The following is a 123,406-nucleotide window of genomic DNA, read 5'->3' on the forward strand; positions in this document are numbered from 1 at the left end:
TATGTGTGCAGGCTACATTGTTGGAGTGCTTGTGCACATGTAGGTGAGTTGCATGCGTGTGGAGGCCAGAGTCTGCAAACAAGATGCCAGGCACTTGTGCCACTTTTTGCATGATGATTTAAGTGAGGGTCTGGGAAATTGTCCCTTACCTGGTGGCTCTGCAAACAAGTGCCTTTAACTGCTGTCTCCCCAGCTCCTCTCCACTTTAGTTTTATGAAACAAGGTCTTACTGATTCAGCTAGACATGCTAACCAGCACACCTCCGGGATTACTCCCTCCTACCTCTGCCTCTCCAGCATGTGGGATATAGGCATACACTACCACACTGGGCATTTTAAGCAGGTGCTGGGGATTTGAACTCAGGTCTTCATGCTTGTAGAGCAAGTGGTTTACCCACTAAGCCACCTTCCCAGCCTCTCTTAATTCTTTAAGGGAGATAAATCCTACACTGAATAAAACTTTTCATCTTGATTGTTTCTCAAGGGAGGGTCTCACTCTAGCACAGGCTGACCTGAAACTTACTCTGTAGTACCAGGTTTACCTCTGCCTCTGGAGTGCTGGGATTGAAAGTGAAAGTTTTCAATTATGACGGAAATTTTAAGTGAGGAAGTTTATTTGCAGTTAAGCAAAGCACCTGGTTATTCTTTGAAATAATACAAACAGAGCCAGGTAACCTTTAATCCTAGCACTGGGGAGGCAGAGGTAGGAGGATCTCCATGAGTTCAAGACCACCCTGAGACTACATAGTGAATTCTAGGTCATCTTGGGCTAGAGCGAAACCCTACCTCAAAAAAACAAGAAAGATAAATAAAGAAAAGAAAAGAAAAACAGGGATTCTTCTTCTTTGACAAATTATGTTTAATTGATAGCTGGTCATCAGAAATAAAAATAACTTCTAGAATGCAAGTATGGATATGCTTATTGTTTTCCAGAGCTTAGCTGCTCTCTTCATCTGTCATCAATAGTACTGACTTATTCTCTTGCTGAATGTTGTAAAAAGGTTAGAGTTACCCATGTCCACTCGACATAGCTTCCCAATTTCTCCTTATGGATGGAATATAGCACCTGTTCAAACTAAAATAGAGTCAAAAGCTCACCTACATAACACCCCAAAAGCCTCTGGCAGGAAACTCAAATAACTCAGGAATGTGCAAACTGTCAACTACTTAATGAAGAAAACTCAAGAAATGCAAGGTCAAAGGTTCTAAAAGGACCGGGAGTATCAGGGAAGCAGACAGTTGTGAACAGAAAGTATTGCATTTCCAGCTGTCCTGTAAAAAACTGTGGAAACAGACTGCAAGTAGTAGGTACATGTCTGCTTCTCTCTTCACACTGAAGTTGCAATTTGCAACTGATTTTGTTTATAACACACTTCCTGATCATTAAGGACCTACATATGGAGAATCCCTGTTAGCAAGGTGGAAACACAGGGCGGGAGGTATCCCTTACAGTGGCACCAGCAGAAAGGTGAAGGACACTAGACACATTCAACAGTATGTGGGGGTCACAGTGGCTGCCCTGTGTCCTTGAGGGGAGTGGCATGGGACAAAGACAGGGCCAGGCTTGACACCTGTGAGGAGATTCTGCCCATTCAGGTGAACCCCGAAGTATAGACAAAGCCGCTCACACTTCCTACTCCAGAGCAGGACGCCACCCAGAGACACGTGAGGGTCCCTTTCCTGCAACTTTTTCTGCTACATCTGGCTTTACCTTGGCAGGCCCTAGCTCTCAACCAAGAAGAGTCCTAACCTGGAACACTAGAAGATGGCCATTGTCTCTTGTTATCAACTACCAAAGGTGACTTGTTTTTGTTTTTGTTTTTTGACAAAAGATCTCACTCTAGCCCAGGCTGGCCTGAAACTCACTTTGCAGTCCAGGCTGGCCTCAAATTCATGGTACTTTTCCTAACCTCAGCATCCTGAGTGGTGGGATTAAAGGTGTGAGTCACTACATCAGGCTTTATCTGTTTAAAAACACAGCATTGGGGCTGGAGAGATGGCTCAGCAGCTAAGGCGTTTACCTATAAAGCCCATGGATCCAGGTTCAATTCCCCAGGACCCATGTAAGACAGATACATAGGTGGTGCATGCATCTGGTGTTCATTTACAGTGGCTGAAGTCCCTCTTTCTCTGTCTCTTTCTGTTTCAACTAAATTTAAGAAATTTTAAGGGCTGGAGAGATGGCTTAGCGGTTAAGCGCTTGCCTGTGAAGCCTAAGGACCCGGTTCAAGGCTCGGTTCCCCAGGTCCCACGTTAGCCAGATGCACAAGGGGCCGCATGTGTCTGTAGTTTGTTTGCAGAGGCTGGAAGCCCTGGCACGCCCATTCTCTCTCTCTCCCTCTATCTGTCTTTCTCTCTGTGTCTGTCGCTCTCAAATAAATAAATAAAAAATTTAAAAAAAAAAGAAATTTTAAAAACAGAGCACTGCACTAAGGAGCTAGCTCAGCAGATAAAGATACTGAGTTACAAAGACTGTAGGTCTGGGTTCCATTCCCCAGAACCCACAGAAAGCCAGATGCTCAAACTGGCACATATGCCTAGGGTTCATTTGTAGTGGCAAGAAACTCTGGCATGCCCATATTCTCTCTTCTTCCCTCCGTTTCCCACCCCTCTCTCCCTTTCCCTCAATGAATTTTTTAAAAGGGGGATGTGTGTGGAGATGACTCAGCAGTTAAAGGTGCTAGCTTGCAAAGGCTGATGGCCTGGGTTTGATTCTCCAGTACCCTCTTAAACCCAGACACACAAAAACAGAGCACTTATATGTGGCCATTTGAGAATAAACTCTGGGAAAAGCACAGGAATCTCAATAGATAAGTCTAAAAACCTAGTTTTAATTACTAACTTCCTCTCCATCTCTAGCAACTGAACTTCCCATTTTTCTCAAATTCCAAAGCAGGTATCAAAACCCATGATAGATTATCCAGTCTTACACACAGAAGAGCTGACTGAAAGCCCTACTTTAAAAAATTATAGTTAGCAAGGCGTGATGGTACATGCCTGTAATCCCAGCTCTTGGAAGGTAGAGGCAGGAGGGTGAGAACTTCAAAATCACCCTCCACTACATAGTACATCTGGGCTACATGAGACCCTGTCTCAACAAAATTTTTTTTTAAGTCACTAAAGGTAGAACACAGTAGCACACACCTGTAATTCCAGCACTCAGAAAAAAGCTGAAACATGAAGAATGCCAGTTCTACATGGGACCCTGTCTTAAAAAGATACTTAATTTTTTTCATGAGCTAGGGTTTCTCTATGAAGCCCAGGATGGCCTCATACTTGATATGTAGCAGAGGACAATGCTGAACTTCTGATCCTCCTGCCTCTACCGCCCGTGTGCTAGGATTACAGACACATACCAGCACTCCTCATTTCTGTGGTGCTTAGTGATGACCAGGGCTTCGTCCATACCAAGCACGCAGCCTACAAACTAACCCACTTTGTTCTTTCTCTCTGGTAAGCTCATCTCTTAACATTTAATTCAACAAGAGAGATGACAATATCATTCATATTTAGACTGAGCTAGTTTTTGGATAAGCAAGAAACATAAAACACTAGAATTCCCCGCACACTATCCTAGGCAAAGGACAAGAACATATTAGATATGAAGAATATTTTTTAAAAGCATCAGAATTTCACCAAACCTTCACCTCACCAATTTGGGATACCTCCATACACATGCACACAGACACACGCATGATGAATGTTAAATATTTGGGGTTTTCACATTTCTCACTTTTCTTCTGTCCCTACCCTAGATCATTCTATTTTCATAATATTCAAGCAGTTTGCTTTAAAGAAACAAGCCAACCTGATATTTCATTTCATTTGGCTGAAAGTTCAGAAATAACCTATTTGTGAAGGAAACTATGTCACATTCAATTGAAACTCCATTTCAGCCATGGTAAGCAATCAGCTGCAACATAGATCCTGTCTATCTCAACTTAATAAAGCGTGTCAAAGTTCCAGGAAATAAACTTTGACTTCCTCTTTTATTGCGTTCTGATCAAGGATTACAGACACGTCTGCATCAGAGGTCACTCTCCCCGTAGAGCGCAGAAGAGAAGGCAGTGTAGTCTAGGGCACCAGGCACACTGCCGGGCCCAGGGTAGGGAGGCATTCTCTTGATGCAGTACTGGGCCTGATCTGGGGGCAGCTCACGGCGCAGCTCCTCCGCCAAGATGTAGGGCTGGAAAGACAGACACAGGGTACAAAGTTAATTGCAGAAAATATGAATCATAAGCCATCTCAGGGTGGTTGCAGAGATGGCTTAGCACTCAAGGCATTTGCCTGCAAAGCCAAAGGATCCTGGTTCGATTCTCCAGGACCCACATAAATGATATGCACAAGGGGTGCATGTTTCTGGAGTTCATTTGCAATGTCTCCCTCTCCCTCTCTCTCTCTGCCTCTTTCTGTCTCTCAAATAAATAAATAAATAAAATATATATTTAAAAAAATCTCAGTATTTACACAGTTCTTGCATTTGCAAGGATTAAAGGCAAGAAGTCTACTAGACACAGTACCAGAAGAACAAGCTGGGACCTATAAAGTGGCTGGCTTTTTAGCCAGGAGGAAATTCGGTATGCTTAGTAAAGGCAAATGGAGAATTATCGAGAATTATCACCAGACTAGGAAATAGCTCAGCTGATAAAGTGCCTGCCCTGCCTAAAGACCCAGAACCTACATTACATTACACGCTGGGTGTGGAAACATGTGCTTCCGACTCCAGTACTGATGAGGCAATGATAGGCTCCCTGGAGCTCACTGGCCGGCCAGTGACTAGCAAGTGCCAGGCCAGTGACAGATCCTGTCTCAAAAAATGTAGATGGCATTTCCACAGAACACCACCAGTGGTTGTCCTCTGGCCTAAACACTCATGAGCTCATACTCACACATGAATATGCACACAGATATATAAATAAAAGGCGAGATCACCAGAATTTCTCAGAGAGACAATGTGGGTGATAAACATTATGACCTAAATATCTTTTTTTTTAATTTTTATTTTTTTTAAATTTTATTTATTTATTTGAGAGCGACAGACACAGAGAGAAAGACAGAGGGAGAGAGAGAGAATGGGCGCGCCAGGGCTTCCAGCCTCTGCAAACGAACTCCAGACGTGTGCGCCCCCTTGTGCATCTGGCTAACGTGGGACCTGGGGAACCGAGCCTCAAACTGGGGTCCTTAGGCTTCACAGGCAAGCGCTTAACCACTATGCCATCTCTCCAGCCCATGACCTAAATTTCATACCTGATAGGTAGATGCAGATAACTTACACCAAGCACTGAGGAAAACATGGGCCATTTGATTGCATGTAACTGGTATATTTACTTAAATACAAAAATGAATGTACCATATGTGCTTTTAGAAAATGTACACAGTTTACTTTGCTTATTAGAAAACTGAAAAAGTCATGGAAGAAAAAGATCTCTCAAAAGCAAATAAGACTGTCATTTAAGGACAGAGCTTTATAGAAAACGATGAACTGGAGAGATGGCTGGGTATGTAAAGTGTTGCCATGCGAGCATGAGGACGGCTGTGCATCCTCAGCAAGCATGGAAGATGCTATATGGAGCGTGCCTAGAATCCCAGAGCTAGGGAGACAGAGGCAGGCACATTCCCAGGGTGCTGGCTAGTGTCGAGCTGAATTGGTGATCTGGGATTAAATGAAAGAACGAAGAACGTGTCTCAAAAACTAAGGATGACACCTGATGTCAATTTCTGGCCTTCATATGTACACACTTGCACACACAGACATATTTACCCATACACATAAGAACATACATACACACATACATACACCACACATCACACATGTGCACATGCAAAAAAATTTTCAAATAAGGGATAGGACAATTCTTGTAAAACAGAATGGCTAATAACAGTCAATTAAGCAAACTACACCTATCATACTTTAATTTATATTGGAAATCCTATGGTGGGGTTAGATGAGTTGTGGTTTATTACCTGCAAAGTCACTTGCAATATCTCCCCTCAGTGTTGATTTGTTTTGGTTTTGCTGTTTTTTTTTTTTAATATTTATTTATTTATTTGAGATGGAGAAAGAGTCAGAGAATGAGAGAGAGAGAGAGAGAGAGAGAGAGAGAGAGAGAGGGAGAGAGAGGGAGAATGGGTGTACCAGGGCCTCCACCACTGCAAACGAACTTCAGATGCATGCGCTGCCTTGTATATCTGGAGATTTGAACTCGAATCATTTGGCTTTGAAGACAAACACCTTAACTGCTAAGCCATCTTTCCAGCCTGGTTTTGCTGTTTTGAGAGAAGGTCTCATATGTCACAGGGTGCCTCAAACTCACTATGTAGCTGAGACTAGTCGTAAACTATTAAATCTCCTGCCCACACCTCCCAAGTGCTGGGATTACAGGTAAGTGCCATGTGTCCAGCTCTCCCCACTCCCAATTTTGATGAATAATCATTTTAAAACAGACTTGCTATTATTTTTGAGACAGGTGACTTTTACATGTAAATATGTAATAAACATGGCTGCTTAAATGTCAGAATAAGGGGTAGAATAATCTTATCCCAGTTGAATTTAAACATACTGATTTTTCTTTGGGGGGGGATAAAACTTGAAAAATTCTTAACTTGCAGTTAAATTTTTATTAATTTTGAGGCTATAATGAAAGTTCTGCTATTTTTTTTTTTTTTTTTTTCCCTGAGGTAGGGTCTCACTCTGGCCCAGGCTGACCTGGAATTAACTTTGTAGTCTCAGGATGGCCTTGAACTCATAGCAATCCTCCTACCTCTGCCTCCCAAATGCTAGGATTAAAGAAATGCACCACCACACCCAGCTCTGTTTTTCTTTTGTTTTTGTTTTTTAATGAGCCATTTGGCTATGTATTGTTCTAATGGGTGGACACAAAGGCAGGGTGACTTATCCACAGGGTAAGGTTCCATGTTCTATAACAACTGAACTGTGTCATTCTTTCCTTTTTAAATCACACCTAACAACCCCTAATATAAAATGGTCAAATCAGTAACACACGCACACTTCTACAAAATTAACACAATTGGTCCATCTTATAAAACTCAGCATGTGGTTTGAACACAGATACTAGGAATAAAACACCTGCTTTCCAAATTTAGTGTTGATTTCATACACAATTTACTAGTATGAGAATGGTTTTTATTAGCAATCCACTGATTTCCTCCCCCTCTCCAAAAATGGTATAGCAGTGGATTGCTAGAATAGAAGAAAAGCCACAAGTACAGACCTTATCAGAAGCCAGGATTCGGAAGGAAGCGATGACCTGCTCGGCAGTGTCAGTGTCAGCCGTCTCTCTAGTCATGAAGTCAATGAAGGACTGGAAGGTGACTGTGCCTTGTCCATTGGGGTCAACCAGGGTCATAATGCGGGCAAATTCAGCTTCCCCCTAAGGCAGGGTGGCAAAAAGACATTAAGACTTCTAAAGTCTCGAAACTTAACTAATTCTGCAGATGGTTCCCTCCAGTTCTCTGGAAAGGCTCCCTTTGTGGAGGACTTGAGTTCATTATAATCAAACAACTTTAAAACAAGCCAGGAGCCCCTCCATGTCAGAATTCTATCCTCTCAGAGCCACGCTGTCTTCCTGGTCATATTCCATTACTAGGACGAGTAACTCAAAGCCACAGCTGGCCCTTTTCTTGGATTGCAAGTGAACAAAATGGCATTGCTAAATAGGAAGGCAGTTCTGAGATGTGTTCAGGACTTAATTTTAAATTCCTGGAGGAGGTATTGGGAAGTTAGCTCAGTGGGTAAACAGAAGGCCCTGGGTTTGGACCTCAGCACCAAGGGTGGAGGGTCCCCAAGGGACCTAAACTGCTGGAGAAATCACAACAGGCCATATTTACAATACTTATTAAAGGCTGGAGTGTGGCTCACTGGTAGGCACTTTACTAAAATGTTCAAGGCTCTGAGCTCCATGCCCAGCTGTGCAAGATAAACAAGTAAATGAATAAAAATAAACCAGTCGGGCAGGGTGGTGCACACCTGTATCCTAGCACTTGAGAGGCTGAGGTAGGGTGATCACTGTGAGTTCAAGGCCAGCCTGGGACTACAGAATGAGTGCTAGGCCAGCCTGGGCTAGAGTGAGACCTTACCTAGGAAAAGAAATAGTGGAGTGACATGGTGTATTCCTGTAATCCTAGCACTTCAGAGGCTGATGCAGGAGGGCAGAGTTGAGTTCAAGGCTCTCTTGGGCTACATACTAACACCCCGACTTAAATAATTCATCCAGGGTAACAGAGAAGAGTAGGTGTACTGAGGTATCACAGCCCATAAGAAGTGTCCTTTTGTTTTTGGTTTTTCGAAGTAGGGTCTCACTCTAGCCCAGGCTGACCTGAAACTCACTATGTAGTCTCAGGGTGGCCTCGAACTCATGGCAATCCACCTACCTCTGCCTCCCAAGTGCTGGATTTAAAGGCGTGCGCCACCATATCTGGCCTAGAAATGTTGCTTTCTATTAGTTGATTTATTACTAAAAACCTTTCTCTTTCTACAATATTAAAGGAAAACACACCTTAAAAGTCCAGGATATTAAATGCCATTGAAGTGTATACTTTAAGTTACCTGTGGTAGGTAAATTATATCAATAAAGTTTTTTTTTAATTTTTTTGTCTATTTATTTATTTATTTGAGAGCGACAGACACAGAGAGAAAGACAGATAGAGGGAGAGAGAGAGAATGGGCGCGCCAGGGCTTCCAGCCACTGCAAACGAATTCCAGAAGCATGCGCCCCCTTGTGCATCTGGCTAACGTGGGACCTGGGGAACTGAGCCTCGAACTGGGGTCCTTAGGCTTCACAGGCAAGCGCTTAACCACTAAGCCATCTCTCCAGCCCAATAAAGTTTTTTGTTGTTGTTGTTTTTCAGGGTAGGTTCTCACTCCAGCCCAGGATGACTTGGAATTCACTATTGTAGTCTCAGGGTGGCCTTGAACTCATGGCGATCTTTCTACCTCAGCCTCCTGAGTGCCGGGATTAAAGGCATGTGCCACCACACCTGGCTATCAATAAAGCTTTTTAAAGTCACCATGTCCTTGATTCTATCACTAGAAAAAAAAAATCTAACCAGTTAATGAATAAAATGTTTTGTGTCTATAAAATTGTTTTATATACTACTAGGCAGACCTTCAAAACTATCATCTGATGAAGTAGAAATAAAAAACAATCTCAAACGTACTACCTCACATTAAGCTTATTGTTTCCTATAAACCTTAGTACAATTTTAACTTGTGTCTTACCAAGTCATAACCCATGGAAATAAGGCAGGCTCTGAAATCCTCATGATCCATCAGGCCATTCTTCCTCTGTTGCAAATGAAAAGGCCAAAGAGTGATGTTAGGAACCAAGACAGCTATGCTTGACTAAGTGAGCAGTGAAGTGAGGAAAGGGCACCCTTGAGCCATCCCAAGATCACAGAGGTCACCTCTAACAGGAAAAACAGAGCCTCTGAAAAGAGGTAGATGGTCTGAACTCAGTGGGAAATACAGGATTACCTAGTATGTGTGAGGTTCTGGGTTTGATTATTCCCCCTGCCCCCCACACCACAAAAATAAAATGAAATAAGATAAAAGGAAAGGAAAAGAAAAAAAACAACAGGTGCTATAAAGACTTCTTAAAATGACAGGAGGAAACCACATTAAAGAAGGCAGCAACAGCCGGGCGTGGTGGCGCACGCCTTTAATCCCAGCACTCGGGAGGCAGAGGTAGGAGGATTGCAGTGAGTTCGAGGCCACCCTGAAATGACAGAGTTAATTCCAGGTCAGCCTGGACCAGAGTGAGACCCTACCTTAAAAAACAAAAAACAAAAAAACAAACAAACAAACACAAAGGCAGCAAAAGGAGCCTTTCAGGAGCTCACTACTGCCACCTCCTGATAATAGATCATCCTGCAAACATTCTGAAAAAAAGCTCTCAAAGGCCCTAGCTAGTGATCAGCTGTGAAATTCCTCTAAAATGAGAGCTTTCTAAAGCTGAAACAATTGGGCAGCCATTCCAGAACCATTCTTGTGATGTTGAACCCAAATGCAATGATATCATCTGGGTGGTGGGCTAACTTTCTCCTAAAAAGTCCAATAAGGGTCAACCAACAGCAGAGTACAAGACTATGCATACAGAACACAGCTTCCCCTACTGAGACACACCAGGTAAAGATGGAGCTCTGGGGGCTGAAGAAATGGCTTAGCGATTAAGGTTCTTGCCTTCAAAGCCAAAGGACCCAGGTTCGATTCTCCAGGATCCACATAAGCCAGATGCACAAGGGGGTGCACACATCTGGAGTTCATTTGCAGAGGCTGGAAGCCCTGGCATGCCCATTCTCTCTCTGTGCCTCTTTCCCTCTCTCAAATAAATAAAAAAAAATAAAATTTAAAAAAATTGGAGCTCTGAAAACCTGCCTGGGGGGGGGAGGTTTGAGGGGTATGATGGTTGATCTTACTAATTTGATGGGATTTAGAATCACCATGAAAACAAACCTCTGCACTTGCCTCGAGGAAGTTTCTAGATTAGATTAATTGAGGTAAGAGGAGATATCCTAACTGTGTCACATCACTTCAAGAAAAGGAGAAAGTGAATAGTAACTTCCCATCCCTGTGTGCTTCCTGACCGGGTGCAATGTGACCAGTTGCCCCAAGCTCCTGCCACCATTCTTTCCCCACTGTGATGGACCGTACCATGAAACTGTGAGTCAGAATAACCCTTCCTTTCCTAAGTTACTTCTGTCAGGTATTTTGTTACAGCAATAAGAAAAGTCACTAATCCAAGGAGGCCAGGTAATATTGAGCATCAATATAAATATATTAGCATGCCATTTATTTTTGTTCATCTAGGAAATGGACAGTGTGGAAAGTTAATGTTAGCAGCTGTTTCCTATGATCAGAAACAACATGTTTCAGCTCTCAGACCCACATGCCTAGCCCTTCCCACTGCCAGGTTTGCTCAGCCACACATTACAGTTATGCTCTCTGCCTTACTGATGCCAACTTCCCTTGCTTTGTCTCTTGCACCTCCTTTAAATAAAGTAATTAATTAGTCCATGGCCATCCTACTCTAGGCATGCCTGGACTATAAATACTATACTACCCTTCTCCCTTTCTCTCCAGATTGTCACTCACCAGAGGGAATCATTTTGTGGTAAACTCCTCTAGACTTCAGCCCTAAATCCCAGGACTAGACTCTCACTGCTGGGGAAAGTGGGGAGAGGGCTTTGCTGTGATGGCTCATGAGCACCTCATCTCCTGTGTCCTTACAGTTTGGAATTGCCAGGCCATTTATAACCTGTCCATCTCCCATAGCCTTTGAATCCTAGCATTAAGCTCACAAAGTTCTCTCACACCTATCCTTTTATTCATTCTCATCATTCTGGTCCCTGAGCCCAGAGGTTCCTGCCCCTCTTCCTTCATCTTTCACCCTTCTGATCCTCTGCTCAACTCCTCTCCCTTCCCCCCATCTTCACTCCCAGTTCACTTTTTTTTTTTTTTTTTTTTTCTCGAGGTAGGGTTTCACTCTAGTCCAAGCTGACCTGGAATCCACCATGTAGTCTCAGGCTGGCCTCAAACTCATGGCAATCCTTCTACCTCTGCCTCCCAAGTGCTGGGATTAAAGGTGTGCACCACCACGCCCAACTCCAGTTCACTTTTTAAAACATGTGACATGTTCATGTGATTTTCTGGAAGCACAGCCGTGCATGCTCTAAGATATTCAGTACCTGTGACGTCTACTGGAGGAATCTCTCCATCCATATCCCTCCATATATTCCCTACCTTACTATTTAATGACAGCATGAAGCAAGGTACAACTACACCCCTAACCCCTCTCCTCAATATACACCAAGAAAACCTTGTTTTCAGTGTTTAAAGAAGTGAACTTAAATTTGGCAAGGTCTACTCTGTCTTACTTTGGTACCCTGCTGCAAAAAGTACCACCTTGTATTCAAATCAAAGTGCTTTCCCTACATGATAGTCCCAGTGTGTGAGAGATACCTTCAACAAGTGAAGTGGACTTGTACAGGTACCAGAATCAATCCTTCTCCTCCGTGTAAGACTTCAATGGATGAATGTCATTGTTTAAAGTGTATTTTTGCATAGCAAAGTTGTGCTGACACCATGCAAAAGTTTCTACACTTTACTTACACCTCTTAGCTCCCAACCCAAAACCCATTTCTGAACTTCTTAGTAAACATAATTAACCTGAAGGCATGTTAAGGAGTATTTACTATTACTTGCAAATCATAAACTGGATCACGTGTAAAGTAATAGAATGTATTGGAATGTGACTGTGAAATTTACTTTTAGTCATGTGATTAGTAAAAGAAGATATATAGTAAATAATTTGTTTAACTTAAAATTATTTAAATTTAAATACCAGTTAACATTTTGTAAGTACAAATAGTACTTAACTCTTTATATGACTTCAATATAAAAATTACTACCATTTTTACTTAGCACATTTTCCTTAAAACATACCAGGAGTGATTTTTTTAATTAAAAGAGAAAGGTGAGTTTTAAATGTTGAAAGAGTAGATTTGCATTTCCATCAAGTGCTTTACCTAAACATTTGTTAAGAAAAAGTACATCAGAGTTTTATACTTAAGTCTTTAGAAAATGGCTGAATTACCATGTTTTCTTAAGAATATACGTTATATATTCATACACACACACACATATACAGATACATATACATATACAACACATACATATAGGGTTTTCAAGGTAGGGTTTTACTCTAGACTAGGCTGACCTGGAATTCACTATGTAGTCTCAGGATGGCCTCAAACTCATGGCAATCCTCCTACCTCTGCCTCTCAAGTGCTGGGATTAAAGGCATGCACCACCACACCTGGCAAGAATATATTTTCAAAACACAGAATAGGGCTGGAAAGATAGCTAAATAGTTAAAGGCACTTTCTTGTAAAGCCTAATGACCTGAGTCCAATTACCCAGTACCCATGTAAAGCCAGATACACAAAATGGCTTAGGTGTTTGGAGTTTCTCTACAATGGCAGGAGGGCCTGGCAGGCCCATTCTATGATCTCTCTCTCTACCCCTACCTCTTTCTCAAATAAGTAAAATATTTTTTAAAAATATACTTTCTTGGGCTAGAGAGATGGCTTAGCAGTTAAGGCACTTGCCTGTAAAGCCTAAGGACCCATGTTCAACTCTCCAGATCCCACGTAAACCAGATGCACAAAGGTGAGGCAAGCTCAAGGTTGCACATGCCCACTAGGTGGTGTAAGAGTCTGGAGTTCAATTGCAGTGGCTGAGGCCCTGGCATTCAAATTCTCTCCCTCTGTGTTTCTCTCTCTTGCTTTCTCTAAAAATAATAAAAAAATTCTTTCTCATGAAATACTCATGTTTTAATATTATCTGCAGTGCATTTGTTAAAGGGTCTGTATAAAACAGAACAAAAGCCCAGACTTAATTTCACCTAGTGTGTCTTGATTTAGTGGCTAGTTTCTTTTGATATTATTCAATCAGTTTTCCTATAAACTTTTGGGGGTATAAAAAATTAAAATAAGTTAAAGAATAAATAAATAAGACTCAAAGTGAGGCATACATGCAGATACACTGGTTAGTGTTTTCAGAAATGTTAGAGAGAGAGTGGTACCCTGTCGAAGTGGTTGAAGGAGGCTCTGAACTCATTCATTTGCTCCTGGGTGATACCCTTTGCATCTCGCGTCAAGATCTGGGTCTCCACTTCATTGATGGTTCTGGCGATTGTAGTCAGCAACAGCTCCCATCCAACACGAATGTGCTGCCAAGGAAAAGTGTGAATGATCAGCTCAAGGACTCTAACATGTCAACTTTGCCTCTTCATTTTCACAAAGAAGAGGCAGTCCAAATAAGCAGTGAGTAAGTAGGGCTTGCTGTAGATCTTCCTATACTTAAAACAAAAGCCTACATTTTCATTTTTTATAAGATTATGTAGTAGGATGTACTTCATAGAGTTCAAAAAGTGAAAATCTACAAAATGGACTTTGTATTTTAACACATACATACAATATATATCACAATCCAAGGGACTAAGTCTAGGGTCCCATCCATAGTACTAGACAAGTGCTCCGACACTGAACTATATCTCCAGCTAACATGCTAACATGTGTAGATCAAATATACAATATGTAGTCTATTTGCAAAAGATGCCTTCCTACTTCCTAAGTAGTAGGATGGGCTCTGGGTTACACCTGCCAGTTCCCAGGGAGATCAAACTGGTAGAAGTGGGGATGCTTTTACTTTGTATTCTAGTTTTTAAAACCTAATAAAAAATAAAACTGGGCACTTGGGAGATGGAGACAGGATGATCAGAAGGCTACTTAAGATCATCTTTGACTGCATAATGAGTTTGAGGTCACTTTGGGTACATGAGACCCTGTCTCAAAGTAAAAAAAAGTAGGGTGTGGGGAGATGGTTCAATGGGTAAAGGCACTTCCATGCAAAGCCTGCCAGCCCAGGATCAATTCCCCAGTACCCATATAAAGCCAGATGCACAAAGTGGTATATGTCTCTGGCTTTTGTTTGCAGTGGCAAGAGGCCCTGGTGTACCCTAATAAAAACATTTTTTAAAATATTTAAAATACCTTGGAATAACGTTAACCAAGAAAGTGAAAGAGCTATACAACAAAAACATAAAAACACTCAAAAAAGCAATTGAGGAGGACTTGAGAAAAATGGAAAGACCTCCCATGCTCCTGGATAGGCAGAATTAACAGTGTGAAAATGGCAATCCTACCAAAGGCAATATACAGATTTAATGCAATTCCAATTAAAATGCCAACATTGTTCTTCACAGATAGGAAAAAAAATGACCTCAAAATTCATACATAAAGGCATAAGGCCTCAGTTATCCAACATATACTCAGCAAAAGAAATACCTCTGGAGGCATCACCATACTTGATCTAAAGCTATATTACAAAGCCGTAGTAATAAAAACAGCATGGGGGCTGGAGAGATGGCTTAGTGGTTAAGTGCTTGCCTGTGAAGCCTAAGGACCTCGGTTCAAGGCTTGATTCTCCAGGACCCATGTTAGCCAGATGCACAAGGGGGTGCATGTGTCTGGAGTTCGTTTGCAGTGGCTGGAAGCCCTGATGCGCCCATTCTCTCTCTCTCTCTCTATCTGCCTCTTTCTCTCTCTGTCACTTTCCAATAAATAAATAAAAATGAACAAAAAATAATTTTAACAAAACAGCATGGTACTGGCATAAAAGCAGTAGTATAGACCAATGGAATAGAATTGAGGACCTATACTTTGGGTCAAGCAAGTACAGCTACTTGATATTTGACAAAGGCCCTAACAATACAGGCTAGAAAAAAGGCAGCGTATTCAACAAATGGTGCTGGACAAACTGGATAACTATATGCAGGAAATTGAAACTTGATCCTCCCATCTCACTATGCACAACACTCAAGTCAAAATGGATCAAAGACCTCAATATAAGATAGGAAACTTGGCTACCACTGGAAGAAAATATAGGAGGAACTTTCCATAATATAGGAATGGGAAAAGACTTCCTGAACAAAACCCCAGTAGCATAGGATCTTAAACAGTCACTCAACCAATGGGATCTTATGAAGCTGAAGAGTTTCTTCACAGACAAAGCCAATAGACTACCCACAGAATGGGAGAAAATATTTGCAGAATATCCAACTGACCGAGGCCTAATCTCTAGATCTACAAAGAACTCAAAAACCTAAACAATAAAAAGTCAAACAACCCACTCACAAAATGAGTCAAGGAACTGGACAGGCAGTTCACAGAGGAAGAAATACAAGTGGCAAACACACACTTAAGAAAATGTTCATCAATGGAATTTCAAATGGGAAAGTGTGGGGGTGGGGAGGGAGGGAATCACCATGGGATATATTTTATAATCATGGAAAATGTTAATAAAAATTAAAAAAAAAAGAAAATATTCATCATCCCTAATCATCAGGGAAATGCAAATTAAAACAACTATGAGATTCTACCTTACTCCAGTAAAGATAGCAAACATTAAAAAATCAAATGAAAATAAATGCTGGTGAGGATGTGGAGAAATAGGAACTCTCATCCACTGTTGGTGGGAATGTAAAATGGTACAACCACTTTGGAAAGCAATATGGAGACTACTAAAAAAAGATGACTATATAGAGTTACCAACAGTTATTCCCTTACTGGGCATCTACCCCAAAACCTCCAAGCCTTAGTCCAGAGAGATTTTCTCAACCATGTTTATAGCTGCTCAATTCATAATAGCTAAGAGCTGGGATCAACCCAGATGTCCATCATTAGACGAATGGATAACAAAGATGTGGTACATCAACACGATGGAATTCTACACAGCAGTAAGGAAAAATGACACAATGAAATCTGAAGAAAAATGGTTGAGCCTGAAACAGATCATTCTCAGTGAACTCACCCAATCACAGAAAGCTATTCACTGCATAGTCTCACTCATCTACAGCACCTACCCTGAATCTACCCAAGATGCTGACATACCCAGCAAGCATCTTGAGGACTAAACAATAGAGTGGGTAGGGAGAGAGGTGAAGGTAAGGGAGGGGCTGGGGAACACAAATATGGCCTCAAACAACAATGGTACCATAAAATTCTACATCCTAAAAGATAGACCAAATGGTTGAACCTTCAGGCCCTTAGAGGGAACACCTGAGTCACAGGCCCTGGAGATGGTATGATGAAGACTGACCTTAATCTTCTACTTTCTCTTTCTCTTCTCTCTAACTCTTTTGTTATTATTACTTTTATTTATTTATTTGAAAGTGACAGACAGAGAAAGAGGCAGATAGAAAGAGAGCAAATGGGTGCACCAGGGCCTCCAGCCACTGTAAATGAACTCCAGATGCATGCGTCCCCTTGTGCATCTGGCTAACGTGGATCCTGGGGAATTGAGCCTTGAACCAGGGTCCTTAGGCTTCACAGGCGAGTGCTAAGCCATCTCTCTAGCCCTCTCTAACTCTTTTATACTTATCTTTTTCTTCCTTCTCTTCATGGGCACTGACCTGTAACTCCTAGTACCAGCAAGTGGCTATCATCCACAATGAGCTTTTGATCAGCAAGACCTACAAGGTTTCCTAAAAGAATGACAGATTGCTGTCAGAGTACTTGATGACCCACCAAAGGTTAGTGGAAATGTCCTACTGCTGAAGATACCATATGTGGTTGACACGTGACATGGAGTGACATGGCTGGAAGCTGGAAGAGAATCAGTTCCCAGACAGTCAGCGAGTCTAGTGCCAGAAGGTTCTACATGGGCAACTAGGGGAAAATGACCAATATTTGTCCAAGCAACATATGGTCTAACATACTTAGCAGCAAATAACCTGTCGTGATGCTCACACAAGTGCAATAGTGGTGCACAGCCATGGTGGGAAACCAACTGCTCTTGAATTGGCTAACTGGCCCACTCAGTGGAATGGAACCCATAGCTGGAGCTGGGAAGCAAGTTGGAACCAGATCCAAAAATGAACCCACTCTCCATTGTTAAGCTACCATCAATCATTGGCTATAAGAGGGCCTACACCTATTAAATGCTCTCTGAAAAATAATGGTCATCCCATTTATCTGGTGCTAACTTTACTCTCTGTCAGAGAATCTGCTTCTATTTTTCAGATAGACACAGATCCTAAAAAGAGAACCACCCCATCATACCTCAAAAGGACCCCAGCTGAAACTAAGAATAATTGGCAAAACAAGCAAGGGTGCTATTTTTTTTTTTGGTGAACCTGGTACCAGCACAAGGGTGAAGGAGATCAACACAGGGAACAATCAACTCCTACTAATTAGATATCCAGAGACACAGAGGCTCCCAAGACCTCATCACTGAAGCAGATCTAAAATGAACCCAACATGGCTCAGGGAAACATGTGGAAGAGGGGGCAGAAAGAATGCCAGAGCCACATGTTGGGTCATGATACACAGAGACATTTCCTCCTACCCATAACTGAGGGCTAACCCCACAATGCATGAGCTATCTACCTCAACAAGGAGGGGCCAGGGGGAGGGCAGAGGACAGGGAGGAGGCCAACAATGGTACCAACTTGACTGTATTCACTGAGTACAAAACTAATTAAAAAACAAAAAAATAAATAAAAATTATTATTATTTTTGGTTTTCCGAGGTAGGGTCTCACTGTGGTCCAGGCTGACCTGGAATTAACTATGTAGTCTCAGGGTGGCCTTGAACTCATGGTGATCCTCCTACCTGTACTTCACTTCCTGAGTGCTGGGATTAAGGTGTGCACCACCACGCCCGGCTTAATATTTTTAAAAGTGAAGACAGTCTAATTTCTGACACTGTCTCCAAAGAAGTATAATGGATTCATCGTGGTGGTAATAATAACATCGCTAATACAATCAACAATTCATACATCATACAATTCACACTGCTTTTTCATATATACTAACTGGAAAGGCTTAAAAATCCCTAACATTCAAACTTGCGGAATTTAACAGGAACAAAGAGAGACACATGAATGCAGAAAACCCCCTGAGGTGGTGACAAAGTCACAGATAGCAGTAAGGAGCAGTTCACGAGGCTGCGGTACCTCCATGGTGTAGTTGGTATGCTTGTTGTCGAAGACCAGGGCCTCCTGGATGAGCTGGTGGTCTCCCTCCAGCTTGTCGATGTTATTCTTGTAGTTGATGATGTTGTGCTCATACTGCTTCAGCTGGTTCATCTGGTCCTCCAGGGCCCCAGTGATCTGGATGGAGCTGCGGGCAATCTCCTGGGGAGGCACGTGGGGGGAACACGGGGACAAACAGTGAGCAAGCTTCTCACTCTGTGTCACAGGACTCATATCAGGGATCAGCCCAAGGCACAAGATGTTCCCAGATAATGGGACTGGGATGAAACAAAGTCTGGGTCATGTCTGTCTTGAGAATGGAAGAAGCCAAGCAGGATTCAAAGTGGAAACCAACAGGGTCAAGGAAAGGGTCCCGAAGGGCAGAGGTCACCTTCATGACACAGCTGCCACCCTGTTCCTCTGCTGGGGGAGGCTGGGGCTTGGCTGTGTGAGTAGAGCTGCCAAACAGGAATTAGAACACTGGGGGAAGTTCTTAACGTATTTTTTAATCTTATTTTTTTATCCCAAAAGACACACACACACACACACACACACACACACACACACACACGGAGAGAGAGAGAGAGAGAGAGAGAGAGAGACAGACAGAGAGAGAGAGAGAGAGAGAGAGAAATATCTCCTGGATTTTCTGATAAAATCAAGTAGATTCTTAGAGTCATTCTGAGACCATTCTTCCTTGAATGTTCTAGAGAAACATAAAGTTTGCATGGATTTTCACTTGTCCTCTTAAGGAATGGATGGTTTCAAAACATAGCTCCTGCAGAGGCCAAAACAGGAGCAGCCTCATCACTTTCTTTAATGAGAAGAATGGAAGTAAGGGCATCCCCATGTCCCCTTAGCGCACTTCTCCGCTTACACCAAGCTGTGTCCAAGTGCAAGTCCGTGACAGCCTAGGGGCTAGCAAGACCAAGTCCAAAGTGACAATGGACTAAGTGAGGCAGACAGTGACCATGCAGGGAATGTGCTCAGTTCTGACTTCCAGGGACAAGCAAGACTCTAGGAAGAATGCCACCTACCTCCATCTTGTTCTGGATCCAGGGCCCAATGGCATTGGCCTGTGCGGCAAACTGGCGCCTCAGGCGCTCATTAGCATGCTGGCGAGCCAGCTCCTCCTGCAGAGACTGATCCCGGACAGGCACCAGCTGCTTCACCTGTTAGAGCCCAAGGACAACAGGGTGAGATGCCAGCTCAGGTTTCATAGGCATGACCCCAGGATGAGCTTTCAGGCCAACATAGGAGTTTGGAGTGGGAGGAATGGGGGCTTGGAGGGATGGGGAAAGAGGGCTAGAGGGCAGAAAGAGTTTCTTACTCTAGGATCTCAGCTCTGTCATCTAGTGCCACCAACTTTCTCCCAAAAGGAAAGCTGAGTCCAGGGCACTTAGTAGCCTGTATTAAAGACACTGTCACTCCTCTATCAAGAGTTCTCATCACTCTGTAGCACCAAGCAGGTCCACAGTAAAATCTGTGAACCTGGATGCCTAGAAGACTGACATAGGCTAACCTGGAACAAACTCTGTAGCCCAGGCTGGCCTCAAACTCATATTGATCCACCTACCTCAGACTCCTGAGTACTGAAATTAAAAGTGTAATTCAGGGTAGAGAGATGGCTTAGTGGTTAAGGTGCTTGTCTGCAAAGCCAAAAGACCCAGGTTCAATTCCCCAGAGCCCACATAAGCCAGATGCACAAGGTGGTACATGCATCTGGAGTTTGTTTGCAGTGGCTGGAGGTCCTGGTGTGCCCATTCTCTCTCTCTCTCTCTTTCTCAAATAAATAAAAATAAAATATATATTTTTTAAAAAGTAGAATCCAAACTTGGCATGGTAGTGCATGCCTTTAATCCCAGCACATGGGAGGCCGAGGTAGGAAGATTACTGAGAGTTCAAGGCCAGTCTGAGACTATATAGTGAATTCCAGGTCAGCCAGGGCTAGAGCAAAGCCCAATCTCAATCCCTGCCCCCCCAATGTAATCCACTATGCCCATTTTAGATATGCTTTGAAATGTGCTTACTGTAGCCTAACTTCATTTACTTGGTTCTGGGGACTGAACCTAAGACTTGACTCTGAACCTAGCCCTTCTTTCCTCCATCTTATATGTTGAGACTGGATTTCCATAAGTTGCTCAAGTTAGCCCTGATCTCACTCTGTAACCCAAAGTGACCTCAATTTTGGCCTTCTGCCTTGACCTCCCAAAGTAGGTGGGATTACAGGCCTGTATCACCAGAATGGAGCTAGCCCACCTTAAAAAGTACATTGATTATCAGAAGAGATCCACCAGGCAGCCGGGCTGGGCCCATCAGCTCTGAGCCTGCAGCAGTGGAGCACCGGGGCATGGCACCTGTTCTCCACACTTCCCATCCCAAAGGAGCGCTGGTGACACGGAGGAGTGCTGTGCTTCAGTTCTCTTTGAATGCATAGTAAAGAAAGAGTCTGCAGCATTAAAACTTCTGCTGAAGACAATATTGTTTGTTGTCTCTTTACAAGAAAACCCATGTGGCTAATTTACTTAATAACTAACTGAAGGGGAAAAAAAGTTCATTTTAGCTGGGCATGGTAGCTCACGCCTTTAATCCCAGCACTTGGGAGACAGAGGTAGGAGGATTGAGTGAGTTCAAGGCCAGCCTGAGACTACATAGTGAATTCCAGGTCAGCCTGGGCTAGAGTGAGACCATGGGATATGCCCATTTCAAGCTGATGCCACCAGAATTTGATTTTTGTTTTGTTTTACAGGTACTAGGGATTCAACCTAAGAGCCCTTTTGTGCTAGGCAAGTGCTCTACCACTGAGCTACACTGAGCTTTTTGTTTTTTGTTTTCAGAAAGAGTCTCACTATAAGGCCTAAACTGACTTGGAACTCATGGTCTTTCAGCCTCAGCCTCCCTAGTGCTGACATTATAGGCCTGGTTCACCATGCCCAGCTAATAGAAACTTTAAAAGGGATCTTCCTGATAGCATTATAATCTGTACTGATTTTTTTTTTTTTTGGCCAGAATTTATAGTATTTTCCTTCAGGAAAATAGTATTTATTTTCTTTCTCTACAAACCGCAGAGGCCACCAAGCAACACTGAAAGTTGAGCACATTTTTCCTGTAAAAATCTTGAAGTAGGAAAATCCTTATGGGGATGCTGGATTAGAGAGTCACCCTGAATCCACAAGGTGTTGTCTTCTCCCCTGAACCGTTTCAAGGAGGCCACTCTCATTCCTCAGCCAGCCTGCGGCCCCTCACCTTGTCCCACCTGTTGCGGAGCTCGTCCATGGTGACTGTGCTATATGGGTTGCTCGAGCTGACCCTGATGCTGTAGCTCTGGATCACCTTCTCCACCTCATTCTGGATGGCCAGGATGGACTGCCGCTCCCCATCAGCCTCGGGCAGCGTGGCCTTGAACTGCTCGTGCGCAGTGATCAGACTCTACACCAGAGAACAGGGGCAGAACCAACTCAACATTAGTGCCAACTATCTTCTTATCTATGTGTGTATGTATTTTTGGGGTGGTATGTTCATGTACGTGAGTGAAAGCACATATGGAGATCAGAGTACAACTTTGGTCTTTGTGTTCTGCCTTGCTTGAGGAAAGGTCTCTCACTGTCCACTGCTTTATTCACCAGGCTAACTGTTCTACAAGCTTCCAGGAAATTCTTCAGTCTCTGCCTCCCATAATACAAGCCTGCTTTCACATGGATTCTGGAAATCAAAACTCAAGTACTCACACAGGCATAACAAGCATTTATCCATGACACCATCTCCCTAGCCCTATTTTTGCTGTTTTTTTTTTTGTTGTTGTTGTTTGTTTGTTTTAAGCGAGGGTCTCATTCTACCCCAGGCTGGCCTTGAACTCATAGCAGTTCTCTTACCTCCACCTTCACCATGCTAAATTTAAAATGTATGTTACATTGCTTAGCTTATTTTTACTTTTTAAAAATAGGGTTTCATGTAGCCCAAGCTGGCTTTGAACTTGTGATCTTCCTGCCTCACATTCCAGATGCAAGGATCACAAGTGTGTGCCATTATGCCTAGCCTCTTAGGGTCTTTATAGACTTCAGTCCTCCTTTCTATACATGTATGAACGTCTGTATAACTGTAGGCATCCCTGGAGAAAAGCAAACATGGATATTTTGCCAAAGTGCTTTGGTACTTAGAAGTTAAGTACCTTGAAGACAGAAGAAGAATACTGCTTAACTTATGCCTAGTAATCTTAGAGTCTTAAAACATAAATTTTGGGCTGGAGAGATGGCTCAGTTAAAGGCACTTGCTTGCAAACCTTGGCAGCCTGGGTTTGATTTGCTAGTACCCACATAAAGCAGGATGCACAAAGTGGCATGCATATCTGGAGTTCATTTGCAGTGGCAAGAAGCCTTGGTGTGCCCATTCTCTCTTTCTCTCTCTCTCTCCTTGTCAACATTGCAAATAGAAAATATTTCTTAAAAATTAATTTTCTTTCTTTTTTGAGTCAGAGTTGTGTCATGTAGCTTAGCTATCCTCAAATTCGATATGTAACAGAGGGTAACCTTGAATTTCTGATCCTCTTGCCTCTCTCTCTCTCTCCTGAGTGTTGATTTTACAGGCATACACCACCTTGCCAGTACCATTATTTTTTCAGTCTTATGTTCTGCCAAGGAATAGGGCTTGGCTACCCTTCCTTATATCCAGGTTTTCCTTTGTAGTTCATCAAAAGCCCCTATCACCTGCTGCCTTATTTACAAGGGTGGGGGCAGGTGGGGGAACGGACATGTGGCTCAGTGGTAGAACACTGCCTAACCTAACATGACCAAGACCTTGAGTTCAATCCCCAGCATCAAACCATCACAGCAAAATAGACATAGATATACACATAGATAGATAGATATAGATATATCAATAGTAACAACAACTGGGAAGACCAACTCTACTCCTCAGAAAGAAAGGCCATGGAAACCAGTTGCTGTCCTGGAGGCTTTGAACCTGCATTGATAAGACCTCCTCCTTGAACCTCTGTCATCTCAGCTGCTGAGACTTCCTGGTCCATAGACCAGGCCTGAGCACAAAGCCACTGTTCACTTCAGGCCTAGAAGCACACAGCTGCCAGAAGACCTTCCACTAAAGCACAGTGTGACTCCCAGTTACTCCAAAATAAATGTTTTTAGGCTGTTAGCCTGTGTTTTGGAGGGTGTGCAAGAAATGCTGACAGCCTCCTTCAGATGACAATGGTAATGTGTAAGAAAGTCCCCTTGTTCCACAATTGACAGGGAGTGAGGTTTTGTCCTGAAAAACTCATCACAAGCGTAACTAGTTTAAGTGGAAAGCAGCACCTTTGATGCACCTGCCTACCCGACATCACATCTTAGCAACAAGGCACACTGTAGTTTCGGTTATTGGCCCTTGTGACTATGTGCCTGACAAGCTGTTGCCACTCAACATTGAGATAGAGCTCATACCACCTATTAGTACCCCAGGAAAAGATCAATTCTAATTTTAAAGTATGGTTTTTGCTAAGTGTGCATCACTTTGTGCACCATCATAAAGTTGAAAAATCCCGAAATGAAGCAGTATAAGTTGAGCACTGTCTGTGATGTGTTCTTCAGGTACCCAAAGGGCAAACCTCGACAGCTCCTTGATGGGTAGGTAGGCTCCAGTACCTCCTCTTTATTGAGATTCTTTTTTTTTTTTTTTTGTGGTAGGGTATCACTCTAGCCCCAGGCTGACCTGGAATTCACTATGTAGTCTCAGGGTGGCTTTGAACTCATGGTGATCCTCCTATCTCTGCCTCCTGAGCACTGGAATTAAAGGCATGAGCCACCACACTTGGCTTTTTTTTTTTTTTGTTATTGGGATTCTTTCTGATGATTTGTTGACGTCATAGTAAAAATAATTGCAAAAGGATTTTCTGATAGTGTTCTATTAAACCAATCTCACTGTGAAAAAAGCTTTGAATATATTGGGTCCTACATATTTAATAGTACTTCCTCCTTCATATCACCACACATAAGTCTTATTTACAAGTTTATTTGAGGTTCTAGAAGAAATAATAAGCAGGACTTGGGTTTGGTAGGAGACAGAAGGTATTATTTCAGGGTTTATGTTGTATGATCTGGAAAATGTAGCTCTAAATCAATAGTTACATGCACACATTTTGCAAAAAGTTCTCAGATTTGTGATCAATAAACTTGTAACTTCCTATAAAGGATTCCAAAAGAATGGACCTCTTTTTGGTTCAATTGTTCAGCACTGGTTTTAAAAGAAGAGACCCATTTTGAAAGTTCCACTAGTATTTGATGTTAATTTAGTCAATGCAAAGACTAACATATTTTTGAGCTAAGGTTTGAAGGAATTTGGGCTTCTAGTTACATGTTTCTTAGTAAAATATTCATTTATCTATTCATTTATTTATCTTTGAGACAGGATTTCAGGCTGGCTTGGAACTGGCTATCCAGAGTGGTCTTGAGATTGACATCCTCCTGCCTCAGCCTATCAAGGGCTGAGATTATACATGTTTGACAGCATGCCTGAATACATATTTATTCATAACAGAATAAAACAAAGAGAAATAACAGAAATTAATGTTGAAGTAGCAATCTCTAGTGCATGACTGAGTGACATTTATGTTTACTGCATAGGTGTCCCTCAACAGATGAATGGATAAAAAAATATGGTTAATGCATACAATGGAATTTTATTCAGCCATAAAGAAGACTGAAAATATGCAGTTTTCAGGAAACTGGGCGGATTTGGAGGTGAATATATTAAGCAAAATAAGACAGACCCAGAAAGACAAATATCACATTTCCTTCTTTCGTATGTAAGACTAGACTACACATTGATTCCCCACCACACACACACACACACACACACACACACACACACAGATACACATGGCAGGAAAGGAGAAGGGGTTTATTTGAGAAGAGCAAGAGCACTGGCAGCAGAGGGTAATGGAAAGTGGATATAGTCAAACACTTGAACAAAAGTGTTATTATGAAACACACTGCTTTATACCACAAATATGCACTAATAAAAATTAAATAAAAGGTAAGGAAACACAGTCCTATTACCTGAATCTCTTCAATGCTGTGGACAATGAACATATCTTGCAAGTCCTCCATGGCCCCCTCCATCCAATTGTTGAAGGGTGCAGCTCTCTTAGCAAACTCCAGGTGAAGCTGGTCAATGGTTTCTAGCAATTTCTCTGTTCTCTGAAGAGTAAATGGAAACCAGTTTTGTTAATGGATTAAACACATTTATTATTATTATTATTTTTTTTTGGTTTTTCGAGGTAGGGTCTCACTCTGGTCCAGGCTGACCTGGAATTAACTCTGCAGTCTCAGGGTGGCCTTGAACTCACGGCGATCCTCCTACCTCTGCCTCCCGAGTGCTGGGATTAAAGGCGTGCGCCACCACGCCCGGCTAAACACATTTAAAAATATCTGGTACACAAGTTGGGCAGGTGTGACCTACCTCAAACAAACAAACAAGCAAACAAACAAACAAACCTGTACTTGGTACACAGACAGATGTAAATATGTTTTCCATAACAATAAATTATGACCTGACATTTACATTAACCAATATTCAAAAGATTGGGTTTCTGAAGGGCCTTGTAAATCAAATAAGTATTTAAATAACATTCAGAGCAGTCTTGTTTTTAAAGCACCTCAAATTATTACACATTACTTGGTGGAAACTGAGGATGCACACAGGTATACAGTAATCTACTTTCAGTTGAAGCAGGACTTTGTAAGTTAAAGGACTTTAACTTCCCAGCTGAGCTGGGAAACAGTTCAGGGAGCCTTCTGCATGGTGAGGTCAATAGAGGGCAGGGAAGCTGTGGGGCTTTTCCAGGGAAGCAAGAGTTCAGCGCTCTCAAATTGCTATTCAGGATGTCACTCACACAGATCCTCTCTTCTCTTTCTGGGCACATGAAAGCACAAGGTCCAAGGGAAACAGAGTGGAATGGGACTGTGTCAAGCCACATGATCTGGTCAAGATGAGGAGGAACATGCAGGGAAAGCACTGCTACCTACAAGTTGTCCATTGGAGGATGCTTTTTTCCCTCTATTCAAACATGTTCTCATGTACTCTGCACATCCCTGCTCCCCCTTGCCCTTCTCAACATTGTTTTCCTTAGGTGGATGTGTTAGAACATGGTAGCATTTATAAATCCATCAGAGTCAAGGTGAAAACTCTGAAAGTTGGTAAAGTGTTTTTCTTTTGTGGCTGTTAAGACAAGGTACAGGCTAGCCTTGAACTTGCTACATAGTTCAGGTTACCTTCAAACCTGAAATCCTCCTACTTCACCCTCCCAAGTGCTGGGATTACAGGAGTATGCCATCATGCTTGGTTAGTAAAAGTACTTTTTTGTTTGTTTGTTTGTTTGTTTGTTTGTTTGTTTTTTGGTTTTTCGAGGTAGGGTCTCACTCTGGTCCAGGCTGACCTGGAATTAACTCTGTCAACTCAGGGTGGCCTTGAACTCATGGCAATCCTCCTACCTCTGCCTCCCGAGTGCTGGGATTAAAGGCGTGTGCCACCACGCCCAGCTTAGTAAAAGTACTTTTAAAAAAACATTTTATTTTCATTTATTTGACAGAGACAAAGGCAGAGAAACAGAGAGAGAAAGAGAGAGAATGGGCATGCCAGAGCCTCCAGCCATTGCAAACGAACTCCAGATGCATGTGTCACCTTGTGCGTCTGGCTTAACTTGGGTCCTAGGAAATCAAACCTAGGTCCTTTGGCTTTGCAGGCAAGTGCCTTAACTGCTACGCCATCTCTCCAGCCAATAAAGTGTTGTTTTTCTGCCCCCATTGAATCATTCAAGTCTTTGTTGTGAATGACAATTATGTTTGTATGTTTTCTTTCTTCTTTTGATTTTTTGGTGGTTGTTGTTCATTTTTATTTAGTTATTTGAGAGCAACAGAGAGAGAGAGAGAGAGAGAAAGAGGCAGATAGAGAGAGAGAGAGAATGGGTGCACCAGGACCTCCAGCCACTGCAAATGAACTCCAGACACGTGCGCCCCCTTGTGCATCTGGCTAACATGGGTCCTGGGGAATTGAGCCTTGAACCAGGGTCCTTAGGCTTCACAGGCAAGCACTTAACCACGAAGCCATCTCTCCAGCCCTCTTTTTTGATTTTTTGAAGTAGGGTCTCACTCTGACCCAGGGTGTTCTGTTTTGGTTTTTCGAGGTAGAGTCTCACTCTAGCCCAGGCTGACCTGAAATTTACTACATAGTCTCAGGCTGGCCTTGAACTCACGGCGATCCTCCTACCTCTACCTCCCATGTACTGGGATTAAAGGTGTGTGCCACCATGCCCAGCGTTCATTTTTTTTTTTAAAGAAACGTATTTATTTATTTCAAGAGGTAGTGGAAAGAATGTAAGAGCTAAAAAAAGGATAGGACTCTTTACAATGGAACTGTTAAGACAGAAATTGGCCTTGATATCCACGACCTCGCAGTGCCTAGCAATACCTTCACAAGACCCTCATAGAAGGAGAAAAAGACAATGACATCAAAATAAAAAAGAGACTAATAGAGAGGGGGGGGATATGATGGAGAGTGGAGCTGTGAAAGGGTCTGTAAGTATAGAAGATGTCAATAAAAAATTATACATTAAAAAAACAAGAAAAAAACCAGTAGCTTTCTGTATGAAAAGGACAAACATACAGAGAAAGAAATCACTGAGGCTGTCCCATTTTCAATAGCAACAAAAAAAGTTACCCCTATTTGCATATGACATGATCCTACAAATAAGTGACCTGAAGGTCTCTATCCTAAAACTTCTAGAAGTGATAAATTCCTTCAGCAAAGTGGCAGGACACAGAATCAATGCACACACACAAAAAAACAAGAAAAACATATATAATTAATTTATGCATTTTTCTCAAGATAGGGTCTCACTCTGGCTCAGGCAATTTATGTATTTATTGAAATAAGAGACAGGAGATAGGGGGAGAGAACAAGAGAGAAATAAAAAGAGAAAAGAGACCTCATGATGCTGCAAATGTACTCGAGATACATAAGCCACTTTGTGCATCTGTCTGTTTGTGGGTAGAAGTGGGACTATTCAACAAGAGTTTGGGGAAACTGAACCTGGACCAGCAGGATTTGTAAGCAAGTGCCTTTAACTACTGAACCATCTTCCCAACCCCAGACAATTAGACAATTAAACCTAGCCATCCACTCTTTTAATATTTATTTATTTACTTATGTATTTATTTCAGAGAGAGAGGAAGAGAGAATGAATAGACATCCCAAGGCCTTCTGCTACTGCAAATGAATTCCAGACACATGTACCACTTTGTGCATCTGACTTTATGTGGGTTTTGGGGAATTGAACCCAGGTCATTAGGCTTTACAAGCAAGCACCTGTAAGTGTTGAGCTATCTCTCTAGCACTCAGCCACCCATTCTTATTACCTTATCTGACATGTGTAAAATTCCAAATGTTTCTGTGTTCTATTTCCAAGATTTTTTAAAAAAATATTTATTTATGAGATTGTGTATGTGTCCATGAGAATGGGTACACCAGGGCCTCTTGCATGGCAGGTGATCTCCAAACACATGTACCACTTTGTGTGTCAAGCTTCATGTGGTTATTGAGAATTCAACTCAGGCCAGCAAACTTGGAATTAAGCACCTTTAACTGCTGAGTAATCTCCCCTGACCCTTAGTTTATTTTATTTTTTGAGCCAGCACCCCAAACTTACCTAGTTAACTTGCTGTATAGGTGAGTATTACCTGAGCTTCTGATCCTCCTAAGTGGGATTACAGGAGCATGCCACCACACCCAGTGTATGCAGTACTAGGGATGGAACAGGGATTCATTCATGCTAGGTGTGGTGGTTTGATTCAGGTGTCCACCATAAACTTAGGTGTTCTGGATGCTAGGTTCTCAGCTGATGGAGATTTGGGAATTAACACCTCCAGGACGCAGTGTTATTGTTGGGGGTGGGCTTATGGGTATTATAGCCAGCTCCCTCTTGCCCATGTTTGGCACACTGTTCTGTTGTCCACTTTATGTGGGCCAGGGGGTTATGTTCACCCTCTGCTCATGCCATCATTTTCCCCTACCATCGTAGAGCCTTCCCTCAAGTAGGTAAGCCAAAATAAACCTCTTTTTCCTACAGGCTGCTCTTGGTTGGGTGATTTCTACCAATGATGTGAACCTGACTGCAACATTAGGTGAGTACTCTACCAACTAAATTCCATCCCCAGCCTTGTTTCCAATATCTTTTTCTTTCCAAGTATGCTATTATTTTCTCTGTGCACATCTTAATTCAGACCTTTTCTAATCTCGACTCAGTCAATTATGGGGAGAAAAGAACTTCTGGAAATCTGCTATAATTACTTGACAGAGTTTAGATCATAATCTCTTGGATGTGTTACAGCTTAAAGCTACCATTTTTCCTTGTCTCCATCTTTCTCCCACTCTTCATGTTTTCCTTAGAGCTCCATTCACTAGGTAGTATGTTTAGTTTTATCCACACAAGGAGAAACACAATTAACACCAATGACTTCATGAGACAGCCTCTAGGAAGAGACTTCAGGGCCAGGCATGGTGGCACACACCTTTTTACTACTAGCACTTGGGAGGCAGAGGTAGGAGGATCACACAATAAGTTCAAGGCCAGCTTGGGACTCACAGAGTGAGTTTCAGGTCAGCCTGGGCTTAGAGTGAGGACCTACCTCAAAACCAAAATTTAAAGAGAGAAAGACAGACTTTATGCTAACCAATGGCTTCAAGACTTTACCTCCAAGGCCTCTCTCCTCTTCTGAGTGAGTGTCCCCAATCTGTCCCACTGGTCACAAATTTTCTGGCACCGATCATTGACGTTCACAGCATCGTGATAGTCCAGTTCACTAGGAAAAGCAAGAAATAAAGCTTAGTCTCCCAGGTGACATGGCAGAGATGGACACAGGCTAAAAGCAAGTAAATTTTTTGGTTCTGTTTTTGTTTTTTATTATTTTACTTTTTTTTTTCAAGGTAGGGTCTCACTCTAGCCCAGGCTGACCTAGAACTCATTCTGTGGCTCTGCAATGGGCTCTAGAGTGCTGGGACTAATGGCATGTGCCATCATGCCTGGTTCTTTCTTTTCCCTTGGCACTAGCCTATAACTACCAGTACCAGGACGTAGTTAACACCCACAATGAGCTATTGATCAGAGAGACCTACAAGGTTTCCCAAAACAAGACAGACTTCTGTCAGAGCACTTGATGAGCCACCAGACATTAATGGTAAGACCTACACTGAAGACACCATATGCTGTTGGTATGAAGCATGGAGAGACGTGGCTAGAATAAGAAGAGAGCCAGTTCCCAGACAGCCCAACTAGTGCTAGAAGGTGCCACATGAGCTACTGGGGGAAAAGTGGCCACCATCTGTCTGAGCAACTCGAGGTCTAAGTGACTCAGAAGCAAACACCCTGAAGTGATGCTCACACAAGTGCAATAGTGGCACACAGCCATGGTGGGTAACCAACTGCTCTTGGATTGGCTAACAGATCCACTCAGTGGAAAGGAATCCATATCTGGAACTGAGAAACAAATCAGAATCATATCCAGATAATGAGTTTGCTTTCTAATATCAAGCTCCCACTCATCTTGGGCTACAAGAGGGTCTACAGCCATTAAATTCTCTCTAAACTAATAATGGTTATCCCATTTAACATGTGCTGGCTTCATTCCCTATTGGAGAGTCTGCTTCTCTTTCTCAGGTGAAAGTGGGACCTGAGGAGATAAATGACCCAGTGCACTTCACCCAGGCCAGAGCTGAAACAACAGAGGAATTAGGGAAATGAGCAAGAGAGCTGCTTTCTTGGTGAACCTGATACCAGCACAAGGGTGAAGGAGATAAACACTATCACTCACCACCTACCAAACCAGAGATCCAGAGGCTCCTAAGTGCCCATCACTGAAGTAGACTTAAAATGCACCCAACATGTCTCAGGGAATTTTGCAGAAGAGGGGGCAGAAAGATTGTTAGAGCCACAAGTTGGAACATAATGCACAGAGACATTGTGTCTTCCTTACAACTAACAGCTTACCCCTACAATGCACAACCTGGCAACCCCAACAAGTAGGGTCCCTTTGGAGGGGGGCAGGGATGAGGAAAAGGATGGTACCAACATGTGCTGTTTACATACTGAGTATGTCCATAAGTTAAAAAAAAAAAAAAAAGGTATCTGGGACTGGAGAAATGGCTTAATGGTTATGGCACTTGCCTGCAAAGCCAAAGGACCCAGGTTTGATTACCCAGGAGTCACATAAGCCAGATGCAGAAAGTGGCACATATATCTGGAGTTTGTCTGCAGGGGCTGGAGTCCCTGCCATGCCCATTCTCTCTGTGTGTCTGCCACTCTCTCTGTCTCTTCCTCTCAAACAAATAAAATAAATTTAAAAAAATCTTACAGAGGACTAGGAAGATGGCTCAGTAGGTAAAGTGCCTGCCTCGCAAGCATGAAGACTGAGTTCAATACCCAGAACCTGTGTAAAAATGCCAGGAATGGTGGCGTGCACAGGTAATCTCAGCACCAGGGAAGAGGACTTGGGAGCATCCCTGGGTCTCAATGGCCAGCTCCTCCAGGCCCAAATGAAGAACTTCAGGTCAATAAGGAACCCAGTCAATAAGATGTCTCAAAAAAAGGCAGATGACACTCCTAGTGAGGAGGACACTGAAACCATCCTGTGGCTTCTACACACCTACACGCACAGACACATATGCAAAAATAGAAATACCTGATAGATGACAAGAGAGCTAACCTATGTCAACTGAAAAACTGCTTGCCTCACAAGCATGAGAACCTGACTTCAATTCCTAGAACTTACATTTTAAAAAGTCAGGAATGGTGGCCATATGCTTGTAATCTCAGTGAACAGGAAGAGACAGGAGAATGGATTCCCTGGGGCTCAGTGGCCAGTTTAGGTACTGGGCAGTTCCAGGCCAGTGATAGCACCTATCTCACAACAGGCTGGTAGCATCCTAAGGCACCAGAGGTTGTCCTCTGGCTTCCATACACATACACATGCATGTACACCAGCACACACATGAACGGACACACACATACACACAAAGAAGGAAGAAAGATGAGAGACCTAATGCAGAGCTAGCAGGGATTCTCAGGGTTTTATGAAAATCATCCCCTTGTAAACATCATCACTTGGAATAAATTGTAAGAATTATTAAAACTCATGCTGAGCAAGCGATTTCTAAGTGAAAGCACTGTCTTCCCAGAGCTTGCTGCCGGCTCTCTGCTGCCAGGTGCTGTCTGCGCGCCCCTGAGCGCATGACTTTGAAGTGGAAACGGTAAGGGAAGCCAGGTCTGATCCAGTCAGTCCTGAAGACAGGTTGAGCCACAGTGACTGGAACATCAAATGAGTCATGGGGAGGTGGTGTCGGCTTGCATGGCTGTGTGTCCTTGGCTCCTCTGGAAGGACACATAGCTCATTGCCACATGGGCAGCCTGTCCAGGAGGGCTCCATGACGCTACCAAGCACAGAAGGACTTCTAAAACAGAGCTCTTCCACTGAGAAACAACGAGACTCTGGCCTGTCTTATGCTGTCAATGTGATAGAACAAAATGATGTCTTACTGAATGCTTAGTTTTCTTCACCAGACCCATCTATGCATCCCGTTGGGGTCTTTGAGTGGTGAAGTAATTAGAACTGTCCATTAAAAAAACACATGACTAGAAGTTAACCTCATAAAAGTATAAATGCTGCATAAAACCCAATTCCAATCACCTTTTTGATTAAGAAGAGAGAATTATGGGAGGTGACATCACTTTTAGAGTTCTTCCAAAATAGCCCAGGATAAGACAACTTTCAGGAAGTCACTTCCTTTCCTGTCAACCATTTCCTTGAGGCTTAAGTTTATGTCTTTTTTTTTTAAATTTTTTTTTGTTATTTTTATTTATTTATTTGAGAGCAACAGACAGAGAGAGAAAGAGGCAGATAGAGAGAGGGAGAGAGAGAATGGGCGCACCAGGGCCTCCAGCCACTGCAAATGAACTACAGACGCATGCGCCCCCTTGTGCATCTGGCTAACATGGGTCCTGGGGAGTCAAGCCTCGAACCGAGGTCCTTAGGCTTCACAGGCAAGCACCTAACCTCTAAGCCATCTCTCCAGCCCATCTTTGTTTTTTTTAACCTTAAATTATGGTTTTGATTGTTCACTTTTTTTTTCTGGAACATTACCTCAAACTTACTAACTTTACTGTTTCTGTTACTGAACAGAGAAGATACATGCATTGTTATCTGAGTGTTCTTTCTGAACATTCTGATAGGGACAGAAGTTCCCTGTCACTTCATTAAACTTTGTCCAGTTCTTAGAAGCAAGCAGCAGCTGTCCATAAACACATGCGTCCCATGTGACTGAGGTTGACTGACATTCTTTTGCCCACTTGTTATAACCAAAAAATAAAAATAAAAAAAATAAAAAACCCTCTCCAAAATCAAGCACCAAATTTGTATAATCCTGATAAAAAACAGAAAGGCAATCAAAGTTCAAATGTAAAAGAAGAAAGATGTCCCCAGAAATCAAACAAAAACCTAGGGGTCTGTTACAGTTTGGCTCATCACTCATGTTATTGATGCCTGGTCCTCAGATTATGGCACTATTTTGAAGGCTGTGGAACCTTAGGAGATCAGACCTGGTGGAGAAGGTAGGCCGCTACGGTTGGGACTTCAAAGTTCATACCTATTTTTGCTTCCTGCTTCCTGGTCTATACCTGTGGACAGCTCCTACTAGTATGCCTTGTCTGCCACGATGAGCCCAAATCCTCTGAAACCATGAGCCAAAATGAGCCTTTTGGTCCTTAAGTTGTTTCTGTAAGGTATTTTGGCCACAGCAGTAAAAAAGTAGTCAAGTTATTTCAAGGCTGAGAAGATAGCTTAGTCAGTAAAATGCTTGCCTTATAAGCATGAGGACCTGAGTTTGGTCCCTAAAGCCTATGTAAACAAAGCTAGGCATAGTGTGCACTTGTAATCCAAACACTGAGGAGGCGATACATGCAGATTCTTAGGACTTGATGGCTAGTCAGTCTAGCTTACTTACAGAATTCTGTTCCCAGTGATAGACCATGTGTAAAAAAGTGGAAAATGGTTGGGCATGGTGGGGCACGTCTTTAATGCCAGCACTTGGGAGGCAGAGGTAGGGGGATTGCTGTGAGTTTGGGGCCACCCTGAGGCTCCATAGTGAATTCCAGGTCAGCCTGGGCTAGAATGAGACTCTATCTCAAAAAACCAAAAAAAAGTGGACAATGTTCCCAAGGAACGACACCTACTCTGGCCTCCTCATGCGCTCACACACTCATGTGTGCACACACACTTTAAAAAGATCTTGGGGGGCTAGAGAGATGGCTTAGTGGCTAAGGCCCTTGCCTGCAAAGCTTAAGGACCCATGTTCACGCTCCAGGTCCCATGTAAGTCAGATGCACAAAGTGACACAAGCATGCAAGGTCATACATGTGCACAGGGTGGGACATCTGGAGTTCGACTGCAGTGGCTAGAAGCCTCTCCCTCTCTTGCTCTCTCACATTAAAAGAAAGGCCAGTCCGTTGGGCTTGCTTCAAAAAAAAAAAAAAAAAAAGTCTTGGGGCTGGGAAGATGGCCTAGTCAGTGAAATGCTTGTGACACAAGCATGAGGACCTGAGGTTGGATCCCCAGCACCCACATAAAGGCCAGACATGATAACGTGCACCTGTAATCTCAGTGTTAGGGAGGCAAAGACTAAAGGAAACATGAGGGTGCTAGCTAGCCAGTGTAGCTGAATCGGTGAGCTCTAGGTTCAGTGGAAGACTCTATCTCAAAAATAGGTGGAAAGCAACTAAGAAAAACATCCAATGTCAATCTTGGGTCTCTAAACATGTGTATGTCCAAACATGTATAAACAGACATACATATACCTCATACATATATTAAGGCAAAAAAGGATCTTTCTACTGATCCATATTGCAACACAGCACTCCCCCTTCCAAGACTATTTATAGGGTCTTCTCACTCCTACACAATGGCTGCATGTGCATTTGCCTTTGAAGAGTTGGGTTTATATAAATATTTTTAAAATTACTTATTTTTAAGGGGAGAGGGAAAGAAAAAAGAATGAATGGGCATACCAAGGCCTCTTGCTGCTACAGATGAATTCCAGATGCACTTGCCACTTTGTGTATCTGGCTTTATATGGGTCCTGAGGAATTGAACCTGGACTGGCAGGCTTTGCAAGCAAGTGCCTTAAACTGCTGAGCCATATCTCCCGCCCTGCATAACTACTTTTCAAACTTTATTTATTTATTTATTTGTTTGGGAGACAGACAGACAGACATACACACACACACACACAATGGGTGTGCCAGGGCTTCTTGCTGCTCCTGACACACATGCCACTGTGCATCTGGCTTCATGCGGGTCCTGGGAAATTGAACCTGGGCTGTCAGGCTTTGCAAGCAAATGGCTTTAACCACTGAGCTATCTCCCAAAGCCTCATAATTACTTTTTTGTACTTCTGGGAATTTCCCCCAAAATTTGATTTATTTTTATGATAGGAAGGAGAAAATTGTTAGTAATAGTAAGATGAACACAACTTAAATCTGGGATGCAGATCTTCTTACTTGTAGGAAGGAAAAGGCACCGGATGGCAGGAGTAACAACAATAATAATATAAGTTATTACTTAAGGTTTATGGGCAGCACTTAAAATCATTCCAATCACTCATTGGAGCAATTGCAGTGTACTAAATAGCTTGAGTTCCTTTTCCACCCCAAGCAGAGAGAGATTCCATCTCAAGGCTCACAAATGAGTGATAGAGGAAGATATGTGAGGCTCTTCTCTGGTCTTTGCACTTGAGCACACACAGCATGTACATCTGAACCCCTATGAGTGCTTGTGCGTGCATACACACACACACACACACACACCCCACACACATCACAAAACATAATAAAATTAAAATTTTTTAAAGGGACCCTGCTGTGGTGGCTCATGCCTTTAATCCCAGCACTCAGGAGGCTGAGGTAGGAGGTTTTCCACAAGTTTGAGGTCATCCTGGTATTACAGTGTGAGTTCCAGGTCAGCCTGGGCTAGAATGAGGCACTACCTTGAAAACAAACAAACAAAACAGGGCCATATGAAAGTTCAGAACACCCCAAAGAGTCCCCTTTCACTGAGGGCAGCCACATCCCAGGGCTCATAGGGCACAGAGTGGGACTGAGGACATAGGCTGGTGCTTGGCACAGCCTGACCTTAGTGCCATGCCAGTAGCCCCCAGGAACACAGCTCATCAGAAGGAAGAAGCTTGGGGCTCAGGCAGCTTTGCATTGCTCTCTCCACAAGGTGTGGCTCCCACCTCCTGCTCCAGTTCCGCCAGGCTGCCTGCCCTTGCCTTTGTGAGCCTCCATCTTTCACACTGGGAAAGGAGACCACAGAAATCCTGCCACACCAAGAGAGCAAAGTAGAATCTATCTCTACACTTAGAGAAACAAAAGATGCTAGCGTAGGGTCTCTGGTCTGACCTCCTGCACTCAGCAGGTAAGCAGGGTAGGCCTTCCGGTGCACTCCATGGAGACCCCACCTGGTACTATAGCCCTCAAGTTCCCCATGTCCCAGGACAACAGCACGCACTTGAGCTCCTGGGCAATCGCTGCAATCTGCTCCACACGGTCCTGGTGTGCTGCCAGGTCACTCTCAAAGGCCTCATGCTTCCGCAGCAGGGCCCGCACCTCCGTCAACGATGCCGACTCATAATCCTTCTGCAGCAAGATCTGCTCTTTACCTGCAAAAGGGGCAGTAAGAAGTGTGAGGCTGGTGTGTCTGCTGCTGCAGGCCTGTTATCCCAGCCATTCAGCAAGCTGAGGCAAATGGATCACAAGTTCAAAGCCAGCCTGTGTAACTCTGTGAGCCCCTGTCTCCAGATAAAAAATGGGAGAAATGGTAATTCAGTGGTAGAGTACTTGCTTAGTTTGTGTGAGGCCCTCAGTTCAATTCCCAATACTTCTGATTAAAAAAAAAAACATAAAAAGCAGTAGCACCCCCCCCCCCCAGCTGCCCGCTGTCATGAAGCAGCTTCCTCACAGCAGTCACAAGTCCAGGGAGCCCTGAGAGCTTCAGCAAACAAGAAATAGGGCCGGGGACAGCATGAGCGAAAGAGCAGGTGAGCACGCCCTGTCACTCAAGCTGTCACCTGTAGTGGGCACCCAGCCCCTCTAAGTGCTCACAGGGCACAGGAAGAGGTTTGCTGGGGTGGAAGAAGCATGCTAAGGCATCTTACAAAATAAAGGTGTATTCTACATCTTTCTAGATAATGATCATCTGCTTTTCCAGCACAATAATCATCTCAGCTGGATAAAACACTAGGGCTAAACAAGTATGGTGGCACACACTTGGAATCTCAGCATCCAGGAAACTGAGGCAGGAGGAGGGTGAGGTCCAGGTGAACATGAGCTACTCAGCACAACCTTGTTTCCAAAACTCTCAGCTAAAACCACCCTCCCACCAACCCACTGCACTCTGCTGGCCAGTCAGCAACTTCGTCAGTGCTTTGGGTTTGAAAGTTATATTCTGAGGTGAAATGTGCCCTGTGTTTTGCTTGTTCTAATAATAAACAATATCTGAATCATATTTATTAAAAATGAAAAAGATTAACAAGTTTTCCTCTTGGAACCTCTACTAATTTTCCATATTTCTTAAATTTAGCCACTGCTATGATTGAAAACCCAGTTATTAAATTATTAACTGTGAAAACACAGTTATTCCCTCAAGTAATTTAGTTCTGTAAAGTTGGAAGTAGAAAGTTACTGTTAACATATTGAATGATGCTACTGTAGTGTTTACAACATGACAGACAATGACAGAAGTCTCACAAAAGCTCTGCAAGGGGAAAATGATGGAGTTGGAAAAAATCATCCTAAGCGAGCTCACACAGGCTCAGAAAGACAAACACTGCATATTCTTTCTCATATGCAGTCCCTAAATTGTATCAACAGGAGATGAGTTTAAATGGTAGTATGCACCAGGAATATGGATATAGAACTTGAATGAGAACAGGAGAAAGGAAGCAGGGAGGAGGACAGATGGAGATATGTGACAGGCTAGGAGAGGGGCAGAACATCAGGGTGGGAGGGTCTTGATGGGTAGGGCAGGTGGGAAGGGAAAATCATACAAAACTTAAGGCAACATAAGTCAAAACATAGAAAAGTTCCTCTTAGACAGCAATCTACACGATATAATCACCAAAAAACAGAGAGTAGAGACAGCCAGGACAGAAAAAATCTGTAGAAGATAGAACAAATTTAATCCTAAAACCATGGGCTCTGGCTGATAAATTCTAGCTCCAGAACTGGGTTATTCCCCATAACCCCCTGTTGGTCAGAGAGACTCATGAGGTCTGCACCCGCAAATGTGGGCCATTGCCAAAGTACTCAGTTACCTGTCTGAGTTAAAAAGGGAAGACCCTACTGCTGAAGACACTTCAGGCTGTGACAACAGGACATCAAGTTACCACTCTGGAACCAAGAGGGTGGCCAGCTCCCTCCTGGCTTGACCTCACAGCACTGGAAATTAATATGGGAGCTGCCTGGAGACAACAGTAACCAACAGTTATAAGCCAGGAACTCAGGAAGCTACAAACCAGCCAGGCCAGGAATATACACTTATGTAGTGGTGGCATGTGGATAACTGATTGCTCTAGGATCGGACATGAGACCTGCTCAGGGAAAGAGAACTCATACTGGAAATCAAGTCAGTGTCCCATGGCCAGAAAACTTAAGAGACTCCAGAGAAAAGCTCCTGCTGCTCTCTGGATATCAAGAGTGAGCATACACACCAAAAAGTCTCTCAAACAACTATGCATGTCTCCTCTAATCCAAGCTGCTTTCCCTCTTGGTTGGCGAATCTATTCGATTTTACAGATGGCAGAGAATATTGAGGAGATCCAAGATCCACCAACACAACAAGAGAAGAAGGCTGACTTCCCACCACATTATGTCCCATGTCTAACACATTGCCCAGGGCCCAGACAACACCGCAGAGGAAGCAGAGACATGAACACAGCTCTCACTGCTCGCTCGACAACCAGCACCAGGGAAATAGTGACAGACAACACTGCCAATCAAAACCCATTGAAGCAGAAACCCAGAAGCTACAGAAAACTCAACACGAAACCAGACTGCTAAAAGTCCCACTGTAGCTCAGGGAACACTGTGGAAGAGAGGGTAGAAAGATTGTAAGAGCTACAGGGTGGATAGGAATATCTTGAGGCATAGTACCCCCACACAGCAAGAAGCTTTCATGACTCCACAGTGAATACCAACAACCTCAAGGAAGAAGGCCCTCAAGGAAAGGGTAGTGGAGCTGTATGTGTGTGGGGGAAGGTAAGGAGATATAGAGTTTAACCTTTTATAAAATAAATTTTTAGAACCCAAGAATTTTTTTAAAAAAGCACTGCAAGGGAGGGGTTAGTGGTATTCCCATTCTTTTTTGGCAGGTTGGTTCTTTTTTGGTTTGTTTCTAAGGACAGAGTTGCCTATTTTCTTTTTTGTGCTTAATTTTTTAGCACATATTAATCACACATCATTGGTGTCATTATATTGTCATACATGTAATATAGTGTACTTTGATCATATCCACCTTCCCCATTACTTTTTCTTGCCCCACTCCTGCTGACCCCATTCCTTTTGGCTGACTGGTTTTTTGAAATATGGTTTCACTTTGTAGTCCTGGCTGGCCTTCAACTCACTATGCAGCCCAGGCTAGTTTGGAATTCTCAGGGATTCTCTTGACTTGTTCTCCTGGGTTTGTGGATTATAGGCATAAGCCACCAGACCTGGCTGGTAGTCCTAATCTTCAGGGACACTGCTGCACTGAGAAGGGCTCACACAGGGTTCTCCGCTGCCTGTGTCACAGTGGGTATGCCAGCAACCCCCTGCTTCCAACATCTCTGCCAGTCACTACCTTGCTGTGTTATATCAAAAATCAAAAGCTGAGGTCTGGAGAGAGAGCTTAGCAATGAAAGTGTTTGCCTGCAAAGCCTAAGGATTCATGTTTGACTCTCCAGGTCCCATGTAAGCCAGATGTACAGTGACCCAAGCGTGCAAGGTCGCACATGTGCATAAGGGGTCACATGCACTGGAGTTTGATTACAATGGCTAGAGATCCTGGCCTGTCAGTTCTCTCACTCACACTTTCTCACTCTTGTAAAAAAAAAAAAAATCAAAAGCTGGGTGTGGTAGCACATACCAGTAATCTAGCACTTGGGAGGTAGAGGCAAGAGGATCAAGAATGCAAGGTTGTCCTTGGCTACCCAGAGAGTTGGAGATCAGCCTGGACTGTCTCAATAAAATAAAAAATATGAATAAAATATATATGTAAAATGTGATGAGGAAATATTTCTCCCTCCCTCTATTATTTCATCTTTCATTCTCCTCTCTACTTTAAATATATGCAAATTACATATGTTACACATAATAATGAATATATATGATATATACATATAATTTGTACCAGGGCCTCTTGCCATTGCTACAAATGAACTCCAGACACATATGCAATGCTATAGCTATACATCTGATTTTATGTGGGTACTGTAGAACTGAACCCAGGTCAGCAAGCTTTGCAAGCATATACCTTTGACAACTCATGCATCTTCACGGACCATTCTCGACTTTTTTGAGTTGAGGTCTCATGTAGCCAGGCTGACCTTATATTATATAACCAAAGATGACCTTGAACTCCTGATCTTTCTGCCTCAACCTCCGAATGTTGGGAGTACAGTCATGTACTACCATGTCCATTAAGAAGACAAAAACTAATCACATGTCCAGATTATCATGGCACAAATAGGTATAGCTGTGAGGTCTGAAAAGGGTAGATGAAGTTGAACATGGTGTCACATACCTTTAATTCAAGGTTAAGAAGGCTGAGCCAGGAGGATCATGAGTCCAAAAACTCTGGGGTACTTAGTGAGTCCTTACCTCAAAAATAAATAAATGAACCTAAAAGCTTGAGTGTGAATGATATAGGAAGTTACACTATAGAAACGTCCCTTGCATTCTTCTTTTATAGTCATATTTTGTAAATAGGATATTCTCTTGCTTGGTGGTATTAACACACAATCTGTTGGCAGAAATCAGTAGCTGAACCTGGGCTATTTGTCCCATGACTAGCAAATGAGCACATACTCATGAAGCCAAATAGAAAAGATGGAAAGAGGCCAGGCCTTATGTAGGGTAAGCACGTAAGAACATATCTTGAATGTCATTTTGGGAAGAAAGAGGTTACCAGCTTGATTAGAAAATCCAATTTCATGTTCTTGAAATGTCACACAGAGAACAGAGAAAAGTGAAGACCTATGCCCACAGTAACACTCACAATAAGAACAGTAATGATGCACCATGGTTCTGTGCATAGCTTAACTACAGTGTGTGTGTGTGTGTGACATAGTATGTGTATAAGAGAAAGAGTATATGTGTAACACAGAGAGAGTGTGTGTTTTGACAGAGAGAAAGAAAGTGTGTGTGACAAAGAGAGAGAGAGAATGTGTGAGTGTTTTGAGATAGGGTTTTTGGCTATTCTGTAGCTCAAGCTGGCTGGAACTCACAATGTAGCCTAGGCTGGCTTTGAACTCATGGCAATACTCCTGCCTCAGCCTCCCCGGTGCTGGGATTATAGGCATACATCACTACACCCGGCACAACTCTACTCTTTCAAAGTCTGAATCCAGTTCTCATGGGTTTACCATAAGCCCACGTCTCATGCGTGGAGGCCTTCTGCCTGAACTTCTCAGCCAGGTGCTCCAAGCGCTCCAGTCTCCGAATCTCATTCAACAGCCACTCCTCATAGCCCTTCTCAGCCTGCTCCAGCCTCTGCCAGGCCCCAGCAATGTCCTAGGGATTGGAGGACAAGAAAAGGCACATGTGTTACACATGGGCATCTCAGGCTCCTACAAATCTTCCAACATATGGCTGAGGGTGGTATCAATGGGTTTCAACTTCTCCATCCTCTCGGGGAACCACTCCGACAGTTTGGTTTCCAAATGTCTAAATGATCATTGGGAATTTTAAAACTAATATTACTGTTCTCATCAGCCACTCGACACTTCTCCAGATGTAGACAGAGATGTCTAGGGAAGAAAGGGAAAGTGGTAATAGCAGGAAGGAAAGGACATAGGTCATGAAGTTGGGAGGAGGGGAAGAGGCCATTCACAGAGCACCAGATACCATCTGAGGGCTAACCAAGTCAAGAACTCCATGGTGAAAAGGAGGAAAATACCAAGAATGAAGCTAGGCATACTGGCTCTAATCTGTAATCCTGACTGCTCAGGAGGCTAAGACAGGAAGGTTTCAAGTTCGAGGCTAGCCTGGGAAACTTAGCAAGGCCCTGTCTTAAAACAAAAATTTTAAAAGGGATGGTTGTCTGGGGAGATAGCTTAATCAGTAGTGTTTACCTCACAAACATGAGGATCTGAACTTAATCTCCAGAACCCCCATTTAAAAAGCCAGGCATGGTGGTATACATTTGTATCCATGGTGCTAGGGAGGCAGAGACAGAGAGATCTTTGGGACTCACTAGCCAGACAGTCTAAACTAATGGGTGAGCTCCAGGCCAGTGAAACAGTGAACAGAGAGCATAATCCACAATCGCCATGGGGATAACCTACAACCCCATGAAGAGGGTTCCTTTGTAAAAGAGGCAGGGATGAGGGAAAGGATGGCACCAACACATGATATTTCTATACTACGTATGTCCATAACGAATTAAAAAAATAGTGAACAGCATTCTTGAGGAAGAACACATAAGGATGTCCTCTGGCTGACCCATGCATACATGTGCATACACATGAGCATGCATGTGCGTGCACGTGCCCACACACGAACACACACATACACACAGAAACACATATATGCACTTGAGCATGGTGGCTCACACCTATATCCCAGCACTCAGGAGGCTGAAGTAGAAGAGCCATTGTGAGTTTAAAGACAGCCTGAGCTACAGAGTCAGCCTTGACTACAGTGAAACCGTACCTCATAAAACCAAAACAGGGCTGGAGAGATGGCTCAGTAGTTAAGGTGCTTCCTTCCAATGCCTAACAACCTGGGTTCAATTCTACTGTACCCATGTAAAGCCAGATGCACAAAGCGATGCATGCATCTGGAGTTCGTTTGCAATGACCAGAAGTCCTGGTATACCCATATTATCTCCCCCATCTCTCCTTGCAAATAAATAAATAAATAAAATATTTTAAAAACATACATTATGTGCAAGTTTTTGAATTATAGCTTATGTGCTTGACTTGGTGATAGAATCCTTGAATGACAAGCTTTGTGAGCAAGTATTTTTGACCACTTAAGCCATCTTCCCTGTCCCTATAATTGAAATTTTTATGTAATATATTGATACATTATTTTTTAATCCTGCATAGAAATTTTAAGGAAAAGGAAATCCCTTAAAAGTTTGCCAAGTGTGTTTTTCCCTAGCTGCTTTTAGGATTTTCTCTTTGGTGTCAATGTTTACAGTGGGCTAACTCCAGAATGCATGACCCATATACCTCACCAAGGAGGGGCGAAAGGGAAGGGCTAGGTCACGGATGAGCCTAATAAGGGTACCAAATTGGCTGTATTCGGTGAGTACAAAACTAATTAATAAAAAAAATATTTAGGGCTGGAGAGATGGCTTAGCGGTTAAGCGCTTGCCTGTGAAGCCTAAGGACCCCGGTTCGAGGCTCGGTTCCCCAGGTCCCACATTAGCCAGATGCACAAGGGGGCGCACGTGTCTGGAGTTCGTTTGCAGAGGCTGGAAGCCCTGGCGCGCCCATTCTCTCTCTCTCCCTCTATCTGTCTTTCTCTCTGTGTCTGTCGCTCTCAAATAAATAAATGAAAAATGAATGAAAATAAATAAATAAAAAAAAATATTTAAAGAAACATACACTAATGTGGTGGAACACTTTCCTAGCATGTGCAAAGTCTTAGGCTCAAGCCCTAGAACTTTCAAGAAAAGAAAATGAAGTGGTTACAGGGCCATCATCGTGTTCACTAATAGTCGATACTCAGGTGGGGAAGGCCTCCTTCCCAACAGCCTGAGGCTGCCTACAGACCACAGGGACTGGACGGCAACTACTCACCGACACCATCTTGCCCTCAGAAGGCATGAATGCTGGCCGGTTGCTAATGCGAAGCTTGGTCTGCAGTGTGTTGAAATTGATCTCCAACTGGCACTTCTCTTGCACCTTTGGGGGCTTATGCTTGCGACGGTAATCCCGGAAGTCCTCCAGCTTTTTCTGCATGGCCTGCATAGTCTTCTCAGGTGTCCGGTTCTCTAGCCAGGGGATCGTCCGCCGAATCCATTCCAAAAGCTGTTCCCAAACAACAACAACAACAAAAATATGGGTGAAAACACCTGCAAACTGCTTTCAGTTCAAAAGTAAAGGGCCCCAGTGACTTGGAGCCAGCCTACTTAATGCTTTCACATAACTGGGTGTGGTTACAATGCCCTCACTTAATGGAAGAGAAGGCAGCTATATGAACGGTGGCATGAATTCAACTGTCAACCCAGAGACGTCTAGTGACCACCCCAAAGAGACCTCACACACAGATTGAGATTCAGATCAGCACATGAAGTCTGGTGTCTTATAAAAATGTGACACTTACAAGAAATTCAGCGACCAAACATTAGCAGACAGATGCTGGATGGACTCTCAAATTAAAAAAAAAAAAAAAAGGAAAAACACAAAACAAAAAACCTCACATGGCAGAAACAGTGCAATAAACTCATTAAGGAATTGGGTTGAACTTTAAATATTTAGTTTTAAAAAAAGGTCAGATCTAATCTATTTATTCACTAGACAAATGTACTGTATAAGCCTGGATTGACTCCATGCCAAAATATATCTTATACTTTTTATGTAACTCCATAATATGTAAGTGGAAAAGATGGTGAATTCCCCAAAACAAATTCCCACACTTTTCTGCATCACTCTAAGTCTTAGAAATGACCCGCTGGGTGCCTCCTCTCTATCTACTCACATGCCTACTGGTCACTTGGAAAATGGCAGCAAACTAGAGTGAATGTGAGATAACTATACAGCCTCAGGGTCTTAGGAGAATAAAGAGTCAAGTAAGAAAAGGAAGGATTTTATTATTGACAATCATTTATCCTTTCATAGTGGACACACTTCACCACTGAAGCCTGAAACAATGATGTCAAATTAGATTTTTTAATAGCAATAATGAGAAGGACAAAAGAAAAAGGGAAGTTAAAAAAGAAAGAACACCTAGCTTTTCCCTATAGTAGCATCATGAACACAATATCATTACATGGGATTACAATCAACTACCTAGTTGGGAAGATTTATTCCATGTATTCTGATACTTTTCCAGCATATCCAATTATCAGGTAAGTTAAATCCAAGTCAAAATTATCTGGTCTTATTTATTTGTTTGTATTTTATATGCCTGATATTTAGTATGCTAGCTGATATCCCTCCCTTACCTGTGTGTATGTGATGTGTGTGCATGTGTGTGTATGTATGTTCAGGTGTGCATGTGGAAGCAGAGGTTAACACCAAGTGTCTTCCTCAACTGCTCTCTACTTTATCTTTTGAGATAGTATCTCTCACTGAACCAATCTGACAAGACAACTAACCAGTATGCCCTAAGGCATACACCTGTCTACCTTCTCTGCACTGGGATTAACAGGCTATAAAATTTAAATTTAGGTCAGGTCCTCATGCTGTGGGTCAAGTACTTTCCTGGCTGAGCCTTCTTCCCAGCCCCAAGCTTGTCTTACATATGTATCTCTATGAGAGCACAGGGCTGTGAGGCTCCCTCAGCCTGGGATCCTGTTAGGGGAAACAACCCAGGGGCAAGGAGGAGGCTGTCATTTATGGTACAATAATGATGACAAGATGAACAACTAGAAAAGTGCCACTCAAACCAAACTCTAGACAAGGAACTATAGGAAGGCACCTCCAAAAGGAAAGGCTGAAATGTTTTGGAGGGAGAGCTCTGTCCTCCCAGAGTTCCCTCTGGTCTATATGCAGACACACAGGCTGCAGCTCCTCCACGCCACAGGCTGTGCAAATCCTCTTCATACAGGGCCACTGTGCAGCACAAGCCTCCTGACCATGAAGAACACTCTACAGGATGTCAGTAGCCCAGGAAAAAAAAATGGCAGAACTATAATGTCACCTAGAGGGTCTGGCCCTATGAGGGCAGAGCTAATTCTGGGATCCCCTTTCTAGCACCTCAAAACATGTGAACTACTCTTGAACTCTCTTGAACTTGGTGAGACATTGGCAAAGAATTGTGTTGCAACAAGATGAACCACCTCAGAGATGAGGCGTGTTTTCTGCTTTCTTTCTGAGATGAAAAATACAAAAACAAAAAAAAGAAAAAAACAACCCATGAACAATCCATTTGCACCCTCTGCCTCAGCCCTGGGAGAGGGTGGACAGAGCTGGGGCCACCAGTTGCCTTTACCTCACTTGCTAGCCTCTCATATTCTTCCATCAGCCTCTCATTCTCTTGATTCACAGCAAGAACCTTACATATTCTGTTAGCTGCTGTCTCGGCCTGAAAAACACAATAGGTAAACAGGACGGCTGGTCGATGGGGATGCGTACACACAAAGCCGAATGTGGCGGGGGGGGGGGGGGCGGGGGAGGGACAAGGAACATGGTGTGTTGAATATGATGCAATCTGGGTTAGGGATGGGAATAAGATTGAGGGGATGAATTGTTTCACACCTTTTTTTTTTTTAGTTTTCACATAGACTTACACGGCAGGCTCAATATACTGTAGGGAATAATGGGGAGATACCATTAGTCTAAAACACAAGCTTGGTAAAACACAGAGCAAGTTAGTCACAGAAATATATGGGGTCAAGGAAAACAAGATCTCAGGTCACTGTATATCTGTGCACATGAACATTTCTGAACACTGTTTCTAGGGCTGGAAGGACTTTGGCCTCTAGAAATGAAAGCTAAAGTGATTGGCTCCTGAGTAGATCAATGTCATTGTCTTTGAATCTGTGGAAAGAAAGCCTCAGTCTTTTTAATGAACACATAGAACTTTCTAGATGGTATCCTCCCACAGAACTGAATCTGTCTTGAGATTCTGCTTAATTTGTTGTTTAACCTTTAAAGGAGTGGTTGGGGCAATAAATAATCCTCTACCATCATTTCTGGAGGGGACATGGGCCATGAACATGAACCTATGACCTATGACAGATCAAGAAAAGGCACATGTCTGAACAGGCTTTCTGGACCCACAGCTTGTCCCAAAGCCTCACCTCTAATTTGCCTGACTAGAGGCTGACTTCCAGTTATCAATTCCCAGTGGTGATCTTTGACGGAATGGCAGAAACAATGTGCACTTTATCCTCCAGGGTTCTCCATATAAAGGAGCAAGCGACAGGAAGATGGGAAGGCGCCAAAGGTACGGAACATTCATTCTCCCACAATGTCCCTCAGCCTGTCTTGAAATATATGAAGGCTTCTGAGGCTGTGACACTTTTATACCTTTCACTATTTCATTAAAAATACAATTAGTCTTGAAGGATGTTGGAGCAAATCACTGAATACAAAAGGTCATTTTAAGGCAAATAAGAGCAACAGGGAATGGGAAAGGATCCATCATTTCTCCTTGTCAAATTCCTTTTGACATGCACAAATACTTTTTTTCCCCCTCGAATGCACAAATACTTCTCACATTTTGCTATTGAAGTAAAGGTAATCTCTACAATGGGAAAAACACAAAAGCACTTCAGGAACTGTCTAAAGTAAAGGCTGTTAAAAAAAATCACTTGCGGTTTGGAGTTTGCTGCATTAGGTCGTTATGAAACATGGAGATTCTGAGGTAAGATGGGAAGCACATGAACACACACCTAGGAACACACACGCGCACACAGAAGAGCAGCAGCAGCAGCTGCACGCGCGAGGGACGAATACCTGCTCCGCTCCCGCGAAAGCATGGTAGAAGCAGGAAACGTAAGTCATGATGGCTCTTTCATCGGGTTTGGGAGTGTTCACAATGTCTGAGGGGGAGAAAATAACACAGGACACAAACACACACATAGGCGAAGAGGAGAGATCAGGGTGAACAAAGGGAGTAACAAATCGGCTTATACCGACCACTTTTCTGTGTGTTTCCAAGCCCAGGATTGACCCTCAGGGTGTTGGGCACACTGAAATTATCCATGAATAGAAATGTTTCATGACCCAAATGAGGACTTGTGCCTTGCAAGAATTTTAAAAAATATTTTATTTTTATTTATCTATTTGGGGCAGAGGGGGAGAGAGAGAGAGAGAGAGATGACAATGAGAATGAACGGTCATGCCTGGGTATCCTGCCACTGCAAATGAACTCCAGATGCGTGTGCCGCCATTGCCATCTTGTGCATCTGCCTTACATGGGTCCTGGGGAATCAAACCTGGTTCCTTTGGCATTGCAAACAAGTTCCTTAGTTGTTAAGCTATCTCTCCAGCTCCCCTTGCATGGATTTCTAAGTGTGTTCAGTATATAAATCTTAGAATCCATCTGCTGCTGATCAGGACTTATTTGTGACTCCTCTTTTGACCTTAGCTTTGTGGAATACAGGTCACTATGGAAGATGCTGAGGATTCTAGCAAGGCTGTCCTGCTACTTCCTAACCCCACCCTACACCTGTAGAGGCTCTCTGCTCCAAGGTGAAATTCCCTGTGGTGGCGTGCCTTTCTGTATCTTAGAGACATACTTACTTTGGCATGTATGGAAATCACCACAAGTAACAAAGCATCTAAAGAAAGGGGCAGTACTCAGCTGTGCTTATTATGCTCTTGCTTCCACTATATTACCTGAGGCAACAACCAGTCAGAATAAAGAAATGGGACCATGGATGCGCACATGCTTTCTTCTGCACCTTGGCAACATCAGGTTTTAGAAAAGAGCTTTTTTTTTGAGGTAGGGTCTCACTCTAGCCCAGGTTGACCTGGAATTCACTATGGAGTCTCCAAGTGGCCTCGAACTCACAGCAACCCTCCTCCCTCTGCCTCCCGAGTGCTGGGATTAAAGGCATGCGCCAGCATGCCCAGCTGGAAAAGAGCTTTTTTTAACCTTGCTTATCAACTTGTGTCAATAGATAGAATGAAGCTAAAATGGACAACCTGTCATTTTCTCCAGTGAAACCTATCATTGGGTTTTGAGAAGCTGTGAGTAGAGAAAACTTGAGATTGTGTGACTATGGAAACTTCTGGAAAACAAACATGAAAAGCATGCCACTGAATCAATAGAAAGCTTCAAAGAAAACTAGACTGGAAAAGACAAACGACTGCCTCCTCAGAACCAGATGGTCTCCTTACTCAGAGGAGAGAGGGAAGAACAGAAGAAAAGGGTAGAAAAGAAGGTAAGACACAAAAGGTGAAGGGTGAGCAGAGACTCATGTCTGACATCCTCACCTTCTGTGCACCTGCAAAGCATGATAATAACAGGACACATAGGCCACTATGGCTCTCTAATAAGGTCTGTCTGTATAAACTAAGCAAGTTGCAAGCTTCTGTGCAGTGCTTCCTCAGAGAGGTCAGGGTCATAACTTTTCACCTATCCCACACTGCCACTTTGAATATGACTCAAACCAAAGAAGGCATTTCTGCAAAGCTGCTGTTCTCAGCACATCTGAGAACTCCCAAGGTAAAGAAAGGAATCACATAGAGGCTGCTTCAGGAAAACCTATACTACAAAGAAAGCATATCCATGGCCAGAATGAGGCCTTTAGAATTCCAGCACATTCCTAGGGATTTCCATCACTATGCTCATGGAGGCATGGAGTCAGCCAGGACCCTTTTGGAAATCTGCAAGGAATGCTGTCATCCACAGAGCATGAACTTTACATGCTCACCTCATGGCTCATGGTGGAAAACAGGGAAATGATCTTCCCCATCCTTTAAAAGCAGAGCAGACAGTTAAAATGAGAATACCATTAGTTTTCACTACAGGGGAAGTTGATGGCTAAAGGAACCAACTGGGTACATAATAACCCACATCTGGGTTCAGAGACCAAAACAAATACCATAATGTGAGGATGACAGCAGCAGATAAAAAGGCAAGGATTTGCCAAGATACATTAATGACACAAAGAGACCTGGCCCTGCTAAGACAATGAAGGGACCGGGAAATAAGAAATGCTACTGTAACACCAGTGACAGTAAGGCTGTGCAGACAGCAATTATACATAGGGTGACATGAGTGATGAGACTGAATGGTCACATCACAGCATGCTCTGCACCTAAGATGGTTACAGTCATTAAGTGTTTGCTAGAAAATTCTTAGGCAAAATTATTCCACAAAGCTAGTTACATAGTGTGTGCGTGTTCATCTGCACCATAAAAAGGAAAGATGAAGTAAAGGAATGGAGTCAAGTGTGGCGGCATAGGCCTCTAGTTACAGTTGGAGGCTGAGGCAGGAAGGTTGCCACTAGCTCAAAGCCAGCCTGGGCTACACACTGAGTTGGAGGTCATCCTGAACTAACTACATTGCAGGGCCCTATCTTAAAAAAAAGAAAAAAACCAGAAAGATGAGCTTGGGAAATGGCTCAGTGGACCACATGCCTTACAAGCCCGTGTACTTGAGTTCTGAAGCCCAGAACCCATGTGAAAGTCAGAAGCCTTGTCGGACTTCTGCAATCACAGCACACTGACAGCAAGATGGGAGACGCAAGCAGGACAATTTCCCAGAAGCTAGCAGGCCAGACAGCCTGGTGAACATAGCAGGCTGAACAATGATAGTGGAAACTCTGCCTCAAAGTGAGGTACAAGATAAGAACTGACCCTGAAAGTTGGCCTCTGACCTCCACATGGGTGCTGAGGCATACGTGCACCCACATACACTCATAGGAACACACACATAAACACACACTGGAAGAAAGCACAAAGGAAGGAGGGAATGAAGGAAGGAATGAAGGAAAGGAAGAGGGAGTTGAGGGAATAGGAACACTGAAGTGGTCAGACAACCCAGTTTGGACTGGCTTTAGGTGCAGGAGCAGTAAGGCAAACTGGGTTCTCAGAATGAACATTGAGGGAAAATGCTCTATTTACCATTCTATGCTGCTTATGACTGCGTATGCAAATGATTAAAGTAAGATGCATTGTGGGAAAGGACATGCACAGTGAACTCAGCTTACATAACCCAAGCCTGTCAATCAAAATAGAAAGTCACCCATACCCCACTCCTAGCAACCAATTCCTCCTCTTAGATCTATAAAAGAAAGCCCCAGGGGGTAACCTGATGCTCTTGAACAATCTTGTCAAGCCCACTGCTCCCTTGCAGTATCTCTCCTATACTTGCACTTTGCTTTGGACAAAATCCCAGGCTGCTTTGCTATGTTCTTTGAACAAGGCAAGAACCTGGGACTACCTGGCCCAGATAAGGACCACCAGAAAAAAAAGAAAAGCCCACACAAATACAAATAATCTGCAGAGGACAGATGAAGAGTGCTTTGGAGCTCTCATAGGAGAATTGCAGATAGTGCATTTAGGTGGCAGCACCCACGAGTGTTTGGATTAGCAAAAAGCATTACACTTCTAACTGAAAGATCACTGTTGAGGGTTGAATTGCAGAAATGCTTGTGTCCAGTAGCTGTGACAGGACCTTATGAGGAAGCAGGGTCTTTGTAGATGTAACTGAGAGAAGATGAGGTCCTGCTGGAGGAGGCAGGGTCTTAATCCAGTGGGTGTCCTTATAAAGACGAGAGACAGATTCAGAGAAAAAGCCCCTGTGAAGACAGAGGTGCCAGAGGCACATGTGGCAGGAGGGTGGGGGAGGCTTTTAGAAGTTGACGAGGCCTAGGAAGGATCCTCTTCTCCCACAGCCCTCAGGCTCCACCAAGACCTTGAGTTCAGACTTAGTTTTTCCAGAGCCGCAAGGGGAAATAGTCTCTTTGGCTTTGAGCTACCTGGATTATGACAGTTTGGTACAGCAAGCAGCCCTAAGAGAATCAATAAAATAAGAAGTAATAAAAGATCATTGACTAGAGATTGTAGGTCCCATCAAGGAATAATATTAACAGCAGCAAGCAAAGTAATAAATGAATATAAGCTCATGGAGGGCAGAAACTTATGTAACTCATTAGCCACACAAAGCACCTGGCAGAGATGGATCACTGAGAGATGAAATGAATCTCACAAGTCTCCAAATATGTGCGTGTTTTTCTAAGTGTGTGTGATACAAGAATGCAGAGTACATGTACGTATGTGTAGATGTGTACACCCCATATGCACATATGCAAAAGCCAGAAAAGAATGTCAAGTACCCCCTCTACTGCTCTTAAATGTTGTTTCCTTGAGATGTAGTCTCTCACTGAAACTGGAGGTGCCGTTTTTTGTTGTTGTTGTTATTGTTTTTAAACCAGCCAAGTTGGCTGATTAGAGAATCCCTGTGATTCTCTGATCTCTGCCCCTGCGGAGAAAAGGGGTTACAGGCATCTGTGGCCACAACGGCTATTAAAGCAGGTGTTAGGAATTGAAGTCAGGCTCTTCCAGGCCCACATATTTACAGAGCAAATGCTCTTACCTGCTAAGCCATCTTCCCAGCCTCCAAATGCTAGTGCTTTAAATGGTGTACAACCCACATGAATTCACCACATACAAAGGGCACAAAAAAAGTATTTGAAACAGGTCCCCAGAAATTGAGCTAAGATTCAAAATAAACATGAGTCCTTTTAGATCCAACAAAATTAAATTTAGAAGAATTAAAAATGAAACATAAAAGTCTGGCTAGTACACTGATGGCTGAACATTTTATATTTTAAATTTAATTCTATAGCTTCTAGCTGGTGAAAAAGATTATTTTTCCCTTAAGTAGTAACTCTCATGAAGAGATTTATTTGTAAAACTTGTCTTCATGGTGAAGAAAAATATACTGTTACTGAAAAAATTAAACACAAAAAACCTTTTGTGTGGAACGCTTTTCACTCCAGTGTCCCTCCTCCCCTCTGGCAGGGTAGTCAAACCTTTACTATCACTTTGTACTCAATAAGGTTCCTTGCTCCTTAAAAAAATAAATAAAGCAGCCAAACCTGGTGGCCTAGGCCTGTAATCCCATATATTAGGAGGCGGAGGCAGTAGGATCACAAGTTCAAAGCCAGCCTAGGTAACTTGGTAAGACCCTATCTCAAAAATAAAAAGATGGACCAGGTATGATGGCACATGCCTTCAATCCCAAAACTTGGGAGGCAGAGGTAGGAGGATTGCTGTGAGTTCAAGGCTACCCTAAGACTACATAATGAATTCCAAGTCAGCCTGGGTTAGAGCGAGACTCTATCTCTTAAAAATAATAAAATAAAAAGATGGGCTGTTGTGATGGCTTAGTGGTTAAGACACTTGTCTATAAAGCCTAAGGACCCAGGTTTGATTCCCCAGTACCCAAGTAAGCCAGATGAACAAGATGGCACATACGTTTGGAGTTTGTCTGCAGTAGCTGAAGATTCTAGTGCACCCAATTCTCTATCTATCCCCCCTCAAATAATTAAATAAATGAAATGTTAAAAAAAATAAATAAAAATAGGAAGAGAGGGCCAAGGGTATAACTTAGTGGAAGAGTGCTTGCCTATATATGCAAGGTCCTGAATACAAAATCCAGTACTGTGTATGTGTGTGCCTGCGTGTGTGTGTGTGTGTGTGTGAGAGAGAGAGAGAAAGAGAGAGAGAAAGAGAGAGAGAGGGAGAAGGAGAGGGAGAGGGAGAGGGAGAGCAAGCTAAACAAAACTCTTAATACTCAGGACTCATGTAGCTAGGTACAAAACTTTGTCAGGAATATAATTATGTCAGATGTAATGCAGCCATAAAGTTTTACAAAGTCCCCACCACAGCTATACTACTTGCAATCTATAGGTTTCCCTGTAATTCCAAAAGCACCATTTTCATCTCACCTTCGGCATCCAACATTTTAGGAATATCCAAGTGCTTTTCTGCAATTTCCATGGCTAGGTTAATGTTTCCTATGGGGTCGTCCTGCATATAAAGCAACACAGCCAGATGTTAAACATTCTGAAGCAAGACTCTCATACCTCATGTTGCGGAGGACACCTTCCCACCCACACAGAACTGAGCTGTGTCAGTAACCTTCCTTTTTATCTTTGTCCAATCACTACAAACTTCAAGCAAGAGATAAAAAATCACAGCAACCACAAAACCCATGCAACTCCACTCTGTAAAGCATGAACAAAAGGTCCAACAGAACAAATGCTAGGGAGGCAGGCTGCTGAGTCTTTTGTCACTGATAAGAAAGAACATCCTGATGCACACCAGAGTTTATTTCCCAGCCTAGGAGAAACACAGTCTCAAGCATTCAAAAACAAATCACAAAAGACATTTTCTAGATCTAGAGTGGGAGGGTAATGTTGGAGAATGTTACTCCACAATTTGTTGGATTTTTTTTTTTTTTTTTTTTTGAGGTAGAGTTTCACTGTAGCCCAGGCTGACCTGGAATTCACTATGTAGTCTCAGGATGGCCTTGAACATACAGTGATCTTCCTACCTCTGCCTCCTGAGTGCTGGGATTAAAGGCATGTGCCACCACTTCTGGCTGTGGTTTTGGCTTTTTAAGGTAGGGTCTCATATAACCAAGGCTGGCTTCAAACTTCTGATCATCCTATCTTGCCTCCCAAGTCCTGGGATTATAGAGATGTACTCCTACCCCTTGGCTTAATATGTTGTTTTAATGCAAGGTAAGTGAGGAGTAGAGAGAATAATGGCAGGTGCTATAGGCAAAACTTTCAGTCTCTAAGAGGGTTACAAGATGGCTCTGGAAAGCAAAAATCATGTTTCGATGTGGTTAAGTAACAAAAATCTTAAAATCACAAGTAGTGGTCATTTTTTTCTGAACATTACTTTCCATTGTAACACTGGTTAAAAACATATAACAAAGTTAATTCAACCAGAAGTGTTTAACTAAACTACTGAAAAACTAGACTTGATATGTATTGTTTTGTTCTATCAAAGAAATTATTATAAATATGAAATAGACAAGGGGTAAGATAGAAAAATCTAAATGAATAGTAGCATTAGTTAGTTCAAGGATGACTTTAATCAGTTTCAACTGCAAGGCCATTTACAGATTTTAGCAACTGCAATTCTCTGCAGTATGCACAATTATCTAACACAGAGCAGATCTGAAAGGTTCGGTCTTCAAGAACACATTCAATATGCTCTAAGAAGACACCAGTGTCAGCTCACTAGCCTCCTAGAAGTTGTACTGTTTGGGGAAAAATTCTTTACAACTACATATTGTTTTAATAATGCACGTAATTATTGGATTAATCATTAAGCAAATCTTACCTGCAATCCTCATGGATATGTTTATGAGTCTACTAGTTGAATAAATAAGAGTCAGGTGTCAAAAACATGGGGATATGATGACTCAGACTTTCTGAAAACTATCGGGTTTAGACTGTAACTTAAAGAGATAAAATAATGCAATTAAATACTTCCTAGCTCAGCTACAGGTTATGTGACCTTGGATGGGTCATTGACCTGTCCACTTTCTTGGTCTGTAAAACTGGAATGATGATGCTTCTGAAGCTGAGCTTGGTGACTTATGCCTGTAATCCCAACACTCAGGTGGCTGAGGCAGGAGAACAGCCACAAGTCTGAGGCCAACCTGAGCTACATAGCAAGACCCTGTCTCAGAAAACATCAACAACAGAACAAATGGTATTGACTTCAGAGTGAAGCTTCAATGAACATGTGTGAGATTTTACGTACATTCATATGCATATGCCATATATTTATTTGATAGTAGAGTCTGGTATACAAATAGGTAAAGCATCATACCAGTCAGTACTTGTTTCTAACCCTCTGCAGATGACCAAGTCCACAGATATATGACTCTTCAAAATAAAAAGTGACCACCCAAAACTGTGAGTGAAATAGTCTATTCAGAACAAGTCCTTCTTTGACGAATGCCATGAAGGAAAAGTGCTCAGGACCCATGCACTGAAGAGTGGGTGAATTTCAGCATTCAACTATGGAACTGCATCATCATCTTTAGCACTCACGTCAACCTTCAAGTGCTCTGATGGAGACAGGCTGGGTGGGAGTGGAAGTGGGCAGGTGATAGCTCGAAGGATCTGGGAAGCCAGGACATTCACCTACAACTATCCATGCCACACAAGTGAAGGCAGCATGCAGAAAGGACAGTTCCCACACCAAAACACACAGCACACGTGAACAACCAGCCAAGCACACCAGCACCAGGAGGAAACGTGGCAGATGCTACAAGGATGCACCACACTCTTAACCCCACATCTTCTAAAGCCTTCCATCCAGCCAGAGTGGACGCTGTCTTCTCTTTGCAATGAAGCTTATGCTTAAAGCTGCTTTTCTTTCTCCTATTATGAGACAGGGTCTTTCCAGATAGCTCAGGCTGGTCTCAAACCCACCAAGCTCCTGCACTCAGCCTTGCAGCAAATGCTAGGATTACAGGTTTGTGACACTGTGCCAGGCTCTAAAATACTTTTAAAGGAAGAACTGGGAGCCAGGCATAGTGGTGATATAATAGGGATGCCCCACTATGTTATCCCTGTACTTAGCAGGCAGATAAGGAGTTCAAAGCCAGCCTAAGCTGCACATGGTGTGCAATTCCAACCTAGGCAACATGAGACCCTGTTTCAACACCCTCCTTTAAAAGAAAATGAACTGGAATACTAATTGGAGGCTTAGGTCCATTGAATTAATATTTTGTAAGCTTAAATTTCTGAAATAAAAAGAATCTCCTCACTGGATGTGGTGGTACATGCCTTTAATCAAAACACTTGGGAGGCAGAAGTAGGAGGATCACCATGAGTTTGAGGCCAGCCTAAGACTACATAGTAAGTTCAGGTCAGCCTTGGCTAGAGCAAGACTCTACCTCAAAAAAATAAAAAAATAAAAAAGAACTTCAAAATCTCTAAAAACTCTTTGTGAAGTAAGCAAGAACTAGTATCTGGTATGGGCAGTGGTGTAATTGTGATGATCTTGTGTGAGAACCACTTCTGAGTAAATATGTCTGCAGCTAAATTCTCCAGAAAGGCAAATGGAATTGAAGGCCTGGGAATGCAGCTCTGTGGCAGAGAGCTCACTGAGCATTTGTGAGGCCCTGGGTTCAATTCCCCATGCCATATACTTAAAACATAAAATAAAGGCTTAAAACATTTGAATATTTCTTCCTCCCAGAAAATATAAGCTTCACTGTCCATATTTGCAGTCTAGGAAAATAAAATCGTTAACAAAGATAAAAGCTTCAAATATGCAAAATCCTCCCAGGTTGCATGAGGTTTCTCTCCTTCGTACTTCCCACATCTTCTCATTGCCACCATGGGAAAGCCAGCTGGGAGGACAGGCTGGGGGAGCTTTGGGGACAGCCTGCCTCTGTGCTACTTAGCGCTGATGTGCTCATTCTCAGGGTGACATGCTGAGTAGCCACTGCATGCCAGGTCACCCCAAATGACCTTGTTAAGCTTTGAGTAGTCAATGAGGTCGGGCCGGTGTCTGTGGATGAGGGCACAGAGTCCAAGGCCATCTTTCCAGCTTCATAATGCAGAGGAGAAGAGGAACATGGGTTAATAGACAGAACCCCGGAGTCCCCTAAGTGAGACAGCAGCTTTCCCCACCTGATGTCATGCTTTCCTCTCCTTACCCTGAATGACAGCCAATGGCCCCTTAGTCGTCCTGCCTCACTTCCACCCCTGCTGCTCTCCTGTCCACGCTGAGCAGGCCCATCCCTGCCAGGGACCCTGCCCTGTTACCACTGTCCCAGGGTGGCTTTCTCATTCTCCATCCAGTCTCCATTTTGGTCCTTATCTCTGATGCTACCCAGTAAACATTCCCAAGGACACCCACTCGGAGCATGTCTGGAATACCCTCCCCCTAAGAGTTCCAGGATACTTCAGCAGCCACTACAGGCTTCAAGGCCCTCCTCCGTCTTTCCTCTGGAGGCTGCTTTTAAAAATATATTTATTTATTTGCAAGCAGAGAGCAACAGGGAGAGAGTGACAGAGAGAGAAAGAGAGGAAGAGAGAGAATGGGCATGCTAGGGCCTCCAGTCACTGCACATGAACTACAGATACATGTGCCTCCTCATGCATCCGGTTTTACATAGGTACTGGGGAATTGACACCAGGTCGTTAGGCTTTGTAGACAAGCTCCTTAACCACTCAGCCAGCTCTCCAGCCTCTGGAGGCTGTTTTTAATTAATTTTATGTATTTGTTTTTGAGACAAGGTGAACTCAAAGTTACTATGTAGACCAGGATGGCCTCAAATCTGTGATTCCCCAGTCTCAGCCTCCCAAGTACTGGGACTACAGGGTGGATACCACCATGCTTAGCTTACTTTTATTGTTTAAAAAGCCAAGGCATGCTGGTGAGAGGGACACTGGGTCACAATGCAGATTCTAATGGTGACAGTAGTTTCGGTGAGAGCAGAGTACAGGAGAGTCCTGTCCCTGGGAAAGTTGGAAGAATTACGAGACACCAATGGGAGCATCAGGGTCTGTCTCACCGGTAAGGGCTTGCGTCTGTCTGGGGCCAGTGGGGGAAGAGCGGGAAGGTGAGTGGAGGCATGGGGGCTCTGACAATGATCCTGGCAGGCAATTCCAGCCCTTCCTGGCTCCTTTGGAACAGTGGTTACTTCTTTTCCCCTCTGCCACCTAGGAGACATTTCAATACTATTTTTCTAACCAGAAGTACCTTCCACTCTGTTCCCTGTGACTTGCCCTTGTCCTTCCTTCCTCTCACTAGCCGCAGACCCATTTATATACATGGATAATCCACTATGCAAAGGACAGAAATATAACCAACCCCTCTACTTATACATGACAATGTATGAAGCCTGCTGCGAGACAACATCCTGCTAGCAAAGCGTATCTAGATTTCATTCATCCTGATCCAATTGGTTTTTGAATATGACCCATTTCTTTTGAGTTTCAGTAGAGCAAAGCTGCTGGACTAAGCATGAAGGGCCAGGGTGCAAGAGTCCCCAGCGACTTTGTTGAATCAGCTGGGGATTCACTACTGCTAATAAGTGGCCATCCTTTCCTAGCCTGGGGCTGGAGAGAGTCACCAGATCTGACTTGGAAGGACCCTGGCACAATACACCCTCCACCTATCAATATGTTGCTGCCTTGCTGGCATCCAAAGCTCTAATGGACCATCTTCCCCAGAAGAACTCTAGCACCAGAGATCCTTCAGCCTCAGGTATCCCACATAACTGTCCCTCAGGCAGTAAGGATACTTGTGATAAACATTGTGGTTCTCCTGGCCACCATGGACTCCAGGGACATAGGCAGCGCCTTGAGGACCCTGGCACTTACCTGGTATGGAAGTTCTGAATGTTCACATTTCTGTATGGGGCTGTTTTCCTCTGACACCATAGTAGCAGACCCTCTTTGGCAGATGTTTCTGTAATGACAACCAACAAAAAATTTTCCAGAGGGGGGAAAATAATGCATGGTATAGTCCACTCAATTCTAGTCACTTCTGAAACAGACCTTCCATGGGGTTAGTCCTCCTGCACCATCTCTGTTAGGAGGTTGTGCAGGGAACAGGGACCCCAACCTAGCAACTGACTTCTGATGACACTTAATGGACTTCAGAAGGACAATGCAGAAGTGGCTATAGGTTATCACAAAATAAATAAACAAAAATACTAAAACCAGACTTCATTCAGAGGGATTCTCAAGTTAAACGTTTAAAAAACATTTTATTTGTTTGTAAGAAGAGGGAGAATGGGAGTGCCAGGGCCCATAGCCAGATACACACACTACTTTGAGCGCCTGGGAAATCAAACTCAGGTCATTAGGCATTGCAGATAATCACCTTAACTGCTAACCATCTCTCCACTCCTAACTTCTTTTTTGTTTTGTTTTTCAAGAGTCTCACTCTAGCTCAGGCTGACCTGGAACTCACTATACAGACTCAGGGTGGCCTTGAACTCACAGTGATCCTCCTACCTTTGCCTCCCAAGTGCTGGGATTAAAGGCATGTGCTATCACACCGGCTGTTAGTAGATTTTGTTTTTTTTAAGTTGTTTTTTTTTGGTTGTTGTTATGCACACAGGGCTGTGTATGTGTATGTATGTCATGTGAAGGTTAGAGGTTGATGTCAGTTGTCTTCCTCAATCATCTTCTACACCCCCCTTTTTATTTGAAACAGGGTCTCTCACTGATCCTGGTGATCAAAGATTCAGCTAGACTCCCTGCCCAGGTCCCAGGGATCCTTCTAACTCTGCCTGCCTAGTGTGGACTCACACACCCACTGTGCCTGGCTTTTACATGGCTGCTGGTGGATCAGAACTAGGTCCTCATACACATGCAGCAAGAACTTTACCAAATAAATCATCTCCCCAGCCTCAAGTCACCACCTTTTTAAAGTAAAAAATTAATCATTTATTTCTGTGTGTGTGGCATGCTATGCACACACAGGGTCTCTTGCTGCTACATACCAGACGCTTGTGCCACTTTTTGGGTCTAGCTTCTGGTGGCTTAGGAATTAAATCCAGGCTGGCAGCCTTTGCAAGCAAGACCTTTTAACTGTTGAGCCATTTTCCAAGACCCAAACTCTTTTTTTAAAAAATTATTTATTTGCAAGCAAAGAGAGAGGGAGGAGAGAGAGGGAGAGAGAGAGAGGGAGAAAGAGGGAAAAGAGGAAACACACACACACATGAGAAAGAGAGAGATGGCACACCAGGGCCTCTAGCTGCTGCAAATAAACTCCAGATGCATGTGCCATATTGTGCATCTGGCTTTCACATGGGTGCTGGGAAACTGAACCAGGGTCATTAGGTTTTGCAGGCAAGTACCTTAATGGCTGAGCTATCTTTCCAGCCAAAGATGTCTCTTTTTTTGCGGGGGGGGGGGGTGTTTTCAAGATAGGGTCTCACTCTGGTCCAGGCTGACCTGGAATTAACTCTGTCATCTCAGGGTGGCCTTGAAGTCATGGCAATCCTCCTACCTCTGCCTCCCGAGTGCTGGGATTAAAGGCGTGCATCACCACGCCTGGCTAAAGTTGTCTCTTTTTGAAGTGAAAGTGACAATATCCTGGTGTGAGGAGGCATGCCTATAACCCCAGCACTCAGGAAGCTGACACGGGAAAGAAAAGGTAGGAAAGAAGGAATGAGGAGGAAGGAAAGAACAGAGAAAAAAGAGGGAGGGAACATAGTTCTGGTCTGGAGATGTGTGCCCAAAATTAAAAGGTGGCTATGGATGGACACTTGTAGGCGCTACAGAACACTCCCTGCCTGTTGGGCAGTGTTCAATGGACATTTGCCTAGCCAGGACAGTATGTCCTTTGTGTTAGCCAATTGTTTACATGTATAATAATGAAAATAACCATTTAGCAATCTCTCCAGCCCAAAATCTGTTTGAAAATACCATAATGAAACCTAATTCTTTGTATGCTAATAAAAATAAAGAAATTTGGTTCTAATGATAGTTTTTTTCTCTTTATATAAAACAAATAATGTGGATTTTTCTGAGGACTTGTAGTAATTAATTTTGACTCCATGAAACTAAAAATTTTAAAGACATGGTTTTACTAAGTAGCCCAGGCTGTCCTTGAACTTACAGTCATTAGCATCCCAGTGCTAGATGGCAGGCCATGTTCCATAATACTTGGATTAGTGTTTACTTTATTAGTATTATGTGCTTTATTATTGTGTTAGCATTATGTAATATCATTAAGAGATAATAAAAAGATCTTTTAATGAAAACAGTTTGCAAATACTGTGATTTGATTGTTATTTGGGTCATGCAAAAATAATTTTAGGGAGACTTGCATATCACTCATAGCTACACCTGAAAAAAATTTAAGTGTTAAGGGGCTGGAGAGATGGCTTAGTGGTGAAGCCTGTGAAACCAACGGACCCATGTTTGACTCTCCATATCCCACATAAGCCAGATGCACAAGGTGACAGAAGTGCAAGGTCACACATGTGCACAGGTAGTACGCACATCTGAAGACTGACTGTAGTGACTGCTAGAGGCCCTGGCATGCCAATTCTCTCCCCCACCATAAAAAATATAAAAAGCATATTTTTAAAAAATTTGTAAGTTTTAAGTTCATATTATCGCTAAGTGAAATTTTGTAACAAGTGGAGGTGTGGCTCAAGAGCAGAGTGCTTGCTTAGTTAGCCCTCCCAAAGCCCTCTATTCAACATCCAGCACCAAAATTAAAACCACAAATTTCATAACAAATCCAGAAAAGACTGAGTCAAGATCACTGCAGTAATCTTAGTTACTGGAACTGGGTGTGATGGCACACACCTATAATCCAATCACTCGGGAGGCAGAGGCAGTAGGATCCCTGTATGTTTGACGCCAACATGGCTTACACTGGGAATTCCAGGCCAGCCAGAGCTACAAAGTAGGACCCTGTTGCTAGCCCAGCTAACACAATAGTGTGAATCAGTTTTCAAAGTAGTATCGACTCTATAAAGTGGGTTCAGCTGTCTAAATATTTAAATTTAGAAATGTACAAAAACTGACACAATTATGACAAATTACTATTCTTAATAAAACAAGAAGCATCTTGTTATTTTCATCACCATAAGGAGAGATATTTTAATAAAACTACATTGTGCAGAAGTGTTCAAATTCAGATATTAATTCAAGCTAGCTGTCAATCCTGAGCCTAAACTGAAGTTTTAATGTCATTAAATCTTGGTTTGATCTTTTAGATGATATAAATGGGTTTCTGGTGCTAAAAAGGGAATCATTTAGGTGAATCACACATTCTTTAAGGGAACACACTGCAGACTTCTTGTCACCAGCGCAGCAAGTGGACAAGTAGCTGGTTATTGATGCTTGTTGGTAGCTAAGTCACTAAAGCCACTGGGAAGACCAGCTTTGGAGCACCCACCCCTCATTGCTCAGGTTACTGTTAGGTTCCTAAGTTAAGAAAGTGTGATTAGTGGGCAATCTGCTTGCCACTAAGCACATTCTGCAGGTACACATGCTATGATCTGTGAAATGAACAGGCAAAGTTCTACTTTTTAGAATGTTAGGTAGACACTTATCAACAGTGCCTAACTTATGAACATATATTGGAGTGTAGTGAGTGTGCAAAGATTGTGATCTTCAGTGGTAGTGCCAAGAATTAAGTTTGATTAAAATGATGAAACAGGGGCTGGAGAGATGGCTTAGCGTTTAAGTGCTTGCCTGTGAAGCCTAAGGACCCCAGTTCGAGGCTCGGTTCCCCAGGTCCCACGTTAGCCAGATGCATAAGGGGGCGCATGCGTCTGGAGTTCGTTTGCAGAGGCTAGAAGCCCTGGCGCGCCCATTCTCTCTCTCTCCCTCTATCTGTCTTTCTCTCTATGTCTGTCGCTCTCAAATAAATAAAAAATGAACAAAAAAATTTAAAAAAAAATGATGAAACAGGTGACAGGCCAAAAGTCAGAGTGACAAAGAGATTTTGTTAAAACAGATAAAAAGAGAGGTAGTGATGGGGAGGCAGACAGAGAGTGAAGGGGGGAAGTAATAGCTTATATTATATTTTTGCAGCAAAATAAAAAGTATTATGGCTGTATACCAAAAAGAATTTGTCACAGGGGGTTGGAGAAATGGCTCAGTAGTGGATCATGTGCTATATGTAGCATGCACAAGGCTCTGGATTAAATCTCAGTAGAGAAAAGAAGGAAAGGAGGGATCGAGGAAGAAGAAAAATATAAAGCAAAAATTCTACATAATCTATGTTGTAAACTTACTAGAATAATAAGCAGTTTAAAAAAAACCCTCATTTTAAAAAGCAACTTCTGTTCTGAACATGTGCACATCTTTGCTGCCAGGGCCTTTTCCAAATAAATATAAAATTCTTTAAAGCTCAACATAGACACTTTTCATTCAGTCATGTGACTGACCAATGTCACAATATCCTATCTAAATTTTAATCGACAAGTTCAATTTCCAAATTAGACTGTTATCTGTGTTGTTTACCTTCCACTGAGATGTCCTGAATGGCAAAGCGTAGGATGATGGTCCAGATCATGCCCAGGGTCATTTTCACATTGCCATCGACAATTTCTAGGGATAAGAAAACAACAGGCTAATGGCCAGATAACAAAATCAATACATAATTTCCTCTATATATACATTTTAGCTTTAGCATACTGGAATGTGTACATATGGGAAGACCACTATGTTTTTATAAGCACTGCAGACTGTCTGGTTATAAATGTGGTATTCATAACCAATTGTCTTGAGTTTAAATGAATTCTGAGTTAATAATAAGCACATATCTGCATATGCATTATCACTGAAAACCACCCAGGAGCGTCCAAAGTTTAAAGCCTCCATATGTGAAGGTTTTAAAGAATAAAATAGAGAACACACTCAGCTCTACCCTGATCCCTCTTACAGCCCTCTTTAGAGGGAAGAGCAGGACTCAGTTGCACACCATGAGTTGCAGGTAGTCCAGCTTCTGCTCCTCTCTCCAACCCCACAGATGTGCAGTTCTCCTAAGACAATGAGGCTGTTTCCTTTCTAGAAATTAGGGGGGAGTGGGTCGTGGTTTTATACTGATTTTCTTTCTCTTGAGATAGGTATTCATTATGTAACCCAAGCTAACTTTGAAGTCCCTATGTGGCCCAGGCTAGCCTCAAATAGTTGGCCCTAGAAATTAGTTCTAATCAAGAATCATTGGCATGGGTACAATCTTTCTCACTCTAGTGATGGGTTTGAAGGAGACATGGTATCACAGTTGATGCTGTTCTTTACACATAAGCCTAGAACCTGGTCCCTGTGAGAACACAAGTAGGTCACTGTCAGAGATCCTGTTGCCCAGACCAAAGTCCAGCCAGAAAGCAAAAACTGCCCCCTTTTTGGATTATGATACAGGATCCTATTTAGTACCTTCCTGACTCTCTGTGCCTTGGTGGCTCCCAGTATGTAAGCCAGGTCACATGGCATGGAATACCCTCTTTCCCCTCCAAAAAACCTATAAAAGTAATGGGGCTCCCTTTGTTCTTCATGATGCTGGAACTCACTTAATAAAGCTTCAATTCTAAAAGGGCAATTTGTCTCAGTGCCCCTCTTAGATCAAGCTGCTTTCTCCCTGTCTAATATCTATCATCCTCACTCTTAATACATTTGCTGTCATGTCTACTATCTGAATGGCAACATGGAGCCCAACGCAGGAAGGCAGAGAACATGACGGGAGAGAGAAGAGAAGTGAAGTCACATGAGGTTGGCAATACACAGGTCACCATTCCACCTCTTACCTTCAGCCCCAATGGACACCAGTTTCACCCCCTTGCTAGCTATGTAATCCAAAGCCTTATTGACATTTGCAATCTTGTGGAATCGCATTTTGCCCCGGTCAGGTTTGGGCAACCTTTCCCCTGCAAGAAGAAAAGAGAGTCATGGGTAAGCCATCCCTTGGTGCAGAATCGTGATGCCAAATATCAGAGTCCTGGCTTTCCTTACGCAGAAATTGCTACTCCCTGGCTTCTGACATACATGTTCTTGGCTTCCCTAAATCACAGGAGAGAAGAAACACTAGTCTCAAACACATTCAAATCCAGGCTGACCATGGGAACCATATCATTAAGGCCTTATGCTTGGCAGACCTATCAGGAGTGTGTGGTCTGGCCTGTGAGCCAATTTTTACATGAATAAAGACAGAAGCCAATTAGTGTCCCTGCAGCATTCAGAGCTGCTGGCCAGCTGTTAGAGAAGTCTGGTGGCCTACTTTAAAGTCACAGAGGTGGCCTGCCAGGGCTTGACTTAGACATATCTAATTATGAAGATATATGGATTAGGGCAGACTTGCTATTCTCTTTCCCTGACACACTCTGGAAGGGCCATCAATCCAGTTGACATCTAAATCAGCTAACCCAGAACAAACCAGAGCCACACAGAGATTTATGTTTTTTTTGAGACAGAGTATCATGTACCCTAAGCTGGCCTTAAATTAACTATGTAGCCAATAATGTCCTTAAACTTTGAGTGTTTGTAGGTGTGTGATCTGTGTGCATGTTCATGTGTATGTGGAGACACATATGCCATGACACACATGTGGAGGTCAGAAAGCAATTTCAGGTGTTGGTTCTGCCTTTGACCTATTTTGAGGCATGGTCTCTTTTTCTGTTGTTGCTGCTTACAATTGCATTTGCCAGCCTAGCTGGCCCATGAGTTTCCAGGAGATTCTCCTACCTCTACCTTCCTTCCCACTATAGGCATGCTGGGATTACAGATACCAACCACAGTATCTGGCTTTTATGTGGGTTCTCAGGATCCAAGCTCAAGTGCTCATGCTTACATGGCAAGCACTTTACCTGCTGAGCTATCTCTCTAGCCCCCTTCTCTCCATCCCCACAGCAAGGACCTTAACTCAAGTTCAGGGTCATGTTAACTTTGGGTAAGAGACCATTTCTGAAATAAATATTAGGTGGAATAAGGGTATATAGTGGGCAACGGGGAAGGCAGTCAAAAAATGTCACTTTCCCCCTCTCATATGGAGGCATACAATATAATATTTTATCTTTCTTTCTTTCTTTCTTTTTTTTTTTTTTTGAGGTAAGATCTCACTCTAGCCCAAGCTGACCTGGCATTCACTATGTAGTCTCAGGGTAGCCTTGAACTCATATCCTCCTATCTCTGCCTCCAAGTGATGGGATTAAAGGTGTGTGCCACCATGCCCGGCTCAATGTTTTCTTCTTATTATTTTATCTTATGTTTTTGTTTGGGGGGCATGTGTGTGTGCACATGTTCATGTGTGCATGCACCATGGTGCCTGTGTGATGTCACAGGACCACTCTGAGGTGTCTGTGCTCCACCTTGAGTCAGGGTCTCTTGCCACTGTAAACAAATGCCAGACTAGCTGGCAGGCCAGCTTCAGATTCTCCTGGCTTCCCCCTCCCTCTGCTGTAGGCAAGCTGGGATCACAGATGCATGCACCACATTGCATTCAGCTTGATGTGTGTGCTATGGAATTGAACTGAGGCTAGCAGACTCTGCAAGCAAGTACCTTTTTAACCACTGAGCCGTATCCCCAACTCTTGTTTTGTTTTTGAGATAGGATATCACTATGTCTTCCAGCAGGCTGCCCTTGAACATCTGGTGATCCTCCTGCCTCAGCCTCCCAAGTGCTGGGATGAAAGGCATGCAGTACTACTCCCAGTGCTGAACAGTTTTTTAGTAAGTCCACTTTAAGCAATATCTTCCCTCTCTTTTTAAAACAGAAAGAATTCCAGTCAGATTGCTCTTTCTTTGCCAGTAAAATCCTTTTGACTAGCCAACTTCAAGGGAAAGTTCTGGATGATCATTTTTATACACATACTTTCCTACTGATTGCATGGGAAGATACAGGTCCAAGATTTACACACCCACCTGAAATGACTTCCAGCAGCAGCATGAGTTTGAGTCCATTCCTGAAATCCTCCTCGATGTTCTCAATCTGGGTGCCTGCCTTCCGCAGGTGTGAGTTGCACCAGGCGGTGAAGGTCTGCAAGGAAAGCCGGACATGGTGAACAAGGCCCGGTGGCAACCACCCTCCTACAGGCGGTCCTTGGCATCAGCATGTTTGGAGGGTCTGTATGAGGCTAGGCCACTTGCGTCTTCATCAGGAAACAGAAGTTGATGGGAAAAAAAAAATTGGAGATACAAAGGTAAGATCTTGGAAAAAAAATCTCTTTAGAGAAAAAAAAAAAATCATCTATCCACTATGGTGACTTGAAGAATTTGTACCTTCAGTAGAAAAGGCCCCAATAAACATCAGTCCTTTCACCTGCTCAAGAACTCTTACTTTGTAGGAAAGACAGTAAATGAAAACTTTCATTCCCTTTATACAACACAAATAAGCTTGCTAACAGTGTGGATGCATAAATAATATTGAAGGAATATTCTTTAGAGGATGAGTGACATTTTGTAGCACAGAGAAGAGGAGAGGGACTCATACCACTAATTGTCAACAAATAGTTTATTCTGGATGAGCAATAGTTTTAAGCTCTTAACTAATCATTTAAAAATGGAAAACAATAATATACTCCTACAAGCTTATTCTAGGTCCTTGAGCAAGATTCTGGATTCTAAACATGACTACCCTGGAAGGCCTCCTGGCCCAGTAACATTAACAAATCACTGGGCAATCTTCAGCAGAAAATGTACTATATATTAGCGCCATCCTTAGTTATTCTGTTTATTTTTCAAGCTTCTTTTAACTTGGCTTCCACTTGTGTACTATTTCCTGCCAAAACTAGATTAGAAATGTTTCTGGCAGCTGCTGGCTTAGAATGCAAACTGTCCCCTTGTCACAACAGCTGCTGGGCTCAGGAACAAAGTGCCTGGCACGTTCAACCAGGGGGCTGGGGGCAGGGAAGCAGGGGAAACACAAGTAAGGTTTGTGTTCACAATGAGAAAATCAACTTCTCCCAACAGACTGCTTCCAAGCAAAGATTAGAAAAAACACAAAATGTCCTTAAAATGATTTTCCTAGGAAATAAAGAGGTTTTCAAATCTAGTAGCCATTTCTAGAAATATGTGACTGTAGTAAATTCAAGGAAAGAATAAATGTACAAATTTTAAAAAGGTTGACATGAATGAATATTGCCCTGAGATCCTAAGTGTACAATTATTTCTTCTATTACACACTTGATTTTAGTGAAAACACAGATGATACTGTAGAGCTAAAATCAATCAGTGAGGCAGTTCCTACGTGCTAGTGGGTATTTAAACTTAATTAAAGTGAAAGTAAATTAGAATCCCTTGAATTCTTATCTTCCTAGTGCTCAGGGACACCATGTGGGATGACTGCAGCCACAGAACACTCATACAATCACTCTAGAAAGTGAAGTCTTGCTTTAAGGTATGATGAATGACTATAAGAATATTATACATAATACATAGTAGTTTTACATATTTACTTTTTGAATGGTTAATACATCTCTTTAGTGCAAAATCCAAGTAGAAAGGAGGTTATAAAGTGACAGGCCTTCTTCTCTCTTGTTGCCAGCAATCCAGTGCCCTGGCCCACAGGGACCCAAATGCCTCTGTCACCCTTGCACCCTTCCAATGACATCTATGTATGTAGAAAAGCAGACACACTTTTTGTGACTTTGGTACCTTTAACAGAAATCACAATATATACTTTATTCTGCATTGTGGGTTTCAGGTTTTTTGGTGGCCGCGGGGTTGAGGGAATGGAGTTCTGAAACAGGGTCTGCTATATAGCCCAGCATGGCCTCAAACTCTTGATTCTTCAGGCCCTGAGTCCTGAATGCTGGAATTATAGGCATGTGATCCCACACTAGCCTGCATCTTTTTTTTTTTTTCCCTACTGCTAGGGATTGAACCTAAGGCCTCATGTATATGTTAAACCACTGAGCAATATCCTCAGTCCCCCCCTTTTTTTTTAACTACTTAAAAAATAGTATCTAAACTGGGCATGGTGGTACACACCTTTAATCCTAGCACTTAGGAGGCTGAGGTAAGAGGATCGCTGTGAGTTCAAGGCTAGTCTGAGACTACAGTGAATTTCAGGTCAGCCTGGGCTAAAGTGAGATCCTACCTCAAAAAAAAAAAAAAATCTATTGAGCTGAAAAAGATGATTCAGCAGTTAGAGTGCTTGCTTGCAAAGCATGACAGCCTGATTTTGATTCCCCAAAGCCCATGTAAAGCCAGATGCACAAAGGAGAGCATGCATCTAGAGTTTGTTTGTAGTGGCAAGAGCCCCTACCATGCCCATGCATATTCCCCCTGCCCCGGCCCCCACTGCTTGCAAATAAATAATAAAAATATTTGAAAACATGACTATAGATCATTCCATTATCTGTGCAGCACATTCCTTTTTGTAGCTGTCTAGTACTCCATGGTGTTTCACACCACACCTTATATAAGAGGTTTTCTGTGCAGGGACATTTAAGCTGTTTCCAGATAATTAAGTAGCTACAGTGAAAACAAATTGAAGGCCCCATTTTTGGTAAGTGAAAACTACTTAAAAAGGTACTTTTGTTAAACAGACATTATTAAGACTAATTATATACCTGATATTATGGGAAAGTTATGAGAATAACAGGTTGTAGTAATAAGAAGTAAATGACACAGAAAAAGTACAATTACATAGACATTCATTCTATAGAATTGTTTTTATTTAGATTTTACTTTAAAAAGACAGGGCATTATATCTTGATATTTTACTATGCATAATCCATCACACCAACAGCATTTCTGAACATAGCACAAAAGCAGCTCATAACTCAGCACATGCTTCCTGACCCCACTATGGGACACTGTGAATGGCTCATAGCCCTAGCAATCCTCCTGTCTCCACTCTCCTCAGTGCTGTGCCTCAGCTTTTAATTTCTTAATGTTTTATTTACTTATTTACTTATTTGAGAGAGAAAGAGAGAGAGAGAATGGGTGCACCAGGGCCTCTAGCCAATGCAAACAAATTCCAGACACATGTGCCACCTAGTGCATCTGGCTTTACATGGGCACTGGGGAGTTGAACCTGGGTCCTTAGGCTTTGCAGGCAAGTGCCTTAGCCACTTAGTTATCCATCCCATGCCCCAGCTTTTTACATGGGTGCTGAGAATCAAACTCAGGTCCTCATGCTTGCACAGCAAGTTGCCTTACCCACTGAGCCATCTCTCCATCTCTCCCTGAAGCCTTGTTATGGACTCTTTTGCTAGGGAATAGCAACACATACCTTTAAGGCCCATTGGAACTAAAGCCTGGAAAACTCAAATAACAATGAGAGCAAGCCAATACGGTTTTGTAGAAGCTCTTCAGTGTGAACCATATTCCCTAAACAGATGTCCTTTCTTACAAGAAATGGTGTCTTTTGAACTAGACACAGACCATGGAAGAAAAATGTCAAATCTCTCCACGTCACACGCCAACCCAAGGAACTAAGATCTTCCACCATTCTTTTTTCAGTCCCCCTCCTCCTGGCCATCCACCTCTCTAGTTTCTGTTTCCTATACCCAGGGATAAATGCAAACATTTCTGGCATCTCAAAATTGGGTACACAGCAAGGCACCATGGTATATGCATGTAGTCTCAGCTACTCAAGAGACTGAGGCAGAAAGACCATAAATTAAAGGTCAGTCTGGGATACATAGCAAGTCTCTGTCTCAAAAAAAGTAATATTAAATATTAAAGTGATAGTAAAACATTTCAGACCAATACAAAGAGAGCCAAGATGGAGAAAAACAACATATCATCTATCTTCAGAAAGGAAAGACACATATTTCTAGTTCGTATCTCCTCCAAACAAGCTAAGGCACAGCTAAGGAAAGAGTATTGGAGACACAGAGAGAAAAGGCAGACATTTATTTAATGGCAGTTGTTATCTCACTAGGTGTGATGTTTAGCCTTCATTGCCAATTTAAATTGACTTGGAATCACCCTGAAGACATAATTTCAGGTGTGTCTGTGAGGGCATTTTCAGTGAGGCTTAACTGAGGAAGGAAAGACCTACCTCAAATATATGCAGCACCATCCCTGGGGGCTGGGTTCCAGGAATGAATAGCAAGAAGAAAAAAAAAAAAAACAGAGGGATGGAGAGATGGCTTAGTAGTAAAGGTACTTGCCTGCAAAGCCTAAGAACACATGTTCAACTCTCCAGATACCACGTAAGCCAGACACACAAAGGTGAGGCAAGTGCAAGGTCACACATGCCCACTAGGTGGCACAAGCATCTGGAGTTCAGTTGCAGTGGCTGAAGGTCCTGGTGTGCCAGTTCTCTCTCTCTTTTTCTATCTCACAAAAAAAGTAGAGAAAGAGAAAGGGAGCTGAGCAGCAGCATTTGCCTATCTCTCTGCTTCCTGACTGTGGACACAATGTGAACAGGTGTCTCCTGCTGCCACAGCTTAGAGCTACCCTCAACCACATCCTTCTCTGCCATGATGAACTGTATTCTAAAACTGTTAACCACAACAAACCTTTTCTTCCTTAAGTTCCTTTTGTCAGGTATTTTGTCACAATAATGAAAAAAGTAATACACTACGTATGTTCCTTAGACAACTGGAGCAAATATTAGAATCTCTTTTCTAAGCATACAAGGATTCACGCCTGAGTCACTAACTGGGAAGGGAGCTTTCAAAACCCCGGCAGCAGCAGGCTGGGGGGTGGGGGCGTGAGGTTCCAGCCGCGTTTGCTTTCACTCTGTAAGCCTGAAGAAGAGCCAAGCCCTCAGAAGGCTCTACCGTTGTCACATTCCTGAATGCAATCCGGAAGCCCAGAAAATGTTCCTCTAGCTCAGAAACACAAGGCTGAGAAAAGCATCCTTTGGAGGAATTTGCTAGAAATATGTATGAATTCAAATATTCAAAAATTCATTGAATGGCAGAAAAGGCCATTGTCATTCACAAAGGACTTTAAGAGTACTGCCTTTCCCACAGAGCAATTATAAAGCAAGACAATCAATGTGTGTGCTATGTCCTTACTGAACTGATGAGATAAGCACATGATTCAACATCTACTCCTTGGTATTTGTTTTCTTTTTAAGCTAATTATACCTACCACTGTCCAGCTATCCCACAGAGACTGTTTTTTCAGCAAAAGGAGGTGCATCTGAGGTTATTTATATCTTTCCTTTTTGACCTCACGTGTACAATTCTACTGAAGGGATTATCAAGGGCACAGTGAGAACACAAGATCAATCATGAGGCAGGAATGGTTCTCTGAATGAGTCTGTCTGATTTTCTGTTGTTGTTTTGCCCTGGCACTAGGGACTGAACACAGGACTTCACACAGGTTAGGTTAGGTAAGTGTTCTATCACTGAGCTATATCACCAGGCTCCAGACAAGGTCTCAAGTAACCCAGCTGGCCTCACATTCACTATGTAGCCAAGGCTGACCTTGAATTTCTTGTCCTCATGTCTCCACCTTCCCAGTCTGGAAGTACAGTCATGGGCCACCGTTAGTTGATGCGGCACTAGGGACTGAACACAGGCCCCGTGCATGCTAGGCAAGCACTCTAGCAACACCTCTAGCACCCCTCTTTTACATTTTGTTTTGAGACAGGATCTCGCTAAATGTTCAGACTGGCCTTGAGCTCACTCTGTAGCATAGGCTAGCCTTGAAATTGTGATCCTCCTGCCTCAGCCTCCAGTTCCAGTTGTTACTTTTAAAGACTAGGTTCTAAGCTATACCAGTTCTCCAAAGACTTTCTGTTCAATTATTGTTCTACAAACAAAAAACTGACAACATATTTTAAACCTTCCTTTGAACTTCTTTGACCAGGTTTTTCTTTACCAAGTACATGTAATACATATTTCAGATCACATTTGTTGAAGGGGAAACTCATAACAGCTTTCTTGAATGAAATGGCCTGGGGTCTACAGCATAAAGATCAAGAGGAGGCAAGCCTTATAAACTCCCCAATTATAAGACAGCACGGTCCATCTGGGCATGATCAGAGAATTATGACTTCCTTTCCCTGGGGAACCAAGACGACGACACTGGAGCTTCCAAGCTTGCCCTGGTAATCATCTTGAATTCTATCTTTCAGGCTGGGACAAATAAAAGTACCTGAGAGAGAACAGGAAGGGCAGTTGGGGAGCTGAGACCAGCCCAAAGTCATGCTCAGAACTTGGATTCATGTGACACCACAAAATTATTTGCCCTTCACATCCTTATGCTTTTCCAGCCACAAACGGGGTGATGATTGCCAGGAGCAGCACTGGAAGAGAGTTCAAACGGTCATCAAGAAATTCAGAAGAAGGCCCGGGTTCTGAACACCTTGACCAAAAAAGAGAGAGAGAGAGAGAAAACTACAATTATATTAAGCTGCTTTTCTTTAAGAAGTGCTTTACTTTCATAGTGTCTTCTTTTCTCTTCACAAAGTCCTAGCTTGCCAAGATCACTCTGATCCCTTTCCTGCTTCTTTCATAAATATTGGGAAAGGAAAACTAACTTTAAAGAGTTGCATGTGTGTTTCACATCTTTGGTGAAGGAAGAAGATCAAGGGTGTGTCTCTGAGGTACATGTGTGCTTTGCCTTGGCACTGAGAAAGGTGTACCCTCCCCTGAGAGTAGGTGGCCTGACCTCTGAAGGTAAAACTCCTGCCATCCATGCAGCCAGCACAAAGGAGAAGCACTTGCCTCACTATAAACCTTCACAGCTCTCAGCTGCAGTACCAACTCCAACTGATGGGTACCTCAAGAGCCACATCAGAAGCCAACAGCGTGGCCTTATATTTAAATAGTCAGACGTAGTGGGCTCCATGGCTTGGGTGGTTACAGCACTTGTCTTGTAAATATTCAGTCACCCTGCCACTTTGGAAAAACACCTATAAAAACATTGCTGTACGTCGTCTCTGGACCCAGGGACCACTCACAATGGTGACAAAAACATTCACCATAATGAAAACTTAATAATCACTCAACTGAAAAGGCAATTCACACCCTCAAGGTCATTATATGCCCAGGTAGACCTTTTAGCTACTTATATAGAATCTTCAAAATTTAGTCAAACAAAGCTAGGAAGAAGCTCATTGGTAGAACACTTATTTAGTATGCACAAGGTCCCTTGTTCAATTCCCAGCATTGTAGACAAGTAAATAAATCATAGCAACTAATCTATAAATGCAAGAATGTTAACCCTGAGGACCCAACACATACTACAATCAATTATCAGAATGCCTTGAAGTCCATTTGGAACTATGATATTCTCCTAACTTCCATACCCAAGCATCTAACTACTTGGCAGATAGTCCTCTTATTTTCTGTTCACAAATCTCTACTGTCAAAGATCCTGTTTAGATAATATGGCATGCGGCAGCTCAGGTCAGCAAGCCCTGAATACAACAGCCCTAAAGTTTGAAGCTAGGCTCCGTGGTGTGGGCAGGTCAGCGCATCCTTCTCTACTACTTACCCATTCAACGAGTTTACCAGGAAATAGGGTGGACTGTACGAAACTAGGAAATACTTTGTGAACGTAAATGCCATAGAAACTCAAAAGAAGAACAACCATCCCAGTTTTGGGGAGACTAAGGTAGGAGAATCACCATGAGTTCGAGGCCAGAGTGAGTTCCAGGTCAGCCGGGCTACAGCAAAACCTTGCTTCAAAAGAAGAACAACAGAAACAATTGGTAAGACCAATTCAAAGAAACTTGACATGGTTGGAGCTTTCAACTGAAAAGAGAATTAAAAGCCAGGTTTGAGCTGGGCATCATGGCACACTCCTTTAATCCCAGCACCTGGGAGGCAGAGGTAGGAAGACTGCTGTGAGTTTGAGGCCAGCCTGAGACTACATAGTGAATTCCAGGTCAGCCTGAGCTAGAGTGAGAAGTCAGGCATGGTGGCTCATATGTGTAATAGCAGCACTGGGGCAGGGTGGGGGAGGGGAGGGTAGAGTGCTTGCTTAGCATGCACAAAGCCATGAGTTCAATTCCCAGCACTTCAAACATCGTGTAGTGAAGCATGCCTATCCTGCCAGGAAGATAAAGGGAGGGGCATTCAAGATCAGCCTCAGCCACATGTTGAGTTCACGGCAAATAGGAGCTATGTAATATAAGGTCCTGTCTCAAAAAAAGAAAAAAAAAATCTTTAAAATTGATTCTGGTTAAAAGGCAAATCCACAGCATTCCACTGCAGAAGAAAGACCCACAAATCTTTCTCCAGGCCTAAAAAAAATTTTTTGTGCTATTTGACTCTGTGAATGTGTGCCAAGGTACATGCACATGCAGATATCTGAGGACAACGTCAGGTGTTAGTTCTCACCTTCTACCTCGTTTGAGTCAGGGTGTCTTGTTTGCTGCTGAATATACCAGGCTAGCCAGCCCATGATCATCAGGGATTTTCTTGTATCCATTTTCATTTCATGCTTTATGCAGGTTCTGGGGATCTGAATTCAGGTCCTCACAACTGCTTGCCAAGTGCTTTACCCACTAAGCAATCTAGTTGGCTACATGCTTTTATATGTCTGCCAACACACCCAAACGGAACAGGGTACCTCTAATGCTGCTGCTGCTGCTGCTGCTGCTGTCTGTGTGTGTGTGTGTGTGTGTGTGTGTGTGTGTGTGTGTGTGTGTGTGTGTTTTTAAATAAATATTTTATTTATTTCCAAGCAGAGAGAGAGAGAGAAAACAGCAGGGCCTCTAGATACTATAAACAAACTCCAGATACATGTGCCACTTTGTGTGTCTAGCTTTAAGAGGAGTCAAACGCAGGTCATTAAGCTTTGCAAGCAAGCACCTTAACCACTGAGAAATCTCTCCAGCTCTGTGTGTCTGTTTTTTAAGGGAAAGTTGAGCAAGATTTATTTTAAGAAAGAAAATAGAGCAGAAAGCTCCTGAGCTGGGTGAATTCTCAAGTGGGTAACCCCTTGAACACCCCCATATTCATCTCTGTTTACTGTGAGGACCCAACCCTCAGTAGGTCTATCTGGATTCCCAGGCAGGGCCAACCCCTACTCCATTGCAAAGTTCCAACCGTCATCATCTCAATCATAAAGAAACTGGAACTTCAGCAGCGAACAAGGCTGCCTCTGAGTTTCAAGGATAGAGATAAGAACAAATCATACAATGATGAAGGGAGAAAGAAAGAGAAGCCAGCTTTTCTTTCTGCTGGTTCACTCTATCAAGCTCAACATGCAAGCACAACTCAAGATTTCTTTCTATCCAACTCCTCAGGAGCCCCGCACAAGCTCAAAGTGAGGGTCAAAAGGGCCTGAAACCCTGTCATCATCACCACAGAGTACTGAGGAAACAGCTGGTAAAAGTGATGACATGGAAAAGCAATAGGCTGTCTTGTGCTCTGGACAGACTGAGAACATAGTGGCATTCAATAACTATTGCTGTGTATGTTTGTTTGAGACAGGGTCTTATGTAGCCTTGAACTTACTTATGTAGCTCATGATGACCCTGCCCTCCTGACCCTATTGGCTTCACCCACTGAATGCTGGAACTTCAGGTAGATGTACACTACCATGCCTGGTTTATGCAGTACTGAGGATTGAACCCAGGGCTTCATGCATGCTAGACAAGCACTCTACATCACCAGCCTCTGTTTTGTTTTTTTTTTTTCTTTTTTTGAGATAGAATCTCATTAAGTAGCTCAGGCTGGCCTCAAGTTTGCAGCAGTCCTCCTGCCCCAGCCTTCTGAGTGCTGGGATTAAAGCAGTGAGATACCACCATGCCTTATTAACATTTGTTGAATATCAACTTATTTGTCAAGTTTTCTGACAGTGAGGAAAGTAACTAGATTTCTTTAATCAAAAAGATAAAAAAGGGGATGGAGAAATGGCTTAGCAGTTAAGTGCTTACCTATAAAGCCTAAGGACTCATGTTCAACTCTCCAGGTCCCACAAAAGCCAGATGTGACACAAGCATACAAGGTTGCACATGCGCACAAGATGACACACACATGTGGAGTTCAATTACGGTGACTGGAGGCCCTGGTGTGCCAGTGCTCTCCCCGCCCCCAATTAAAATAAAAAGGCAGGGATGCTAAGACTGCATACCTATTCAAGTTCTAAATTTGAAAAGTTATCATTACCATGTCAAGTTCAACTGTAAGCTTGCTGGGAAAAAAAGAGAAAAATACCTTACAAATATAACAAGCAACCTTACTAGGAAGAATGTGTAAAAATAGAATCTGCTAGTGGGTGATACTTTACTTTAAGTGGGTAAGCTAAAGATGGCTCCCTCTGTCACTTAGAAAGACAGTCTTATCCAGACCTGGCTTTAATCAGAAGTCCTGGACTGGAAACTTCAGACTTCTACTGCCAGGGTCATGAACTGCCTTTCAGTTACTCCACAGGCTTTTAAGAACAGAGAACCAATGGCACTCACTGTGTAGCAGGAAAAAAAAAAAAGAATGTTTTTCAAGTTTCTTCCACAAAGTCAAGCCCTGATGAATCTGGGTGTGAGGAATGACCTTTCTGGTAAATGGAAGAGCTATGGAACATGGGAAGGGGAAGTGCCTGATAAGGCTATGATATTAATAAGGGAACAAAGGAGAAAGGGCTGTGATCTAGTAAGTCTGTGGCCCTCTTCTAGGTTCTTCTCTGGTCTGTAGTCACAGGCACCTAGCAGCAATGAAGAACATGTGTCTGAAGACATGCACGCAGATGCTGTAGTGCATCAGGAGAGCCAAGTACAGTATGATGTTCATTCACATAGAGAGCTGAGGAGATGGGTCTGTGTTTAAGTACACTTACTAATCAAGCATAAGGACATAGATTTGGATCCTTAAGCCCCTTCTTATGCTGATTGTGAGGCTTCACTGGTTTTCTCATTAATGAGTATAGTTATATCTTTAAGGTAGACTCACCTTTGTACTTATATGGTGACTATGCTTTCATCTGAGAATTGTCTCTTAACACTTGGGATTCTTTGTCTACAGAAGGACAATGTGCAAATAAGCTAAAGACATTCCCTTCTCCAATCTAGATTTTACTGATTTTGATGCAGGCAAATAGTAATTAATGCAGGAAAACTATAGACAGAACTGATATCTATCATGAGCCAAGTTGACATTATAGTATGCTTCTTCTGTCCCATGAAACAAACAACTGTTCTAAATTGAGGCTTACTACATCCTTTTTCCATGTCAAGTTCTCCAGTTAAAAACCCAATAATATGGCCAGGCACGATGATGCATGTCTGTCATCCCAGCACTAGAGAGGTAGAGGCAAGAGGATCATGAGTTCAAGGTCAGCCTGGGCTACAGAGGAGGAAGATCACTAAAGCTAAAGAGTGAGTCCAGATACAGAGTGAGGCCCTGCCTCAAATAGCCCAAAAAATAAAAAAATAAAAATAAAAATAAAGGTAAACCTAGACTTTTGCTGTTCTCTCTTTGCTGTGGTTGTGTGATATGAGCTGGTTACTCTTCTCTGCCATGATGAAATTTCCCCTCAGAACTGTAAACCTGAAATAAACCCTTTCTTCCAATTAAAAAAAAAAAAAGGGTTGAGAGTGGTGGCTCACGCCTTTAATCCCAGCACTCGGGAGGCAGAGGTAGGAAGACTGCCATGAGTTTGAGGCCACCCTGAGACTACATAGTGAATTCCATGTCAGCCTGGACAAGAGTGAGACCCTACCTTAAAAAAAAAAAAAAGGCAGGCGAGATTGTTTAGTAATTAAGGCACTTGCCTGCAAAACCCAATGACCTGAGTTCAATTCCCCAGGATCCATGTAAAGCCAGATGCACAAAATGGTGCATGTACCTGGAGTTTGTTTGCAGTGACTAGAGGCCCTGGTGCACCCATTCTCATACTCTCTTTCTCTCTCCTTGTAAATAAATAAATAAAAATATTTTAAAACAAACTAGTATTTTTCCCCATTTCCTTTGGTACTGATCACCACAAGTAATACTGGGTTTGGGATACTTACTTAGCATATTCTCAGTTTCATGAAGATCTTATATGAATCCAGAAGCTAAGCAATTTCCATCTGTTAATTTCCTCCCTACTCTGGAGAAATTTCCTAAATGTAATGTATCATCACTCATAGAATTCTTATTACTGGTACTCCTAATTCTTATCTTTTGGCTGCAAATACACATCCTTCTTTATAGCTCTGTCATCCTAACTTCAGCATTAAGACACCTAGCAAGGACACCAAACAGTTCTAATCTGTGGATTCTTAATGATAACTTGCAATGCAGGCTAGTTCGGGGGCAGGGGGGGGCATTAATTAAAACTCTCAAATAAAGATGTTGGGGATATGGCTCAGTGGGTAAAGTGCTTGCCATGAAAACATGAGGATCTAAGTGTGGATCCCCAATACCACATAAAGGCCAGGCCTATAATCCCAGAGACAGGAGGAACCTCAGGACTTGCTGGCGAGCAAGAGAAACCCTGTCTCAGAAAATAAGGTGAAAACAACTGAGAAAGACACCAGACACCGTGGCCTCCACATGCATGTGTGCACCCTCACACAAGTGCACTACACAAATGTACACATACCACACACATGCACACACAAAATAATAAATAAAAATAAAATGCTCAAAACAAAACCTGGCACATGCGCAGGAGGTAAGCACTCCACCCACCACTGAGCCAAATCCTAGCCCAACGCACTCTTTTTTCTGAAATGATCTTGGTGAAACCCCTCAGAGTGATGGGAAAAAAAATATGCAAATTCTTCCCCAATTCTCCTCTTAAGTCTTCTTAGAAACATTACATTAAAGTAACCAAATCAAATGTCTTAAGAATCAGTCTAATTCATTTATGTCCTAAAAGCTTAAAAGAGGGGGTGAGTAGCAAGCAAGTGGAATCACATGAAATCTCCTGGGTCTTGGCCAACTAAGCTTTAATGTTGTGCCAGGCCAAAAGCCTGACTTAACCCCTGGCTGAGTGTTCTGTGGGGTCACACCTGCCTCCCTCATGCTGGCACAAAACGTGTGGAGAATCTTCCAGGGACTTACTTGTAAGCAACCATATTAAGGCTCCATATGATTAATCCTGAGCTATGCTTCCCAAAATAACTTGTTCCCTTGGAGCCCCAGGAATTATGTGTAAGATATGACTCTCTGACAGGGCATACCCAACTGTTGTTCAGTTTTAGGCAACAGCAACATGTATTGTACTCTCCTCACTCTCTTCCTGAGGGTGCATAAAGAAAAAGCACACTGATGTTTCCCCCCTCAGCCCATCCGGCATGGGGGAAACAGCTTGCACTACACAGACAGCAAAAATAATTGTTCTTTAATTCAAGTTCACCATACTGTTCCTATTTTCAGGGACCCAAATAAATGGCTGCCTACACAGTGGGATGAAAGCACTCATTGAGGAGGAAGCAACTCTCTGGAAGACACCATATTCTCTGCATTGCCGTCTCAGACCTCAGTCAGGTGCACGCACAGCTTTCCTCACATATGCAGGGAATGCCAGTTAGCATATGGGTGAACACAGGAAGTTGGCATTTTCAGTGTTCTTACTGACTCCACACTGAAGGTAACTAGGCAGAGATCTCCTAGTTGGAAGGGTTCACGCTTCCTGGAAATGTTCATGAAACTGCATAATAAAGTGTCAGTTTCCTGAGCCATTTCAGTCACATTGCAGTATGAAACATGTGCTTCTATATCATAATACACAATAACCTAACAGGCACCATGACAAGCTGTTAGCTTTGTTTTTCCCTGAGCCATGGCTTTTGTATTTTTCTTACCTATGTATTTGACCATGAATGTGCATAACTTATACAACTACTTTGAAACATACCCTTAAAAAGTAATTAAGGGCAGGGGAGATGGCTTAGAAGCTAAGGCATTTGCCTGCAAAGACAAAGGACCCAGGTTAAATTTCTCAGAATCCATGTAAGCCAGATGCACAAGGTGGAAAATGGAGTCTGTTTGTAGTGGCTGGATGCCCCACCCCATGTTTCTCTCTCTCTCAAATAAATAAAAATAAAGTATTTTTAAAAGGTAATTAAGATAATTAGTTTTATTTCATTAATCTCCCATATTCCTAAAGTAGATAGAATGACTAAATAGAATACAGAAAACTTGGCTTCTAACCAACCTTTCTCTTTCTTTCTTCTTCACCCTCTCTCATAAATCCCAAATCCACCATGCAGCTGAGGCTGGCCTTGAACTCCTGATCCTCCTACCTCCACCATCCAAGTGATGGGAGTATATGAAACACCATGCCCTGCTGAAATTCATTTTTTAATGAAGTGCTACTTCAGGATATATATTCTTTAAGTTTCACATTAAAACACTTCTTGTGGGCTGGAGAGGTAGCTTAGAGGTTAAGGTGCTTGCCTGCAAAGCCAAAGGATCCAGGTTCGATTCCCCCAGTGGCCACATAAAGCCAGATGCACAAGGTAGCCCATGTGTCTGGAGTTTGTTTGCAGTGGCTAGAGGCCCTGGCTCACCCACTGTCTTTCTCCCACTCTTTGTCTCTTCTCTCTGCCTCTTTCTCTCTCTCTCTCAAATAAATAAATAAATAAAATATTAAAAACCCTTATTCCAACATCACATATTAAACTCCCAGTGAGGAAGGAACATACTGTCCTGTCCCAGTTCTGGGATGGCAGAAGACAATCCTTTGGAGTCGTTCAGATCCAATTACCCAGATGCCAGCTCCAGCAATAGAGGACACTATCACACACCAGGCATCTCTGACATGCTTTTTCCTATTTCCTGACCAAGTCCTTTAACTGCTAAGCCATCTCCTCAGTCCTCTGACCAAGTCCTTAAAGGACTTAAGCAGTGACAACCCCAACTTTGTCTCATTAGGTAAATAAGGGACAATGCCTCACTAAACACAATTTTATCATATAGTAAATATACTTATCCCCATTTTACCCCCAGATTTTTGTGCATAAAAATTTAGAAATAAATTCCTATAATTTTAAGAAAAGACTTAAACTGTTAGAACAAGCCAAGAAACCTGACTTTGGGAATTGGTTCAGATGTTGAAATATTTAACTTCTAGTTGTTCAGATGTACAGAGCACGTAGGCTTAGTTAATGCCTGGTGCAAATGAATGTCAAAATGTCTGAACTGCAGTAAAAATACTATTTATGAACCATGTATGTATCATATAAGAAATAAATACAGCCGGGCGTGGTGGCGCACGCCTTTAATCCCAGCACTCGGGAGGCAGAGGTAGGAGGATCACTGTGAGTTCAAGACCACCCTGAGACTACAGAGTTAATCCAGGTCAGCCTGGACCAGAGTGAGACCCTATCTCGAAAAACCAAAAAAGAAAGAAAGAAAGAAAGAAACACATAACAAAGATGCACACGTCAGAGGTGAACAGCCCCCCAGCAAGCCTCCAGTGGACTCACCCCCACATATCTATCTGCAAGGGTTCATCTTTGAAAAGATTCATGAATTAAGAGATTCACAAATTACTAGACCTCAAGTGCATACATTTGCCAACATGTTTAAAATTGCATTTCATCAATGCATACAATATATATTTGAAAGAGGCAGAGAGAATGTTGATGTGCCAGGGCCTCCAGCCACTGAAAATGAACTCCAGATGCATGTGTCACCTTGTACATCTGGCTGTTGGTCCTGGGGAATTGTACCTGGGTCCTTTGGTTTTGCAGGCAAGCGCCTTAACTGCTAAGTTCTAACCTCTCCAGCCCAATGCATGCATTAAAAAACTATATATATCAGAGATCAGCGAGGACTCTGAAAAAATGCACAGTTATTCTGCATGTAAATTACTTGAGGGCCAGCATGATTTTGACCTTCCATGAGATTGCTTTGTGTACCTCCTAGGAACAGCATGATCCTAGCCTGCAGTATAAACTAGGCCACTTCTGCAGTCAAAAGAGGAGCAATTTATAATGCTTTGGAACAATAGCCATAAAGTGAGACTGTCCTAAGAAACCCAGTTGTAGGGTCATTTCTGAAATTACTCTTCCCTCGTTCATCATTTCAACTTATGAAGAAAATGGACCTAAGAGTCAAAGTCCCTTGCCCAATGACATGGGCGAGTGTGCTATTTCTCATATGAACTTTTACTTTTCAGGGTTACAAGACACCTTGTAAGGAAAGAAGTGGCCCATAATTGAAGTGGGCATGCAGCCCTCATCTCTTCTCCAGAACTATCCTGGGAACACATGTATCTAAGAAGAGGAGTACCTGTTCCATGGGTAAGTAAGGTCCTCAGAAATAGTCTTGGTAAGATGGACCCCCAAAATAGCCTTTCCTGCAAAACCCTTCAAGGTCTGGAGGTGGTGGAGGAAATAAAGATGCAGAAAAATGGCCAGGCATGGTGGCACACACCTTTAATCCCAGCACTCAGGAGACTGAGGTAGGAGGATCACTGAGTTCATGGCCGGCCTGGGACTACAGAGTGAGTGCCAGTTCCAGGTCAGTCTGGGCTAGAGACCTTTACCTTGGGGGAAAAAGATGCAGAAAAAGTGCTGGGGAGATTGCTCAATGGGTAATGTGCTTGTCTTATAAGCATGAGGACCTGAGATGGACTGGAAATATAGCTTAATTGTTAGAATATTTGCCTGATATGTGCAAGGTCCTAAGCTCAGTCTCAAGTACCCACCCCCACCAAAAGAGGAAACCAAAATATAAAAGGAAATTCAATTTGTGGATGTTGAAGTAGCCAGCATTAAAACTTTTCCGTGGTTTAACTTAATGAGTACACAGTCAGATGTGTAGGTCTCACGGCCTCTGGTTTCTGATGAGCCAGGTATGGGGTGTCCTTGAACTCTTCCTGAGGCTGGCTGGCTCTTCCTAGAGTCCCTTTCTCTTACTGTGTCATTTCTGTTGGACAAAGCAACCACTAGAGCTCTGCTTGGAAAAAAAAACAAAAACAAAAACTCAGAATGATTATATGGTCCATGCCTTACAATTCCGGGTATTCATTCCGGTCAGATGCCCCCAGCTTACAAGTTTAGGAATTTAAAATTCACAGATACACAAAGCCTTCCATGGAAGCTGAAAATTTCTAATAAGTGAAAAATCAGGTGGGATAAATTCCAGACTTCTGCTCTGGATTGTTGGTTATTAATCTAAGAAAAAGCAACAAAACTAGAACAAGTTTACAGGTTAAAAGCCCTTAAACTGGGTGTGGTGGCATACACCTTTAATCTCAGCACTCAGGAGGGAGGCAGAGGAAGGAGGATTGCCATGAGTTCAAGGCTACCCTGATAAGCTAGAGTGAGACCCTACCTCAAAAACAAAAAACAAAAACAAAAACAAAAACATAAAAAAACTGGCCCTTAGACTTAAGTAGCATGGCTCTGAAGCCAAGCTCTGCCACTGACAGGAAAAAGCTATGCAATCAAATAATCAGCTTCTCTATTCTTTTGTAAGATTTCAGTTGTGAGATAAACTGTACCTTTGTAATTTAAACAAAATCTGCTTGCCTCTTCCAGCACTTACCATTTCTCAACCTTCAACTATCACTGGGCAGCCTACTTACTATCCCTGACTAAGAGATGAAGATAATGATGTATATATTTCATGACTATTTTGGAAATTAAGTAACAATATATGCAGTTAAAATAGTGTCTAAAAATTCTCAGCAACAGTTGCTCCTCTGCTTTATACAGTAAAGGGTTTGGGAAACCAGGAATGGTATGCCAAAAATCCCTTCCCACGCATACCTTTTTAAAATCCACTGTAACAATGCATACATTAAAATATCATTTTTACTGTCTGCTTGTTTTTAGCACATTGGGATAATATCGAAGGAAAAATCATTCTGTTCTAAAATCTAATATGACAGATAGGCCAAGGTATACATCAGAATAATCAGCCACACCATAGTCCACAAAACTACAATGGATAGATGTATTTGTCTATAGAATATACCACACTGTTTCCATTTTCCTCATTTATGTCACTCACAGAGATTCCTGCCTCCCCATCAATAATGTGGTTGCTAGACTGGGCAGATGGCTCAGAGGTTAAAGGTACTTGCTTATAAAGCCTGACAACCTGGGTTCAATTCCCTAGTACCTAGGTAAAGCCAGCTTCACAAAGTGGCACATGCATCTAGAGTTTGTTTGCAGCAGCAGGAGGTCCTGGCATGCCCTTTGTTTGCTTGTTTCTTTTTCAAATGCATAAAAAATATTTGTAAAAATATGAAAATTACTTTCTGTGAATGAATCTCTCAGGTGATTAAAATGCCATATATTACCACTTTTATAACTGGTATCATCTAATACCCAAAATAACTACTTGTTTTTTGTTTTTTGTTTTTTTGGTTTTTAGAGGTAGGGTTTCACTCTAGCCCAAGCTGACCTGGAATTCACTATGGAGTCTCAGGGTGGCCTTGAATTCATGGCGATCCTCCTACCCCTGCCTCCCGAGTACTGGGATTAGAGACATGCAACACCATGCCTGGCTCATAACTACATTTTTTAAAACCTTAAAACAAAATACCCATACAAGAATAACTCATTTCCTAAATTATGACAATAGTGGTGTGTGCCTGTAATCTCTGTACTCATTAGGTCAAGGAGGAAGTGATAGTTCAAGGCCAGCCTAGGCTACATAGTAAGACTGTCTCAAAAATGGAAAACAATAAAAGACCTGGACTGTAGCTCACTGGTACAGCGCTTCCTAGTACATACAAGCTCTGGGTTCAATCCCCAATATTATTAAATAAGTGTTTTGGGGTCTGAAGGGATGTCTCAATGGCTAAAGAAGTTTAGATCCTCAGCATCTACACAAAGCTGGACACAAAGTGGGACACATGTCTGTAATCCCAATGCACCTTTGTCAGTTAGAGGTAGAGTGGAGCATCCCAAAGCTCATGGCCCAGGTAGTCTGACCATCCCAGTAGTAAAGGAACAATAAGTGAGCCTCTCTCAAACAAGGTGGAAGGAAAGGACCTACACACCAAGGCTATCTTCTAACCTCTAACCTCACATCATGACATGCATGTGCACCACGTGTGTGTGCGTGCACACACACACACACACACACCAAAAAAGTATAGAAAAAGGAAAATCTATGTTACAGTTTATTCTACACTTGATATATAAAGAGAAAAAAACAAAATAACATCAATTTTCTTCAGTAATCCTTACAAATTTTCAGTTATGTCTCCCTCAATAAAGTTACCCATGGGCCAGTGTAGAAGGAATTATGTCACAGATATGAGCACATGGCCATAAATAATCCCTATGAGAATTGGCTTCTGCTGGGCATGGTGGGACTCACCTTTAATCCTAGCACTAGGGAGGCAGAGGTAGGTGGATCACTGTGAATTTGAGACCACCCTGAGACTACAGTGAATACCAGGTCACCCTGGGCTAGAGGGTGAGACTCTACTTTGAAAAACAAGCAAACAAAAAACAATTGGCTTCCTTTGAAAGTGTAAATTGTCTTTTGAGCTGAGAGATCCCACTCCACCATATCAAAGCATGGTCTCCTGCTCCAGGGAGCAAACACTCTCAAATGCCAGATTCAGCCTATGAAGTTCCATCAGGATACCAAGGTAAGATTTCCCCAGCAAGAAAATCAAAGACAGTCTGACAGCTCATGTAGTTCCAAGTTGTCTAATACATGCATATTTTCATCTGAAAAAGAAAGGCTTCCACACGCAGTTAATGTCACCTTGTCCTCCAATGTCCTCTATTCTTAGCTCACTCTGCTGCCTTCACAGTGCTAAGCCTTCTTCCACATTCTCCTCCCTAGTTTTCACCTCTGCCTGTGTGTAGATAACTCTGATACCCATGCTTCTGGCCTTGACCATCGCCCTGGGTACTGAATGGGTTTCAAGCACTCAATCCAAATCCCTCAAGTTTAACTTCCAAAAAAAAAAAAAAAATACCCAACACTCATCTCTTCTCCCAAATGAACACCAGAATGGATGACAGTTCAGTTTCACAGCTTGTATATATTTTGTGGTATTGGTCGGTAAATAGGAGTGAAGTGACTTCATTGGGTTGAAACACAAGAAACTATCATTTAGAGAAGTCAGAGTCCTCAGCATTGAGAATTTTATACAGTGTCACTTAATACATATAAAATATGTCATTAGAGCAGTGAGTTCACATCCCTTCTAAGTTATTATTATTTTCACATGTTGTTTCACCATTATGAAGTCACTTGAAGACTCTTTCGTTGTGGTAGTTCTGTGTGCACGCATGTGTAGGTGTGCACACACTCAAGTGCATGTGTATGTATGTGTACACACACGCTATGGTGCACATGTGGAGGTCAGAGCACAACATTAAGTATCAGTCCTCACCTTCCAACTTATTTGAGACAAGGTCTCTCTTGTCCTGCTGCTATGAGCAGGCTTGCTAGCCTGGGAGCTTTGGGATTCTCCTGACTCTGCCTCCCAGTGCCACTGCTACAACAGGATTACAGACATGTCAGGGTTTACAAGCATACTAGTGATCCAAATTCTGGTCTTAGGCTTGTGCAGCAAGTGTTTCTGACTACTGAGCCATCTTCCCAGCTGTTGTTTTAAGACAGGGTCTCCTGTAGCTATAGCTGGCCTTGAGTTCACTATGTAGCTGAGAATGACTTTGATCTGCTGATTCTTCTGCCTCCGTCTCCCAAATGTGAAGACGTCTTATGACTCTCAAAGATAGAATTTCTCCATTTGCTCTTGCAACCTCAATTACAATTTTCTGCACAAAACTTAACTGTAACTTCATTTTAAACACTACTCCCATTTACCCATAACAATCTCATATTCATCCATTTCTCCATCTGGTTCTAAACAATCACTTAAAAAAATGGCAGTCTGTTCTAAGCTACATGCCTTTGCACAAAAAAATGTTGTAATGGACACTAAGAAAAATCTATTTTCAATGCACAGCAATTCTGTAGAGACTATGACTAACACATTTTCTTGTCCCTGGCAAAAACAAATGAAACATGACAAATCATAGTCATCCTGCTAACATGGTCTAGGACAAGGTTTTCCATTTGGAAAAAAAGGTCATTTAAAAATCAAGTTTAGGTTATCACAACTTTTTAAATGAATGTGGTGACACACATTACTGTCATTTAAATGAACTGAATGGATGACTTTTCTTCCCAGTTCCAAAATTGTTTTCTTTCTCTTCTTAACAAGCCAGTAATCAATGTTTCTTTTAGCAGATGAAAAAGAAAAAGCGGTAAATATAACCTCGGGATTGGAAGGCAGAATGAGCCAAGGGACCAGTGTGATTTTCTTTCTTAATTCCAATGTTTTTAAATGAGCAAATTATCTCTGAGGGCTCCATCTTAAAATAAGAATCACATCCCAGCCAGGTGTGGTGGCACACGCTTTTAATCCCAGTGCTCAGGAGGCAGAGGGAGGAGGATTGCTGTGAATTTAAGACCAGCCAGAGACAACATAGTGAATTCCAGGTCAGCCTGAGCTAGAATGAGACCAGATGTTACCAGATGTTAAAAATCCACCCCCCCCCAAAAAAGAGAACTACATCTGAGAACTATTACCTTGGAGCTTTAAGAAACTCAATGGTACAGGCCTGTAATCATACTGTTTTGAGTAATCACACTGGCTGAGACAGGAGGTTCACAAGTTCAAGGCTTGCTTGTCCTATAAAGTAAATTCATAACCAGTCTAGACAACTGAGACCCTGTCTCAATTTTTTTTTTTGAGGTAGGGTCTCACTCTGGTCCAGGCTGACCTGGAATTAACTCTGTAGTCTCAGGGTGGCCTTGAATTTATGGCGATCCTCCTACCTCTGCCTCCCAAGTGCTGGGATTAAAGGCGTGCGCCACCATGCCTGGCTCAATTTTTTTTTTAAAAAGTAAGAAGGACAGGGATACAGCTCAATGGTATTACTAGGTTAAATTCCCAGTTCCACAAAAGAAAAAATAAAACAAAATAAAAAACATTCTTAAGACCACTACAGAACAAGTTTAGTTGGAGTTAGTATATTTAAAGCTAAGGATTAACAAAAACTGTAAAAAAAATGTTAAAATTTGTAAATTAGCTGGGTGTGGTGGCACACACCTTTAATCCCAGCACTCAGGGAGGCAGAGGTAGGAAGATTGCTGTGAGTTTCAGTCCAGCCTAGGACTACAGAGTGAGTTCCAGGTCAGCCTGGGATACAGTGACACTCTACCTCAAAGAAAAAACTAATTGTACTATTTTCTTCCCCATAATCTGTGAAAGGCACTGCTCAGAGCATCAAGGGACCCTGGGTGGTCCTGACAGGCAGGTTTCCCAGAGGTGGGGCTTCAGAACAGAGATCCCAGGGGTGGGGGAGGCTGTAGGGGCTCCTTGTGTATAGAACACAGTAAGGGGAAACCAGCTGAGTGAAACCTACAGAGACAATGGATCAATACAAGAGCTACCTCAGGTAATCTCAATGAATTCTCTCCTGAAGGCATTAAAGAACCCAAGAGACATGCCTTTAATCCCAGCACCTGGGAGGCAGAGATAGTAGGATTACTGTGAGTTCAAGGACAGCCTGAGACTACATAGTGAATTCCAGGTCAGCCAGGGCTAGAGCTAAACCCTACCTTAAAAAAAAAAGAAAAACAAAAAAAATGAAAGAAAGAAAGAACCCAAGAGACACTTGAGCAGGAAGATAGGAAGATACCTTAGCAAGACTGCATCTTTCCAAGATCTTTCTTACCAACATCATGGACAAAAGCAGAAGACAAGCATGATCACAGGGCAAGGTGCCCACACAGAGACCTCTATCGTGCACTAGGCAGGGAATGCAGAAAGCATGAAGGCCTTAGAGCAGAAGGTGTGGGTCTAGAGAGCTTCTGAGCCACCATGTGTCTGGGACAGGGCTTCACCAAGGGTTGTTAAATTCTCTCTCTTCCTTATCTCCTTGAAAGACCAGTGATTGTCAAATGAATGAGGGAATGAAGCAATGCTGTGTTGATTTATTACTGATGGGTTTTCAATGGGGTTACAGGCATGCACACCTGTTAATTTTCACTTCGGGCAGGAAGCGTGCTTGTGTGTGAGAGAGCCTGTTCTCTGATTTGTGTTTGTATCAAAAATTGAACAAAACAACAACAAAACCTTTTTTCAGACTTCTCTAGGAAGACCACATTCTTGTACCTTTTATTTTCCTTCTTTTGAAATTGGTCTAGTAAGTGTTTGGCAAGTCTCCCTCCCCTCCCCCCAGCCTTTGCTTTCTCTTCTTTTTGGAAGAATTAGTCCTGTTCCCAGGGAAACGGAGGCAGAGATCTGACTGTCCTCCAACGGATTCCATCCTGACTCCCCCATGCACAGCAGTGGCTTCCCGCCCACTCTAGCCTGCGCCTTTTCTGTGGGTGTCTCCAGGCTGCAGCGAACGACCTGAGGGCTTTCTGACAGCTTTCTGAGGGGCGTTCCTAGCTAAGTATCTTCCTCCTCCAACTCGCATAGAAAATCTTATCTGGGGCTCACGTTTCTTACTCGGTGGAGCTGACTGAAGAAAGGACAGGGTACCCCCATCACCCATGACAAAAACAGATCAATCCTGTCCCTTTAGGTCCTCCCAGGCAAAGCACGCAGGCATTGATGACAACAGTCCTCCTGGTGGGGTTTGGAGGTTTCCTAAGGCTCACGCTAGATTCTTCCATCAGCTTTTCCTCATCCTACTACTCATGAAGACTTTCTCTGGCCATGAAAGGTTACTGGGAATGCCAGTCCTCCCTCCAGACTTGAGATAGTTACTTTAGCACAGTTGCTCATGCCCTACATTGATGGATGACACTGCATCTAGACACAGTCTCCCGCTGGACAAACTGATGCTCCTCGTTAGATGTGAATGTGGTTGCTATCACTGTCTCCAGTCCCAAGCCCAGGAATTCAAATGGGGCCAATCACATCTGCTTAATTAGATTTGTACAGAGCCTACCAGGGGCATGTGATTATCAGATCTTTTCCTCTATTTATTTATTTGAGACAGAGGGGGAGAGAAAAAGAGAGAGAGAAAGGGTGTGCCATGTCCTCTACTCACTGCAAACAAACTCCAGAGCATGCACTACCATGTGCTTCTGGCTTATGTGGGACCTGGAGATTCAAACCTGGGTCCTTAGGCTTCTTAGGCAAATTCCTTAATGACGAAACTCTCTCTCCAGCCCCATCTGATCTTTTCTATTGACCCTCCCAGCACTCTCAAATGGTTGCTTCCCTTCCTCCTTGTTCTCTTTACCATTTTATCTCTTTGGTACCAAAGTAGGCTTCCTCCGGTATCTCCAGCCTGAAACCCTCCTCATTTTGATCAATCCTGAAACAAGAAACTACTGCAAGCATGCTCTACTGCAAGTGTGCTCTTCCTAGCTCAGGGGGCTTTGCAGCTTCTGTGCTGACTGAAGAATGAAGTCCATACCCAGGCCCACTGTCATCCAGCCATGTTTTCTCTCTCCAACTTTCACTCTTTTTTTTTTTTTTTTGAGATAAGATCTTACATAGCCCAGGCTGGACTCCAGTTCACAATATACCCGAGAATGACTTTGAACCCTTGATCCTTCTACCTCCATCTCTTGAGTCTAATACCACATTCTCCATACATTCCTTTCAACATCTTCAGCTTATGCAAAACCTGCCCATCTTCACCCTTCTTTGAACACAGCATGAGCTTCAGACAACCCAAGAATACAGAGGTAGACTTCAAGAGGCACCTTGCTTACTTCCTCTACCTGCATGCTTATATCTTTATTATTTTTTTTCAAGGCAGGGTCTCACTCTAGTCCAAGTTAACCTGAAACTCTGAGGCCCCAAGCCAGCCTTGAACTCACAGCAATACTCCTACCGCAGCCTCTTGAGTGCTGGGACTAAGGGTACACACCACCATGCCCAGCTACATGCTTCTCCTTGAACTTGCTCCTCCATTGTTTTATGAAGGGGGAAGAAGAGGGAGTCTCCATAAGATACTAGGGTGAAGCTGCCTGGTCAGTGCTAAGGTAACATGGCTATGTACTGTAGCAGACATATTCAGGTTCACTGAGATGAACTTCCAGACAAGGAACAGTTATGGAGGAAGGGATATTTACTGAAGCTTACAGATCCAGGGGAAGTTCCATAAATGGCAGAAGAAGCTGGCCTGCCTTCACAGGACCAAGCAGAGAGAGAAAGAGGGGCACAAGCCAAAAACCACACAGCACAGCACACTTCAGGAACTCCAGCTAGGCACACTTGGCGTATCTTTAGATTGACCACCACACCTTAAGATCCACCTAGTGACACTGCCTCCAGCCTGGTAGCTTACAGATGCAAACCAGAAACAATAAAAATCTGAATATATTGGGGGCCATCTATTCTATTCAAACCACCACATGTACCAATGACCATCCCTTCTTTCCTCTTCCTGTTCCAAAACTCCCAACACAGCTTTGCTCCACTTTCCTACCCAAGAAGGCTGTTCTCTCCCCTCCACTCAGCCAACAGTGACTACTGCAGGGAGAGCTAGCTCAAGTTCCAACCCTTTGTAAATTTCCTCATATTCCCCACCCACATGATTCTCCTCATTCCACCTCCCAGAATTGATATGCTTTAGATGAGCATCAAGTATTTGATATTAAGTAATCCTTCTGTTCTAAATTTCATGTGCATAAAACTATCTTCATAAGTACATCAGTGAAGGAAGCAACTGAAAGCAAACATATAATGGATTACAGTTTCCGTTTGGATGATGGAAGAGTTCTGAGAATGAACAGTGCTCTGATTGTTAGAACCATGTGAATGTATGTAATGCCACTAAACCGTGCACTTAATATGGTTCAAGTGGGTTGTTTTTAACACCTGTAAGTGTATCAGTTACTTTCTCACTGCTGAGACAAAATTCCTGACCAAAAGCAGGTTTTTGAAGGAGAAGGGTTTAATATGGCTTACAGTTCTACAAGGTAGGATTCTTAGTGACAGAGAAAGTATAACAGGAGCAAGAAACCAGAGTCACCATCACATCAGCAGGAAGGAAGTGGGGAAAGTGGTGAAGGCTACATGCTCCACTAGCTTCCCCCTTTTAGACTAGAGAGTCCAGGAAGTCAGCCCATAGCAGTGGGATGATGCTGCCCACAGTCAGTGTGGGTCCTTCCCATCTTAACTAGTTTAACTTTGAAAATCCCTCACAGACAGTACCAGAGATTTGTTTCTATGGTGATTCTAACTCCTGTCACATTGGCAACCAGAGATTAACCATCAGAGTATGTGTGTTTACAATTGTGTGTTCATGTGGAGGCCAGAGGTTGACATCAGGTATCTTCCTCAATTGCTCTGTATCTTATTCTTTGAATCAGGTTCTCTCATTGAACCTGGTTTACCAGTTCCGCTGGACTGGACAGGCAATGAATCCCAGGGATCCTCCTGTCTTCATATCCCCAACACTGAGATTACAGGCATGCGCTATTAAGTCAGATTTTTACATAAGTACTGGGTATCAAACTCAGGTTCTCAAGCTGGTGCAGCAAGCACTTTACCCATTGAGCCATCTCCTCAGCTCCCGAAGTCACACACACACACACACACACATTTGGTTTTTCGAGGTAGGATCTTGCTCTAGCCCAGGCTGACCTGGAATTCACTACGAAGTCTCAGGGTGGCCTCGAACTCACGGCAATCCTCCTACTTCTGCCTCCCAAGTGCTGGGATTAAAGGCATGCGTCACCATGCCTGGCTGTTATTTTTATTATTATACGTGTTATTATTTATTATTGTTATGTTTATTTTTTGTGATACTGGGTATGGTACCCAGGCCTTCTGCATATTAAGCATGTACTCTACTACTAACTTACATGCCAACCCATGATATGTACATTTACCACAATGAGAAACAGTACATCAGAGTCTCCCAGGGCTAAATCTTGTGCTTCATCCTTCCAAGTCCAAGCACACTGTCAATAACCATTAGGCCATTCAATGAAATTAACGAATATTACCACACAAGGCTAACCACAACACTGGAGCATTTACAGATCATGTCACAGTATATAAAGTCCCTTTAACCTAATTTAGTTTATCCATATGACTATGACACAACCCTGTGAGGTGATAAAAGAAATCTGAGAATCTTAAGAGTTTTGTGAATTTAGGAGATTTCAAAAACCTGTTAATCTGGGCTGGAGGGATGGCTTAGTGGTTAAGGCATTTGCCTTCAAAGCCAAAGGACCCAGGTTAGATTCCCCAGGACCCACGTCAGCCAGATGCACAAGAGGGCACACATGACTGGAGTTCATTTGCAGTGGCTGGGGTTGCTGGCACACCCATTTTCTCTCTCTCTCTCTCTCTCTCTCTCTCTCTCTCTCTGTGTGTGTGTGTGTGTGTGTGTCAAATAATTAAATATATAAAATAAAATATTTTTAAAAAACTATTAACCTGTCCAATTAGTGCTTCATTCCTGGGAAAAACTCACAAGAGTATATGTCTGTCCTGTGCTGGGGAGGTAGTTCAATGGCAGAGCTCTTTATGTGAGATGTCCTTTGTTTAGTTCTCAGCACTGCAGATAAGCAAATGAAAAAGCTTTAACTTCATGCTCTTAATAGCCAGCTGCCTCTGTAGAACACAGGAGGGGAAGTCCATAGTCTCGGGGGCTCCTCCGAGCTTCCTGATCTGACTTAACCAGGTGTCAGCAGCCAGGCCTGGCTATCAGGAGGAAGCTCCAAGAAGTGTGCCATCTAAATTGCAATGGATGTGGCCAAGCTTGAACTTCTAAAGAGGCTATGAGAAACAACCATAACCCTTAGAAAAGTTCATCCACTGTGGAGCTAGACTCAGATTAAGGATTTTAGGGCCCTTTAGTGGGACTCTTTCCTTTGAAGACCTGCTCTTATCACCTTGCTGGTTAAGGACAGTGGGCTGTACTTGCTGGTACAGGACATGCATGCAGCATTCTGTGGTGACAAGTTTACTTCCACCTAAGCTTCCCTGGAGGTCAACGCTGAGCATGTACCTAGATTTAGGGGAAGTTCCTTTCTAGATTCCAACACACTAGGAAGTTTCAACAGCCCCTAGAAATGGATTAAGCTACTTGGAAACTAGTATCCTTAAACTGTCCCATATGATAAAAGTTTCCCTCTTAACTCTATAAATAAGCTTAACCATCTTCTCAGTCTGCCATTACTGCTTTATATATTGCAGGTACTTTTCCTCTTCCATGACTGGATGAAGTAAAACACAATCTCATTTACAGACCATATAGAGTCCTATGCCATGAACCAAATGCCCCCAGAAAGATAAGGGGGTCCTGCTGACATGTCTGCACAAACTCAGCCTAAAATCCAACATCTCCCAAATGACCTTTTATGAAAAGTACTCTACATTTCCCAAGGCCTTCTGGTGCAAGGCATTCCATACCAGGGGGCAAGGATTAGCACAGTCCACAGGCCTCTAACTGTGGGTATAATTAGGCACTGCATCCATTAGAGCACCACTGACGTCATCAAGTGCCACTAGCATCTGTTGACAGATCGCATACCCAGCATATCACTGAAATGGCAAGTGCAGAGAAGGTGGCCCACAATAGAAACAATGGCATCTCATCTGTGCCCTATTCCAACAGTGTCTCATAGGACAAATATAGAGAGCACTGCTCTGCTTCATGAACTCATGATTCCGTGAGATTTCACTGACTGGAGCAGGTTTTCTACCAAAAGTGGAAAGAGAGTTGTGTGCACATCCATTTAGATCTGTGTCCCAATAAAGTTCAGGGTTTTTGTGCCCTAGCATCTGCAAGACTTGTTTTTCTTTTTGGTTTTATGAAATAGGATTTCTCTATATAATCCTACGCTGGCTTTCAACTTGCAGAAATCCTCCTGCCTCAGCCTGTAAGTACTGGGAATACAGACTTGCACCACCAAGCCAGGTTCAATCTGTTTCAGGGGGAAAGCTCTCTTTATATTTTACAGCTTTATTTTGAACTGGGGTTGGGAAGTGTTCCTGCTTTTTAATTATATGCTTTTCTACTTGTGATACACAATTACAGCAAAAGGCCACTCAGAAATTACAAATGTAAAAGAAAAATTATAACAAAATATTGTACATATATTCAAAATTAAATATGGCAGAACACCAGTCACCTTTTTTCTAATCATTTAGAAACTGACATTGTTTCTATCAGTTACTGTAGTGTTTTTTCTTAAAATTAACAGAAACTCTGGGCTCCCATTCCTACTTTATTATTTGTCAGAAGAAAAATAAAATCTCTGGCCAGGCATGGTGGCACAAACCTTTAATCCCAGCACTCCAGAGGCAGAGGTAGGAGGAATGCTATGAGTTTGAGGTTGGCCTGAGATTACATAGTGAATTCCAGGTCAGCCAGTCCTATAGCAAGACTCTGCCCCAAAAAAACAACAACAAAAATCTGAAACAAGGACATCTTTCTTTCAAATCTACCAAAAAAAAAAAAAAAAAAAAAATGTGACCAAGCTTGTTGGAAAAATTGAAAATGCTCATTGCTAAAAATTAAAGTCACTTCTTAATTTCTTGCCAACAGGTGACACATCATCACATCCAGATGACAAAAGAGTAACACCAGGTCATGTGTATCCCTTACAACAAGCCCTTGAAAGAGTAAAAAAAAAAAAAAAAGTTCTAAATTACATTTTCCTTTGTAGGCCCAACTACTATCTATCATTCCCTGTCGCTTATGGTCAGGAAAAGTAGTGATGGTAGAAGCCTTAAGAAACAAAGGCAGCCTAGCATGGTGGTGTATGCCTTTAATCCCAGCACTCAGGAGGCTGAGGTCAGAGGAACACCATGAGTTCAAGGCCCACCTGGGATTATAGAGTGAGTTCCAGGTTAATTCTCTGTTAGAGGACCTGCCTCCAAAGAAAAGAAAGAAACAAAGGCAGAGATAGAAATGTAGCTTAATCGAAGCATTAAAATGATGAAAATAGCAGCAAATGGCATTTTAAGAATGAGTAGACAAGAGAAATCCTGACATAAAACAGCTCTTGATTATATGATAATTACCCAAATGTGAGACCTTTCTTCTGCTGCTGTGAGAGAAGTTTTGGATGTGGGTGCTATCCACAACAGCACATCTATAGTTTACTGCACACTATCACACAATCACTCAGGAAGCAGCTAAAGAGTTTTCCATGCACCCTCATGGTCAACCTTGCATGTCCACTTAAAAGCAGGGCCTTAGAAGGGAAATCCATCTTGTTTTATGCCCCGAAAGAAAAAAAAAAGGGGGGGGGGCAGAAAAGCATGGGGCTCTGGCTTCTGCCATGAGGCTGGGTTAGTAGGAGTCTTATTTTGCCTGACCACCAAACTGAGACAGAAGTTGGCCTCCTGGTGAGCACCCTCATTTATTCTAACCAACAGGAGGATCAAGAAGAAACCGTGAAATAGTGGAATGTTCCATTGGGTCCTAGAGCGCGCCAACCAGGATGGGGAGGGAGTCCTAGGGGCTGGCTGACTCCTTCATCCCTGTGTGCTTACCTCAATGAACTATAAATAGAGTGTGAAATAATTATTACTTTATGCATGAATGTCTAGTGTTCTCCAGTATCCCTCTCGAATGAGCCTAAAACGCTTCATAAATGGTTTCGATAACTCTAGGGCAGCTATTTGAAAGTTGGAATAGAACGGATTTTCATTTGGCCTCGCCTGGTGGAGAGAGGAGGACTTGGGTCAAAAGTACACAACCCGGCCAGCAGAGTACCACTTTGGGCCAAGGTCGCAGACTGAGGCCCATCTGGTGGGACTCTCAGACTTGGTGTCACATAGGGTTAAAACACTGTCTTCTAAATATTTTTCGTGTCGCAAATCCTATGTGACACACACACACCCCACACACAGCCAGCGTCCTTCCTGTCTCTAGACGATTTGCCCTTTCTGATGGAGCCCAGGGTAAGAGGACGACACCCCCTCCACCAGGGGGCTTCCTCGCTAGACGCCCCGCGGCGACACGCAGACCCGCGGCAGGGGCTCTGCTGACCTTCCTCTGCTGTTTCTCCCAGGCCGGGTCCAGGAGCAGGTCGCGGTCCCACTCCTCCTCCTGGATCATGTACTCGTCCTCGTCGTAGACGTAGTTGTACTGCACGCCGGGCTCTATCTGGTTCATGGCGCTGGGTGGCCGGGCGGCTGCGGAGCGAGCGGCTAGGACGGACGGACTGACGGGCGCACCGACAGGCGGGGGCGGCGGACTGGCTGGCGGCGGCGGCGGCGGCGGCGGCGACCTGGGCGCTGCGTCTCGGGCGAAGCGGCAGCTCGCGGGCGAGCGGCGGCGCGCGGATTAATAGCCCGCGCGCGTCACGTGCCGCCCGCCCGCCCCGCCCGAGCACGTGCGGCCCGCCGCCCCGCGCTGGGGTCTCCGCCCTCCCGGCCGGGCTCCCTGCCGGCCGCCCGGGCAGAGCCGCGGGAACCTCGGACAGCGACCTCGCGGGTGCGCGAGAATGAGCCAGGGAGGGGACACCCGAGGCCTGGGTTTCACGTCTTGAAGCGCATCCAAGTTTTCCAGATAATCGGTTGCAAATTCACGTTTTACACACATCCCCACACCCTCAAAGACACTCTCCTTCTCCACCTCCTGCTCTCGCTCTTTCTCGCTCCCTTTTGCCTCTCTCCCAGTCTTCTCTCTCCCTACCTTCTCTTTCGTTTAAAACCTACAGAATGTCCTCTTTTCTTCTGAAGGAATCAAAGCGAAAAGAACTTGAACCAATCCTATGAAAATGTCAGGAACAGAGCCAAAGACGGGAAGTGCTGGCGCTCACCTGCCAGCCATAAATTTAAGAGAACTGACAATGACGAACCAGGAGCCAGTTTCGCCTTACATTTCCATCTCCTCTGACTTGTTCCGCTTAAATCCTTTCAACCTCCTGGACCTGACTAGTTCTCCATGAGTTATGCCACCCAAGGAAGCAAAAACAGAACCGGTGGGACAAATACGGTAACATTGCAAATCAATTATGTATTAAGCGCCTACTATCAGCCATATACAGATTAGGCACGCAACTATTCAGACGAACTGATGGGGTAGCTGCCTCCAGTTAAGGTTTATATCTGAACCCAGTAAAATTTGCCATTAGATACTACAGCTGTTAGTAGCTCACAGCTACCAATTTGTTGATGTAGTTCAAGAGGAAAGTATGCCTGCAATTATGTTCCTTAGAAGTTTGACATCTCCTACCTGTTGCAAAAAGACTTGAGCACTCAGCAAATGCATGGAGCTAACACTTTTAAAAAAGATTCACAGGCTAGGGAGATAGCTCAGCACTTTAAAGGCGCTTGCTACCAAAGCCTGCCATCCCTGCTTCAATTCCCCAGTGCTCACATAAAGCCACATGCACAAAGTGGCACATGCATCTGAAGTTCATTTGCAGTGGCAAGAGACCCTGGCATGTTCTTACTCTCTCACACTCACTCTCTTTCTCATTCTCTCTTACTCCTTGCAAATAAATGAAAAATATATTTTTAATTATTTATTTATTTATTTGGTTTTTCAAGGTAGGGTCTCACTGTAGCCCAGGCTGACCTGGAATTCACTACGTAGTCTCAGGGTGGCCTTGAACTCATGGCAGTCCCCATACCTTTGCCTCCCCAGTGCTGGGATTAAAGAAGTGTGTCACCATGCCCAGCTATATCTATATCTATATATGACATATATATATGTTAAAAAATTTATTTTTATTTATGAGAGAGAGAGAAAGAGAGAGCGAGAGAGTGGATGGGCACACCAAGGCCTTTAGCCAGTACAAACAAACTCCATATGCATGTGCCACCTTGTGCATCTGGCTTATGTGGGACCTGGAGAACTGAACCTGGGTCTTTAGGTTTCGCAGGCATGTGCCTTAACTGCTAAGCCATCTCTCCAGCCTGTCTGGCTTTATGTAGGTAGCCTGGGAAATTGAACCCCAGGCCAGCAGGCTTTGCAAGTTAACGCCTTTGAGTACTGAGCCATCTCCCCGGGGCCCCAATCTTCTCTGAAGTTTATCAATACATTTTAACTAATAGGGACTGAATCGACAATTGCAAAAGGTACTATAGTGTTAATCTGCCCAAATTAACTAGAAAGTCCACATTCCAGGTGAAATAAAATAACACCACGTTGATCATCCTCTTGAGATAGATAAAATCTGAGGGAAGACAAGTGTGACAAGGGCTTTTGGCTTTGTCTTGGTCAAGGAAAGAACATGACCCCCAAATATTAGATATAAACAACATAGGCATTATGGTAGCCTCAGCTTCCTGTATGGGGAAGATTTTCAAGGGATAAGAGGGTAGGGAAACTTAAAGGCTGCTAGATTTGTAAGACTTCTTACAGGGGCAGGGGAGATAGCTCCATCAACAACATGCTTGTCTAGCATGCATGAGGACCTGAATTCAATCCCCACAACCCACATAAAACAGCAGAGTGTGGTAACCTACATTCATTATCCCAGAGCTGGGAAGACTGAGACAGGAGAATTTCTGGAGATTGCTAGTTAGCCAATATAGCCTAATTGGTGAGTTCCTATCCAGTGAGAGACCGTGTCTCAAAAAAGGTGGATGGATAGTCAGGTGTGGTGGCACACACCTTAATCCCACACTTGGGAGGCAGAGGTAGGAGGATGGGGCTAGAAGGACGTCTTCGCAGTTAAGGTGCTTGCCCGCAAAGCCAAAGGATCCCGGTTTTATTCTCCAGGTCCCACATAAGGTGGTGCATGCTTCTGGAGTTTGTTTGCAGCGGCTGAATTCTCTCCTCTATCTGTCTCTCTCTCTCTTTCAAGTAACTAAAATAAATAATTAAAAATTTTAAAAAAGAAGAAGAAGAAGAAGAAGGAGGATGGCTATGAGTTTGAGGCAAGACTGGGACTACAGGGTGAGTTCCAGGTCGGCCTGGGCTACAGTGAGACTCTACATCAAAAATTAAAAACAAGCCGGGCGTGGTGGCGCACGCCGTTAATCCCAGCACTCGGGAGGCAGAGGTAGGAGGATTGCCATGAGTTCGAGGCCACCCTGAGACTCCATAGTGAATTCCAGGTCAGCCTGGGCTACAGTGAGACCCTACCTCGAAAAACCAAAAAAATAAATAAATAAAAAAAATAAAAAAATAAAAAAAATAAAAACAGCACCATAAAAGGGTGGATGGATGGCATCTAAAAGAATGGTACCCAAGGTTGTCCTCTGGCCTCCACTCACATATGCATCCAGTGCATGTGCCTGTGCACACATATGAACTCCTAGGCACACACAGAGACACACATTTCTTTAAAGACCAATTACAGAAGAAAGAGTTAGAAAGGTATACTGGAGATATGCAGTTTGCCTGGATTGTAATCAATGAGTATATGGGAGAAAAATACCCAGGACTAAGGAAAGAAGCACCCAGAAAGGATTAGAAAGAATCATCATCAGAGCTCATGAAAGGCCAGTAATAGCAGGTTCTGCTTCACACAGCCAGAGTGTAGAACTTCATCATGCACAGAGCATGACAGAGTACTCAGAAGTTGGCATAATTAGCTCTTGATTAAATGTCATAATGGTCCTGCCTGAAAAACTTCAAAGGCAAGATATTATAAGATCAAGCTGCCTTCATAAACTTAACCAGGTCCCTAAACAAAGCCTCAAAATATCTGTAGAATTATTTTTAAAAATCATTAAACTCAACAAAGAAACATGGGCTGGCAGTATAGCTCAATGGCAGAGCACTTGCCAAGCATGCACAAGGTTCAATCCAGGCTAAGGATAAAAATAAGAGCCACATCCATAGTACCAATTAAATATAGCCAGGACATTGAAGAGAAGTGAACACTTCCCAAATTGCTCTGTAAGGTATTCAGACATTATAACTAAAGAAAGTGACAGATAAAGATCCAATCAGCCCTTATATACTGCTGGCAGGAATGCAAATTAGCCCAGCCACTATGAAAATAAGTATGGAGATTCCTCAAAAAAAGTAGATTTACCATATGATCCAGCCATGGCACTACTGGATATTTACTCAAAAGACTCTAAGTCAACATATCTCAGAGATACTGGCATGCAGCAAGATCTCCAATAGATAAGTTACAGAACCAACCTAAGTGTTCATCAACAAAGGAATGGATAAATAAAATATGGCATACACACACAATGAATTCTATTCAGCCATAAAGAAGAGAGAAATAATGTCATTTTCAAGAAAATTAATCCTGGGGGGGGGGAGGGAATTATCATGGGATTTTTTTTTATAATCATGGAAAATGCTAATAAAAATTAAAAAGAAAAAGAAAATTAATCCAACTGGAGATGAGCATTTTAAGCAAGTTAAATCAGACTCAAAAACAAATACACGTTTTCTCTCATTTGTAGATCATGGATCTTATATAGACACATAAAATCATATATGAATTATGGCATGAAAGTAGAAGCAAACTGCTAATAAAACTGCATGGAGCCCCCATGGGGCCATGAGGATGAACCGTGGATTGCAGGTAGCCAGCAAGCCTGTTTTACACTGCCTATGGCCATTTTCAAAACACAAGACCATGTTGCAAACTCAATGTAAAACTATGTAGAGGAACAAAGAAGACTAACAGGAAGGGAAGGAGTGAAGAAAGATGAGGATGGGGACATGGGGGAGTACAGTAAAACTACATTCATTATATAGTTGTATGAAAACATCCCTTTGAAACCCACTGTTATAATTAACTAATCCCTAAGATGATCCTTCATGGAAATTAGTCATAAAAATTCTTAGTAAAATTTTATTTATAAATAAAACAATGGGATCCATAATCATCAAATGAATTTGCTCAAAAAAGAAAGTATTGGTTCAATATGCAAAAATCAATAAATTTAGCCGGGCGTGGTGGCATACACCTTTAATCCCAGAACTCGGGAGGCAGAGGTAGGAGGATCGCCGTGAGTTCGAGGCCACTCTGAGACTACATAGTGAATTCCAGGTCAGCCTGAGCCAGAGTGAGACCCTACCTCAAAAAACCAAAAAAAAAATCAATAAATTTTTATTTTTTTATTTTTTTTATTTTTATTAACATTTTCCATGATTATAAAATATATCCCATGGTAATTCCCTCCCTCCCCACCCCCACACTTTTCCATTTGAAATTCCATTCTCCATCATATTACCTCCCCATTACAATCATTGTAATTACATATATACAATATCAACCTATTAAGTATCCTCCTCCCTTCCTTTCTCTTCCCTTTATGTCTCCTTTTTAACTTACTGGCCTCTGCTACTAAGTATTTTCATTCTCACACAAACTCAATGACCCTCTTTCCAGCATTTCTTATACTTCACATTACCAGGTAGGGTGCCAATTTGTTAATCCAGGGGAGAATAAAGCAGACTTTGCAGAACAGGACACTCCTTGAGTACTCAGGCCCCTTCAAAAGAGTCTACATTTTTCCTGTTGTCCCAGTGCAGGTCAGCTGGCCCAATCTCAAAGGTTGTAATCTCTCAATTGCAGCTGAACAAGCAGCAGTTCACCCAAAGATTTTTCTTTCTGTGCAATATCTCTCTGCTCACACCAGTTCATTTCTACTCAAAGCAACCCTGCACGACTTCTTAGGACACGGGCATAACAGCCAGTTTACCACACAAACTGCTATTGCAGTTCAAGCAAAGCCTTCTCATCCTCATAAGCCAAACCTCACAGTCCATAGTTCTTAATGCATTCAGGCCTTTCAACTGTGACCAGAATAGTCCATCAAGCTGTACTTACAGCACTGCAAGGCATCTCTTAGGCCAAGGTTTCAAATCCTTCCACATTCCTCTTGAAAATCAGCTTCAAAAGGCCAAAGCCACACAGTCAGGTGTCCAGCAGCAATCACACTCCTCAGTACCATTTTACTGTTGATCCAGGGGGAATTTTAAGATCCAGCTTGCACCTGATCATGAGGCAGCATCATTGACCCCCTGCTCTGAGGCTTCCAGCTTCTTACCCTGAGAAACTACTGGTTTTCCTTCGCCTCCATTTCTACAGCCTTTGCTCATGTAAATTCCCTCTTACTTTCTCACTTTTTTCTAGACACACCATCCACGTATAAATAATGTTTCTAAAATGTGATTTCTATGTGATTTTTTTTGTGAAGAATTTGTTACTACCTATCAAAAATTTTAACTGGGGACTGAAGGGATGGCTTAGCAGTTAAAGCATTTGCCTGCAAAGCCAAAGGATCCAGGTTCAATTCCCCAGGACCCACATTAGCCAGATGCACAAGGGGGCACATGCATCTGGAGTTCATCTGCAGTGGCTGGAGGCCCTGCTGTGCCCATTTTTTCTCTCTTGCTCTCTCTCCCTCTTTCTCTGTCAAATAAATAAAAATAAAATAATCTTAAAAGATTTAACTGTACCAGTTGACCCAGAAATTCTGTTTTTAATCTACATATGATAGGGACCAACAAGGAAATTGTAAAAGATGCCTAAATTTAGATGTCTGTCACTTAGAAATGAAAAACAAATTATAAATGGTATATGTGTAAAACAATCATGTCCATCAAGCTAGGCTTATTCCTGTAATGCTGGCACTTGAGATGCTAATGCAGGAGAATTGCCATGAGTTTGAGGCCAGCTGAGACTACATAGTGAGACCTTGTCTCAAAAAAAGCTAACGAGGGCTGGAGAGATGGCTTAGCGGTTAAGCGCTTGCCTGTGAAGCCTAAGGACCCCGGTTCGAGGCTCGGTTCCCCAGGTCCCACGTTAGCCAGATGCACAAGGGGGCGCACGAGTCTGGAGTTTGCAGAGGCTGGAAGCCCTGGCGCGCCCATTCTCTCTCTCTCCCTCTATCTGTCTTTCTCTCTCTGTCTGTCACTCTCAAATAAATAAATTTTAAAAAAATTTTAAAAAAAAGCTAATGAAATAACCAAAACAAAAATACTTTATAAAGAAAGAAAACAAGGGAAGGAAGAAGGGGAGGACAGACAGAAAGAAGAAGAAGGAAGAAAGAAGGGAGGTAGGAAGAGAAAAGTATATCTTTGTATAAGCTATTTTTGAAGAAAACATTTGAAACTGTTCAATAAACCATGGTAATAAGTAGGCTGGGGGTGGACTTTCACTATAATTTCACACCATTTTATACCATTTGTTTTGTTTTGCAGCAAGCACACATTACATTTATAATAACCACTCACATTTATCACTACAGCAATGTTTCTGCCAGTTCAGTTTACAATATGTTATTGGCAACTGAACATTACATGTATTAATGCAGTTTAAGTTCACATTGAACTTTTATATCCACCTACAGAAGCTTCTATTTAACTTGCCGTCAGTTAAGACACCTAGGTCTTTTTCACAAAACCAAAAAGCAGCGTGGGTAAAGTAACAAAAGGTAAAATTCAATCCAACTATTGGTACTTATTGTTAAGAACAAATTTAAAACAACAGGAAATCCTTGACATTTTCACACTCATTTCTACATCAACCCCCCTGCTCTTTTGTATTGATGGTGTTTACAGTGTTCTTAAGCACAACCTTTAAGAGCTAGGTTCAGAGCCCTTCAAAATAGTAAAAAGGCACAAGTGGATGGGAGCTAGTCAATGCACTTAGAACTGCTCTAACTTGATTTTGGTAAACGTATATGTAAGGCATACTACTTTCCCCTAACCCTACAACTGATGTTAACAGACCTGTGAATCCCCATTTTCTATTTTCTATGCATGTTTGTGCCTAAATATTGTTTTTATAATGTTTAAGTGAGAGCAAACCATATTAACTATTGTGCGACTTCCTTTTCTAATGCAGCACAGTATCATGGCCATCCTTCTCTACCATGTCATGCAGCTTGTAGGGGGTGAATGTGAAATGTATCCCAAGGACCCATGTGCTTGAACACTTGGCCCCCAGATGGTGTCACTGAATTGGAAGTGTATCAGTTACCTTCTCATTGCTGGGACAAAATACTTAACAAAAATCAGTTTAGGGCTGGAGAAATGGCCTAGCAGTTAAGGCGTGTGCCTGAAAAGCCAAACGACTCAGGTTCTATTCCTCAAGACCCATGTAAGCAAGATGCACAGGTGGTGCAAGCATCTGGAGTTTGTTTGCAGTGGCTGGAGGCCCTGGCATGCCCATTCTTTCCCACTCTCCCTCTCTCAAATAAATAAATAAATAAAAACTAAAAACTTTTAAGAAATCAGTTAAGAGAGGAAGAGTTTATTTCATCTCACAGACTACATTGCTGGGAAAAACAAGACAGCAGGAGCTTTAAGCAAGCTGCTCACATTCGACACGCAGTGCAGAAACAGAGCGCCATGAATGATGAACAGTCCAAGACTCCAGCCCATGGAATGGTGCTGCCCATAGTTAAAGTGGGTCTTCTGCCTCAATTAACCTAATCAAAATAACCCCTCACAGACATGCTCAGGGGCAAACTGAAGCTGGATAGCCCTTCACAGGTTATTCTAGGTCTTGTCAAGTTGGCAGTCAATATAAACCTTCACAGGATTGTACAACTTTTTAGAAATAGAGCCTAGAGGAAATGGGTTACTGGGGACAGACATCAAGGGTCAACCCCACTTCTAGACATAGCACTCCACTTTCTGTCTGCTGCCAAGATATAACAAGAGAAGGCCTGTGGTGGTTTGATTCAGGTATCCCCCATAAACTTACGTGTTCTGAATGCTTGACACAACTGATGGCAATTTGAGAATTGGAGCCTTGTTGAAGGTGTGTTCTTGGGGATGAGCTTGTAGTCAGCTGCCCTTTGCCAGTGTTTGGCAACTTTCCTGATGCTGTTGTCCACCTAATGTTGGCCAGGAGATGATGTCTACTCTCTGCTCATGCCATGTTTTTCCCTACCATCATGGAGTTTCCCCTCAACTTTGCAAGCCAAAAAAAAAAAAAAAAAAATTTCCTAGGACTGTAGAGAGTTCTTACTAGTTAAGACACTGGCCTGAGAAGCCCAAGGACTCAGGTTTACTTTCTCAGTACCCATATAAGCCAGATGCTTAAGGTAGCACATGTGTCTGGAGTTCATTTGCACTGACTAGAGGCCCTGGTGCACCCATTTTCTCTATCTGCCATCTGCCCCTTCCTCTCTTTCCCCCATCTCTCAAATAAATAAATAAATAATATTTTTTAAAATAAGAAAGCTGGTGCATGCCTTTAATCCCAGCACTTAGGAGGCAGAGGTAGGAGGATCGCCGTGAGTTCGAGGCCACTCTGAGACTACATAGTGAATTCCAGGTCAGCCTGAGCTAGAATGAGACCCTACCTTGAAAACCAAAAAGTAAATAAATAAGTAAAATAAAATAAACCTTTTCCTCCCACAAAAAAATGTGAAGGTAATTACAACACCTCCCAGGCTCCTGCCATCATGCCTTCCTAGTCATGATGGCTCAGTCTGGTATTTTGCCTCTATCAGGTATTGTGTCAAGGCAATAGTGTCTCAATACTGTGGATTGAACTTTTTTTTTTTAATTTTGTTATTTATTTAAGAGCGACAGACATAGAGAGAAAGACAGATAGAGGGAGAGAGAGAGAATGGGCGCGCCAGGGCTTCCAGCCTCTGCAAACGAACTCCAGACTCGTGCGCCCCCTTGTGCTTCTGGCTAACGTGGGACCTGGGGAACCGAGCCTCGAACCGGGGTCCTTAGGCTTCACAGGCAAGCGCTTAACCACTAAGCCATCTCTCCAGCCCTGATTGAACTTTCGATCATTGACCTTTGACAAGTGCAGAAGAGGGTAGGCAGCAAGGAGTGACAGGGAGGGAAACAGAAGGAAACAATATGAGTCTTCCTAAACTTTCAGAAGACAAGGCATTTAAGAAGTCCGTTTGGGGTTGGAGAGATGGCCTAGCTGTTAAGATGCTTGCCTGCAAAGCCAAAACACCCAGGTTCTATTCCTAGACCCATGTAAGCCAGATGCACAGGTGGCGCATGCATCTGGAGTTGGTTTAAAGTGGCTAAAGGCCCTAGCGTGTCATTCTTTCTCTCAAATAAAAGAAATAAATAAAAGACGTCAATTTTATCAAAGTTGTGTCCCTGGCTGGGGAGATGGCTTAGGGGAATAAATGACTTGCTATGCAAACATAATGATCAGAGTTTGTATTCCCAGAACCCATGCAAAAAAGCTAGATGCAGTAATGAATGTCTGTATTGCCAGCCCTCCTGCTATGAGATGAGAGGCAGGGACAGGAGAATCCTGGAAGCTCCCAGGCTAGCCCACTTGGCATTTACAGATGTGAACAAGTGGATGGCAAAGACTAACACTTGGAGTTGTCCTTGGTCCACATACACACTGTGATGTGTATATTCATACACACACAAGCGCTCTCTCTCTCTCTCTCTCTCTCTCTCTCTCTCTCTCTCTCTCTCTCTCTCTCTCTCTCTCTCCCCTCTCTCTCTCTCTCACACACACACACACATACAGATTGTAAAAGTTGTGTTCTAGAGTCTTCACCACAGAAGAGCCATTTGGACTGATCGGTTCTTCACAAAGAATGTAGCTGTGGCTTTTGCAGGTGACCTTAGCAACAAGCTGGCACTTATGTCAGGCTCTCCCAGAGGTCTGTCTCTTCCCATTTACTCATTCTACTCAGGTTCTAGTTTCAAGTCCTTGGTTCCTTCTTCCTTGTTTTTTGTTTTTGTTCATTCCGTCTCTTAGTGTCTGCTTTAGCCTGGCAATGCTTTTGGACTCCCTCTCTCCCTCATAGTCCCATTTGGGCAAACTTGAATCTTTAGGGAAGAGAACTTGTCCCTGCTGGAGCTGTCCTGCAGAATTTACCCCACCCAGTCAGCTTAGGAGAGCACATTCATTCCTATTGGGAGACTAGACAACACACATAACACACACCATTAATTTTCCTATTCACAACCATCCATTTATGCTGATTGCTTTATTCAGGCAATGTCTGTGATGGACTTGTGAATTTGAGTTTGGTTTCTTGATAGTGAGGTTTAATTTTCACTTCTGTAAAAATGGAAAGTGCAGGTGGGTAAAATGTTGAAAGCTAGAAGATAAAGGACAGAACATAAAGATGAAAGAGAAGGAGGGAGTGAGATAGGCAAAGACTTGACCACACACCTGTTGCTTAAAAGGGCAGATGCTGAGGAATGCATCTATAGTGATTTTGTGGATGTGGGAGATCAGAGTGCATTTTCCCAGAAGGTCTGGGTCAATCATCATATCTAGGATATATGAATTTTTCAGCTCTATTACAATCTTTCAGCTACATTATGGGACCACCAAAGGATATATGGTCCATCACTGACCAGCATGTCATTATGTAGTACATAGCTGTATTTTGTTTTGATCAGAACATGGGTGGTGACTGAAATCATTTCTTCAAAGCATCTTTAACATCACTGTATATCTGTAATTCTTTGCAGTATTGATACCTGAATTGCAGATGTTGGAACCAATATGAATTGCTAATAATAGTATCTCCCAGACATAACATGTGCTAAGAACTTCACTAGTGCTAATGCGCATTGCCCCCAGAATCTAGAACAGAGCTTGACACAGAGGGCCACAAAAAAATAATGATCAAGTCAGTGACCAAACAGCTCTCCAACTTCTTAGCTTGTTATTCTGTTTCATACAGTGTTTCATTCTAGCCAGTTGATTTTGATCTGAGCTAGTCAAATAGCCTCTGGTACAAGTCTTGAATTTTAGTCTAAGACCCAACCCAAGAGATCATAACAAAAGAATGTGCCAGACACACTGCATGAATATAAATGGTTCTTGAATGGCTCATTGCCTGTGCCACTTCTATTTAGTTACATTGCCACATAACAAAGGGGAGAGTTCTAGAATTTCTTCTGAGTCAGTTCTGTTTCAACCCAACAGTTTAGACAAGGCAAATAATAAAATAAATGACAGGTACATATCAATTTCAGTCATTCACTTTATTCAGTGAATACTTTCTGAGTATATGCTATTAAGCCCCATGGCAGGTGCTGGTGATTCCAAGAAGCAAGTAAATTGCCATTGTCAGGGGTTTAATGGAATTGTACAAACCAAGAGCACCAGCACAGTACTTTAATAGCTACAGTGGGTGAAAGCACAGGGTGCACAGGAACCTAGATCCCCAGTGTGAGTGGGCCAGACAAGGCAAGTTTTACAGTGGAAGGAGCATTTCATGTAGAAAGATGGAGAAAGAGAGAGAATGGGCACACGAGGGCCTCTAGCCGCTGCAAGCCAACTCCAGACTTGTGTCACCTGTGCATTTGGCTTTATGTGGGGACTGTGGAGTCAAACCCTGGTCTTTACGTTTTGTGCTGAGCCATCTCTCCAACTCCTCTTTGTTCCATTTGAAATTAGCACGAATGCATGTCTGGATATACAGAAATGCTAGTTGCTTTTATTCATTCTGTCTTAGTCTTATGTCTCCTTAGTTTGTAGTTGGTAGTAAGCAATCTGCTATCATTGCCCTTGTTGTTCACACATTCAGCCTGACTGTTAGGTTTCTGGAAAATTATACAATTGTTCTCAGTTTTTATTTCCTTTTTTTTTCTGAAAGAACTCTTCAAATATAACTTTCCAAGATAAATTACACTGTGAGTGTCTCTTTCCCATTCCCTCACTGTGGAGCCTGAAAGCATAAATGGGGAGATTTGGGGTGATAGTGGAAATATATAAGGAACATCGCTGTTAGCTGTTAAAGTTCCTTACTGGGAGCTTTGGCAATGGTAAAGGGATAGATAAGATGATGAAGGTTTTTAGGTGGTGGTCTTGTTGTGAAAGATAGCAAGGCCCCTTTGAATTTAGTGCATCTGGTTTTATATGGTACAGTTGCCTTAGGGCAACTGAGCTAAAAATGTGACAAAGTGCCCAGAAACAAATAGCCACTGAATTGTCTCTTATTAGACTCTAAGAACTAAAGGGCTCTTAACAGTGGACAAGGTACACATACCATTGAGCTTTTATTTTATTTTATTTTGCTTTTTTGCTTTTTTGTTTGTTTGTTTTTGAGATAAGGTCTCACTACTCTATCCCAGGCTGACCTGGGTGGCCTTGAACTCATGATAATCCTCCTACCTCTGCCTCCCAAGTTCTGGGATTAAAGGCGTGTGCCACCATGCCCAGCTTGAACTTTTATCTTAAACATGACTTTGTGTTTGGGTTAATTTCCTTGGGTCTTAAATTCTATATGACCTAAGTGACCTATTTCATTGTCTTCTAGTCCTTTCCAAAATGAGGAAACAAAGGGGATTGTATTAGTTACTTTTCTCACTATCTCTCTCTCTTTTTTCCAGGTAGAGTCTCATTGTAGCCCAGGCTGACCTGGATCTCACTCTGTAGTTCCACCATGGCCTCGAACTCATAACAATCCTACTACCTCTGCCTCCAGTGTGCTGGGATTAAAGGTGTGTGCCACCATGCCCAGCTGTATTAGGTACTTTTCGTGTACCAGACAGAAGCCACAGTTTCATGGCAGATAAGGCCTGATAGCACTTGTGGTACTGAGAGTGGCTACAGCTGTGGTGGCTGGAGCAGGAGGCTGCTTGCTCCCATCTTAGTGGGTCAGGAAGCAGAAAAAGAGCAAGCTGGGGGCTGGAGAGATGGCTTAGAAGTTAAGGCACTTGCCTGCAAAGCCAAAGGATACCAGTTCGATTCTCCAGAGTCCATATAAACCAGATGCACAAGGGGGTGCATACATCTGGAGTTTGTTTGCAGTGGCTGGAGGCCCTGGCGTGCCCATTCTCTCTCTCTCTCTCTCAAATAAATAAATAAACTATATTAACAACAACAATAAAAAAGAGCCAGCTGGAATTGAGACTGAGCTATAAACCTCAAAGCCTGCCTTCCATTGACCTAATTCCTCTAGCTGGGCCCTACACCCCAAGATTCCACAACCTCCCAAAATAGTGCCACCATCTGGGAACTAAGTGTTCAAACATATGAGTCAGTGGGAGACATTTCACATTCAAGCCATACCAAAGCCGTAACTTCAAGAGAGAGCCCTATAAGGAATCTTGGTGATGATAGCCAGCTCCCCCATGGTGAAGATAAGGAGGATACTGAGGCTGAGAGATTAGGGGCTGTCTAATCTTCACCATGTCTGGAAAGGCAGGGTACTGTGGCAGTGAAGAACCGGCACTAAAGCTAGGTTGTCCCAGGTTCTGGTCCCTCTAGTGAATGATTCCTGCCTTACACACCTCATCAAAGCTGTTGTAAGAAATTGTGCGTGCAAAATAGCTTTGAAAGCCGGGCATGGTGGCACACACCTTTAATCCCAGCACTCAGGAGGCAGAGGTAGGAGGATCGCCGTGAGTTCGAGGCCACCCTCAGACTACATAGTGAATTCCAGGTCAGCCTGGGCTAGAGTGAGACCCTACCTCAAAAAACCAAAAAAAAAAAAAAAAAAAATCTTTGAAAATGTTTGGTGCCATAGATTAGCAACTGTTGAGAAAGAGGAAATCCCTGACAACATGAATAATAGAACTAGATACTTCTGAGGGGTTTATAGGAGGATTCGCTTGTTGAGAGAGGTAATGTCATATAGAGCAAGGTTTATGAGTTTATGGCAAGCTTCTTCCATCCCTTCCAACAGTCTCTTACCTGCAAGAATTTTTCAGTAGGGACTGTGGATTGAAAGAAGTTTAATAAAGTAAATGAATTAAAAGAGTAGATGGAGCTAGACATGATTGTAAGTATCTATAATCCCAGCACTCAGAAGCAGAGACAGAAAGATCCAGAGTTTGATGGCTAAATGCATAAAGCACTTGCCACACAACTCTGACTACCTGAATCTGAATTCAGATCCTCAGACCCCACATCAAAGCTAAAAACTGTAGAGGGCTTCTGAAATCCCAGTGTATCAGTAGCAAGAGGGGAGGTAGGAACAGCCAAATTTCCCAGAAGGTCATCAGTAGTATGTTGAATAACAGACCCTGCAAGATGGAAGGTAAAGATAAAATCCAAAATTGTCCTCCGGCCTACTACACATACTATTTTTTTTTTAATTGGCTCAAGGCCAGAATTAAATACATAGTGAGTTATAGTCCAGCCTGAGCTACCTGGGACCACACCATAAAAGACCAAAGTATTATAAAACATTTTCACAAGTCTTTATGAGCTGTCAGTAAAATTTAAAAACTACCTCAGAGGCAAAAACTAAGTGACAAGAGAAGCAATATATAGACCTAATGCCAAGTTTCAAGCTTATGAAAAAAAGGCTATCAAAGATTTAGTAGCAAGTGTTTTTTTTTGTTGTTGTTGTTGTTTTTGTGTTTGTGTTTGTGTTTGAGGTAGGGTCTCACTTTAGCTCAGGCTGACCTGGAATTCACTATGTAGTCTCCAACTCATGGTGATCCTCCTACCTCTGCCTCCCGAGTGCTGGGATTAAAGGTTTGCACTACCACGCCCAGCTTTAATAGCAAGTTTTTAGTATAAGATGCTTCTCCCAAAAGCCAAACCCCCAAAAGATTATACAATTAGTGGATAGTGAACTATAGTGACTGGCAGTGGACTGTATAGGAATGCTGTCTTAAATCTTGATGTGAGTAAAAGGACAAGATTCTTCCTTAAGAATTTCTGAGTAGGCCAGGCATAGTGGTTCACAACTTTAATCCCAGCACTCGGGAGGCAGAGGTAGGAGGATTCCTGTGAGTTTGAGGTCACCCTAAGAATTCCAGGTCAGCATGGACTACAGCAAGAACTTACCTTAAGGAAAAAAACAAGAATTTCTGAATAAAAGCTAGCTCTCACACTTCCTAAATTCTCAAGCCAAGCATTTAGTTTAAAACGGTCATTAGACTAGGCATGATGGTGCACACCCTTAATCCCAGCACTCAGGAGGCAGAGGTAGGAGAATTGCCATGAGTTTGAGGTCACTCTGAGACTACATACTGAATTCGGGGTCAACCTGAGCTAGAGTGAGGCACTACCTTTAAAAAAAAAAAAAAGACCCAATAAAACAGTTTGACTGGATTTCAGATCATCTAAGAGACACACTCCTAAGCCTGTCTCTAAAGGCATTTCCAGAACAGTTTTACTAAGGTGGGAAGATTCACCATGCATGTGGGCTGGGGCCATGGACTGAGTAAAAAGGAGAAAGAGAGCCTGAGCATCAGCATGATTCTCTCTCTGCTTTCTGAGTAGCAGACAATGCCACCAGTCCTCTCATGCTCCTGCCACAGTGCCTTCCCCTCTGTGATGAACTGGAAACTCAATTTGTAATCCAATAAGCCCTCATGTTCTTAAGTTGCTTTTGTGGGGTCTTTTCTTACAGCAGTAACAACAGTAACTAATGCAGGTGGAAGAGTGATGACTTAAGGAGAAATGAAAAATATCAAGCAAGGTCTTTGTGGAAGGAAGCAGGAGTTGGGAGTGGCCGGGCTCACTGAAGGAGGATAAAGGATGAAGAGGCAATGGGGTTTGGCCTCAGGAAATGAGCCATGTGTGTCTGGTGGTGTTTAGAACCATCAGTGAGGCAGGTGTATTTGCTGAGAGGAAGAGAAGGAATTGGGAGTTGGGATTGAGAAATTTGCCCCCAGAGAGCAGAATGGGCCCAAGTGGTGAACTGGTCTCTTTGTGGCTGCGCCTGCTTTCCTCGAAGGCTGTTTCCAGATTAGAGAGACATCTACAAGTCTAGAAGACATCTGGCTGAGCCTGTATAAAGTGGAAACTGAAACCTCCCACCTCATTTTTGCTGCATAAGCCATCCAACTTTCCTATTTTGCAAATATCCCTGTCAAATTAAATCATGGAATTCTGGAAGCTGTTATCTGAGAGGTGGAGAAAACAGGATCATTTCTACAGAGGATAAAGTCTGATAAACATTAATCAATTTTTCTTCCCTAGACTTCTGCTCTTATATACCAAAAGAAGACTGGAAAAATGAAAAAAAAAAAGACCTAGCAGTTAATATTTCTACAGAATTTCATACACACACACACACATTGCGAGCCGGGCATGGTGGCGCACGCCTTTAATCCCAGCACTCAGGACGCAGAGGCAGGAGGATCACCATGAGTTTGAGGCCGCCCTATGAATACAGAGTGAATTCCAGGCCAATCTGGGCTAGAGTGAGACCCTACCTCGAAAAACAAAAAACAAAACAAAAAAAGAGATTGTGGCAAAATACATGAATGTTAAGTTTCCTATTTACTAATGATTTTGAAGTGTACAGTTCAGTAGCATTTAGTAAGTTCGTATTGTGGGATAACTATTGTCATCATTCTTCTGTGAATCGTTATTATCATCCCAATCTGAAACTCTGTACCCATTAAATAGGATTTCACTTTGTTTCCCACGTAGGTTCTCACTCTAGCCCAGGCTAATCTGGAATTCACCTGGTAGTCTGGCCTTGAACTCACAGCCATCCTCCTTCCTCTGCCCCCTGACTGCTGGGACTAAAGGCATGTACAACCACACCCAGCTCAGGATTTCATTCTTAATACAAATATTTGCTGGAAAGCACCAAGATGAATAACAAAGGATTTTGGGTCTCCTCAGAGGGTCCTACAATTATTCATGGAGAAGGAGAAAGTGGGGCAGTTTCTTCTGCCATTATGGAATTTCCCCTGGATCTGTAAGCTTCTAATAAATTCCCTTCCTCCCATTGCTGTGCCTGGTTTGGAAGTTCCTCCCAACAACATCAGGCTGTCTACTATACTGGCGAGTAGAACCCAGGCTGACAGGCTTTGCTAACAAGTGCTTTTACCTTCTGAGCCATCTTCCTAACCTTCCAATTTTCATTCTAAGTTGCACTAAAAATATCAAGGTTTCTTCTTTTTAAATTTTCTTTTCTTTTTCACATGTGTGTGTGTTCGGGGGGGAGTACATCTGTATGCATATGGAGACTAGAATACAACCTCCAGTGTCATCCTCAGGAATGCCATCCACCTCCTTTGAGAAAGGGTCTCTCACTGGCCTAGGTCCTCAGTAAGAAGGCTAGGCTGGGCTGGAGAGATGGTTTAGCGGTTAAGCGCTCGCCTGTGATGCCTAAGGACCCCGGTTCGAGGCTCGGTTCCCCAGGTCCCACGTTAGCCAGATGCACAAGGGGGCGCACGCATCTGGAGTTCGTTTGCAGAGGCTGGAAGCCCTGGCACGCCCATTCTCTCCCTCTCCCTCTATCTGTTCTTTCTCTCTGTGTCTGTTGCTCTCAAATAAATAAATAAAAATTGAAGAAGAAAAAAACATTTAAAAAAAAAAAAAAAAAAGAAGGCTAGGCTGATTGGCTAGTAAGCCCCAGGAATCTGTCTGTCTCTACTTTCCCAGCACTGGGATTACAAGCATGCACCACCACATGTTTATTTGTTTGTTTGAATTTGGGTTCTGGGGATTGAACTCAGTCTGTGCTTGGGAAGAAAGCACTCACTAACTCCCCAACAGAGCCTCTTTTTAAAAAAAAAAAAACAAAAACATTTTATTTATTTATTTGAGAGTGGGAGGGATAGAGGGAGGAAGGGAGGAAGGGAGAAAGAGAGAGAGAGAATGGGTGTAGCAAGGTCTCCAGCCACTGCAAATGAACTGCAGATGCATGTACCATCTTGTGCATCTGGCTTACATGGGTCCTGGGGAGTCACACCAAGGACCTTTGGCTTTGCAGGCAAGCACCTTAACCACTAAGCCACCTCTCCAGCCCCAGATCCTCTTTTTTTTTTTTTTTTTTCTTTTTTGGTTTTTCAAGGTAGGGTCTCACTCTAGCCCAGGCTAACCTGGAATTCACTATGTAGTCTCAGGGTGGCCTCGAATTCATGGTGATCCTCCTACCTCTTCCTCCCAAGTGCTGGGATTAAAAGCATGTGCCACCATGCCTGGCTTTAGATCCTCTTATTTTTGGTCAAGTATGCATTACTGTTTCTTTTCCATTGACATTTCTCTGGTAGCAATCTTTTGCCCAGACACAGGAAGTAAGTTCTTTGATCATGAGTATACTATGTGATTAGGAAGAGATCACAGATTCATTTACAAATGGGAATAGCTCAGGCCAAGAGATACTCCTCCCTTATTTAAGTCACCCTAACTGAAGCAGCCCAGCTGAAAAGCTGTGACACTCACACAGGGTTCCTCAGATAGTGTTCTGAGAAAGCACAGGGAGCTTGCGCTACTATTAGGCTATTAATGAAGCTGCCCTCAGCCTTTTCAGCCTAACGCATATGGTGACAGGTGGAGAAACTACAAATAGCCTTGGCCTAAGAATGGAAAAAATGATAAGCCATGGCCAAGGCCTTCAGAGTGACTTCACGACAGCAAGAATGCAAGGGGCAGACCTGGGGCTACCGAACAGCAGGCCATAGGCTTCTCAAAGAACTGGAGGCATAAAGGGCTTAGGGCTACATGCCACCCTTGAGGCCCACCTAGACCGGGATAGTAAGTCCCAAGATGTGAGTTCAGGGATCAACAATTTGTCCATTCTATGTGCCTCATGAATACCAACTTCCTAAAAACAGCAACACATTCCTAAGCTCTTGTGGGTCCACCAAAATGAGTCACTTTAAATGGCACATTTGCTGAGACAACCAGGCTGGGCTGCTTGAGTTGGGATGTAAGTCTGCAGGAGCCTATGGAAAGGAGCTTGGCCCATCTGTCAGCTGTCTCACATTACCTGAAGGCCGGGTGGGGAAAATGGAGAGGGAATTGAGGAGCTCTCAGTTTAAATCCCAGTTGCACTTATCCACTCATTGAACACTTCTGGCATTTTGATTTCCTCACCTTTAAAATTGGGATATGAGTTGGCTTTACAGGCAAGGTGACTACGAGTAATTAATGGTATCGACTCAGTGGAGGAGAAGAGCTTAACATGAATTCTAGGCCTCCCTCTGCCTCACCATGCCCTGATTTCCTCATGCTAAGAACATCATCATGAATCTAGGCTGCGTGATCCCAAACCTGCTTCTATCCTGAACTGCATTGTGTTCATCGTTGCCTGTGTCAGGTGTTGTCAAAACAGCATGAGGCAGAATCATGTGGAAAAGAGGGGGTGGGCTTCTTAAAACACAGATGGAAGATCACCATTGCAGACTTCAATCAGGCTTCTGCATGAGGCCAATGCTCCTGTCCTGGGAACCATGGCTGGAGAGCGACTAGCTCACAGAAGAAAACTGGCCAAATGAAAGATGACACGGGTCTCTTATTTTTGCTCCAGGCAAGCCCTGTGTGTGAAAACAGCACAGGTAGGTCCAGGTCCGCAGCTCCCCTCCCTCCAACACCTCTTGCCTTAACATTCTACTGTCACCAATATAAATTCTTTTTTATGTCTGCTGAGATTATATGTATGTACCACCATGCCTGGCTTTTAAAATTCTTAATCTTTGAACAAGGGGCTCCACATTTTCGTTAATCACTATACCCTGATAATTAGGGAGCTGGTCCTATTGGTAGTTTGGGTTGTTCAAAATACTCTGGGTGAATGAGCAGATGTCATTTTCAAAAGGAACTTTTGAGGCAGAGGAAGAAGCATTGTCATAACTTTGAGGTCAGCCTGGGCTAGAGTAAGACTACCTCAAAAAATAAAACAACAACAACAAAAACAGCAAAAAAAGAACCTGCAAGTTACTTCTACGTCCAAAGAAATTGGCTTCCTTAGAAATTGCTCTTTTGGTTCCCTGTATGTTGGGTGTCTGCTAGAGTGTCAGACAGAGGCTGGCGTGAGGAAGCGGCTAAGCCCTAGAGCACAGTAGGGCAGAGTGAGCTCCAGTGTCCTCTTCCACTCTGGGCATCTCGCTCCCTCTTTCTCCACCCTCCTTTGTATATCAACAGACACATCTTCCCCACACTTCCTCAGGCAAAAATATCTGAGCAGGCTTTCCCCCATATTTTTACCAGGGATGCCTGAATTTTGAAATAAAATTCCAGAGAATAAGCAAAAGTGGTGTATGTGTGATGTGCATTCATGCAATTTGTGTTTGCATATGTGGGGGTGCATATGTATGTGCAGGTGCATGTGTGTACTCATTCATGTGATGCCAGAAGTTGACATTGGGTATGTTTTTAGTCACTCTCTACCTGGGCTTTTGATACAGGGTCTCTCTCTTTTTTTGGTTTTTCGAGGTAGGGTCTCACTCTAGCCCAGGCTGACCTGGAATTCACTATGGAGTCTCAGGGTGGCCTCGAACTCACAGCAATCCTCCTACCTCTGCCTCCCGAGTGCTGGGATTAAAGGCGTGCGCCACCACGCCCAGCCAGGGTCTCTCAATTGGACCTAGAGCTCACTGATTTGGCCAGTCTAGTTAGCCAGCTTGCCTTGAGCATCTTCTGCCTCCCAAGTGTGAGATTACATGTTGGCCACCATACCCACCAGGCATTTACATGGGTTATGGGAGATTTAAAGTCAGATCTTCACGCTGTTGTGGCAAGTTATTTACCAACTGAGCCACTTCCTCAGCCTTGTGCATGATTTTTAAAAACATTTTTATTTTCAGTTTTTATACATGTACATAATGGATTTTGTTCATAATCTCCTTCCGTTACCTCCTATAGGTCCCCTTCCACTGAACTCCTTATTTTCCATTAGTCCTTCTTTACCTTTGATTTTTTTTTTTTTTTGGCTCTCTTCCACCATTCATGATGGGGCTCAATATTGTACAGGTCTTGTGCAGATCATGACAGTCACTGTGAGATCATGAACACAATGGCCACTTCATGTCCAGGAGAAAAAGTTCCAAAGCACTCCTGTCCATCCTCTGTGTAGGGTCTCAGTCTAGCCTAGGCTGACCTGGAATTCACTATGGTGTCTCAGGGTGGCCTCGAACTCACAGTGATCCTCCTACCTCTGCCTCCCAAGTGCTGGGATTAAAGGCATGCGCCACCACGCCCGGCTCTTACATTCTTTCTGCCTCCCCTTCTGCAATGTTTCCTGAGCCTTGGATGGTATGATAGGAATGTCTCATTTAGCAGTGAGCACTCTATGGTCTTTCTCAGTATTCTGATGAATTTTGAATCTCCCCAGTAGTCACTGCCAACAAGAAGCTTCTCTGACCAAAGGTGAGAGCAGCATTCATCTACGAGCATAAGAATAAACATTCCTACACACCATTTCTGAGGATGGAGGGCTTCGCCCTTTGGCTCACTCTATACAGAGCACTGTCTACCCCAGCCCTCTCCCACTTTCACTCTCAGTTTGTCTCCTGCCCCTAAAAGGAAAAACCTCTGTCCTTAACCCAGAAATACACCAGGGAAGCCTCCTACAGCATGGCCAAGCTGACGTGAACAGTGTCAAGGTTAGGCACTCTCACCAACAAACTGAAGACACCCACATCTTTTTTTAGGATGGGCTTTCCCTACCCTGGCACACCTCTCAGGCTTGTTTTCCTTTCAGTCAGAGCTGATAATAGAACTTGGTTTTATATAGCCTCGTGGTTGGGTTGACAGCATAGGGAAATATAAAGTCCAAATCCATTTATACTGCTTCCCTGGGGTAACTGGCACTTCAACTTGTGGAAACATACAACCAAGACATGTTTCACAAAGGGTACATGAGGAACCCGAAAGAGAAAGAGCCAATGACTAAGTTAAAATTGATCACACTGACTGAGAAAGAACCTGGGCCTCTGTAGCCAAGGATCACAAGGACATGATCACTGAGAATGGGTGAGTCTGACAATGTATGAGACTCAGGCGCTAGTCAAGGTTCCCTAGAATATTAGCAGTTTGGAGATGAAAGGCCCTGGTTATAATTCATCCACCATGGAGAAGCCACTTGGAAAGTAACAAGCAATTTAACTAACTTTCACACACCTCCACCATCTGCATGCAGTCTTTATGCAAATTAGATAAGAGATTCCTTCCTTGGGACATTTTGCAGTTGTAAGCCAGAAAGTTGTCATCATTGCTGTATAAACTTGCAGTGTCTCAACGTGAATGGTGTTACTTAGGACTATACAGGCAACTAACTACCTGGCCTTTAAAAGAGGCTGTCCCATTTCTTCAGTGGTGTAGCCACTGGTAAATTGCCCATATTCTAGTAAATAAACACCCACCCATGCTTATGCAAACAACCCTAATTAAACTCAATCAGACATTTAAAAAATATCTCTAAACTGAGTGTGGTGGTGCATGCCTTTAATCCCAGCACTCTAGAAGCTGAGGTAGGAGGATTGCTGTGAGTTCAAGGGCAGCTTGGAACTACAGAGTTATAGGTCAGGCTGGGCGACAGTGAGACCCTGCCTCAAAAAAAAAAAAAAAAAAAAAACCTTAAAAAAAATCTCAAAGTAGAAGGGGGACTAGTTGGGAAAAAGGGGTTGATTCAGCAGAATTGAGAAGGGAATAAGGGAAGGTAATGAGAGTGAAAATGTAATCAAAATGCATTATGTATAAAATTTGTCAAAAATAAATTAATAAAAGGGAGACTGTCTCTAAGGACCTGTGGTCAGAAGAATCTTAGGTAGATCTGTCCAGCTCTGTCTCCTTGAGGGAGGGACAGCATCAGATAATGGTCATACATATTCTGTGATCACCATGGCAGGTCTGTGTAATAAGGACTCAAAGAGCAAAGAAGTGCTGTTCATTGCCACCTCCCTGAACTGAAACCTGAAGTTGTTTGAGAAGTTTGAGGAGCCCACATCTGTACTGAAGATTCAGTGGACAGGTTAACTGACTAGAACTTTGGTAATTGTAGAGAGATAGAATGTTGCAGATTGTATTACATTTCTCATTGTTGTGACAAATACCTAATGTTTCAGTTACCTTCTTCTTCTTTTTTTTTTTTTTTCTCTTTTTGTTTGTTTGAGGTAGGGTCTCACTGTAGCTCAGGCTGATCTGGAATTCACTATGTAGTCTCAGGCTGGCCTTGAACTCACAGTGATCCTCCTACCTCTGCCTCCCGAGTGCTGGAATTAAAGGTGTGTGCCACAACACCCGGCTTACCTCCTCCTTTCTAAGGAAAAGCAGCTTATGGGGCGAAATAGTTTATTTTTGGTTCATAGTCATGACAGGAAGTTTCATCAATGGCAGTAAAGCATAGCAGACCAGAGGCTGAGCATAACATCTTACCACAGAAGCAGCAAGAGAATAATCTAGCTCTGGCAAGGAAGATGGGCTGTAACACCCCAAAGCCTACCTTCAGCAACATGTTTCCTCCTATAAGGCCCCATTTCCCAAATTAATAACAGCTGAGGACTGAGTATGAGGCTTAGTCACAAACACATGAGGCTATGAAGGAAATTTCACATTAAAATCACTATATTTCCCCCTGACTTCCATAGAAATACCTTCTCAGGATATAAAATGCATTCAGTCCAACTTCAAAAGTCCCTGTATACAGGGATGGAGAGATGGCTTAGCTGTTAAGGTGCGTGCCTGCAAAGCCTAAGGACCCCCTAAGGTTCAATTCTCCAGGTCCCACGTAAGCCAGATGCACATGGTGATGCATGCATCTGGAGTTTGTTTGACATGGCTAGATGTCCTGGCATGCCCATTCTCACTCTCTCTCCCTCATTCTATCTCTAATAAATAAATTTTAAAAAATATATGTTTTAAAAAGTCCCTGTACAGGCTGGAGAGATGGCTTAGTGGTTAAGGCACTTGCCTGCGAAGACTAAGGACCTGGGTTCAGTTTTCTTCAGGTCCGATGTAAGCCAGATGCATAGGGTACTGCATCCATCTGGAGTTCATTTGCAGTGGCTAAAGGCCCTGGCACACCCATTCTCTCTCTTTTCCTCTCTATGTCTCTAATAAATAAATAAAAATAAACAAAAAAATTGTAAGTCCCTGGAGTAGATCAGTCCCAGAAGTGTATGAAAGTCCAAAATTTCATCTGAAACCCAAGACAATTTTTAACCATGAGCCCTGAAAAGCTAAAACACAAGTTAAATTATTTCAACACATAGT

At 42.9% G+C, this 123,406-nt stretch overlaps 1 protein-coding gene across 2 annotated transcripts; it reads right to left on the reverse strand.

The window, feature by feature from the left end:
• Nucleotides 1-3,969: 3,969 nt before the first annotated feature.
• Actn2 (actinin alpha 2) lies at nucleotides 3,970-98,874 on the reverse strand. 2 transcript variants are annotated; one of them, XM_004662191.3, is made up of 21 exons: nucleotides 98,701-98,874; nucleotides 67,851-67,965; nucleotides 65,741-65,860; nucleotides 64,458-64,544; nucleotides 59,841-59,928; nucleotides 57,981-58,059; nucleotides 54,423-54,504; nucleotides 48,472-48,557; nucleotides 47,003-47,095; nucleotides 44,647-44,877; nucleotides 42,262-42,409; nucleotides 37,152-37,302; nucleotides 30,290-30,398; nucleotides 25,599-25,739; nucleotides 21,799-21,981; nucleotides 19,590-19,724; nucleotides 18,535-18,714; nucleotides 13,601-13,747; nucleotides 9,238-9,303; nucleotides 7,232-7,390; nucleotides 3,970-4,185 (listed from the first exon to the last, which is right to left on the reverse strand). In XM_004662191.3, exons 1-21 carry the CDS (start codon nucleotides 98,824-98,826, stop codon nucleotides 4,027-4,029), a joined length of 2,685 nt encoding a protein of 894 aa, XP_004662248.1. In that variant the 5' UTR covers nucleotides 98,827-98,874; the 3' UTR covers nucleotides 3,970-4,026. The 2 variants fall into 2 exon arrangements, with proteins under 2 accessions (XP_004662248.1, XP_045008387.1); XM_045152452.1 differs by lacking the exons at nucleotides 57,981-58,059; nucleotides 67,851-67,965; nucleotides 98,701-98,874 and having other exon boundaries at nucleotides 65,741-65,786.
• Between the last annotated feature and the right edge of the window lie 24,532 nt (nucleotides 98,875-123,406).

This window comes from Jaculus jaculus, chromosome 6 (genome assembly GCF_020740685.1).
Source record: "Jaculus jaculus isolate mJacJac1 chromosome 6, mJacJac1.mat.Y.cur, whole genome shotgun sequence".
Classification (NCBI taxonomy): domain Eukaryota; kingdom Metazoa; phylum Chordata; class Mammalia; order Rodentia; family Dipodidae; genus Jaculus; species Jaculus jaculus.

Coding starts and splice junctions, on each gene's coding strand:
- Actn2 (XM_004662191.3), bottom strand. CDS start 98,826: ATGAACCAGATAGAGCCCGGCGTGCAGTACAACTACGTCTACGACGAG. Junction 42,410..44,646: donor CTGAGGGCAAGATGGTGTCG/GTGAGTAGTTGC, acceptor TCCAATCCCTAG/GACATTGCTGGGGCCTGGCA. Junction 18,715..19,589: donor GGATCCAGAACAAGATGGAG/GTAGGTGGCATT, acceptor GTGCCTCCCCAG/GAGATTGCCCGCAGCTCCAT.